The 144,179-nt window shown below is 45.6% G+C and overlaps 1 protein-coding gene across 1 annotated transcript; it reads right to left on the reverse strand.

Annotated features, from left to right (window-relative positions):
- Positions 1–19,136: 19,136 nt before the first annotated feature.
- LOC147107309 (transcription regulator protein BACH1-like) lies at positions 19,137–112,714 on the reverse strand. Its single transcript, XM_086006204.1, has 5 exons — positions 112,606–112,714; positions 56,388–56,642; positions 34,546–36,030; positions 26,007–26,213; positions 19,137–24,950 (listed from the first exon to the last, which is right to left on the reverse strand). Exons 2-5 carry the CDS (start codon positions 56,628–56,630, stop codon positions 24,516–24,518), a joined length of 2,370 nt encoding a protein of 789 aa, XP_085862330.1. The 5' UTR covers positions 56,631–56,642; positions 112,606–112,714; the 3' UTR covers positions 19,137–24,515.
- Positions 112,715–144,179: the final 31,465 nt, after the last annotated feature.

The following is a 144,179-nucleotide window of genomic DNA, read 5'->3' on the forward strand; positions in this document are numbered from 1 at the left end:
CAACCTCATTATCATTTTACTCCCGGGTTTGCTGTCCAATCCCCCCAGCAGCAGCGGGCGAGATGAGGACCCACATGACATGATTTCAACTCCAGTATTTAAAGGGTTAATCCAAAGATGGAGGAGTTGGAGTTGAGAAGAGAGGAGCAACTTCAACAATGGATTCAAGACGTTCAATGACATCCCAGTTCAACGACGCCTCGTTTGATGTGCTGCTGGGGGCAGTGAGCATTTGGAGAGATACTCTTCCCCAGCAACGGGAAGAAGAAACCTGCTGCTGACACCAAGACGTGGCTGGAGGTGGCCCAGGAGGTCAGCAGCAGAAGAGTGGTGCCACGCTCCTGGATTCAGGGCAGGAAGCGCTTTAATGGCCTAACCAGGTCAGGAAAGGTGAGTACAGTGGCACATTCACCTACATCCTGCTGTGCACATCACCCCAACCCCTCACTCTGCCTTCTCCATCACATCACTCCTCACACCCAATTACCTTGCATGCGTACCCATCCTTCTGTTTCTATGCACTTCCTCACATGCCATCTATCTATCCACCACTCCCACTCACCCTCAGACTCATGCCTCTCCCTCATAGTCACCCTCACCAAATACACATCTATCGGGCGAACATGTGCCATTATATTCACTCATAGGTCTGTTCTTTACCTCGTTGCAGATGAGAGCGCAAACCAAGAGAGGGGGGAGAGGAGAGAGGGGGAGAGAGAGAGGGGGAGAGAGAGAGAGGGGGAGAGAGGGAGAGGGAGAGGGGGAGGGGGAGAGGGGGAGGGGGAGGGGGAGGGGGAGGGGGAGAGGAGGAGGGAGAGGGGGAGGGAGAGGGAGAGGGAGAGGGGGAGGGAGAGGGGGAGGGAGAGGGGGAGGGAGAGGGGGAGGGAGAGGGGGAGGGAGAGGGGGAGGGAGAGGGGGAGGGAGAGGGGGAGGGAGAGGGGGAGGGAGAGGGGGAGGGAGAGGGGAGGGAGAGGGGAGGGGGAGGGGGAGGGGGAGGGGGAGGGAGAGGGGGAGGGAGAGGGGGAGGGAGAGGGGGAGGGAGAGAGAGGAGGAGAGGGAGGAGGAGAGGGGGAGAGAGAGGGGGAGAGAGAGGGGGGGGCGAGGGGGGCGAGGGGAGGAGGTGACACTGGAGATCAGTGGAGTTTCGTTGTCCCTGGCCATCGCAAATGGAAGACAGGGAGCTCCCAGCTACCTGCTGACACAATTAAATGTCAGAGACCCACATGTCTTACGGCACTCAGTCATGTTGACTTGATTTCAACAATGAGTGAAATATGATCATCTTCATAATGATAAATTGCAACATTCTTACCGTGCCAGGACTAATTCATGTCTTTTTATCTCCACCAGGGCCTTCTCGCATGCAGTAGGAGTCCATGGACCTCGCGGACGATGAGTCCTCAGAGGATTCCAGTCCTTCGGAGGGTGCACCGTCACATCTATCTGGTGCATGCAGACCATGTATCAGCTCAGATACTCACACTTCAGTGGGACCAGATAGTTGGGCTTTCACCTGGTGAATCACACTTCACAAGTGAGCAAGAGCAGATGGTGGTGACAGGGACAGCAGTGGAGAGTCCACGTCGGAGGGCGCAGCCCTCTCCAAGCTGTGCTCAGCTGGACACAGGTGCTGTACCCCGGGGGCCGTCGATGAAAAGGAGAATCATTGAGCAGCAGATAATGTGCAATGCACTGACAGACCTTCGAAGCACACAGTCCACAGTTGCAGAGATTGGAAAAGTCCACCACAAACATGAGTGGATTGATGTAGCATGGCCTTTCAATGATGTGTTCTTGCATGGATAGAGTGGCTAGCTCCGTCGATCATCAAACCCGTCCATCAACTGAGTCGATGCAAGCTTGATCATGGCTGTGCAGACTCTAGATGCCAACATGACAGATACCTTAGCCTTGGCCTTACAGTGCCACAATGATCTGCACCAAAGTGCTCACCACCACAGTGGTAGCAGTGAAATGCGGCTGGGCCATGAGAGGAATGATGGCGAAAGGGATCATGGAAGTGGGGACTCCACTCAAACGTGCTCCCCCTTCACTCAGTAGCCCACGTGCTGCCACGCCTCCCGATGGCCGAGTCAGCCCCTGCAGACGTGCAGGTGCAGCAGTCTTTGGCGGGGGCCCTCACGAGCTCCATGAGCCCAGAGGAAGTTGGCAAAGAGTATCTCAGCAGTCAGGGCGGGGATCTGAGCAGCCTGTCCACCTCTGCTCAAACCACAATGGTTGCACCACATAGGAGTAGTAGGAAAAGGAAGAGTAAAGATTTGTAGATGCACAAGGATATGCACATGGATCTTTGAGAAAATGTTGTGTTGTTAAGTTTCTGTTTTTTGGTTAGGTCACAAATATTACTTTGCACCACTTTCCCATCTTCACCATCCTTCGCTGCTGGGTGGCAAATCACCTTTTAAAGTTGTTTGATGATGAATGGGATGACATGAATTGATGGGAACCAATGGGGGATGTTCAAGGGATGGTTGGTTGTTTGCAGGACTGCTTTGCGTCAATGACATTAGAGGCCGGGGTGGGGGGGTGGAAAGAGATGGTGGGAAGAGTGGCCATTGCATGCGGTTCTGACATCGGCCCACTGGTGCAACCTTCGTGAACCTTGCATTAATAAGGGAATCCGTGGCAGAATACCCAGCCTCTGACCTGCTCTTGTTGCCACAGTGTTTGTGTGGCTGGTCCAGTTAAGTTTCTGGTCACTGGTGACCCCCCAGGATATTGATGGTGGGGGATTCGGCGATGGTAATGCCGTTGAATGTCAAGAGGTGGTGGTTAGTCTCTCTCTTGTTGGAGATAGTCATTGCCTGGCACTTGTGTGGCGCGAATGTTACCTGTCATTTATTAGCCCAAGCCTGAACGTCGTGCAGGTCTTGCTGCATGTGGGCACGGATTGCTTCATTATCTGAGGAGTTGTGAATGACACTGAACACTGTGCAGTCATCAACTAACATCCTCACTTCTGACCTTATGTTGGAGGAAAGGTCATTGATGAAGCAGCTGAAGATGGTTGGGCCGAGGACACGGCCCTGAGGATTTTTCTCTTTAGAGCAGAGAAGGCAAAGTGCAGATTTGATAGAGGTAGTTATCATCAAGGGTTTAGACAGAGTAAATAAAGAGAAACTGTTTTCAATGGCTGAAGGGTCGATAAACAGAGGACACAGATTTAAGGTAATTGGCAAAAGAACTAGAGGTGACATGAAGAAAAGCTTTTTTTAACGCAACGAGTGGTTAGGATTTGGAATGCGCTGCCTGGTAGGGTGGTGGATACATTCAATAGTAGCCTTCAAAAGGGAATTGGATAAATACTTGGAGGAGGAAAAATGCAGGGATCTGGGGAAAGAGCGGGGAATGGGACTAACTGGATTGCTCTCGGAAAGAGCCGGCGCAGACTCGATGGGCCGAATGGCCTCCTTCTATGTTGTACTATTCTACGATTCTAATTGAGTGATTAACTTATGTTAATAGGCATAGAAACATAGAAAAATAGGAGCAGGATTCGGCCCTTCGAGCCTGCTCCGCCATTCAATATGATCATGGCTGATCCTCAATCTCAATACCATATCCCCGCTCTCTCCCCATACCCCTTGATGCTTTTTGTGTCTAGAAATCTATCGATCTCCTTCTTAAATATATTCAGTACTGCTCTCCCGAGGAGGCAGCCTCGCGCATTCAGGTTAAACCCGGAAGTCAGTAGTTTGGAGCCGGTTTCCTGATGCGCCGACATTTTTTGCCGGTTTTAACCCCCCACCCCCACCTAAACCCACGCGCTCCCCCAAATTAAAATTCCCCTCATTATTGCAATCCTCCCAGCCACCAACATTGGAAATTGATGGTTAGCAACACCAGAGCTGCCGGCATCATTATCATTGTAATTTAGGTTTTCCCTTGCCTATTTTATTCTACAATCATTTAACAACAGCAGACTTAAGTCTGTCAAATTTGGATTCTTTTTTTTTAAGAAAGCTTACATTAAAAAAAATTTTTTTTTTAAATGCCATTAATTCTCCAGATTTTCCTCCCAAACGTTTAATTTTACTCGATTATATTTTACAGCCTTCGTAATGAATCAAACTCAATTCATGCAGAATTTTAGATGCTGAATCTTACAGTTCTAAAATCAAGTGCCTTTCTGATCTGCTGACACTACCACAGAAAATTAACTTCCCAATTGGTTAAAATGCTTTTCCATAACTATCTGCATCATCCATCTTCTGCTGCATTCTGCTGAGATTATCCAAACACTCACTCCTCAGTAATATTCATAAGATTAGCTTACTAGGTGGAAACATATTTATTGAAGGAAAGAGGCCATTTCTTTTTTGCTTTGGAGAGACTGAAGTATTCAAACAGAAATTAAAATATCACTCTGGTGTCAGTAAATTGGATTTGTTTAAGACTTATTCTGCTTGAAGTAGCAGATTTTTGATTCATCTGCATATTGTAATACAGGAGAAAATATTGATTGTTAGTCGAGGTGAAGCCGCTATAAAAGCCATAGACGCGGATCAATACTGGAGCTTTGCCCCTCTGGTGTGCAGATTCACCCCCTCAGTGATAGCTAGGCTAGAGGTGGCGATCCTAACTGTGCAGGTGTTCCACAGAATTAGACATTTTGCTGGTTTTCTAGTTTAAGCCCAGACAATCTTAAAAACTATTTTTTTTCATATAACAGGGTGCCACAAGATGGCAATCAGAACGTGGATACCCGTAACACTCATTACAGCCGTCTTAACCCTAAAGGAAGCATTTTCTTTTTTTACCAAAGAGGAATGTTTGAACGCTTTGGCTGTCCCTTGGAGGTCATTTCCAAAACTTTTTGGTTTTACTAGCCTTATAAATGACAATATCTTCTCAATCTAGTTCTCAAGGAGGATTTTCTCCTGTAATAGAACAAAAACAATTTACAGGAAGCTTTTTTTTTTATCCGGCACGGACGGGACCGACGTGGTGCCGGTTCATCAAAAATTCCGGATAACCGAACGTTATAGTGAAAGATACGGAGAGCAACAAATCCTGTTGCTTAGCAACAGCTTCAGAACAATGGGCACAAGTTGCAAGCGTCTCTGTAGCTTAGCAACAGCTGCAGCCACACCCTTGCACAGCAACAAATGAAGTAAAAAAAGTAATAAAAGCTACCTGAACCTACTCCTGAATTTTGCCGGTTAACCGACATTTCCGGTTATTTAGGTGCCGGTTAATCGAAAGTTTCTTGTAGCTTGGAAGTCCTCAGGAAAACCTGTCGCACACAACTAAACACACTGGAGGAAATGTAGCTCGTAGGCAACAGAGCACACTCCTACTTAGAGGCTATGAATAACCAGCAATTTGCAAGTATATGGAACCTTTAATGTAGTTAAACATCCCAAGGCGCTTCACAGAAGCGTAATTAGACAAAACTTGACACTGAGCCAAGGAAGGAGCTACTGTATTAGGAGGGGTGGCCAAAGGTTTAACCAAGAGACAGGTTTTCAGGAGGTTCTTAAAGGAGGAGCGGTTTGGGGAGCTTCGGACATATACAGCTGAAGGCACGGCTGCCAAAGGTGGGGGGGGGGGGGTGTGGAAGGAGTAGGGGATTCACAAGAGAGCAGGAGTCGGAGGAATTCAGAGTTCTGAGAGAGTTGCAGGGCTGGAAGAGGTTGCAGAGCTAGGGAGAGGGGGCAGGCCACAAAGGGACTAAAACATGAAAATAAGAATTTTTAATTGGTGCACTGGGAGACCGGGAGCCAATGTAGATCAACGAGCACAGAGGTGATGGATAAGCAGGTCTTGGTCTGAGTTAGGATATAGACAGCAGAGTTTTGGATGAGCTGAAACATAGAAACATTGAAGATAGGAGCAGGAGTAGGCCATTCGGCCCCTCGAGCCTGTTCCGCCATTCAATGAGATCATGGCTGATCATCCAAATTCAGTACCCTGTCCCTGCCTTCTCCCCATATCCCTTGATCCCTTTAGCCTCAATAAATATATCTAACTCCTTCTTGAATATATTTAATGAATTGGCCTCCACTGCCTTCTGTGGTAGAGAATTCCACAGGTTCACCACTCTCTGGGTGAAGAAATTCCTCCTTATCTCAGTCCTAAATGGCCTACCCCCTTATCCTTAGACTGTGACCCCTGGTTCTGGACTCCCCCGCCATCGGGAACAGCCTTCCTGCATCTAGTCTGTCTAGTCCTGTTAGAATTTTATAGGTTTCAATGAGATCCCCTCTCATTCTTCTAAACGCTAGTGAATATAAGCCTAATCGCTTAGTTGTTGAAGGTGGAAGATGGGAAGTCATCCAGGAGCACGTTGGGCTAGTCAAGTCTGGCGGTAACAAAGGCATGGATGAGGGTTTCAGCGGGCAGATAGGTTGAGGCAGGGGTGGAGACAGGCGACTTTGCGGGAGGTAGAAGTAGGCGGTCTCGGTGAGGGCAGAAGCTCAGCTCAGAGTGAAATAGGAAGCAGAGGTTGAGAACAGTCGGCTTCAGCCTGTGACCGTGGCCCGGGGGGGGGGGGGGGGGGGGGAAAGAAACCTAAAGCAGGTGACCAATTCATTAAATATATTCAAGAAGGAGTTAGATATATTTCTTAAGGCTAAAGAAATCAAGGGATATGGGGAGAAGGCAGGGACAGGGTACTGAGTTTGGATGATCAGCCATGATCTCATTAAATGGTGGAACAGGCTCGAGGGGCCGAATGGCCTACTCCTGCTCCTATCTTCTATGTTTCTATCTCTTTCAGAGACATAAACCAATTTTTAAGCAAGGATAAATTATAAAATATTTGAACATGTTCCCAAAACAAGATTGTCAATTATTTATGCAGTTATATTTGGAGACAGCCCTTGCATGCAAAGAGCATGCTCATACTAGGCAGGTTCTCGCTACAGCAACAGGAGATGTTCGCCATTTGAAGCAAACATGGCATTCTGTTACCAAGGCAGTCACTTTCAAACCTGTGAAGATTACATCATTGAATAGTGCTGCTTGTGCAGGAACTGCAAGCAGAGAATCGATAGGTCAGCCAATTTCAGGCCCGAATCTGTGATCTCATCTGGAATCAGACTTTCGGTTCTCCATCTGTACATGTGTGACTACGGTTAAAGGTTGCCACAAAGATTGCTCAATGTAAATTAACAGCAAGTGGAATATTAATGTATTTTATAGCAGCATTTCTGACATACTATTTGCAATAAAACAACATACAAGATAATTCTTGTATAAGTTACACTGTGTTGTTAGAATGCCAAGTGCACTAACAGTTGTCTCGTCACACATAATCCTCTGTACATTTAATCTTTAAACATTCACTTGGAATCTGGGGAGAAAGGACAGAATACAAAGAATGCATTCAGTTAACAGGAAATGCTTCCGAGAAGTATAAATTTAGAACTCATGCAATTTACAAATGCTATTTAAATCCCAAATTGAGTCTTTCTTCATTAAAATTATTCAGTTAAAGTCTCTTTTTAAAAAAAAAAAATCATCTGTGGGATGTGGGCGTCTCTGGCAAGGCTGCCGTTTATTTGCCCTGAGAAAGTGGCAATTGAGTGGCTTTCTAGGCAGTTAAGAGTTAACCATGTTGGCGTGGATCTGGAGTTACGTATAGGCCAGACGAGGTAAGGTTTCCTTCCCTAAAGGACATTAATAAACTAGTTGGGTTTTTATGATACTCCAACAACAACAACTTCATGGTCACTTTTTTTTTACTGAAGCCAACTTTTTATTGCCAATTTAAAAAAAACTGAATTAAAATTCTCAAACTACCATGGTGGGATTTGAACTCGCATCCTCTGGATTACTCGTCCAGTAAAATAACTACAACACTATTGTACCCTGTTGGCTGTAAGGGTCCTGTGTGAAATGACTTTGTGCCCAGTCATCTAAGTTCCCAGTGGGAATGGGCCCACAGCACAAAACTGGCCCTAATTTGCAATCTGAGAGAGGGCACATGACAACTGATGTGAGAAATGGAAAGAGTGCGCTCTTGTGAATTTGCTACTAGAGCACTTTGTTGGGGTAGAGTTGAGAAAGCTTTACTCTGCAGCTAATTCATGCTATACCCAACTTGAGGGGAGTAATTAATGCTATCAATTAGGTGCCTTAGAGAGAAATATTCACATTCCTAATGATCAGCATAAATTCATCAAAAATATTGGCAGGTAATCCCATTAATGGAAATAACCATATCATCAAATTCTCTATCATACTTACACAGAAACATAGAAGATAGGAGCAGGAGTAGGCCATTCGGCCCCTCGAGCCTGTTCCGCCATTCAATGAGATCATGGCTGATCATCCAAATTCAGTACCCTGTCCCTGCCTTCTCCCCATATCCCTTGATCCCTTTAGCCTTAAGAAATATATCCAACTCTTTCTTGAATATATTTAATGAACTGGCTTCCACCGCCCTCTGTGGCAGAGAATTCCACAGGTTCACCACTCTCTGGGTGAAGAAATTCCTCATTTCAGTCCTAAATGGCTTACCCCTTATCCTTAGACTATGACCCCTGGTTCTGGACTCCCCCGCCATCATAAACATCCTTCCTGCATCTAGTCTGTCCAGGCCTGTCAGAATTTTAATGATTTCGATGAGATCCCCTCTCAACCTTCTAAACTCCAGTGAGTATAAGTCCAATCGACACAATCTCTCCTCATACGTCATTCCTGCCATCCCAGGTATCAGCCTGGTGAATCTTCGCTGCACTCCTTCCATGGCAAGAACATCCTTCCTCAGGTAAGGTGACCAAAACTGCACACAATACTCAAGGTGCGGTCTCACCAAGGCCCTGTACAACTGTAGCAAGACATCCTTGTTCCTGTACTCGAACCCTCTTGCTACGAAGGCCAACATACCATTTGCCTTCTTAACCGCCTGCTGCACCTGCATGCTTACCTTCAGCGACTGGTGCACAAGAACACCCAGGTCTCTTTGCACTTCCCCTTCTCCCAATCTATTGCCATTCAGATAATAATCTGCCTTCCTGTTTTTGTCACCAAAGTGGATAACCTCACATTTATCCACATTATAGTGCATTTGCCATGTTTCTGCCCAATCACCCAACCTGTCCAAATCGTACTGGTCTTACACTCTAGTATCCCGTAACATTGCATAAAGCGTAATGAGAACTTTGAGAAGTACAGGAAAATGTTAAGAGCTGCAGAGATTTTAACATAGCAAAGGATGTTGAGCACACTTTCTTTCCCCAATATCACAACAGTAAAAGTAGTTAGGGAGGAAGCTAGAATTCAGTAGTGGAATAATTAATGGGAGAAAAATAGTAGAATTATTATCTGTAAATATTAACCAGAGAGGAAAACACTAACATGCTGTCTAATTATTGTGATGCAATGACTATCCCAGACCTAGAGGATTTTGGAATCAGCGAGAAGCTGAAGATACTGGAACGGTTAGAAGGGAATAAGGACCAATAAGAGCACTGGGCCATGTGGCATACATGCAGTGTTAGAGGATGGATTTTATTTATGAAATATTGAGGTCAAGTGTCATAGATTTATCATGCATACACTGTATGTAATAGTACTTAAACATACACTTCAAGTTTAGTACTTCCAACCACACCTGATGGTTGGGGACTCAAACATTCGGAGCTCAGTATTTCAGGACAATCCAAATCCAAATTACAGTCTGCCACTTTTTACACATTTCTTTTATGCTGATTACGTGACAATTCGCACATATCTGCATTACACGATAGTACAAAAATTAAAATACCACTCAATACAAGGAGAATCTAATTGGACTCAGTTTTACAATAACTTCAGTTAATAAGCTGGTTTCCTTTTCTTAACGAGCTCTTTTTCTGTTGGGCAAACGAGATCAGTATAACACCCTTACTTTGTTAACTTATCAATAATTCTTCTCTTGGTACACAATAAATAATATTTATCCAGATGCTTATTTTGTGCAAGACTAACTTTTGTCCTAGCACCCATTGTCAGTGATTACAGCACCCAGAGATGGAGGGAGCAGTATGCATTGGAACATCTTTAATTAAGTTCCCTCATTAAGCAGATTACGGTGACCCGGTTTTGCAGTCAGTGGTGAACGAGTGGTGCTTGGGAGTCCGATCGCCCACTACAGGAGATCTGGGACCTGCATGAACAGGTCAAGCAACAGCGTGTCTCCCCAACCAATCAGATTAACATAGAAACATAGGAGTAGGCCATTCGGCCCCTCGAGCCTGCTCCACCATTCAATGCGATCATGGCTGATCATCCAAATTCAGTACCCGGTCCCTGCTTTCTCCCCATACCCCTTGATCCCTTTAGCCTTAAAGAAATATATCCAACTCCTTCTTGAATATATTTAATGTATTGGCCTCTACTGCCTTCTGTGGTAGAGAATTCCACAGGTTCACCACTCTCTGGGTGAAGAAATTCCTCCTCATTTCTGTCCTAAATGGCCTACCCCTTATCCTTAGACTGTGACCCCTGGTTCTGGACTCCCCGACCACCGGGAACATCCTTCCTGCATCTAGTCTGTCCAGTCCTGTCAGAAATTTATAAGTTTCAATGAGATCCCCTCATTCTTCTAAACTCCAGCAAGTACAAGCCCAATCGTCCCAATCTCTCCTCATACGTCATTCCTGCCATCCCAGGTATCAGCCTGGTGAATCTTCGCTGAACTCCTTCCATGGCAAGAACATCCTTCCTCAGATAAGGCGACCAAAACTGCACACAATACTCAAGGTGCGGTCTCACCAAGGCCCTGTACAACTGTAGCAAGACATCCTTGTTCCTGTACTCGAACCCTCTCGCTACAAAGGCCAACATACCATTTGCCTTCTTAACCGCCTGCTGCACCTGCATGCTTACCTTCAGCGACTGGTGCACAAGGACACCCAGGTCTCGTTGCACTTCCTCGTTTCCCAATCTATTGCCATTCAGATAATAATCTGCCTTCCTGTTTTTGCCACCAAAGTGGAGAACCTCACATTTATCCACGTTATATTGCATCTGCCATGCTTCTGCCCAATCACCCAACCTGTCCAAATCATCCTGGAGTTTCTCTGCATCCTCCTCACAGCACACACGCCCACCCAGCTTTGAGTCGTCTGCAAATTTGGAGATATTACATCTAGTTTCCTTGTCTAGATCATTAATATATATTGTGAATAGCTGGGGTCCTAGGACCAATCCCTGCGGTACCCCACTAGTCACTGCCTGCCATTCGGAAAAAGACCCGTTTATTCCAACTCTTTGCTTTCTGTCTGCCAACCAGTTCGCTATCCAAGTCAATACCTTGCCCCCAATCCCATGTGCCTTAACTTTACACGCTAATCTCTTATGCGGGACCTTACCAAAAGCCTTCTGAAAGTCCAAATACACCACATCCACTGGTTCTCCCTTATCTGTTTTACTAGTTACCTCCTCAAAAAATTCCAGTCGATTAGTCAAGCACGATTTACCTTTTGTAAATCCATGTTGACTTTGTCCGATCCTGTCACTGTTTTCCAAGTGCTCTGCTATTACATCCTTACCGAGACACGCAGAGTGTAAACTAGGAAGTGAAAGTTAGAATATTTAATTGAATGTAAAATCATGCACATAAAGCAAAATAGAGAGGGAAAAAAGATGGAACTAAGGGAAAGGGGTGAGAGACAAAGAAAAAGTTTAAAAAAAAGTTTATTTAATTTTATTTAAATCTCCAACAATAATTAAAATCTGAAGGAATGAGAGGCCACTTGTAGAAGTAAATTTTCAGTGCCAGAGAGGTTGTTTGGCAGTAATTAAGGCTTATCACACTGTTAAAAATTCACACACTTGAATGGACAAGCCCTAACTTTTTCTGGCGTGTTTAGTGGGTATCTAGTGGAGAAGTACCGCAGCTTCACTGCCGTTCCGTGTATTTGAATGCCGAATCCCACGGCAAGATACCGGTGTTACGAAGCTTGTGGAGGAGCAGGGCAAATCAGCCTTTAAAATTTTTTTTTTAAACAACTTCCTGATTTCCGTGTTCAACTGCAGTGCAGACGCTGGAAGTTGCTGTCCGATTAGTGCTGATAGCCTCACCGTTACTCCTACCATAAAATCTGGGCCATTATGTTCAAACATACCAGTGCTGTAAAATCAGTCTACGTTTAAAACTTCAGTGGTCACTACTTTAAAATTGAATCACACTTCCCTAAACAATGGCTAAAATTCCTACATTATGAAGATCAATAGCAGTATAACATTACCGGACCTCAGATCAGTCTGATTAACCCTTTCCTTAAACAAGAATGCTAAAAGAGACAAAGGAGTAAAATTTATGGGGTAATGACTATAGAGATGAAAGAAACGAGAGGTTCTGGAGGGTTTGAAAGAAGCATTCTTTTCTCCACTACCAGCAGTCTCCTTAAACCCCTCTCCCCTGACCGCCAACAAGTGCAAGGAGCTCACGAACTTAGTCACCAAGATTGAGGTTAAAAAAAAGTCGGCTTCCCCATCACAGAATGGTTACAGCACAGGAGGCCATTCAGCTCGTCAAGCCTATGCCGGCTCTCTGCAAGAGCACTTCAGCTAGTCCCACTCCCCCACCATTTCCCCGTAGATCTGTTATCTACTGTCTAGACGCATCATGATATTGAACACCTCTATCAAGTCTCCTCTCAACCTTCTCTGCTCCAAGGAGAACAACCCCAGCTTCTCTAGTCTATCCACGTAACTGATGTCACTCATCCCTAGAACCATTCTCTTAAACCTTTTCAGCACCCTCTCGAAGACCTTCGCATCCTTCCTAAAGTGCGGTGCCCAGAATTGGACACAATACTCCAGTTGAGGCCGAACCAGTGTTTTATAAAAGGTTCATCATAACTTCCTTGCTTTTGTACTCTATGCCTCCATTTATGAAGCCCAGAATCCCATATGCTTTTTTTAACCACTTTCTCAACCTGCCCTGCCACCTTCAATGATTTGTGCACATATACCCCCAGACCTCTCTGTTCATGCACCCCCTTTAGAATTGTACCCTAGTTTATATTGCCTCTCCTCATTCTTCCTACCAAAATGTATCACTTTGCACTTTTCTGCATTAAATTTCATCTACTTTTTATCATTTCACCAGCCTGTCTATGTCCTCTTGAAGTCCATCACTATCCTCCTCACTGTTCACTATACTTCCAAGTTTTGTGTCATCGGCAAATTTTGAAATTGTGCCCTGTACACACAAGTCCAAGTGATCAATATACATCTAGAAAAGCAGTGGTCCTAGTACCAACCCCTGGGGATCACTATCGTATATCTTCCATCTGGTCCAGGTGACTTATTTACTTTATAAGTACAGCCAGTCTTTCTAGTAGCACCTCTATCAATTTTTATCCCCGCCAGTATCTCCACTACCTCCTCTTTCACTATGGCTTTGCATCTCTCATCACCAAGGAAAAAGAGGCTGCCAAAGTATTAATTTAGTACCTCAGCTATGCCCTCTGCCTCCATGCGTAGGTCTCCCTTATCGGCCCCACCCCTCCTCTTACTACTTTTTATTATTTTATGCCTATTGAAGACTTTTGAATTCCCTTTTGTGTTTGTTGCCAAACTATTCACTCTTTGCCCCTTTACTTTCTTTTTCACTTCAACCGCACCCCCCCCCCGCCGGCTGACCTTTCTATATTCAGCCTGATTCTCATTTGTATTCTCAACCTGACATCTGTCATACGTACTCTTTTTCTGCTTCATCTTACTCTCTCTCTGTTTCGTCGTCCAGGGAGCTCTGATTTTGGTTGCCCCAACTTGCCCCCTTATGAGAATGTACTTCGACTGTACCTGAACCATCTCATCTTTAAAGGCAGCCCATTGTTCAATTAGTTTTGCCCGCCAATCTTTGATTCCAATTTACCCGGGCCAGATCCGTTCTCAACCCACTGAAATAGGCCTTTCTCCAATTAAGTATTTTTACTCTAGATTGCTCCCTGTCTTTTTCCATAGCTAATCTAAACCTTATGATACTATGATCACTGTTCCCTAAATGTTCTCCTACTGACACTTGCTCTACTTGACCCATCTCATTACCCAGAACTAGATCCAGCAATGCCTTCTTCCTTGCTGGGCCACAAACATACTGATCAAGTTATCCTGAACACACTTGAGAAATTCTTCCCCCCTCTCTGCCCTTTACACTATATTATGATCCCAGTCTATATTAGGATAGTTGAAGTCCCCCATTATCACTACTCTATAGTTCTTGCACCTCTCTGTAATTTCCCTGTAAATTTGCTCCTCTATATCCGTCCCACTAATTGGTGGCCTATAGAATACACCTAGTCGTGTAATGGCACCTCTATTGTTTTTTTTTTTTTTATAACTCTGACCAAATAGATTCTGTCCTTGACCCCTCCAGGACATCCTCTCCAGCACTGTAACATTCTCCTTATGTTACACTGCCACCCCACCTCCTTTCTTTCCCGAATGCCTTATACCCAGGAATATTTAGTATCCAATCCTGCCCTTTTTTGAGCCAGGTCTCAGTTATCGCCACATCATATTCCCATGTGGCTATTTGTGCCTGCAGCTCACCAACCTTATTTACCACGCTTTGAGAGTTTACACACACACACTGTAAACCTATCTTAGACCACCTTGTATTCTCTTAGTCTGACCCCCAACTAATACCATACTATTTCTTACTCTAGTGCTATCGGTCTCTCCCAATACTTTGTTTCTCCCTTCTAGTGCTACAGCCTGGTGCCCATCCCCCTGCCAAATTAGTTTAAACCCTCCCCAACAGCACGAGCAAACACCCCCGCGAGGATACTGGTCCCAGCTCTGTTGAGGTCCCACCTCCCCCAGAACTGGTCCCAATGTCCCAGGAATCTGAAGCCCTCCCTCCTGCACCATCTCTCCAGCCACACATTCATCTGCTCTATCCTCGTATTTCTATACTCACTAGCTCGTGGCACCACGAATAAACCGGAGATTACTACCTTTGGAGGTCCTGCTTTTTAATCTCTTTCCTAGCTCCCTAAAATCTGCCTGCAGGTCCTCATCTATGTCATTGATACCAATATGGCCCACGACCTCTGGCTGTGCCCCCTCCCCAAACCTCCTCCAAGTTTCCCCCACCTTAATCCTGAACCCACATCTTTCTCTACTTTATGTCTTCTTTCATATAGTAGTAACTTATGTCCCATTTCCCCTCGTGCCTTCTCCGAGCTGATGTCCACAAGACCCACCTCCTGCTCCCTTGTCCCCATTCCCACTAAACTGATCAACAAACTTATCTTCTTGGCTCCCATACTAGATGACATTGTAGATGGATCCATTCTCAGTTAATGGCCACCTACCATTCAGGATTGCAGTCATCACTCCCTTCTTTAAAAAATCCACCCTTAATCCATCCTTGCAATCTAACACCCCATCTCCAAACTCCCTTTCCTCTCCAAAGTCCTTGAATAAAGTTGTTGAACATAGTGTTGCCTCCCAAATCCATGCACATCTTTCCCACAACTCCGTTTTAATCGCTCCAATTAGGTTTCTGTCTCTCACAGCACAGAAACAGCTTTAACCAGTCACAAATGAAAACCTGTGGTCAGCATCCACAGTATTTTCATTTTGTTTGAGTGTTTAATTCAGTGCCGCTTCTCTTCCAGGTATGCCCACCTTGAAGAAGTTCGGCTCTTCTCTCCGATGAAATTTCCATTTGTCTCTTTTACCTTGTTCACCTTCATTACTTTCGGTTTCCTTAATTGTGTTTGATCAGGTCTCCTAAAACTCGCTCCCACAGCCACACCTCTTACCTCAGCGATGGTCCGGCTCCGACCGGTCTACCCTATCACAGACCTTACCCATTCTTCTTTCTTTCCCTCCCCCTCCTTTTTTGTTTCTCTGGCGCTACACTTGCTTAAAAATTGTTAATAACAACAGAAAATGCTGGAAAAACTCAGCAGGCCAGGCAACATCCGTGGAGAGAAATTAGAGTCGACGTTTCGGGTCAAAACCCTTTTTCAAAACTGGAAAGGAAGTGAAATAGATCGAAGGCAGGGCTGCGATAGAACAAAAGAAGTAAAGAGACATTAAGAGGTATTCAAAACCAGACGAGATGGTAATAGGACTAGTGGAGACAAAAGATGGCTCAGATTAGGTGTGAAGTGTACTGGCAGAATGAGAGACAGCTGCCATTGCTAAATGTTAAATTGCAAAATTGTTAAATGTCTTAGCTTCTTCCAGTTCTGAAAACCTGAAACATTAACTGTTTCTCTCCCCAGATCAGTGTTTCCAGCATTTTCTGTTTTTATTACAATGAAACCCTCTCTAAGACTGTGGAGACATTAATTTTTCATGTATGGAACTTTCATCTTTGTTACCTGACCTGCTGAGTGTTTCTAACATTTTCTGTTATTCCAGCATCTGCAGTATTTGGCTTTTTGTTCATATTGTTGTTGATCCTGCCAGTGGGCGCACACTGGCTCCTCACAGCATACAACACAACCTTTAACTTCTCAATATGTTTATAGTCCCAGAGTGTATGAAGTCAACACTTCATTATTCTCTAGCTGCTAGCGAGGTGGTGTAAATGTCAACCTTAAATTCTCTTAGCTGTTTTATACTGCCCTAGCACTGTAAATGTTTTTGTACTTAAGTATATTTTTACGTACTTTCAATTGTGTCCTCCAGGTAAATGTGCAACAAGTTGGGAAAAATTACATCTTAAATTGACACACAATTTATGAAAGATGTTGTTGACATGTTGCAGAGAGCATGAGCTGTAAAAACAAAAATCAGTGCAGCCGGGCTCCCTGAGCACCAGAAAAGTCCCAGTCTGCTCTCAGTGCCACTGCCAGCAGTCCCGGCCGTGATTGCAGTCTTATAGAAAAGATCACTTGCCAGAATGAGGGCTGCTACCTACAATATACAGAGCTCAGCCATTAGAACACGAGGAGCAGTGCAGAAAGTAAGCTTTTATCTGGTGCATTAGCCACTGGACTGGACTGGAGAAGCACACATGGGGTCAGTCTGGAGTCATTGGGGGGTAGACGGCTAGTTAGAGGTCTCCATGGTAGCAGATAACCCTGTAAGAAGTAATGGACCCATGGCTCACTGGTTAGGGTCGATTTTGACATTGAGAATAGTAAACTTTATTACTGTAGATATACCGTTTGTACAGACTACTGTTCATTTATGTTTTAATCTTCAATAAATCTGTCTGGTGCTTTACAGCCTCAGTTGCAGTCGAATAGAATGTATATTCTTCCACCTACTGAAGGCAAGAGCTTCATATAGTGACACTTGATATAGTTTAGTAAGCTGGTACAGCGACAAGGATTTACTGTTCAATCCCTGGAACGCACTACATTTACTAGATATTGGACAGGTAAAGGTGCACTCTGGTTTGTGGGGGACCTATTAACGATGAACCTGAGGAAAACATCTAAAGAAATGAAAAAAACTTGCATTTATTTAAGCACCTTGCGTCCTCAGGATATCCCAAAGCACTTTACAACCACTGAATCACTTTTGGAGCACAGTCGCTGTTATTCAGGCAAGCGCAGCAGCCAATTTGCATAAAGTAATGTCCCACAAACAGCAAATGAATAAATTACCAGATAATTTTGTTCGGGTGGTGATGGTAAAGGGAGGAAGTGTGGCTGGAACACCAGGAAAGCTCCCTGCTTCCCTTCAAATAGGGGAACTTTTACATCCACCTAGGCAGGCAGCTGGGCCTTGGGTGAATGTTTCACTGAAAGGCAGCACCTGCAACAATGCAGCACTCCCTCAGTTCTGCACTGAACTGTCAGTGTAGGTTGAATGCTCAAACCTCACGACCTTCTGACTCGGGTGAAAATGCTACCAGTGAAGCCAAGTTGACAATCTACAGGAAACTTTCGATTAACCGGCACCTAAATAACCGGAAATGTCGGTTAACCGGCAAAATTCAGGAGTAGGTTCAGGTAACTTGTTACTCCATCTGTTGCTGTGCAAGGGTGTGGCTGCAGCTGTTGCTAAGCTACAGAGAAGCTTGCAACTTGTGCCCATTGTTCTGAACCTGTTGCTAAGCAACAGGGTTTGTTGCTTTATACGGAGCTCTCAGCTCCGTATCTTTTACTATAGCGTTCGGTTATCCGGAATTTTTGATGAACCGGCACCACGTCGGTCCCGTCCGTGCCGCATAAAAAAAAGTTTCCTGTAGTATTAAAAAAAACCAAAATATATTATGGGAGGCTCCAAGGCCCCAATTCCTACTACCTGGTCATGAAAGCTTAGGCAAAACAGATCTCAATAGATGCACATCTGTGTACATGAATTAGCAACCTAGGAGCCACCGAGGATCCAGCCAAAGCGAGCCTGCAACTCAACAGAGCTTGGAAGGAAATAACAACAGGAAATGTTGGAAATACGCAGGTGGCCAGGCAGCATCAGAACCAATGAAAGGTCATTGACTGGAAATGTTAACTCCGTTTCTCTCTCCACAGATGCTGCCTGACCGGCTGAGTATTTCCAGCATTTTCTGTTTTTATTTCAGATGCCCAGCATCCGCAGTATTTTGCTTTTGTATTAGAGCTTGGAGGGAGGTCATCTTACTAGAAGTGCAAAATCTTTAAAAAAAAGGACAGTGTCCAATTTCCCACGCCTCATCTCCTCTGCGATATTAAAGGAGCTACAGTACTTGCATGTCGAGGTTGAAAGGACGCTGTGCACTGGCTCAGTTAAACTCTTGTGTAGCTGCTGGCTGAGGCTCACATGCAACTGTTCTCTGCCATGGCCCAAGAGCCTACCAACACTCACAATTCAGCTGTACACATATATAATGGCCCTCGAGCGAGATACCAGAGCCTGTTGCTTGTCACAGATTCAACCCCAACAGGAGTTGCTGTCTTTAGGAGAGGGGAGGGCACAACTCCATCCAGCGACAAAAATCAGGTACTGCAGCAACAAAGAAAGCAGAGCAGAATTTCAAGGAGACTTTTCTGACACCACAGATTAAACAGCACACCCTGGACTTCAGATCAATGCAATTTATTCCCCCCCTTTCCCATCTCAATCGTAGTTAAATCTTACTAAATGCATTTGTGCTGTAGTTCAGAATATAAACAGTGAAACAGTACTTCCCCCATCAAAGTTAATCAACATTCGGTACAAATTAATATGCGACTCAAATATACAGTTTGAAAAGATTCACAAATATTGGAAACTTCTGAGATGAGCAACTGTCCCACACATTTTAATATTTACATTTTATGCAAAATGTGTTCAGGTTTCAAACTAGTATCTTCAGAAAAGCTAGAACATGCCAAACAATTACTGTTGCTTCCTTAAAGTTTGTACAATACAAAAACCAAACAGAAAATGGCAGTGAATACATAGTTACGCGACAATACAACTGTACAATGCTGGAAACGTTAACGAAAGCAGATAGTAAAATATCAGGTAGTTGAGCTTAATTCAAAAACTTAATCTTAATAGATTAATAGGGAGGTTGGATATGAAAAAAAGTGTAGTAAATAGAACAGATGCAGACCATACAGCCATTAAACAAATCACTGTGCTAACTTTCTATTACTGCTTCAGAAAGGAGCATTAATCACAGTAACATGTTTGCACCATTTTTTTTTTAGCCTAGTTTTTACATGTTAGCATTCCATATATCTGTCCACAGTAATTGTTCTTTATAAAACTGAACATTAGAAATGTATAAACTGTTTGTACATTTTGATATAATAGAAAAGGCGAATTGTGAAAACTGCAGGGAAATTCAGCACTCAAAAAAGGTCAGTGCCTCATGCAAAAATCAAATGAAGGTGAAACGAAGCTTAGGAAGCATTTCACATATCTTACAGAAACAATTAGATTCTGCAGAAACCATCTGCCAATGAAACCTTCAGGGCAGTAAATTTGACTCATCTGCAGATTTAGCGGGGTTAGAAGTTGAACACTGATTTCAATCATGCAGCCCACATCCCTGCCGTGAATTACATTTTCCCAGACTATTTCAAGGTGCTTGTTTCTTAAGAGTACATAAATTGAGATATTGCATTTGAAGGCACAGCCTACCAAAGATAAGCATGCCTATTGCTTGTTTTAGTTTTTTGAGGCAGCTCTGGATGAAACCCATTAAATAAGCATCAGATGTGAACTAGGATAAAACTGCAACACTGAAGTGAACGTAAAACACCAGTTAAAATATGCACAAGATGCAGCTGGTCTCAAACAGTCCTGTTAATGTCCAGCTTGCCCAGCTGGTGGCTGTTACTATGTTAATAAACCTTCAGAATTTATAGCAGGACGCTTCCCTATTTTTGTAAAACAGGTAACAGAAAGCATTACCATTAGATTTTGCAAAAGGCTAAAAAGCATTTTAAAATTTCACAAGGAAGAGAGAATTGTTTTACCTGAGGCGATACAACATCAGTATTAATTTAGGAGTTCTTGAATTCCAATGCAATTAGCATTAGTCACTCATACAGTGTACTTGTTTTTGCAAGAAGGGGAGGAGGTTCCAAGATAAATTAAAGGACTTACAGACAGGGGAGGAAGCTAGACTCTTTTGGCCAAAGTTTAATATTTACTTATTTATTTTTCCATTAATTCACACCCAGTTTTAAAGGGTACAGTATGTAACTTCTCGTCATAATCAGTCTCAGATGCCCTCTACTGGACTACTGAGAAATAAAAACAAAGAGCTTAAAACACATCAAACTGTTTCTTTCCAATTCCATTTTGATATAATATTGGCCCAGAAATTCGGGTCTCCACGGGTGAGCACGCACGGGGTACTCACCCGTAGGCCCAATGGAAGTGCCGGTTTCGTGCATGTACTGCGCATGCGCGGGAAACCGGCACTGCCCCTGAAAGAAGGGGTTCAGAGGTGGAACGCGTGCGCCGGAGAGGCGGCGCGTGCGCGCGCATCGAACTTACGTTTTTTTTCCAGGTTTCTCCGGGAGGGTAAGTCTCCAGCAGTTACACTTTTAAAAAGCAGGCGCAAGGCCTGCTTTTAACAAGGTAAGTGGTGAATTAATTAAAATTAAAACTTTTTTCCCCCACAGGTTTATTATTTTTAAATACTTTAAAGAAAGGTAAGTTTATTTTTAGCCCAGTTAGAAAATGTAATTAATATTTTCAAAAATTTAAATTGTTTAAAATAGTTATTTCATGTAATTTAGTTATTTTAAAAACATGATTTTTAAAAATTTATTTGAAGTTTTAGTGATGTTTTAGGGCTTATAGTAGTTATAGGTTTGACAGGTCTTCCTGTCAAACTTATGAATGAAGCATTCCCTGCTACCATTGGCTCTCCATGGCCCACGTGATCCCAGGGGACGCTTCGAACTAACTGCGCCCCTGGGATACGCAAGCACTGCGCGCCGGCAGTTGGAGGAGGCCCAGGATCGGAATCCCACGCGGGCCCACAGCTCAACGGCCGGCGCGCAAGCTAAGTGCAGGTCGGAGGCTTGCACCCGCGGGAAGCCCCCGACCCGAATTTCTGGGCCAATATCCTTAACAGGTGAACTCCGCCACCCACCCACCCCCCCCCCACCCCCGCAAAACTAGAATTTTAGATGTAACTTCCTGTTTTTAACCTAACCAAATCCCTCTTTTAGTGTAGCTTTAGAGGAATACGCCAGAGAATAATCTCAGCTTATATTCGAGAGCTTTGAGTATCTGCCAATTCTTTATGAAAGAAATTAAATCTCAAATAAAAACCTTGCATTAGACATTTAACTTTGTAATCAAACACTGTTCATAATAGGATGACATTAACCTGGCTCTATGGTACTCCAAAGTGATGAAAGACAACAAGAACTCTGATAATACGTAGGACAGTCCAACAGCGCTGCCCTGACAACAGCGCTGAGCTGGGTGGCCCACCGTTAACGAGCGTAATACCACTCTCCCACTAAGCGGCCCTCTCATTTTTTTCCCAATACACAGGGCGGTGATTTGTGATCATCAAATACAGGAAACTTTGTGATATCCGGCACCGACGGGACCGAGCTGTTGCCGTCCCATCAAAACTGCCGGACAAACCAGCGCTAATGTTAAAACATACGGAAGCTTTTGAGCTCCGTATCTAGCAACAAACCCTGTTGCTTCTAAACAGTCGGCCGTAGCTTGCGAGCATCTCTGTAGCTAAGCAACAGCTTTAGCTAGACCTTGCAGAGCCTGACTGGTGAAAAAAAAAGCAACGAAAAGAAAAAAAAACTTACTGAACCGACTCCTGAATTTTGCCGGTGGCTCGAGCATTCCGGACAGTTAACCTCCGGTTAAACCAAAGTTTCCTGTATGTATCATAAGCAGGTAGGCAAGTTTAATCTTCCTTGTCTCCAGAAAAAGTTGTAGCAGACACTTGGGTAAATTAAATAAACTATTGCCTCCCCTGATGTGTTCCTTTAGCATTGAGGTAGTCAAGTTTGTTGGCTGGGATAAGTGGCTTCTACTTCCTTCGATCGCGATCAATGTACAGGGAAAACTTCCCAAATGCTTGCTTTCTACAGAATACCAATTTTAATGTTATGCTCAACACTTAACTGTAATATACAGTAAGACATGGATACAATAGAAAGTCATTATTTTCACCATAAGATGTTAGAGCAGCAAAATTAAACCCAGCTTTTACATTTAATAATTCATTTTCAAGTAACGTTTAATAAAGCTGTACTACTTCAATGAGAAACTTAAGCTGTTTAATAACTTTTCATATACTGTACTACTGCTGTGAATATTATCGTGGTTGAACATCTTTTATAAACAGATGTTAATAGGGTTCTATATTATGAGGGAGTATTACAGCTGTGCTATATTTACAATACCCACAAAACTCTCCTCAAATGAAATGTCTTGTCAAAATGTTGTTAAATCTTTCAAAAAAGTCAAGTAAGAAGTAGTGCATACAAAGAGAAATGCAAGTATCCTAAGGATTCCATTCCCCCACAAAAAACACAGGGTGGGGAGGAAACCAATGCTGGTGTGAAAAGGAAGACTCTATTCTATAATAAGCATTCATTGGCACAAGTCAAGTTTAACATGGGGGGGGAAAAGAGAAGGGCATTTAGCACACTAAAGCTCACCGCTCTTTTCAACTTCCAGGACAGCTGTCTATTGGAACAGCAGCAGCTTGGTGAGGTTTCACAACCCATGACTGTAGACCTCTTAATGGGGTGGGGTAGGGGTGGTGGTAAAGAGATGAATGGGGGGGGAGAAGCAGCCCAGGAAGAAGGAAGCTCCCCCTCAACCATATCCTGAACCCTCCCCCAAGGCCGTTGATGCAGCAGGAATCCACCCACAAACACAAACACATTCGGAGCTGCCAGGTACTTCTTTCTCTCTTTCTGCCCTCTGTGCCAAAACTGGAAGAAGAAAAATCACCGACTCGGCAGGCATGATCCTCAAAGACCAAAGACCAGGAGGAAAAAGAAAACATCCTGCAACAAACTAAGGTGCCCAACTACCGCAATTAAACAGGAAGGAGGGTCAAACACAACATTGTATTTAGGCATTAAGTTAATAGTCATGTACACAAAGTTCCCACCTTGCTAAAGTTTGAAACAAATCCAGGTGTTTGATAATAGGAAGTCACATACCAATTGCATTAGAAAGTGATCAGTCATCATAACTAGGCTGACAATAGATGGCACAAGGCCTCACCTTCATGCTCTGATTAATTAAGTGAACTTAGAAGTACAGGTCCACATAAATGAATGCTTTAAAAAAAGTAGAATCAAGAGCACAGAAGGAGGCCGTTCGGCCTATCATGCCTATCCACATACAGTACAATTACCAGCTCACTATTATCAAATGGAATAAATGGTCTGGTAAAAGACTGTCCTTGATGAAAATCTGATTAAAATGTTCTCATTATGCTTAAGAGACAAATTAGTGTTTGGTTATAAATCTTCACCGATGCATAACTCCACTGTTCATGGTTTCTACAGCACCTCAACAATAGAGGAAAGTGTGTGTTTTTTTTTTTTAAATGAAAATCCAAAATATAGGTTTTAAAGTTTTCAGTTTGAAGTTGCATCGCTTCACATACATGTGTAAGCAGGAGATGTAGGCGAGCCAGTGTCTGATGAAGAAGGGATGCTTAAAATTTAGTGAAATGTTTAAAAAGTTATTGAGATGATAAGCTGGAGTTTATGAACTGCTCCAATGCATATCTTTGCCTCCTTCCCCTCTTTCCCCACCCTCACAGTTTCAATCAAGCTGAGGATTTAAAAAATATATATATTCATGCCATACCCACCACTTCTTACATTACACGGATTTAAGCTGCCAACAAGTATTTTTGAACCTTGCATAAATTTCACATGTAGTAAAATCTATAAATTCAAAAAGGAACATTTTGTTTGCAAAGCACACCTTAGTTTCAAGACAATATAAATTGCATGCATAAAAAGACTGTAGATAATCTGCATTGCTCTTCTCGATTCACTGCGCTTCTCAGTTAATTCCTGCAACTCAACTTCAAGCTCCAAATTCAGTTGACGGACAAAAATGATGAATGCAGGGTCGGGGGGGGGGGGGGGGGGGGGGGAGTAAGAGAGTACTGGTTCCTATTAAAACTGTGAAATAGAGCAGGATTACTCATCTGTGGTACACTTGTCCAGCATCTCTTGGCAAAAATCAGTCATTACAGCCTGGCAGCATTGTTCCGTCCTGGACTGATCTGCTGGAATACCTCCGTGCGGATTGTTGGCTGCATCCATTGTTTTCTCTTGAAGCTGTAGACTGGAGCCTTGCTCACTACTACATTCCATACTCTGTGCCTCAGTGGAGTATCCTGGATATGAAGAAATCCGCTTTGTGCAGATGATGGAGCCAATGCTTCTTTGGGTGTTCAGTATTGAGAGGGGGCACTCTGGGGAGGAGTACTTTGCTAGTGTCTGAATTTGTTCAGCAGTCAGGGCGGCTTCTTTACACACCTGCTTACAAAGGCCAGATAAATTATCCCAAGTTTCACCCATGCACACTTTCAACTGGCCCTTCTCTTGGAGCAACTTCTCCTTCTCACACAACTAGATTTGGGGGGAGGGAAAAAACAGTTTAAAAAATATATTTTTAATATAAATATTATATATATCACTCTCGCGCACACAAACTCGCGCGCTCGCACCCTCTCTCGCGCACACACTCTCGCGCACGCGCGCACTCTCTCTCGCGCACGCGCACACTCTCGCGCACACGCACTCTCGCACACGCGCACTCTCTCGCACACGCGCACTCTCTCGCACACGCGCACTCTCTCTCGCACACGCACACTCTCGCGCACACGCACACTCTCGCGCACACACTCTCTCGCGCACACGCGCACACTCTCGCGCACACACTCTCGCGCACACACACTCTCGCGCACACGCGCACACACTCTCGCGCACACGCACACTCTCGCGCACGCGCACACTCTCACTCTCGCGCACGCGCACTCTCGCACACGCGCACTCTCTCTCGCGCACGCGCACTCTCGCACACGCGCACTCTCTCTCGCACACGCACACACTCTCGCGCACACGCACACTCGCGCACACGCACACTACGCACACTCTCGCGCACACACTCTCTCGCGCACACGCGCACACTCTCGCGCACACACTCTCGCGCACACGCGCACTCTCGCGCGCACACGCACACTCTCGCGCGCACACGCACTCTCGCGCACACACTCTCTCGCGCACACGCACACTCTCGCGCACACGCACACACTCTCTCGCGCACACGCACACTCTCGCGCACACACTCTCTCGCGCACACGCACACTCTCTCGCGCACACGCACACTCTCTCGCGCACACGCACACACTCTCTCGCGCACACGCACACACTCTCGCGCTCACACTCTCGCGCACACGCACACTCTCGCGCACACGCACACACTCTCTCTCGCGCACACTCTCTCGCGCACACTCTCTCGCGCGCAGCGCACACTCTCGCGCACGCGCACACTCTCGCGCACACGCGCACACTCTCTCGCGCACACGCACACACACACCAAGATGTTAGCAAAAGCAGGGGATAACGTTATCTATCCATTTACAAAGAACGACACCTACAGACCGCCATTTGTTTCCAACCTACCAACTTATGTATTTCACATTCCAGGTTCTGAATGCAGTCAAGTTTTCGCTTTCGACAGCGTTGAGCTGCGATTCTGTTTTTGCTGCGACGCCGAATATCGTGGATATAATCCAACTGTTCTGGGTTCAGTTTATGCAGTTTCAGCATCGTTTGAAAGTCATTTCTAGACAACAGTGTAATTTTTTCAACAGGAAATGGTAGTTTTACCTAGAAGGGACCCAAGTGCACAAATTAGATTCACAAGTGTCAGAAAAATTACACGATAAATTCTAGGTGCATTAAAGGAAAAATCCATGATCCTTTTATTCATTTAATAAGCTGAAGGTATTTTCCAGTATTTCTGTTCAACTGAACTAACTTGCTGAGATCAGACATTCAGGATTTTCATGAGCGGACAAAGATTTACTAAAAACCAAATTTGTGCAAACCAGTCAGCAATTCCTACAGTTACATAAGTAACATTTGAAATCTATAAGGGATAGATCCTTTTCGGATTATACAACACCAATGAATTAAAAAATCCACATAACTCAAGTCTGCATATAGAATTTGGGACATTTGATCCGGCATTATATGTAGGTGTACCCCTGAAAGTGATGGGAATAATTTATCACAATCCTCAAAGTTATGCCCCAATTTAAATATGCTAAAGGCGTTATAATAGACCTTTCACAATTTCTTATATTTTTCCAATGCAAACTAACTTCAACTAAAAAGACAAAATACTGCGATTGTTAGAAATCTGAAATATAAACAGAAAATGCTAGAAACACTCAACAGGTCAGACAGCATCTGTGGAGAGAGAAACAGAGTTAACGCTTCAGGTCGGTGAGCTTTCATCAGAACTGCAAAATATTACAGATGTAACAGGTTTGAAGCAAGTAGTGAGGCAGGGAAAGGGGGGGGGGGCGCGGAGGAGGGAGGAGGAAGATATCGAAGTGGAGTTTCCACTAGGGACCCAATTGGCAAAATGGGCCCAGAATACGCTGGACACTGCACCGGTTTTGCGGAGGTGAAGTTATGCTTAAGTTTCCGCGCAAACAATGAGTTTTTATCTCTTTAAGCATAATATTGCTGAATTCCTCGTCTCCATAAACTTAGCACAACATTCAGTTACTTCAGTAATTTTAAACAATGGTTTTTAGTCAGGTTGTCATAATCCCATCCTGCTTTGCTCTTAACCATTCACTATTTTATACAGGCTTTTAACATACAATTTCACATACAGGAAACTCTCGTTTAAACGGCACCTAAATATCCGGAATTCTCTATTAACTGGCAAAATTCATACTCCGAAAATAACACCTCAATAACTGGCAATGTTGCCGAGTCTGAGTCTCCCGCGGTGGCAGTTCTCCAAACTGCCACTACTCGGCTTCTTGGCGTTGTCGGAAGTCTGAACACCTCAATAACAGGAGTCCGACTCTCCCGCGCTGTATACAGTCGCTTACTGTATAAGTTTTGTTTTACTGTTAAGTAATTAAAGAGTTATGGATTACCCTCAACTGGCAGTACTGTACTTAATCAAGCATCTTCCACCATCCATTTAACACAGCATTCTGTAGGTGAGTACCCAATTACTGTATACTGCACATTTCTTGATTATTTTATTTTTGTTTGTTAAAAATAGCCTCGGTAGATAACCCTCTCCGTCATCCAGAATTTTTAATCAACCGGCAACACGCCGGTCCCCTCGGTGCCGGATACCAAAGAGTTTCCTGTATTATAGTTATCTAAAAATGGTTATAGAATCTTGATAATGTTTACTAAATCCTACAGGTACACCCTAGCCTACACATTAGCATAAGCCCAAAGGTAAAATCTCCAATTTACCGGCGTCATCGATTCGTGAATAGTGCAGGGCATTCTCCAGCATCACAGAGAGGAGTGGGATTGCCAGGAAATGAGCCATTCTATAACTGACTGATTTAATGCTCTTCACAGAATCACAGAAACCTCACAGTACAGATAGAGGCCATTTCGGCCCATCGAGCCTGCACCGACACATATCCCACCCGATCCCCGTAACCCCACGTATTTAATCCCCCTAACACTAAGGGTCAATTTTTATCATAGCCAATCAACCTAACCCTTGGTTAACTCTTGGTCTTGCATTTTAATTGGCTTCAACTGACTGCTGGTCACAGGTCTTGTGTACCAAGGGCAGATCAACTGACTCAATTTGAAATAATTTAAAGTAATTGCCGCAGCGGCAGGAGAAACAGACCTGGGTCCATGGCTTCAATTACAGAAGAACGTAAGAAATAGGAGTCGTCGGCCATTTGGCCCCTCGAGCCTGCTCCGCCATTCAATAAGATCATGGCTGATCTTCGACCTCATCTCCACTTTCCTGCACTATCTCCATATCCCCTGTCAAGCTGGAAATCCACTTGTTCAACTACTTGTTGAAAGCACACAGTGGGCTTCTACTGTACTTGCTAACATAAAATATATTGCCAAGTACAGTATAAGCACATTATGCACTTTAAACAACAAAAAAACACTTGAATCCAGGCTCTATTGGTGGCAATCAGCTCCATCTCTGAAAAAGGTCCTATTTCTGCATCCCCAGCTGTGACCTGGGAACTGACCAAGTTCTTTAAAGCACTTATTCCTCTTGTTGAACATACTTACATTAAATGTCAATTAAAGTTTCACTAATTTCAGTCCCCTTCAAGGATCATGGAACAAAGATTTTGTTTATAATTCTCAGTAAAAGTGCCTTAAAGAACCTAAAAGCTGGTTCCCCGGTTACGGTCAGGATTGATGCCTCTGTACATGTTGGGTGATTAGAGGGGCTGACTGGCAAAGTGGGATTGGCGGACAGGGAAAGCAGTACTGGTGTTTGGGATGCCAGGAATGAGTGGCAAGGGAGGGAATGGCGACAGGCATTGAAGCTGGGGTGGGGCAGGAGGCAGTGGTGAGTAAGGAGGGTGAAAGAAGTACTGATTGGTGGAGAGAGCAGGGAGTGTTAGGTGATAGGCCTGATTTTCACAGGTCTCAGATGTTGGTGCTTTGGAGAAGAGCACCATTTACTTCGGAAATGCAAGTCAGGAGTTCAGGGAATTGAAAGTTAAGTATAATATAGGCTTTTAAGTGTGATAGTCAGGTGTGACAGGAAATAAGTGTTATACTTCATGAAGTATGTACTATAGGAAAAACATTTTATTTTTTATATCATATACACAAGGAAGAGACAGAATATTGGATGGAAAGTATATGAAAGCTGAAGGTAAACAGAAAAGGACTACATATGACTAAGTTTCGACATATGAAACACTGAATTAGCAGGTGAAACTTTAAAAACGAGGTTTTAAAAGTCAGATATTTTTGTTATGCTGCTACCTTTAATAGTCTAAAAGGCCTTGGCTTTTAACCATCCCAAGGGAGACTCACATCAGCACATCAAACAAAGGATGGATTGATTGTTATCACAAGAATCGGAACTGTATCAGAGTGGCCCAACATTTGATTAAAATGGTTGTATGCCTATTAAACTTTTCTGGGTTACGAAAGCGAATGACCTTGTTCAACAGTATTTGGCAAACTGGCGCACCGTCTCAAGAAACTTGGACACCATTGTTTTTCCTCCTAAGATTAATATTCTGGTCATTTTACAGGCCTCCCTAATCTGAAAAACTATTTCCCTGACTGCTCTCCCTCCGCCCTGTCCAGAATATCCAGCTCAATTCAGTTCATAGCATTTTCATTTGAGACATGCTCACGGATTGACACCCATTCTAGAATCTGAGGCTAACACTTCAACACAGTACTGAGGGGAGCATTGCATCGCGCTATCTTTGAGATGACACATTAAACCAAGGCTTCACCTGCCTCTGTAGGTAGGTGTTAAAAATTCCATGGCGCTACTGGAGCAAGTGCAGCGAGTTCTCCCTATATCCCCTAGTCAACATCTATCCTTCAACCCATGCCACCAAAAATAAATTAACTGGTTAGTCATCTCATTTGCTGCCTGTGGGGCCTTGCTGTGTACAAAATTGACTGCCCCTATGTTTGCCTACATAATAACAGTGCCTATACTTCAAAAAGCAATTACAGGAAACTCTTTTATCCGGCACCGACGGGACCGGCGTGGTGCCGGTTGATCAAAAAGTCCGGATTACAGAGAGGTATACTTACCAAGGTATGAGAGCCCCCGTACACAGCCACAGGAGCTCCGATTACACGGCACTTGTGCAGGAGTCCCGGTTACACGGCCACAGATCCAGGAACCCCGGTTACACGGCCACAGATCCAGGAACCCCTGTTGCACGGCCACAGGTGCAGGAACCCCGGTTACACGGCCACAGGTGCAGGAACCCCAGTTACATGGCCACTAATATGAAGTAAAACTTACCTGAACCTACTCCTGAATTTTGCCGGTTAAGAGAGATTTCCGGATATTGAGGTGCCGGTTAAGAGAGTTTCCTGTAATTGGATATGAATCACAGATGCCCTGAGGCATAATAATGATGCATAATATAAATGCAAGCTGTTTCTTTTGGAAGATTACCTTCTTTCCTTGAACTCAATCCATACCGTCTCTGCTGCATCAGCCAAATTACATATTATTCCCTTCTATGGACTCAATGTCATCTGTGAACCACAATGCCATTCTGCCATCTTTGTCATGTCCCTTTCTGGAGGCTATATACCTTGGTAACATCCTGGTTTAACCAAACCATTGTTCATATTACCTAGTACTTGTCCTTCAATACAATTGTTTCTAATCTTGCAAAACCGTTTGACATAATCCCAGCATTAGTACATGTCCCCATTTACTTACAAGAACTTTCCTTTGGGTTCCAGGCAATTCCCCCCTTCATATTATTGCTCTTTCCATGTGTCAAGTATAAAACAACTGGACAAATTTTCTATAATGGTGGCCAGTCTACCTGCTGTTGTTTTACTGAGATGAAGCCATGGCTCCTGGCTCACTCCAAAAACAGTCACCGTTATACAAAGCCTACCAATATGCACTAAATAGCCAGCCACTCATTTTCTCCCAAAATTCAACTGAGGAACTATTATCTTTATTAAAGATTGGTAATCCTTTATCAAAGATTGGTAATATAACTGAATGAACAAAGCTTTAGATCACTTTACCTTCAGTCTTCAAGCAAGACACCTAGATCCAAGTTTAAGCATTTGGCGTTCTCTTATGTCATTAGCTCCCAAATATACAACCTCAAGTTTACTTCCCATTTCTTGCAGTAACTTATCCACTCTCTGCTAACCTTTGCCCCCGACAGATAATCGCCACTGTTATCCTTCCCTATACAGCTGAAAAACTGTTTACTACACCACTGAATCTGCTGCTACTCTTCCTTCCCTTCTCACACTATAGCTTTCTCCCTCATTCCCTTTAGGTGCACTGTCTTCTTACTCATTTTGCCCATATCCGCCTTGGTTACACTTTCATGTTATCAAGTACCTGAAACTGGTCAAACACTAGCCATTTATCATCAGTAAGCTGTTCATACTTACTGATCTCCCTGAGGACACCAATCCTATCAACTCTCCAACACTGCTGTCTCCTCCATCGGAACCTTAATTAGGAGATGGTGCTTGAAACAAAAATCTTGTTCAATATAGACTGGAAAAAAAAAACACCACACCAGACAGACAAGAGACTCATGTCACATTCCTAGGTCACTGTGTCTAATAATCCAATGACAACTAGGGCTTTACTGCCTCTTATAGAATTATGGAATGATACAGCACAGAAGGAGGCCATTCGGCCCATCGTACCTGTGAAACGAGCTATTCAATTAATCCCACTCCCCTGTCCTTTCCCTAAAGCCCTGCAAATTTTTGCCCTCTAAGTATTTATCCACTTCCCTTTTGAAAGTTGCCAGTGAATCCACTTCTATCATCCTTTCAGACAGTGCATTACAGATTACAGGAAACTTTGAGTTATCCGGAGGCGAACCATCCAGCAAGCTGGAGCCACCGGCAAAAATCAGGAGCCGTTTTTTATTCTTTTCGGTTCTTTGCTTTTTTTTTCCCCAGTCAGGCACTGCAAGGTCTGTAGCTATAGCAACAGCTTCAGCTACAGACGCTTGCAGCTGCAGCCGACTGTTTACAAGCTGTTGCTAAGCAACAGTGTTTGTTGTCAGATACGGAGATGAGAATCTCCGTATCTTTCAACATTAACTCTGGAGTGTCCGGCAGTTTTGAGGGAACGGCAGCAGCTCGGTCCCGTCGGTGCCGGATAGCACAACGTTTCCTGTATAACAGCTCGCCGGGTCATTTTTTTCTTCATGCTACCTCTGGTTCTTTTGCCAATTACATTGAATTTGTGTTCTCTGGTTATCGACTCGTGTGTCACAGGAAACAGTTTGCCCTTATTTAGCTAATAAAACCCTTCATGATTTTTAATATCTCTATCAAATCTCCCCTTAATCTTCTCTGCTCCAAGGAGAACACCACTAGTTTCTCTAGCAGCTCCACATAACTAAAGTCTCACATCCCCGGTACCATTCTAGTAGATCTCCTCTGCACCCTCTCCAAGGCCTTGACATCCTTCCTAAAGTGCGGTGCCCAGTACTGGCCACAATACTGCAGCTGGGAAGAGAGGTTATAAAAGAGAGAGAAGGGGAGGCGAGCGAGAGAGAGAAGGGGAGGCGAGCGAGAGAGAGAAGGGGAGGCGAGCGAGAGAGAGAAGGGGAGGCGAGCGAGAGAGAGAAGGGGAGGCGAGCGAGAGAGAGAAGGGGAGGCGAGCGAGAGAGAGAAGGGGAGGCGAGCGAGAGAGAGAAGGGGAGGCGAGCGAGAGAGAGAAGGGGAGGCGAGCGAGAGAGAGAAGGGGAGGCGAGCGAGAGAGAGAAGGGGAGGCGAGCGAGAGAGAGAAGGGGAGGCGAGCGAGAGAGAGAAGGGGAGGCGAGCGAGAGAGAGAAGGGGAGGCGAGCGAGAGAGAGAAGGGGAGGCGAGCGAGAGAGAGAAGGGGAGGCGAGCGAGAGAGAGAAGGGGAGGCGAGCGAGAGAGAGAAGGGGAGGCGAGCGAGAGAGAGAAGGGGAGGCGAGCGAGAGAGAGAAGGGGAGGCGAGCGAGAGAGAGAAGGGGAGGCGAGCGAGAGAGAGAAGGGGAGGCGAGCGAGAGAGAGAAGGGGAGGCGAGCGAGAGAGAGAAGGGGAGGCGAGCGAGAGAGAGAAGGGGAGGCGAGCGAGAGAGAGAAGGGGAGGCGAGCGAGAGAGAGAAGGGGAGGCGAGCGAGAGAGAGAAGGGGAGGCGAGCGAGAGAGAGAAGGGGAGGCGAGCGAGAGAGAGAAGGGGAGGCGAGCGAGAGAGAGAAGGGGAGGCGAGCGAGAGAGAGAAGGGGAGGCGAGCGAGAGAGAGAAGGGGAGGCGAGCGAGAGAGAGAAGGGGAGGCGAGCGAGAGAGAGAAGGGGAGGCGAGCGAGAGAGAGAAGGGGAGGCGAGCGAGAGAGAGAAGGGGAGGCGAGCGAGAGAGAGAAGGGGAGGCGAGCGAGAGAGAGAAGGGGAGGCGAGCGAGAGAGAGAAGGGGAGGCGAGCGAGAGAGAGAAGGGGAGGCGAGCGAGAGAGAGAAGGGGAGGCGAGCGAGAGAGAGAAGGGGAGGCGAGCGAGAGAGAGAAGGGGAGGCGAGCGAGAGAGAGAAGGGGAGGCGAGCGAGAGAGAGAAGGGGAGGCGAGCGAGAGAGAGAAGGGGAGGCGAGCGAGAGAGAGAAGGGGAGGCGAGCGAGAGAGAGAAGGGGAGGCGAGCGAGAGAGAGAAGGGGAGGCGAGCGAGAGAGAGAAGGGGAGGCGAGCAAGAGAGAGAAGGGGAGGCGAGCGAGAGAGAGAAGGGGAGGCGAGCGAGAGAGAGAAGGGGAGGCGAGCGAGAGAGAGAAGGGGAGGCGAGCGAGAGAGAGAAGGGGAGGCGAGCGAGAGAGAGAAGGGGAGGCGAGCGAGAGAGAGAAGGGGAGGCGAGCGAGAGAGAGAAGGGGAGGCGAGCGAGAGAAGGGGAGGCGAGCGAGAAAGGGGGAGGAGAGCGAGAGAAGGGGAGGCGAGCGAGAAAGGGGGAGGAGAGCGAGCGGGAAAGAGGGCGAGATAGAGAGGGGTTGGATAGTAAAGGGTAACAGGATTGTTGAGCATTTAACAAAGAACAGGCCACTCAACCAGAGTGACTTCTACAAAATTATGAAAACTTTCTACTGAGAGGCCATTAGGCAGAAAATAAAACCGTGACGATCTGAGATTTGTTTCTCCATTGATTTGATTATCTTAACCATGTTTTTTGTGCTGTGAGCCGAAGTCCTTCAACCACGCACCCTTGCAATCCAGAGAGAGGAGAGACTTCCATCCCACCATTCTGGGCTGAACTTTAACCAAAGCTTCAGAGCTAAAAGGACAATGCGTTAATCTAGTGAGATGTGTTTTTAAAAGCATCTTACATTCCATAGTACCTCTACTGTAGTAAGGTTCTCATGTTTTATTATTTCAACGTGACAGCCCCAAATTTAAGAACCTTTCTTCTATCTTTTCCAGTGAAATAACACATCATCTTGGGTTTACTGTCAAGTGTGAATAACTGCATTCAAATTTTCTTACCTCACATTCTTGTTCTCTGGCAGAACATGACTCACTGTCGTCCTCTGATTCTGACCCAAATTCATCTCCCGAGTTTGTAGTACAGGTGTCATCATATTTGTCTTGCTGCTGTCCCGGGTCACTTTCAAGCTCCTCTAAACCTGAGCTGCTGGAACACACTGAAGTTCCAGTATTATATGCAAATGGGCACTTCGAAGAGCTATACGTAGACCCAGATAGGTGCGCTGATGAAGAGGTATAGTGCAGTAGGATAGTACTTTGAGAGTTTCCTTCAAGAGTTTGGCAAGGCTCTGTCGAAAACTGTGGGCATTGAGAAATTCTATCTATATTGAGTGGTCCTGGGCAAATTTTCTCTTTAACAAAAGAGTCAGCCCCACAGCTAGACTGTGCACCACAAAGTTCACTCCAGAATCCTTTCGCTAAATGTTCTGCCACCTCCCTTTCCACGGTGCTTCGTCCAGTGGCGACTGCAATGGGATTCTCTTGTCTTTTAGTGTAACCTGAGCTAAAAATAACAGACTTTCTCTCAGAGTCTCCCCCTCCTCTTTCGGAAGCACTTGGCTGATCACATCCCCGACCAATTTCGATCTTTGTTTCTTCAATATTTGCAGGTGCGCTGCTCTTTTGGAGGTTTTCATACTGCAACATTATAGGGACAAATGGCTCCGCCTGAGTACAAGGCAAGTCATAATGCTCTCCAATACAGCTTAGTTGGATACCTGAGATATTTTGTGTTGATGGCCCTTGTGTTTCTTCAGCTGGAGAATCTTGCGCTAATGGACAGCTTGTATCCATTTGCTTCTTCACTTCAATATTCTCTTCATCATAGACTCCACCCTCCCCCTCCATAGATGTGCTATCACTATCTTTTTCAATCAGTCTCACATGTCCATCCTCTGGCTCGAGCGAGTGTGTCAGGCTTTGACAAGATTCAATTTGCTGTTTCGAAAGTATTTGCTCTAATGAAGAATTTGGTAATGACAAATTATTACCCCATGATGTCGGTCGTTCCTTCCCATAGGCTAATTGAAACTTTCGGTACTTAGGACAAAGGGAAGATGAACTAGCCCATCCGCTCTGCTTCAAACAGGAATACTTGACATCAGTGGCCTCATTTTGAACTTTCGGACAAACTTTCCCAACTTCAATGCATTTACGGAGCTTGGGACAAGGACTCTTGGGATTTTCAGATTCAAGAAATTCTTCCACATCATCATCAGCCTCTGAATTTTCATTGTCACCAACAGGAATTTTTAGATTTGTTTTCTGACAGCTAGATGTACAACAGGCCTTTCTTGGAAATTCTGTATGATCTCTCGCCTTTCCAAAAAGTTTGGATTGTAGAAAGCTGAAGCAAGTTTTTTCGATATTATGAATTCCAAGAAATTCTACACTGCTACAGACATCCAACACATTTTCTTTGTTCAAAAGAAGTTTGGCAGTGTATGCAAACTGAAGAAGCGGTGCAAAACCTTTCACTGTAACCTGATAAAACAAAATGACAACCAGTTAAGAAATCTTGACGTAGCACACAGAAAATCCAGTTTAAAATAAAGCAGAAGACAAGACAACTTCATCAATGGCTTATATTTCTATTGGGATAAATTGCACAAGACATACTACATCTCTGGCACAATTCTTTTCCATTAGGAACGGTAGCGTAGCGGTTATATTACTGGACTAGTAATAGACTAGCAATAGGCCTGGACTAATGATCCGGAGACGTGAGTTCAAGTCCCACCACGGCAGCTGGGGAATTTAAATTCAGTTAATTAAATAAATCTTCAATAAAAAGCTAGCATCAGTAATGGTGACCATGAAGCTATCCGATTGCCGTAAAAACCCATCTGGTTCACGAATAGAAGGAAATCTGCCATCCTTACCTGGCCTGTATGTGATTCCAGACACACAGCAATGTGGTTGACTCTTAACTGCCCTCCGAAATGGCCTGGCAAGACACTCAGTTGTAACAAACTGCTACGATAAACAATAAAACCGAATGGACCACGCGGCATCGACCTCGGCACTGGCTATAGACACGGCAACGGTACACCCAGCCCAGTCGACCCTGCCAAGAGCTCCTCACCAACAGAGTCATACTCACAGAGTCATACCTTTCAGCCAATGTCCCAAACTCCTCCATCACCATCCCTGGGTATGTCCTGTCAGACATACATCCTGTCGGGTGGTGGTACAGTCGTGAGGGAGTGGCCCTGGGAGTCCTCAACATTGACTCCGGACCCCATGAAGTCTCGTGGCTTCAGGTCAAGCATGGGCAAGGAAACCTCCTGCTGATTACCACCTACCGCCCTCCCTCAGCTGATGAATCAGTACTCCTCCATGTTGAACACCACTTGGAAGAAGCACTGAGAGTAGCAAGAGCACAGAATGTACTCTGGGCGGGAGACTTCAATGTCCATCACCAAGGGTGGCTCGGTAGCACATCGAGCTGGCCGAGTCCTGAAGGACATAGCTGCCAGTCTGGGTCTGCGACAGATGGTGAGAGAACCAACACGAGGGAAAAATCTACTTGACCTCATCCTCACCAATCTACCTGAATGCATGACAGCATTGGTAGCCACACAGTCATTGTGAAGACTACGTCCCGTCTTCACATTGAGGATACCCTCCATTATGTTGTGTGGCACTACCACCATGCTAAATAGAATAGATTGAGAACAGATCAAGCAGCTCAAAACTGGACATCCATCAGGCGCTGTGGGCCATCAGCAACAGCAGAATTGTATTCCACCACAATCTGTAACCTCATGGCCCGGCACCCTGCCATTACCATCGAGCCAAAGGACCAACCCTGGTTCAATAAGGAGTGCAGAAGAGCATGCCAGGAGCAACACAAGACATACCTAAAAATGAGGTGCCAACCTGGGGAAGCTGCAACACAGGACTACATGCAGGCTAAAAAGCAGAAGCAGCATCCTATAGACAGGGCTAAGCGATCCCACAATCAACAGATCAGATCAAACTTTGCAGTCCTGCCACATCCAGTCGTGAATGGTGGTGGACCATTAAACAACTAACGGGAGGAGGAGGCTCCATGAATATCCCCATCCTCAATGATGGTGGAGCCCAGCACGTGAGTGCAAAAGACAAGGCTGAAGCGTTTGCAACCATCTGCAGCCAGAAGTGCCAAGTGGATGATCCATATCGGCCTACTCCCGAGGTCCCCGCCATCACAGAAGCCAGTCTTCAGCCAATTCGATTCACTCCACGTGATATCAAGAAACGGCTGAGAATACTGGATACAGCAAAGGCTGTGGGCCCCGACAACATCCCGGCTGTCGTGCTGAAGACTTAGCTCCAGAAGTAGCCGCGCCTCTAGCCAAGCTGTTCCAGTACAGCTTTAACACTGGCCTCTATCCGACAATGTGGAAAATTGCCCAGGTATGTCCTGTCCACAAAAAGCAGGACAAATCCAATCCGGCCAATTACCGCCTCATCAGTCTACTCTCAATCATCAGCAAAGTGATGGAAGGTGTCGCTGTCAGTGCTATCAAGCGGCACTTACTCACCAATAACCTGATCACTGATGCCGAGTTTGGGTTCCGCCAGGGCCACTCAGCTCCCGACCTCATTACAGCCTTGGTCCAAACATGGACAAAAGAGCTGATTTCCAGAGGTGAGGTGAGAGTGGCTGCCCTTGACATCAAGGCAGCATTTGACCGAGTGTGGCATCAAGGAGCCCTAGTTAAACTGAAGTCAATGGGAATCGGGGGAAAACTCTCCACTGGCTGGAGTCAGTGATTAAAATCACTAAGGAAGTGGTACTTGGTAAAATAATGGGACTCAAGGCGGATAAATCTCCTGGACCTGATGGCTTGCATCCTAGGGTCTTGAGGGAAGTGGCGGTAGGGATTGTGGATGCATTGGTAATAATTTTCCAAAACTCCCTGGACTCAGCAAAGGTCCCGGCAGATTGGAAAACTGCGAATGTAACACCCTTATTTAAAAAGGGTAGTAGGCAGAAGGCTGGAAACTATAGACCTGTTAGCCTAACATCTGTGGTTGGTAAAATGTTAGAGTCCATTATTAAGGAGACAGTAACAGGACATTTGGATAAACATAATTTAATAGGACAAACTCAGCATGGTTTCATGAAGGGGAAGTCAGGTTTGACAAATTTGCTTGAGTTCTTTGAGGAAGTGACATACAGGGTGGATAAAGGGGAACCAGTGGACGTAGTGTATTTAGACTTCCAAAAGGCATTTGACAAGGTGCCACACAAAAGATTATTGCTCAAGATAAAAAATCACGGGATTGGGGGTAATATTCTGGCATGGGTGGAGGATTGGCTATCTAACAGAAAGCAGAGAGTTGGGATAAATGGTTCATTCTCAGACTGGCAACCAGTAACTAGTGGTGTTCCGCAGGGGTCAGTGCTGGGTCCCCAACTCTTTACAATCTATATTAACGATTTGGAGGAGGGGACCGAGTGTAACATATCAAAGTTTGCAGATGATACAAAGATGGGACGGAAAGTAGTGAGTGAGGAGGACATAAAAAACCTGCAAAGGGACATAGACAGGCTAAGTAAGTGGCCAGAGATTTGGCAGATGGAATACAATACTGGAAAGTGTGAGGTTATGCACTTTGGCAGGAAAAATCATAGAGCAAGTTATTATCTTAATGGCAAGAAACTGGAAAGTACTGTAGTACAAAGGGATCTGGGGGTCCTGGTGCACGAAACTCAAAAAGTTAGTATGCGGGTGCAGCAAGTGATCAAGAAGGCCAAAGGAATGCTGGCTTTTATTGCTAGGGGGATAGAATATAATAACTGGGAGGTATTGCTGCAGTTGTACAAGGTATTGGTGAGACCGCACCTGGAATACTGCATACAGTTTTGGTGTCCATACTTAAGAAAAGACATACTTGCTCTCGAGTCAGTACAAAGGTGGTTCACTCGGTTAATCCCGGGGATGAGGGGGTGGTCATATGAGGAGAGGTTGAGTAGATTGGGACTCCACTCATTGGAGTTCAGAAGAATGAGAGGCGATCTTATTGAAACATAAGATTGTGAAGGGGCTTGATCGGGTGGATGCGGTGAGGATGTTCCCAATGATGGGTGAAACTAGAACTAGGGGGCATAATCTTAGAATAAGGAGCTGCTCTTTCAAAACTGAGATGAGGAGAAACTTCTTCACTCAGAGGGTGGTAGGTTTGTGGAATTTGCTGCCCCAGAAAGCTGTGGAAGCTACATCATTAAATAAATTTAAAACAGAAATAGATAGTTTCCTAGAAGTAAAGGGAATTAAGGGTTACGGGGAGCGGGCAGGAAATTGGACATGAGTCTAGGTTCGGAATGGTCATGGCCCTGTGGGTAGTGCAGTGGGCCCAGGGGCCGTGTAGTCTGGTTCTGCTCCTACTGTGTTCTAATTCTGTGTTAGATTTCAGGAGATGGTTTTATTCCTGTTCCTGGCTGGGGTGGAGATCGCCTTTACAGAAGGTAAGTACTGTAGAAAATATAGGGACAGAGTGATCTCCTGGACGAGTTTCGATCGCCTAGATGGGTCGGAGAGGAATTTCCCAGATTTTTTTCTCCCAAATTGGCCATTGGGTCTTTTATCTGGTTTTTCGCCTCTCCCGGGAGATCACATGGGTTCGGGTGGATGGAGAGTGATAGAAGATTTGAGGTTAGGATCAGATCAGCCATGATCTTATTGAATGGTGGAGCAGGCTCGAGGGGCCGATTGGCCTACTCCTGCTCCTATTTCTTATGTTCTTATGCCTCGCACAAAGGAAGATGGTTGTGGTGGTTGGAGATCAATCATCACAGCCCCAGGACATCGCTGCAGGAGTTCCTCAGGGCAGTGCCCTAGGCCCAACCATCTTCAGCTGCTTCATCCATGACCTTCCCTCCATCATAAGATCAGAAGTGGGGATGTTCGCTGATGACTGCACAGTGTTCAGTGCCATTCACAACTCCTCAGGTAATGAAGCAGTCCATGCCCGCATGCAGCAAGACCTGGACGACATTCAGACTTGGGCTGATAAGTGGCAGGTAACATTCGCGCCACACAAGTGCCAGGCAATGACTATCTCCAACAAGTGAGCGTCTAACCACCGCCCCTTGACATTCAACAGCATTCTCATCGCTGAATCTCACACCATCAATATCCTGGGGGTCACCATTGACCAGAAACTTAACTGGACCAGCCACATAAATACTGTGGCAACAAGAGCAGGTCAGAGGCTGGGTATTCTGCGGCGAGTGTCTCACCTCCTGACTCCCCAAAGCCTTTCCCCACCATCTACAAGGCACAAGTAAGGAGTGTGATGGAATAAAAACTCTCCACTTGCCTGGATGAGTGCAACTCCAACAACACTCAAGAAGCTCGACACCATCCAAGACAAAGCAGCCCGCTTGATTGGCACCCCATCCACCACCTTGAACATTCACTCCCTCCACCACCGGCGCACCGTGGCTGCAGTGTGTACCATCTACAAGATGCAATGCAGCAACTCGCCAAGGCTTCTTCGGCAGCACCTCCCAAACCCGCGACCTCTTCCACCTAGAAGGACAAGGGCAGCAGGCGCATGGGAACACCACCACCTCCAAGTCACACACCATCCTGACTTAGAAGTATATCGCCGATCCTTCATCGTTGCTGGGTCAAAATCCTGGAACTCCCTCCCTAACAGCACTGTGGGAGCACCTTCACCACACGGACTGCAGCGGTTCAAGAAGGCGGCTCACCGCCACCTTCTCAAGGGCAATTAGGGACGGGCAATAAACGCTGACGACACCCACATTCCATGAACAAATTTTTTTTTTTTAAATTACACATCGATTTTGCCCACAAGTCAAGTGCACTCAAGAAGTTAGTTTTAATTATGCAAAACAAAAGTCTAGCTGTGACCAATTACACATTTGACCAAAGAGTTGAGGGGAAAAAAACTGAAATGGAACACTAAAAATAAAAAGCAAATCACTTCCCAACAATAGACATGCTTTTGAAAATATTTCAAAAAGGCGACTTAATCTCATGAGAAGCATTGACAGGTCTTCAATGGACATAAATCAAAACGGCACTCCCTCTTCCCCTTTTGGTTTCAAACAAAAAGATATAGGATTTTTTCATCAGCAAGGTAAGCCTAGCTACAAGTTGGGCTCAGCCCACATACATTTTCCTCATGCTCATAGTAACAAGTCTGCTCTTGCAGACAAGCCCTCGCTCCCTCGGAGCCGAAAGAAAACTCGATGCACAAAAGTAATGTGGGAAAGTGCGCCTGGATGAACAATGAACCTTTTTATGGTTACCAAACAGCACATGGGAATTCCAGGACATCTCAGGTCACTTCAGAAGATGGACCACACCAGCCATTTTTATAGCAAGCTAAACTATAGAACAGGTTCCTTCACTAATAAAGTTGTTTAAAGCAGCAAACAGGATACTGACATCAGTCCAAAAGCAGCAATTTGGAACCTGTTCTTGAATCTCACCTGACTGGTTTGTTCTTCAAAAACTGTTAGCTATAAAATAATTCTCAAAAGGAACCCACAGTCTTATTCCACAGCATATAGTCTATGCAGGAATTACAAGTGCAAGACCATAATTACTTTCTATCCCCCATGCATCACGGGGCAAAGCGAGAGTATGAGAATAGATTGGCAGCTAACATAAAAGGGAATTCAAAAGTCTTATATCAATAGTAAATGGGTAGTAAAAGGAAGGATGGGGCAGATTAGGGACCAAAATGGAGACCTACGCATGAAGGCAGAGGGTATGGCTGAGGTACTAAATGAGTACTTTGCATCTGTCTTCACCAAGGAAGAAGATGTTGCCAAAGTCATAGTGAAAGGGGAGGTAGTGGAGATACGGGATGATATAAAAATTGATAAAGAGGAGATACTAGGAAGGCTATCTGTACTTAAGGTTGATAAGTCACCAGGGCCAGATGGGATGCATCCTAGGATGCCCAGAGAGGTTAAGGAGGAAATCGCGGAGGTACTGGCCATAATCTTCCCATCTTCCTTAGATACAGGGGTAGTGCCAGAGGACTGGAGAATTGCAAATGGTACACCCTTGTTCAAAAAGGCATTTAATAAAGTGCCACATAATAGGCTTGCCAGCAAAGTTGAAGCCCATGGAATAAAAGGGACAGTGGCAGCATGGATACGAAATTGGCTAAGTGACAGGAAACAGAGAGTAGTGGTGAACGGTTGTTTTTCAGACTGGAGGAAGGTATACAGTGGTGTTCCCCAGGGGTCGGTACTAGGGCCACTGCTTTTCTTGATATATATTAATGACTTGGACTTGGGTGTACAGGGCACAATTTCAAAATTTGCAGATGATAAAACTTGGAAGTATAGTGAACAGTGAGGAGGATAGTGATAGACTTCAAGAGGACATAGACAGGCTGGTGGAATGGGCAGACACATAGCAGATGAAATTTAATGCAGAAAAGTGCGAAGGGATACATTTTGGTAGGAAGAATGAGGAGAGGCAATATAAACTAAAGGGTACAATTCTAAAGTGGGTGCATGAAGAGAGAGACCTGGGGGTATATGTGCACAAATCGTTGAAAGTGACAGGGCAGGTTGAGAAAGCAGTTAAAGCATCCGAGATCCTGAGCTTCGTAAATAGAGGCAGAGAGTACAAAAGGAAGGATGTTATGATGAACCTTTATAAAACACGGGTTCGGCCTCAACTGGAGTTTTGTGTCCAATTCTGGGCACCACACTTTATGAAGGATGTGAAGGCCTTAGAGAGGGTGCAGAAAAGATTGACGAGAATGATTGCAGGGATGAGTGACTTCAGTTACGTGGATAGACTAGAGAAGCTGGGGTTGTTCTCCTTAGAGTAGAGAAGGTGGAGAGGGGATTTGATAGAGGTATTCAAAATCATAAGGGGTTTAGACAGAGTAGATAGAAACTGTTGGCGGAAGGGACGAGAACCAGAGGACACAGATTTAAGGTGATTGGCAAAAGAACCAAAGGTGACATGAGGAAAAACTTTTTTTTACGCAGCGAGTGGTTAAGATCGGGAGTGCACTGCTTGAAAGGGGGGTGGAGGCAGACTCAATCGTGGCTTTCAAAAGGGAGTTGGATAAGTACCTGAAGGAAATAATTTGCAGGGCTACGGGGAAAGGGTGGGGGAGTGGGACTAGCTGAAGTGCTCTTGCAGAGAGCCGGCACGGGCTCGACGGGCCGAATGGCCTCCTTCTGTGCTGTAACCATTCTATGATTCTATGGTAGGCATTTCAATAACATTTATGCCCAGGATTTTAGTTTAATATCACAGCAGTTTCCTTTTAGTTAATTCTCAGTAGGCCAACCTGATGCTTTAGATATTTTCTCGGGTACAGTGGTGCTAGTTGCTTCCATAAGACATCTTGGGGTAGAATTTCAATTGAGACGTATTCAGGAAGTTACATGCAAAATTCTGCCCATTCACGTGCCCATTTGTCAATGTCAATTTATACCTAAACTTCCTGTCAATCTGATTAGCATACACCGGTACATTAAAAAAAAATCGGCAGAAACAAGCATACAAAATCAGGGCCCAAGGAATGTGTGGAAAGCACACTATATATTCCTTCTTTAAGTTCAAAAACTGAGGTTTCAAGCCATCATTCATGCACATTAGGCACAGCATGTTTAACAACATACAATCGTGGAGGCTTTTTGATTTTTGTGACTCGTATCGATGCCACAAAAGTGCATTCAAAGAAACGGAAAATACAAATGAAGGTCAGTAAGGATAGAAAAAAAATGCTTAAAAAATTGCAATAGAACACCAGAAAAATAGCTGGTTCCTGCGCCGCTTGAAATTCTGGGATTAATTTTACACCCATTTTGAATCAGTGTACTTACAGGAAAATCGTGGGTATGGCTCTTTAGCCCGGGGGCAGAGCCATTATAAAGGAGTCAAGATGTGTTTGGGCATAGAAATTGATAAACAGGGATTAACACAGAAATTGACAGACAGGCATAACAAAGTGGAACAAATTCGGGCGCAGCGTAATTATGTGCATAACACACTTACGCCCGAGTTTTGAAAGTCTTAAACGCCGGGTATTTGCTTTACACCCCGATTGCACTGGTCTCTGGGAGCAAATATACAGGAAATTCCACCCATTTATGTTTAGGGGTGCCCGTATTGCCCAATATTGAACTATGTGATGGCATAGACCAAGGGTATAACAATAGCATCCCCTTATGATCTGAACTCTATTTGCAGGCCTCTTGCAGGTGTCTCATCAATTTCTTCAAGGCGACAGAGTAAACACTTGGAGACGAGGCTAAATACCAAATCGTTAAACTACTTTATTTTATAGTAAGTGAACATACAGAGCAACAGTTATGATCAGATTCAGAGTTCAAAGTGCAATTTGTCTTTGCTTAATGCAAAATAATGAACAAACTAGGCTTCCCAAGTCAGTGGTCGTCTTGTTTGACTTAAAGTAATCTCCAAGGACTTTCCAAACAGCCTTTTCTGGGTCTGACTGCCCTCGGCTTTCGGTTTAAAAAAAACCCGACTGAGTCAGTCATTATGGGATAGAAGGGGGCCATTCGGTCCATCGAGTCCGTGCCAGCTCTCTGTAGAGCAATCCAGTCAGTCCCATTCTCCCGCTCTATCCCCGGAGCCCTGCAAGTTTATTTCCCTCAAGTGCCTATCCAGTCTCCCCTTGAAATCATTGATCGTCGCCACTCCTTGTCAGCAGCGAGTTCCAGGTCCTCACCACCTGCTGCGTAAAAAATTTCCTCCTCACATCCCGCTGTATCTCTTGCCCAAAACCTTAAACCTGTGTCCTCTAGTCCTTGTTCCATCAGCTAGTGGGAACAGCCTTTCTGTCTAGCCTATCCAAACCCGTCATAGTCTTGTACACCTCTAACAAATCTCCCCTCAACCTCTTTTGCTCCAAGGAGAACAACCCCAGCTTCTCCAACCTAACCTTGTAGCTAAAATCCCTCAGCCCCGGAACCATTCTGCTAAATCTCCTCTGCACCCTCTCGAGGACTTTCACATCCTTCCTAAAGTGTGGTGACCAGAACTGGATGCAATACTCCAGTTGTGGCCTAACCAGCGCTTTATAAAGGTTCAACATAACTTCCCTGCTTTTGTACTCAATGCCTCTATTTATGAAGCCCAAGATCCCATATGCTTTGCTAACTACTCTCTCAATATGTCCTGCCACCTTCAAAGATCTATGCACATGAACCCCTAGGTCCTTCTGTCCCTGCACACTCTTTAGAACTGTGCCATTAAGTCTATATTGACTCATCCCATCCCTTCTGCCAAAATGCATCACCTCACACTTCTCTATTAAATTTCATCTGCCACTTGTCTGCCCATTCTGCTAGTCTATCTATGTCCTGTTGCAGTCGATTGGTATCCACCTCATGGTTTGCCACACCTCGGCAAATTTTGAAATTTTACTCTGTATTCCAATATCCAAGTCATATCAAAAAAAGCAGTGGTCCTAGCACTGACCCTTGAGGAACACCACTGTCTACCATCCTCCAGTTGGAAAATTTTGTTAACCAGCCTTTTATGTGGTACTTTGTCAAACGTTTTCTTAAAATCCATATAGACAACATCCACTGCATTCCCTTCATCAACCTTCTCAGTTGCTTCATCAAAAAATTCAATTAGTCAAACACGATCTGCCTTTTTACAAATCCGTGCTGGCTCTCCTTAATTAACTTAAACCTCTCCAAGTGCCTATTCATTTTTTCTGTGATTATAGTTTCTAAAACCTTACCCACCACGGATGTTAAACTGACCGGCCTGTAGTTACTAGGATTGTCCTTACATCCTTTCTTGAACAAGGGTGTCACATTTGCCACTTTCCAATCCTCTAGCACCACCCCCCATATCTAGGGAAGATTGGAAAATTATGGCAAGCCCTTCCGCTATCTCCACCCCCACTTCCCTTAGCAACCTGGGATGCAAGCCATCCGGACCAGGTGACTTATCCACAAAGCATATCCAGCCTTTCCAGTACATGCTGCCCATCAATTTTCACCCCATCCATTACCTCTACCATCTCCGCTTCTACCGATATTTTGTCAGCATCCTCTTCCTTAGTAAACATCGATCCAGAGTACTCAAGTATTCTAGCCTTGCCCTGCGCCTCTATATAAATCACCTTTTGTCCCGAATAGGCCCCACCCCGCTTACTATTTACATGCCGGTAAAAGATTTTTGGGTTCCATTTTATGTTAACTGCCATTCTATTCCCATCTTCTCTCTTTGCCAGTCTTATTTTCCTCTTCACTTCCCCTCTCAACTTGTATTTGGTCTGGTTCTCCCTTGAAGAATTCACCTGACATGCATCATACACCCTCCTTTTTTGTTTCATCATCTTCTCCATCTCCCTCACCATCCAAGGAGCCCTTGCTTTGGTTCTCCTACCCTTCCCTCTTGTTGGAATGTACCTAGCCTGTACCTGAAACATCTCCTCCTTAAAGATCACCCATTGTATCCGGTCAGTCTTTAGTTCCATTTCACCCTGGCTAGATCCTTTCACATCCCATTGAAGTTAGCCTTCTTCTAATTTAGAAGTTCCGCTCTAGATTGTTCCTTGCTCTTCTCCATTACTAATCTAAATCTTATGATACGATGATCACTCGTACCCAAGTGTTCTCCCACAGACATTTGGTCGACCTGGCCCACCTCATTCCCCAGCACCAGATCCAGCAATGCCTCCTTCCTAGTTGTGCCAAGAACATATTGGTCAAGGAAGTTCTCCTAAACACATTTCAGAAATTCCTCCCCCTCCTTTCCCTTTACCCTAGCATTATCCCAATCGATATTTGGGTAATTAATGTCCTCCAATATCATCACTCTATAGCTCTTGCACATCTCTGATTTCCCTGCAGATTTGCTCCTCTATCTCTCTCTCACTACTTGGAAGCCTATAGAATACCAATAGCGTGATCATACCCTTTTTGCTTCTCAACTCTAACTGGCAAAGAGAGAATATGAGAATAGAATGGCAGTTAACATAAAATGGAACACAAATTTCTACTGGCATGTAAATAGTAAGCGGGTAGTAAAAGACAGGATGGGGCCTATTGGGGACAACGGTGGTGATATATAGAGGTGCAGGGCAAGGCTAGAATACTGTTCTTGCCCCCTCAAGACATCCTCTTTCCAACACTACAATGTCTTCCCTAATCAGCACTGCCACCCCACCTCCCTTTTTTCTTCCCTATCTTTTCTGAACACCTTGTATCCATGAATATTAAGCACCCAGTTCTCACCATTTTTAAGCCATGTTTCCGTTATTGCCACTACATCATATTCCTACACGGCTAATTGTGCTTGTAACTCAACAACCTTATTCACCACACTTTGCACGTTTATATATATGCATTCCGAACCCGAGTTTGTATTCCTCGTAGTCCTTCTTAGTCTGCTCCTATCTAATATGGTACTTCTTCCTTCTCTAGTACCATCCAACACTCTCCCCTCCTTTATGCGCCTTATTCCTCTTTTCTACTTCTATATGCTGGTGCCCAACCCCCTGCCAATTTAGCTCAAAGTCCAATACACATTCAAAACTCAAACACACCATGTCAGAAAGATCCACAAGAACCATGCATGATGTTTTTGTAACTTTTCTTTTCCACTTATTAGAAATTTTAAAAGGAACAGTGCCCCACGGTTTGAATGTAGAGTCCTTTTTAATTGGAGGATGAACAAACATTTACGAATAGATAGAATAGCAAAATACTGCGGCTGCTGGAAATCTGAAATAACAACAGAAAATGCTGGAAATACTCAGCAGGCCAGGCAGCATCCGTGGAGAGAGAAACAGAGTTAACGTTTCAGGTCAGAACTGGAAAAAGCTGGAGATGTAATAGATATTAAGCAGGTGCAGAGACAGGGGTTAGCAAGCTTCATCAACTCGTGGACACCAACGCCCCCCCCAGAACCTTCTTCCCCGTTACTTTCCTCTGATCCCATCCCTTCTTCCAATCTCACCCCCTGCCGTGTTTTCACTATCCCCTCTGACCTTCCCTTCTCTGACCCCGAACAATCAGTCCTCAGCAAAGGCCTGAGCTTCATCCCCTTACGCCCCCATCTCAATGAATTTCGAGCTCGGCACGATGCTGAGCTCTTCTTCCGTCGCCTTCGTCTCCGTGCCCACTTCTCTGGCCAGGAGTCTTCCCCCCCGCACGGCTGATCATTCTACTTGGACCCCTCCCTCTGGCCTCTTAACCTCTCTAGATCTTTTCATTGCTAACTGCCAACGTGACATCAGCCATCTCCATTTCTCTGCTCCCCTCTCTCACTCCAACCTACCTCCCTCTGAACTTGCAGCACTCCGTTCTCTCCAATCCAACCCTAACATTATTAAACCTGCTGATAAGGGTGGTGCTGTTGTTGTTTGGCGAACCGACCTCTACCGTGCAGAAGTTGAACGCCAACTCTCCAACACCACCTCCTACCTCCGCCTAGACCATGACCCCACGAGCAAACATCAAGCCGTTGTTTCCAAGTGTGTCACTGACCTCATCTCCTCTGGAGATCTTCCCTCCATGGCCGCCAACCTCCTCGTCCCCCAACCCCGCACAGCCTGCTTCTACCTCCTTCCCAAGATCCACAAATTGGACTGCCCTGGTAGACCCATCGTTTCAGCCTGTTCTTGCCCCACGGAACTTATCTCTTCCTATCTCGACTCTATGTTTTCTCCCCTTGTCCAGTCTCTTCCCACCTACATTCACGACCCTTCCGACGCCCTCCGTCACTTTAACAGTTTCCAGTTCCCTGGCCCCAACCGTCTCCTTTTCACTATGGACGTCCAATCCCTCTACACCTCCATCCCCCACCAGGACAGCCTTTGGGCGCTCCGTTTCTTCCTTGAACAGAGGCCCAACCAGTCCCCATCCACCACCACCCTCCTCTGCCTGGCTGAACTTGTTCTCACATTGAACAACTTCTCCTTTGACTCCACTCACTTCCTCCAAATTAAAGGTGTTGCTATGGGAACCCGCATGGGACCTAGCTATGCCTGCCTGTTCATGGGATATGTGGAACATTCTTTGTTCCAGTCCTACTCAGGTCCCCTCCCTCACCTCTTGTTCCGGTACATCGATGACTGTATTGGTGCTGTTTCCTGTTCTCGCCCTGAACTAGATAAGTTCATTCACTTTACTTCCAATTTCCACCCTTCCCTCACCTTCACATGGTCCATCTCCGACTCTTCCCTTCCCTTCCTTGACTTCTCCGTCTCCATTTCTGGCGATCGGCTTTCAACAAACATCCACTACAAGCCCACCGACTCCCACAGTTACCTGGACTACACTTCCTCCCACCCCGCTTCCTGTAAGGACTCTATTCCATTCTCCCAGTTTCTCAGTCTCCGCCGCGTCTGTTCCGACGATGCCACCTTCCATACTAGTGCTTCCGACATGTCTTCCTTTTCCCTCAACCGAGGATTCCCCTCTACCGTGGTTGACATGGCCCTTGACCGTGTCCGTTCTATTTCCTGCACTTCTGCTCTCACCCCTTCCCCTCCCTCCCAGAACCACGATAGGGTGGTTTCTTGTAGCCTCCAACAGATCCTCAACCTGCTGAAGAGAGATCCTTTCCACTGGACAACACCCTAGCAACATGGTCAGCACATAGACTGAAAATGTACAGCACAACACTAGGCTTGGGCCTGGATTTTGAATGTGTGTATTGGGGGGATCGGGAGCCACGCTCAGATCTGAAGCTTCCCCCTCGGTAAACGGTTATTAAAGCACTCACCATTATTGAAAAGTAAATCGGACAGCAGCTTCCAGCGCACTCGCATGCGCAGTTAAATGCGAAAATCAGGACGTTTCTGTCCGAGTTGCTCCGCTCCTCCACAAGCTTCGCAACACCGGTGCAAAGACATAGAAACATAGAAGATGGGAGCAGGAGTCGGCCTTTCGGCCCCTCGAGCCTGCTCCGCCATTTAATGAGATCATGGCTGATCATCCAAACTCAATACCCTGTCCCTGCTTTCTCCCCATATCCCTTGATCCCTTTTGCCTCAAGAAATATGTCCAACTCCTTCTTGAATATATTTAATGAATTGTCCTCAACTGCCTTCTGTGGTAGAGAATTCCACAGGTTCACCACTCTCTGGGTGAAGAAATTCCTCCTCATCTCAGTCCTAAATGGCTTACCCCTTATCCTTAGACTGTGACCCCTGGTTCTGGACTCCCCCGACCATCGGGAACATCCTTCCTGCATCTAGTCTGTCTAGTCCGGTTAGAATTGTATAAGTTTCAATGAGATCCCCTCTCATTCTTCTAAACTCCAGCAAATACAAGCCTAATCGACCCAATCTCTCTCCATATGTCATTCCTGCCATCCAGGTATCAGTCTGGTGAATCTTCGCTGCACTCCCTCCATGGCAAGAACATCCTTCCTCAGACATTCAAAAATATGAAGTTGCGGTATTTACCCACTAACCACGCCAGAAAAAGTTAGGGCTTGTCCAATCAGGTGTAAGTGAATTAACAGTGTGATCAGCTGAATTACGGCCAAACAACACTGAAAATGTACGTTTATAAGCGTGGCATCTCTTTCCATCAGAATTTAATTATTGTTGGAGATTTTTTTTTAAATTTAAATTTAAATTTTTTTGAAAACTTTTTCTTTGTCTCTTTTATCTCTCTCTTAATCTCATCTTTTGTTCCCTCTCTTTATTTTGCTTTCTGTATATGATTTTACATTGAATTAAATATTCTAACTTACATTTCCTAGTTTAGACTCTGCTTGACTCAGGAAGGATTCTTCAAACGTATTGATTGAAGAAACAGGCTGTAAGCTTGTCCTGTTCACGCAGGTCCCCGATCCCCTGTAGAGGGCACCACGCTGAAATGGTTCTTTAATTACCGTAAGTTGCTGAGCAAAAGCCCACAAAGTCGGAGGGCAGCTGTAAGTGTAATGAACAGCAAGTGCTGTTCGTTCACCGCTGAACACAAAATCCAGGCCATTATAATTAATGCAGGCACATTATTGGCAAAGTCTTCTTTCCCTCAAAACCATGCAAATAATCTCCAATTAAACAGACTTCACAAAACATGTTGATAAATATCAGGTGGTAAATTACTTCAGAAGACCGGTGATTTTTCAATGAGAATCAGAACATACTTAGACCACACCACAGAGCTTGCTACTGGTTTGACCAATCATAGAAACAGAAACATAGATAGGAGCAGGAGTAGGCCATTCGGCCCCTCGAGCCTGCTCCACCATTCAATGCGATCATGGCTGATCATCCAAATTCAGTACCCTGTCCCTGCCATATCCCTTGATCCCCTTAGCCTTAAGAAATATATCTAACTCCTTCTTGAATATATTTAATAAATTGGCCTCAACTGCCCTGTGTGGCAGAGAATTCCACAGGTTCACCACTCTCTGGGTGAAGAAATTCCTCCTCATCTCAGTCCTAAATGGCTTACCCCTTATCCTTAAGACTGTGACCCCTGGTTCTGGACTCCCCGACCATCGGGAACAGCCTTCCTGCATCTAGTCTGTCCAGTCCTGTCAGAATTTTATAAGTTTCAATGAGATCCCCTCTCATTCTTCTAAACTCCAGCAAATGTAAGCCTAATCGACCCAATCTCTCCTCATACGTCATTCCTGCCATCCCAGGTATCAGTCTGGTGAATCTTCGCTGCACTCCCTCCATGGCAAGAACATCCTTCCTCAGATAAGGCGACCAAAACTGCACACAATACTCAAGGTGTGGTCTCACCAAGGCCCTGTACAACTGCAGCAAGACATCCTTGTTCCTGTACTCAAACACTCTCGCTATGAAGGCCAACATACCATTTGCCTTCTTAACCGCCTGCTGCACCTACATGCTTACCTTCAGCGACTGGTGCACAAGGACACCCAGGTCTCGTTGCACATCCCCTTTTCCCAATCTATTGCCGTTCAGGTAATAATCTGCCTTCCTGTTTTTGCCACCAAAGTGGATAACCTCGCATTAATCCACATTATACTGCATCTGCCCAATCTGTCCAAATCGTACTGGAGTTTCTCGGCATCCTCCTCACAGCATACACGCCCACACAGCTTTGTGTCATCTGCAAACTTGGAGATATTACATCTAGTTCCCTCATCGAGATCATTAATATATATTGTGAATAACTGGGGTCCTAGCACCGATCCCTGCGGTACCCCACTAGTCACTGCCTTCCACTCGGAAAAAGACCCGTTTATTCCAACTCTTTGCTCCCTGTCTGCCAACCAGTTTTCTATCCAAGTCAGTACCTTGCCCCCAATCCCATGTGCCTTAACTTTACACGCTAATCTCTTATGCAGGACCTTATCGAAAGCCTTCTGAAAGTCCAAATCACTAAGGTACAAGGCTGGTTCGTCTCCAAATTCCCACATCTTTCCAAGAGAAACTAGCACACATTAATGAGAAACGTTCTAAAAAAAAAAAATAAAGCCTTCAGTACCTCACTGCACAAGGCTAAATTTGAAAGAATTCAAAAAATATTTTTTTCTACAGCTCTACTTGGTACAGTCAGATTCAAATATTCTTATTTAAGCAAGCATTCAGTTGGAACCTTCAAGTTATCTCCTTTAGCAAAGGCTGAAATTAGTACAACTGTGAATATTTTTTTTTATAAACTGAATTCTTCACACTTAACAGATTTGACGATTACAGATTTAATTTTATGGGCTAAGCTTGGCATTGGTAGCATGGTTATTTCCAATAAAGGGATTGTCTGCCAATATTTTGATGAATTTATGCTGATCATTAGGAAAGTGAATATTTATCTTTTTAAGGCACCCAATGATAGCATTAATTACTCCCCCAAATTAGGTATAGTGCAGGTTAGCTGCAGAGTAAAGCTTTCTCAACTCTACCCTAACAAAGTGCTTTAGTAGCAAATTCACAAGAGCGCACTCTTTCCCCCTTTTCCCATTTCTCACATCAGTTGTCATGCGCCCTCTGAGATTGCAAATTAGGGCCAGTTTTGTGCTGTGGGCCCATTCCCACTGGGAACTTAGATGAGTGGGCATAAAGCACAGGACCCTTACAGCCAACAGGGTACAGTGGTGTTGTACTGTAGTTATGTAATCCAGAGCAGGGGTTCTCAACCTTTTTGTTTCCGAGGCCCCCCTCCCGTGTTATAAACATTCCACGGCCCCTCTGTAAAACAAAACAAGTAGTTATGTAGCGCCTTTAACGTAGTAAATCATCCCAAAGTGCTTCACAGGAGCGTTCTCAAACAACATTGGAAACCGAGCCACAAGGAGATACTAGGGCAGATGAAAGAGATAGGTTTTAAGAAGTGTCGAGGAACGAGAGGTAGAGAGGTTTAGGGAGGGAATTCCAGAGCTTAGGGCCTTGGCAACTAAAGGCGCAGCCATCAATAGTGGAGCGATTAAAACCAGGGGATGCTCAAGAGGCCAGAATTGGAGGAGCGCAGATATCGCAGAGGGTTGTGGGGCTGGAGGAAATTTCAGAGATAGGGAGGGGCGAGATCATGGAGGGGTTTAAAACAATTACGATTTTATACAATTAAACATATAGGGGGAGAAATTCACCCCGAGGGCTGTTTGGGGCGCTAAGTGAAAAATGTTTGGAAAGTTAGCGCCAAGCACTAACTTTTTCAAACATTTGTTAAATTCCCTCTTTTTGCTCCATGAGGGAAGTGGAGCTAAATCAAGCACTCCGCCTGCCTCGGAGCACAAGAGGCGGGGAATGTCCCGATCTGGGGCGATGTGCTCAGCAGCTCCACGTGGGGCCACGCATGGCGCTGTCGCGTTGCAGGGGCTCTTCCCTGCATTAAAGGGAAGGGCCCCACGCTGTGAGCTCTGCCGGTTTCATTGTAGATTTCTGGGCCACCTGGGAGCAGGATTGCCGTGCGGTCAAGCAGAGGCACTCGGGCTGAGCGATCGCGGCATGGACGCTGCGACCGGTGGCCGAAAATAAATAATAATAAAAACAACATTTTTTTTTGGCCGGCCACCCACCGTGCCTTTATGTTTGGCACTTACACTGCGCTTTCCAGTCAGGGCGAACCCAGGAACCAGTCCCCCCAGGGTTTATTAAGCCGCTCCCTCCAGATCTCTCACCTGCTTTGCGGAACACCTCCGTTCAGTCCGCAAGGGTGACCCCGAGCTTCCGGTCGCTTGTCACTTTAATTTTCCGCTCCATTCCCACTCTGACCTCTCCATCCTCGGCCTCTTACACTGTTCCAATGAAGCTCAACACAAGCTCGAGGAACAGCACCTCATCTTTCTATTAGGCACGTCACAGCCTTCTGGGCTCAACATTGAGTTGAACAATTTCAGACTATAACCCCTGCCCCTATCTTTTCAGGTGGCAGCAGAGATGATTCTGCCATCCCCATTCACAACATTTAATCTCTCCTGCCTTCCACCCAATCACAGACCGTCCCTTTTGTTCTCTCCTCCTCTCCCCCGCTTTCCCCGCCTCTGCACCTGCTTAAGATCTGTTACATCTCTAACTTTTTCCAGTTCTGACAAAGGGTCCCAGACCTGAAACGTTAACTCTCTCTCTCTCCACAGATGCTGCCTGACCTGCTGCGTGTTTCCAGCATTTCCTGTTGTTATTTCAGATTTCCAGCATCCGCAGTATTTTGCTAATGTCTGAGCACCATATTCCGTTTGGTACAACGATGCAGTTATGCCCCCAAAACAGGGAAAATTCACAATTTCCAAAAGAACATCTTCAAAATAGAAAATGACTGATGCGCTATCGATGAGTAGAGTTCAGAACAACAGGCTTTTATTAACTACTGAATGCAACTACAAACAGATCAGGACTATGCCTCTAGTGGACGACCGAATGGCAGAGAGCTGCCGTGCAGCCGTCCTTATACCAGGTAGCCAAGGGCGGAGTCAGCTGAGGCATAGTCAGGTATAACAGTGAAACAAGAGTGAACGACAACAACAACAACAGTGAACACCGTGAACGACAGTGGTTTACCACAATGACGCAAGGAAACAACTGTTGCTGTGCCAAGGATATTACTCACCATACACTATGGAAAATTGACGATGGACAAAAATCGCAAAGGACATAATAAATGAAAGCTGTGTTTAAACTGTTCAAGCTTAAATGAAAATCACAGTAAAATAATTACACTAAATTTACAACCGAAGTAAAGCAGTTTCCTTCTCACCCTCCCAAACATTGCAATGAGTTGTAGAAAGCAACCAGTTAATCTCTAGTTTCCATATTTCTTGAAGTCAGACTCAAGAACATAACACTAATGGAACCCATGAATTTCTGCAACTAACTACCACTGACAAAAGTGATCTTAAATGATAAAGTCCTTAACTCTCTGGCAATTAATAAAATACAGAAACACATATGGTTTTACAATTCTGAATTTAAAAATGATTCCTTGATGTATTTAAGAGTGGTAACTAGGTGCAGGTGGGGGGTAGACGCACAGAATTGAAATAGTAGCCAGCCCTCCAGTCATCGGGGGTTCAGGGTCAGGCACATTACCAGCTTTTTCTATGCTTGGGCAACTAACAAATACAGCATCCCGAAAAAGCAGGAGGCCAGGAATACAAGCTCCCACCTCATTAGCATGGTCCTGTCTGGCCTGTAGCTGCTGCAGGTGCAGGCCATACTCTTGCCTCCACAGGATAGCCATGGGGATCCCAGGGCAGTGTCAAAGGGGCGCAAGCCAAGTAATTCAGGTCTCCATCCCTTTTTCATGGCCCGCAGAATGCTCAGTTCCCGAGGCAAAGGCCAACAAAATCAACTCCGGTATTTCTGAACAAATGAAGTTAGCACTGATGGAAAGGTGCACAGAAAATGTTCATGCAGGGAACCATCTAACAAAATTATTAGAACAGTATCACATGAATCCCATTCACTCCTCACTTTACCTCCTCAGGAAGTGTAACAAGCATGTCAAGATCTTTTTTCCATGCCACTGTTGACAGAAAATAATCACTGCAGGCTGCAAGCACAGAACGATGAGCACGAAAGGACTTGTTTTCGACAACCACAGTCACGTCACAAAGGAGGTCTTGCTTCCTTTGATCATTGAGGCTCAGTAGAACACTGGTACTGTGCACGGAGGACTCGTAGGAATAAACCAAAGTGTTGCTCTTTTCTCTTACCGACATTCTGTCTCATACCTGGGAAAACAGAAATACAAACACGTTACATGACTTGTGCCACAGATAAGTTTCAGTTTTATAAATCAGATTAATCCAACATTCAGGAAGGAACTTAAAAATCTTCTAACTTTATATTTGTTGGTCACTTGCAGTATAATTTTCAGTTTCCTTTGTGGCTCAAAAAGGTAGGAGACTCAAAATCTCTCCAAACATCAAGGACAACACCACAAAAACTAAAATGCAAGCTCAACTATAAAAAAATAAGTTTGCTTTTAATAGGTTTTATGTCTCTGGTTATATTTTTAACCTACTGCAATCTGATTTACAATCAATTTCCTTAAGTTGTCTATTCAAAGGGTTTGTATGCTGCATAGGTGGAGGTGAAATCTTAACCTACTATTAACGTGCATGTATCATAGGATCATGTAAATATGTAAATTCTTCACACACAAACTGTAAAGGCAACCTGGTAACTCATTAAATAACCAGGATATGTCACTGCAATGTGCATCTTTGCAAAACCACAGAACAAAACAATTCCTTAGTCGCTTCAATCACAGCAGCCTAGAACTATAAGTAGTTGTGAAATCCATACACTTATTTGCAGTCTATCAGGAGGCATTTACACTACAGGGTAGAGCTTCCATTTTGGGCGCAAATTGCGGCCGTTTTGAAGAGCGTTTTATTCGTTCTCGAGCTGCTGCTCAAACTTCATTTGAATATCGCTGAATGTAAAATCTGCATGGACCAGTGCAATCGGGCAGCGTTTTAAACCTGAATTTTAAAAAAATGTTGCTTAAAAAAATATTCCATGATATATTTAAGAGTGGTAACTAGGTACAGTTTGATCAACAGCCGAAACTGGGATTCCAAAAAAAAGCATTTTTAATCGGTGTCAATCCACCACCTGTGAGTAACCCGATTTTAAATGACTGAAAATGCAGAACCATTTCCTAATTATATTGGGGTACAGTAGTCAGTTTCTTAGTAAATTTAAAAAAAAATACATTCAAAAGCTTTTAAAACGTTCCTATTAGTATCCCTGCGCCCAAAAGATCCAGTTTAATTTTTAGAGCCTCCTCGAAGGTCTGCAAACGAGCGCAATTAGCGGAAACTCGCCATGGTGAATAATTCACCTGGGGGGTGGCCCGTTTTGTGGGCGGACCCTGCTGCCAGTGAGAGGTTTCTGAACTACAGGAAACTTTGGTTTATCCGGAGGTTATATGTCCGGAATACTCGATCTAACGGCAAAAATCAGGAGCCGTTTTCTATATGTTTTTTTAGTTCTCGTTGCTTTTTTTTCCCCCCAGTCAAGCACTGCAAGGTCTGTAGCTATAGCAACAGCTTCAGCGAGAGACGCTTGCAGCTGCAGCCGATTGTTTTGAAGCTGTTGCTAAGCAACAGGGTTGGTTGATTCACACGGAGCTTCTCAGTTCTGTATGTTTAAACATTAACTCTGGTATGTCCGGCACCAACCAAGCAGAAACTTCAACAACGTGTATATAGCGCCTTTATCGTAGTAAAACGTCCCAAGGTGCTTCACAGGGGTGGCACAAGACAAAGACTTGACATCGAGCCACGTAAGAAATTAGGGCAGATGACCAATAGCTTGGTCAAAGAGGTAGTTTTAAGGAGTGTCATAGAAACATAGAAGATAGGAGCAGGAGTAGGCCATTAGGCCCCTCGAGCCTGCTCCGCCATTCAATGCGATCATGGCTGATCATCCAAATTCAGTACCCTGTCCCTGCTTTCTCCCCATACCCCTTGATCCCTTTAGCCTTAAGAAATATATCCAACTCCTTCTTGAATATATTTAATGAACTGGCCTCCACCGCCTTCTGTGCTGTGAGAGTTCCACAGGTTGACCACTCTCTGGGTGAAGAAATTCCTCCTCATTTCTGTCCTAAATGGCCTACCCTTTATCTTTAGACTGTGTCCCCTAGTTCTGGACTCCCCGACCATCGGGAACATCCTTCCTGCATCTAGTCTGTCCAGTCCTGTCAGAATTTTATAACTTTCAATGAGATCACCTCTCATTCTTCTAAACTCTAGCGAGTACAAGCCCAATCGACCTAATCTCTCCTCATACGTCATTCCTGCCATCCCAGGTATCAGCCTGGTGAATCTTCGCTGAACTCCTTTCATGGCAAGAACATCCTTCCTCAGATAAGGTGACCAAAACTGCACACAATACTCAAGGCGTGGTCTCACCAAGGCCCTGTACAACAGCAGCAAGACATCCTTGTTTCTGTACTCAAACCCTCTCGCTACGAAGGCCAACATACCATTTGCCTTCTTAACCGCCTGCTGCACCTGCATGCTTACCTTCAGCGACTGGTGCACAAGGGCACCCAGGTCTTGTTGCACTTCCCCTTCTCCCAATATATTGCCATTTAGATAATAATCTGCCTTCCTGTTTTTACCACCAAAGTGGACAACCTCACATTTATCCACGTTATACTGCATCTGCCATGTTTCTGCCCAATCACCCAACATGTCCAAATCATCCTGGAGTTTCTCGACATCCTCCTCACAGCACACACGCCCACCCAGCTTTGTGTCGTCTGCAAACTTGGAGATATTACATCTAGTTCTCTTGTCTAGATCATTAATATATATTGTGAACAGCTGGGGCCCAAGGACCGATCCCTGCGGTACCCCACTAGTCACTGCCTGCCACTCGGAAAAGGACCCGTTTATTCCAACTCTTTGCTTTCTGTCTGCCAACCAGTTCGCTATCCAAGTCAATACCTTGCCCCCAATCCCATGTGCCTTAATTTTACACGCTAATCTCTTATGCGGGACCTTATCGAAGGCCTTCTGAAAGTCCAGATACACCACATCCACTGGTTCTCCCTTATCTATTTTACCAGTTACATCCTCAAAAAATTCCAGTAGATTAGTCAAGTACAATTTACCTTTTGTGAATCCATGTTGACTTTGTCCGATCCTGTCACTGTTTTCCAAGTGCTCTGCTATTACATCTTTTATAATGGACTCTAGCATTTTCCCCACTACCGATGTCAGGCTTACCGGTCTGTAATTCCCCGTTTTCACTCTACCACCTTTTTTGAATAGTGGGGTAACATTAGCTACCCTCCAATCCATGGGTACTGTTCCAGGTTCCATCGAATGTTGGAAGATGATCAGCAATGCATCTACTATTTCTAGGGCCACTTCCTTAAGTACCCTAGGATGTAGATTATCAGGCCCTGGGGATTTATCCACCTTCAATCCCATCAATTTCCCTAACACCATTTCCCTACAAATACTGATTTCTTTCAGTTCCTCCCTTTCATCAGACCCTATGTTCCCCGGCATCTCTGGGAGGTTATTTGTGTCCTCCTTTGTGAAGACAGAACCAAAATATGTATTTAGTTGGTCTGCCATTTCTTTGTTCCCCACTATAAATTCCCCTGATTCTGACTGCAACGGACCTATGCTTGACTTCACCAATCTTTTTCTCTTCACATATCTATAAAAGCTTTTACAGTCAGTTTTTATGTTCCCTGCAAGCTTACTCTCATATTCTATTTTCCCCTTCTTAATTAATCCCTTTGTCCTCCTTTGTTGAATCCTAAATTGCTCCCAATCCTCAGGATTATTGCTTTTTCTGGCCAATTTATATGTCCTCTCCTGGGATCTTATGCTATCCCTAATTTCCCTTGTTAGCCACGGTTGAGTCACCTTTTTTGTTTTATTTTTGTGCCAAACTGGGATGAACATTTTCTGTAGTTCATCCATGCGGTCTTTGAATATTTGCCATTGCCTATCCACCGTCAACCCTTTTTGAGTGACATTCCCCAATCAATCCTACCCAACTCGCGCCTCAGACCATCGTAGTTTCCTTTATTTAAATTTAGGACCCTAGTCTCTGAGTCAACTACTTCATTCTCCATCTTAATGAAGAATTCTATCATATGATCGCTCCGACCCAAGGGGCCTCGTACAAGATTGCTAATTAATCCTTTCTCGTTACATAATACCCAGTCTAAGATGGCCTGATCTCTGGTTGGTTCCTTGACATATTGGTCCAGGAAACCATCCTGTAAACACTCCAGGAATTCCTCCTCCACAGTTTTGTTACGAATTTGGTTAGCCCAATCTATATGTAGATTAAAGTCACCCATGATGACTGCTGTGCCCTTATTGCACACTTCTTTAATTTCCCTTTTAATGCCATCCCCAACCTCCGCCTTACTGTTTTGGAGGTCTATATACCACTCCCACTAACGTTTTCTGCCCCTTGGTATTTCTCAATTCTACACATACAAATTCCACATCATCAGAGCTAATCCACATCATCAGAGCTAATATCCAATCAATCAATTTTATTTGCCATATGTAACCAGTACTAGTACAAGTACAATGGAATGCTTACTCCCCGTACTCCTTCCTTACAATTGTGTTAATCCCTTCTTTAACCAGTAATGCTACCCCACCTCCCTTTCCTTTTTGCCTATCTTTCCTGAATATCGAATACCCCTGGATGTTGAGTTCCCAGCCTTGGCCATCCTTGAGCCACGTTTCCATAATCCCAACCCAATCATATTTGTTTACCTCTATTTGCGCAGCCAATTCATCCACCTTATTACGAATGCTCCTCGCATTAAGACACAAAGCCTTCAGGCTTATTTTTTTTAACGCTCTTAGACCTATTAGAATTATTATTTACTGTGGCCATGTTTGATTTAAACCGTTGATTTCTCTGACTGCCACTTTTGTTTTTCTCCTTCCTTTCTTTTGCTTTTATCCTGGTTTCCCTTTCCTCTGTCCCCCTGCTCAGAAGGAAAGAGAGGTAGCGAGGCGGAGAGGTTTAGGGAGGGAGTTCCAGAGCTTGGGGCCTAGGCAACAGAAGGCACGGCCGCCAATGGTTGAGCGATTATAATCAGGGATGCTCAAGAGGACAGAATTAGAGGAGCGCAGATATCCCAGGGGGTTGTGGGGCTGGAGGAGATTACAGAGATAGGGAGGGGCGAGGCCACGGGGGGGGGGGGGGGATTTGAAAACAAGGATAAGAATTTTCAAATCGAGGCGTTGTTTAACCGGGAGCCAATGTAGGTCAGCGAGCACAGGGGTGATGGGTGAACGGGACTTGGTGCGAGTTAGGACACGGACAGCCAAGTTTTGGATGACCTCAAGTTTACGTAGGGTGGAATGTGGGAGGCCAGCCAGATGTGCATTGGAATAGTCAAGTCTAGAGGTAACAAAGGCATGGACGAGGGTTTCAAGCAGCAGATGAACCGAGGTAGGGGCAGAGACGGGCAATATTACGGGGGGTGGTGGAAGTAGGCGGTCTTAGTTATGCCGCGGATATATGTGGTCAGAAGCTCATTTCAAGGTCAAATATGACACCAAGGTTACGAACAATGTGGTTCAGCCTCAGGCAGATGCTAGGGAGAGGGATGGAGTCGGTGGCTAGGGAATGGAGTTTGTGGCGAGGACCAAAGACAATGGCTTCGGTCTTCCCAATATTTAATTGGAAGAAATGACCGCGGAGGGGTCAAGAGAAGAGGTGGTGAGTTAGAGCTGGTTGCCGTGAGCGTACACGTGGAAACTGACGCTGTGTTTTCAGATGATGTCGCCAAGGGAGGGGAGAGGACCAAGGATAGATCCTTGGGGGACACTAAAGGTAACAATGCGGGAGCAGGAAGAGAAGCCATTGCAGGTGATTCTCTGGCTACGATGAGATAGATAAGAATGGAACCAGGCGAGTGCAGTCCCACCCAGCTAGATGACGATGGAGAGGCGTTGGAGGAGGATGGAGTGGTCAACCGTGTCAAAGGCTGCAGACAGGTCGAGAAGGACGAGGAGGGATAGTTTACCTTTGCCACAGTCACAAAGGATGTCATTTATGACTTTGATGAGAGCCATTTCGGTACGGTGGCAGGGGTGGAAACCTGATTGGAGGGATTCAAACATGGCGTTCCGGGAAAGATGGGAACGGATTTGGGAGGTGACAACACGTTCAAGGACTTGAGAGGAAAGGGAGGTTGGAGATGGGGCGGTAGTTTGCAAGGACGGAAGGGTCAAGGGTTGGTTTTTTGAGAGGGGTGATGCCGGCAGAGGGGGAGGGGGACAGTACCCAAGGAGAGAGAACGATTAACAATGTCAGTTAACATGGGAGCCAGAAAAGGAAGTTGGGCGGTCAGCAGTTTAGTGGGAATAGGGTCGAGGGAGCAGGAGGTGGGTCTCATGGACAAGATAAGCGCAGAGAGGTCATGAGGGGAGATCGGAGAGAAACTGGAGAAAGATGTGAGTTCAGGGCTAGGGCAGGGGGGAACCTTAGAGGAAGTTTGGCCCAGTGGGCTAGGGGAAGGAAGGGAAGTGGCAGAGGCAGCTGAACAGATGGTCTCAGTCTTAGAGACAAAGAAGTCCATGAACTCCTCGCACTCGTCACTGGAGGCGAGTGTGTTGGAGACAGGGGAAAGGGATTTAAGAAGACGGTTAGCAGCAGAGAATAGAAGCCAGGGTTTATCTTTGCATTCCAGAATGATTCTGGAATAGTGAGCAATTTTGGCAGATGAGAGCAGGACCCGATAATGCTTTATGTGATCCAGCCAGATCTGGCGGTGAATGGCTAAACCAGTTGTCCACCATATCCGTTCGAGTCTGCATTCCTTGGACTTAAGGGAGTGGAGAGGAGGGCCGTACCAGGGGGAATGGCCAGGGTGAGAGAGAGTAATTGTTTTAGTAGGAACTAGGGCATCAAAGGTGGTGGTGAGGGTGTGGTTGAGCAGATCGGTAGCTGCAGAAATGTCATGGTGAATGGAGGGCCAGAGGCTGGACAATTGGGATTTCCCAAGTAAGAGGGGGTTGGGAGAGTTTTTTCTGGGATGGACACAGAGGAAGTAGGGTTGTGGGGGGGTGGGGCCGCGGCGAGAGATGTGGGTGGAGAGCGATACGGGGAAGTGGTCAGAGATGGCCTTATCTGTGATTGACATGATGGGAGTAGCGAGGCCACGAGAGATGGCAAGGTCGAGGGGGTGGCTGTGAATATGGGTTGGGGAGTTTACATGGAGGGAGAGATTAAGGGAGGATAGGAGGGTAGTGAACTCAGAGGAGAGAGAGTATGATGAATTGAGATGGAGGTTGAAATCACCGAGGGTGAGAAGTCACTTGGTGTAGAGGTTGAGGGAGGAGAACAGTGAAGATATCTTGGTGATAACATTTTTATCGTACTTGGGTGGGCGGTAGAGAACGAGAATTTTAAATGAGAGGTGAGGGGGGTGGAACAAGATGAGATGCTCAAAAGGAGGAGGAAGTGCCAGAGGAGTAGGGGGGACAGACCACGGTGTGATTTGGTGGAGAGCCACTGGTAAAGGTATGGGCAGGCTTCACTTAAGGGTAAGGTGTCATCACCCCTCAGCCTACTACTTTAGCATCACAACCAAGCAGTTTCTTGCAACCACAAGGTTGCAGTATAACCCGTTTTTTTAAATTGCTGTGATTGGGGGGGGGGGGGTGGTGAAAGAGCCGTGTCTTATACGCAGAGCAATCTCTAAACATTTAACTTCAAAATAGTTGGGACAGGAGCTCTGTGTAACCAGAGTGCTCTCCTGGGCAGGAGAATTGCAATTCAAACAAGGCAATAAAAACAAGAAAACTGGCTGACATGAAGCAATACGGAGACTGGTAGCTGCAATATAAATGCAATATTAATTTTGGCATTAAATAGCACTGAGTCCAGCTGTCTCCACGACTAGCATGTACAACACATGATTCTAGAATTCCTGGAGGGGGAAGGAACAAGCCTCGTTGGCAGCAGTATTGGATGCTGATTTTGAGTTGCAACAAAAAGAAACAAATTAAAATGTAAAGAAATGAATTGGTTACTTGATTTTACATAATTTAAAAAGTGCACTATATGGTGCAATCATTTTATAAAGCAACAAAGGATGCTCAGCATTATAATTTTGTAAGGAACATTATTATAATGAACATATTTAATACTTATCTTGTGACATTCCTGTAGCACAGATGGAGCTCAGAAGAAAAGGAACTAAGCTTTAGTGACAAATATTTAGCACAAAGATAAACAGGATTTGAAAAAGTGTAGATTTGTTATTTCCTGTACATCAAAATCATCAGCCAAAATAAAGATATTCGATCCATCAAAGTCTGATCTTCCACAGTCAAAAGAACTCACATTTATATAGTGCCTTTTATATCCCAACGTGTTTTACAGCCAATGGAATACTTTGTGAAGTGTAGCCACTGTTGTAATGTAGGAAGTAGCTGATCCTAATAAAGAAGTTTAAAGTACAGGATGATAACTTGTGTTGACTGTAATTTTGGCAATGATTTTACTGTGGAATTCAAATGTTCTATGTCCTTTGTTTATACTATAACGGTATGAGCGTATCCTCAATTGTCACAAGTTTGAGGTAATATTTGCTGTGACCTTAAGACAAACAACTGTTACAATGCTGGTCCTATGCGTTTTTGTTACCAGTCTAGAGGCAAGACTACTTTTTGTACTTATGAAAACACACAACCATATATGCAAGTGGAGAAGTGGCACAGCACCTTGGAAATCCAGCACAAGCTGCCATAAATTCAAAGGATACAGGTTTGAATCCCCAGACCTCATGAAATTTGATATTTCACACTCCTTATCCATTATCCCAAAAAATGCTGTTCCACTACCCCAACCATCGCACCACATATTCTTGGTCCCCCCAGGCATAGCAACATTTCCCAATACAGATGGGGAAGTGATAAAAGAGGAACAAAACATTCATTGGGAAGTGGCATTTTATACAGGGCGATATGAATCACTAAGATATGCTGATTAATTATTTAAAACAGACTTTTAAATAGAAAATGGCTGACTGGAAATACAACAAAAGACTTGCATTTATACAGCACCTTTCCCCACCTCCGGGCATCCCAAAGTGCTTTACAGCCAATTCTAAAAGTATAACATTTTGCATCTAGGTTTTTGCAGTGACCACGTATTTACCTAGATATGCGCTGGAGTTTAGAAGAATGAGGAGGGGATCTCATTGAAACTTATAAAATTCTAACAGGACTAGACAGACTAGATGCAGGAAGGATGTTCCCGATGGCGGGGGAGTCCAGAACCAGGGGTCACAGTCTAAGGATAAGGGGTAAGCCATTTAGGACAGAGATGAGGAGGAATTGCTTCACCCAGAGAGTGGTGAACCTGTGGAATTCTCTACCACAGAAGGCAGTTGAGGCCAATTCATTAAATATATTCAAGAAGGAGTTAGATATATTTCTTAAGGCTAAAGGGATCAAGGGATATGGGGAGAAAGCAGGGACAGGGTACTGAATTTGGATGATCAGCCATGATCTCATTAAATGGCGGAGCAGGCTCGAGGGGCCGAATGGCCTACTCCTGCTCCTATCTTCTATGTTTCTATGTAAAAAAAAAAAAAAAATCCCAAGTGGATGCACATAACACACTAAAGTGTTCATCCAAACATCTGTTAATTGCCCTCCAATTTTCCCTTCCTGATCATGTTGGAAAACGCCAGAGTCTTCACTCAGTGCCTTTTACTAGTGCTGCACTGCATCAGGAACTCAGTGTGCAGAGTAACTGCAGCCACAAGTAACAGCTTAAAACACTGCACCACGGCACATTAGAGCTTCATTTGGAACTGATGATTTTACATTAACTGCATGTGAACTGGTTGGCCCAAGTCATGTAAATTCCGTAAGACCCACTGCTGTTGCTCAGTTTTTATTTTGCATTACACAATACTACAATACACACCTCTCATTTTAGTTTTTATATGAAGTGTCAGAAAGGAAAGACCAATCTGGAGGATGGAAACAAATTTATTACAAATTGGGCGAGGGACATACAGCTGCTCTAAATTTACGCAGTTAACAGAATCCAACTCTTAAAATAAAAAGGATCACAAAGTAGATCAGTTTTTAAAAATTGCCAGCCAAACGCTCAAATGTCAAATTTTTGCTCAACGTTTGTTGTGAAAATCCTGGCACTTAAACGAGGTACTAATGCAGGGACTAGAATATTTGAAGCAATCAAGTATTTCCAGGTTAGATAAAGCACAACTGAATGCGAGGTAATGGTCCCTCCACTCTGCCCCAACATTGTTGCTCAGTCCCAGAAGAGCATCACTTACTTAGTGTAATATTTTTCCATTTCCTACACCAGGCTCCAAGTAAGATTGCCAATTTGATACAATTAGTGCTAAATTATGGGGAGTTTTGTGTAATGGGCCATTCCCACTAGGGGTGGATTGAGACTGCCAGAACCCATTTCATGTAGAATGCTTAGAACAGGCACTTCTGTCTCATCATTATGACTGGATTTAAACCTAGTTCCCAAAAGTCTAAATTTCTCCGTCCAGCCCCTCTCACCACCCAACTCTGATCCAGTTTAAAATATTGACATTATTTACTGAATGCAAATATGAACTTCTATAATGCATTAACATTACCAAGAAGATGGCAAAATAATTACAACAGACTCCCAATAAGCATTACTAAAGTTTGAATAGAGTGAATCTGATGCAAAGTTCACCATTTTGTAAATTATTACAGAAGGAGTCTGATGACTATGCCAAAATGTCATGCAGTAGTTTCATAATTATTCAGTAAATTGGAATTTTTTTGATGGTGTTTGTGGCGGGGGGGGGGGGGGCGGGGGGAGAAGAGAAAGAAAGGGATTTAACCACGGAGCAGTGACCATCTTTCGATTAGGCACTCTACAGCCCTCTGGACTCAACAGAGTTCAACAATTTCAGATCATAACCTCGGCCCCCATCACACATTTATTTTATTTTATTTTTTTATCCACAATTTCTTTTTTCTTCTCCCCCACACGGCAGCTGTCTTTCATTCTGCCAGCGCAATTCACACCCCATCTAGAGCCATCCTTTGTTTCTTAACCTGTCCCATTACCACCTCCTCTCGCCTTGAATCTCTCTCAATCTCTCCTGCTTTCTATCCTATCACTGACTGTCCCTTTTGTTCTTTCATCCCCTCCCCCTTCTCCCAGCCCCGAAACCTGCTTTCCATTTCCTGTTTTTTTCCAGTTCTGACGAAGGGTCTCAGACCTGAAACGTTGACTCGGTTTCTCTCTCCACGGATGCTGCCTGACCTGCTGAGTTTTTCCCAGCGTTTTCTGCTGTTATTATAGCAGTGAACATTTGCTTGTTAAATCTCTCCTGTCCTTGAAGTCTACAACCTGGGTGAACAGCCAAGGAAGAGCAAGAGGTAGCGTGCAATCCTCATAGGGGACTCTATCATCAGGCATACTGACAGCACCCTATGTAGAGGTAAGGCTCTATTAAGAGCAGTCTTCTGTTTTCCAGGGGCCAACATAGTTGATCTCCAGGATTGTGTGGATGATCTGATGAAAGGGGAGTGTCAAGGTAGTGTAGGTGGTTTACATATTGGTGCTAATGATATAATGGATAGAAACCCATTTGTTTTACAGGATTCCTACAAAAGCCTTATAACTAACCTTCAGCAAAGGGTAGTAGTCTCCAGGCTATTACCAGTCATGTCTAGATCGATAGAGGAATGGCCGAATCATAGGATTCAACATCTGGCTTTTGGACCTTTGCAAAAAGAAAAAGCTGCACTTCATCGATAATTGGAAGTGTTTGCTGGACAAGGCAAGTTGTTTAGGAGGGACAGCCTCCATCTTAACTTCCTGGGAGCACAAAGGCTGGCAGACGGTGTTGAGCATGCTTTCAGAAAGCATTTAAACTAATTCAGCAAGGGGATAGTGCAAATAAGTTCAAAGATAGCCTTACTGAACTTGATAATTACATAGATGCTAAGCATGCAGATAAACCAGGTAGGAAGCATCCAAGATTAAATAACTCCTAAGAAATCAGATGAGAGTCCTGTAAATTGTTTTTATGTAAATACGAGGAGTGTTAGAAACAAATTGTTAGGCCTGCAATCCTATGCTGTGTTGGAGAAATGAGACGTGTATTTCTGAGACATGGCTAGATGAAAGTGGTGGGACACAAATTCACCTAAAGGGCTACAAGGGATTCAGAAAGGATATAGAGGTCAATGGGGAGGTGGGGTTGCTATTTTTAATCTGGACTTGATACTGCCTCATTAAGTACAGCTAAGGCTATCTGGGGTCAAATGGACCAAGCTCTCAGGCAGGGGCTAAATCATGCTATCAGGGACTATTGATCATTTGTTTTAGGCCCCCGGGTCAGACACCTGAACATGATGCGTTACTATGGAAACAGATTGCAAATGCTTTTAATATAAAATGCCACTTCTGTCTGATGGGTGATTTTAATTTTCCCGGCATTCAGTGGTATGATGGTTTACCCTCTGTTGCGGTGGGAATGTGTCAAAAATATACAAGACTGTTTCCTGACTCAACACGTTCATGAAGTAACTCGAGATAATCATATATTGGATCTAGTGTTCAGTAGTGAGCCTGACCTCGTATCGGGCCTCCATGTGGGGAACATCTGGCCAACAGTGGCCACAGTATATGGTTCCAAATGGCTGGTAGAACTAAAGGTACTGAGAACCTGCAACTCGTACCAGATTTCAGAAGAGCAAACTTCACCAACATGGCAGATGATTTGGAATGGGTAAATTGGCTAACCCTACTGGGTGGTGATGAGACCGACCAATGTAGAATATAAATGGAAAGATTTTAAGAATAAGTTAAAAAAAATGTGGAATCAGATAGTTACCCAAGTCAAAAGAAGGAAATGTGTTAAGAAAAAGCCACGGTGGCTGACTGACAAATAAGATGTAAACTGAAATATTTCTATAAATTAAAGACATTTAATATTCAACTAAACAGAGTTGAGTACAAGGAATAACTAAAGAAAACAAAGGCTGCTATTAGATCAGCAAAAAGGCTAATGGAAAAAGGATTGTAGACAACTGTAGAAGCAATGGGAAAAGCTTTTTCAGTTATGTGAAGGGTCAGAACTGTCAAAGACTGTATTGGGCCATTGAAGGATATTCAAGGACAGGTTACAAAGGTCTCACTGGGTATGGTGGAAATATTAAATGAGTACTTTGCATCGGTCTTCACCCTTGAAGATGATGCTCAACTATTAGAATTTAATGTTACTAACCAGTATTAACATAGATGAACATATCGTTTTAGAAAGTAGCAAGAACCTGAAAATAGATAGAGTGGCTGGGCCAGAGGATACCCACCAGAGGGTCCTCAGGGAGATGGGCCATGTGCTGTACGAGCCCCATGCCTGTATTTCTAATAGCTCACTGCACTCTGGAATGGTTCCTATAGACTGGAAGGAGGCTAACATAGTCCCCATCTTTAAAAAAAGGTGACACGACAGAACCGTGTAACTATAGGCCCATTAGTTTATCAGTAATAGGCAAGATGCTTGAAGGAATCATTAGGGATGCAATATATGAATACTTGGATAGAGAGGGACATATTCGGGACACCCAACATGGCTTCATAGAAAGGTCATGTCTTACAAATCTAATTGTATTTTTTGAAGAAGTTACAAAGTTGGCCGATGAGGGAAGTCCAGTAGACATTGTCTACTTAGACTTCTAAAAAGCTTTTGATAAGGTACCGCACAAGAGGCTTCTCCAGAAGATTGAAGCCTCTGGTATTAGTGGTAATATATTGAGCTGGATTCAGAACTCGCTGGCAGGACGTAGGCAAAAAGTAGTTCTAGATGGATTTGGATCTATTTGGAGACCAGTGGTGTCCTGCAGGGATCAGTATTGGGACCGTTGCTCTTTACTATTTTTATTACTGATCTGAATGTAGGTGTTAGGGGCACAATCTGCAATTTTGCAGATGATACCAAGATCTGTGCGAGTGTTAGAACTGTAGATGATGCTCGTCTGCTTCAGGCAGATCTTAAATGTGTTGGGTGATTGGGTTCAAGACTGGAAAATGATGTGTAACTTAGATAAGTGCAGTGTTATGCATGTGGGCAGGGCAAATGCTCAACATTCATACACCCTTCAGGGAAAGGCATTAAAGATGGTGGAGATAGAGAAAGATTTGGGCATTCTAGTGTATACATCCTTAAAAAGGTACATGAGCAATGCCGTGTAGCAATAGCTAGAGCAAATAGGGTGTTGGGGTGTATCCATAGGACAATTGAGTACAAGACGAGGTAAACTGTTTTGTCCTTGTACAAGACCGTAGTCAGGCCGCACTTGGAACACTGGGTCCAGTTTTGGTGTCCTCACATGGTGGGTGATATTGAGGCTTTAGAAAGGGTGCAGAGGAGGACCACTAGCCTAATCACTAGCCTAAAGCATCTTAGTTATCAAGATAGGCTAAAAAAAAGAGTAGGGACTCTATGGCCTAGAAATTCGGTGGCGCCCAAGCTCGCCTGGGCGCCGGAAGTTCCGCCCCGGAAGGAGCCGATTGCGCCAGCGCGATATTCAGTTTCAGCGCCCCAAACGGAAGCGGGGCGCTGCTTGAGGCGCCCCGCGTCCCTCTTGGGGCGCTGAAACTGAATATCGCTGCGCAACGTGCCGCAGCGTACTGCAGGCCTTCCTCCCCTTCTTAAAGGGGAGGGGCCTGCACCAGCGCGATCAGAGATCGCGAGTGCCGGCAAAAGAGCCCGGCACCGAGGAGGTGTGCCGGGCTCTTGGGACACAGCCAGCACTGCCTGGGGGGGGGGGGGGGGGGGGGGGACGGCAGCGCGAGGTGGTGCTGGCAGGCGGCCAGCAAAAAAAATGGTCGCCCCGCATCTCCCCTTTAATTAGCGCCACTACCGCCGCAGATTGGCCCCCCTGAACCAGTCGCAGATTGCAACCGGCGTTACAGCGGGGGGCGCGACCAAATATCGCGATCGTGGCGCTGCGCACACCGATGACGTCATCGGTGGCGGCGCAGCGCTACAGGCTAACGCCACCATTAGCGCCTCGCTAAATTTCGCGGGGGGCGTGGCCAGTGGCGCTAAAGCCACTAAGTGCCCTCTTTGGGCACTAACTGGTGGCGCAGCCCACCGAATTTCTAGGCCATAGAGAAGCGTAGACTTGGGGGGATCTGATTGAGGTTTATAAGATAATGAAGGGAATAGATTGTGTCCCAGCTGACAGTTTATTTCAATTAAATAGGTTAGGCAGGACCAGGGGGTCACAAATTTAAGTTGTATAAGACTAGGTCTAAGTTAGATATCAGGGGGTGGTTCTTTTCCCAGAGAATAGTGGGCCTCTGGAACATGCTGCCAGCTCGTGTGGTGGACACGGATTCGCTGAATTCCTTCTCGCGAGAGCTGGACCGGATTCCGGCTGGGGCAGAGATCACCTCTTACAGAAGGTCGGTACTGCAGGAAATTCAGGGCCAGTGTGATCGCCTGGACTAGTTTCGATCGCCTCAATGGGTCAGAGAGATCACATGGTTTCGGGTGGGGTGGAGTGTATATATTGTGATACACAAGGTATCGCAATTGTGTGGGACAGGCTCAATGGACCAGATGGTCTTTACCCGTCTGTTATTGTTCGTAACCTGTTACCACACGGTGTTCAGCACTCCAAGAAACATTCACTGCTGTATGAATCATTTATTACATTACAAGTCTGATGACTATGCTAAAAATTTGATGAAGCAACTTCATAATTATTCAGCAGAGTAGAAGTTTTTTTTTGGAAGGGTGGGGTAGGGGATAAATCAGCCAACTAACACTTGCTTGTTGAAAGTGCCCTGTCCGTACAATCAACCGGTTATTAAGCTGCAAAGTTAACGAGGATAGAAAATATTCTTCTCCTCCTCCCCCCCAAAACACAGTGCATTCATACTTTATACATTACACATAACAATTTAATACAGTAAATTCATTTATTGCATTTTTGACCTTTAAGTTCATAAGCTTATTTATAGTAATAATTAAGTACTGTTAGTTTAGACACCAACTGTGATTATTCGACCAATTCCCATCAGCGCTTTTAACATGCATCCTCAGTACTGAGAACATCTTTTCAAATTATTTCTGCCGCAATACATTCTAATAGAGCATTCTAAATCTATTTATCTGCATTAATGCCTCTTAGTTACTTTTTAATGCAAGTCAAACAAATTAGTACAGCCAGAGATGTCTAATTCAGAAAACCAAAAATCAAATCCAGCAGATATACTCCAATGATGTCAATGAAGAAGATCCTTGTGCAGTGCATTCATATTCATAACTGTGGTGTGTGCAGTTAATGGGGGCAAAATTCAGTTGTTTGCGCCTCCTGTTATCGCCTTGAGGGCGCTAATGGGGTGCAAAGCAACTAGCGCCCGGGCGCGGCGATGTTTGCGCCGCTCGCGAAATTAACTAGACATTTTTCGGCGGCGCTAAACACTACCACCACGATCTCCTGCGCCGGCAGATCGTGATGTCAGTCAAGTGCGCAACGCCCCGGACAGGATATTGAGTGGCGCCCCCTGCCTTACCGCCTGCCGCTAGCAACGACAGGTTAAGGGGAGCGTTATGCTGTCAGAAAGGGACTGGGGGGGAGCGCTATTTAAAGGCGACCGCTTCCTACCTTTTTATGTCGGTGACATTTTTGCACCACGCATTCTGAGAAAGAGAGAGAGAGAGAGAGAGAGAGAGCGAGAGAGACTGACTTCTGGAGAGATTCAACGCTGTGAAGAAGTTTTGAGTACTGAGCAGCACTTGGCAGGTTCATTTTTATTTGCCCTTCCTTGCTTTGCTAGCGCTCTGAGGTAGCGCCTCGCTCCTCGGCCTTTGCGCCTTAAGATAGGTGTGAAGCGCCTGATTTAGCGCTCCAATCACCTCCAGGGTCGATAAAAGCCAAGTTTGCCGTCGGAGGCGATAATTAGCGCCAGGCGCTAAACTTTGCGCACGGCCGATAACGGCGCCCCAAACGGGGCGATACTGAACTTTTCCCCCAATGTGTTTTCAGAGGAACAAAGCTATTCTTTTAAACAGTGCACATATGATGACTAAGTTCCAAAAATTAAAGTGGCTTCCAACCAGTCTCAAAACAAATCAGAGAGCAGAAAAAAAAAATCTCACTACTGAACCACAACTTCCCCTGGTTTAACTAAAGGCGCCCAGAGAGCTCCGAGAAGATCTGTTCTGCTCCCCAATGAAAACTGTGTTTCTCTGAACTGTCTTGAATATCTAGGATACTCTACTTAGCCGTGCAATAGTAAATTTATACAATTCTAGCAGACCTTTTGTAGCATGGCTGATGGTCAATTTGAAATTATGCTGTTGCAAGGGGGAGGATTTAGAAACAAGTTTATAAGAGATTTTCTGAGATATGTTGAAGTAATTTTTTTTGATTGGTTCCTGTAAAACAACATGTTTTCCTTGCCCAATGCAGGTAGATAAATAAGTTGGTCAATTTGTTCCCTCACATATTATAGTTACATAAATATATCTATGCATGCCTCAGAGGGAAAGCAGATCTTTCCTAGGATATCAAATAGGTAGGATGCCCCACTTGTTTATGTTGCGGGTTTTTACAGACTCAAATACAAAATTTAAGGGAACAATACCTAAAGTCAAAGAATCCTAGAATGATACAGCACAGGAGGTGGTAATTCAACCCATGGTGCCCGAGCCAGATCTTTGAAAGAGCTCTCCAATTAGTTCCACTCCCCTGCCCTTTCCTCAGCCCTGCAAATGTTTCATTCAAGTATTTTCAATTCCCTTTTTAAAATTATTATTGGATCTGCTTCTACCACACTTTTAGGTCGTGCATTCCAGATTTTAACAATTCGATGTGTAAAAACATTTCTCGTCTCTCCTTTGGTTCTTTTGCCAATTATTTTAAATCCGTGTCCTCTGGTTACCGGCCTTTCTGCCGCTGGAAACAGTTTCTCCTTATTTACTCTATTAAAATGCTGCATAGACACATAGAAGATAGGAGGAGTAGGCCATTCGGCCCTTCGAGCCTGCTCCGCCATTCAATGAGATCATGGCTGATCATCCAAATTCAGTACCCTGTCCCTGCCTTCTCCCCATATCCCTTGATCCCTTTAACCTTAAGAAATATATCCAACTCTTTTTTGAATATATTTAATGAACTGGCCTCCACCGCCCTCTGTGGCAGAGAATTCCACAGGTTCACCACTCTCTGGGTGAAGAAATTCCTCCTCATTTCAGTCCTAAATGGCTTACCCCTTATCCTTAGACTGTGACCCCTGGTTCTGGACTCCCCGGCCATCGGGAACATCCTTCCTGCATCTAGTCTGTCCAGGCCTGACAGAATTTTATAGGTTTCGATGAGGTCCCCTCTCAATCTTCTAAACTCCAGTGAGTATAAGCCCAATCGAGACAATCTCTCCTCATACATCATTCCTGCCATCCCAGGTATCAGCCTGGTGAATCTTTGCTGCACTCCTTCCATGGCAAGAACGTCCTTCCTCAGGTAAGGCGACCAAAACTGCACACAATACTCAAGGTGCGGTCTCACCAAGGCCCTGTACAACTGTAGCAAGACATCCTTGTTCCTGTATTGTTAATGATTTTGAACACCCATCAAATCTCCCCTTAACCTTCCCTGCTCCAAGGAGAACAACCCCAGTTTCTCCAGTCTCTCCATGTTACCTTGACAAATCTGTTGGAGTTTTTTTTGAGGTTGTAACTAGCAGGGTAGATAAGGGGCAACCTGTGGATGTAATGTATTTGGATTTTCAAAAAGCATTCGATAAGGTGCCAAGCAAGAGGTTATTACACAAAATTAGCACTCACGGGATTGGGGGTAATATATTAGCATGGATTGAGAATTGGTTAACAGACAGAAGAGAGAGTTGGAATTAACGGGTCATTTTCAGATTGGCAAGGCTGTAACTAGCGGGGTACCGCAAGAATCAGTGCTAGAGTCTCAGCTATTTACAATCTATATCAATGGCTTAGATGAGGGGAGAGAGTGTAACGTTTCCAAGTTTGCTGACTATACAAAGCTAGGGGGGACAGCAAGTTGTAAGGAAGACGCAAAGAGGCTGCAAAGGGATACAGACAGATTACTTGAGTGGGTAAGAACATTGCAGATGGCATATAATGTGGAGAAATGTGAAGTTATTCACTTTGGTAGGAAAAATAGAAAAACAGAATATTTTTTAAATGGGGAGATATTGGGAAATGTTGGTATTTCAGGAGGGACCTGGGTATCCTTGTACACGAATCAGAAAGTTAACATGCAGGTACAGCAAGCAATTAGGAAAGCAAATGGTATGTTAGCATTTATTATAAAAGGATTGGAGTACAAGAGTGAAGAAGTCTTACTAAATTATATAGGGCCTTGCGGAGGCCACAACTGGAGTACTGTGTATAGTTTTGGTCTCCTTACCCAAGGAAGGATATACTTGCCTTAGGAGGGAGTGCAACAAAGGTTCACCAGACGGATTCCTGGGATGGGGGATTGTCCTGCGAGGAGAGATTGAGTTGGCTAGGCCTATTTTCCCTAGAGTTTAGAAGAATGAATGAGAGGTGATCTCTTTGAAACGTGTAAAATTCTTTAGGGGTTTGACAAGATAGATGCTGGGAGGATGTTTCCCCCTTGGCTGGGGGTCAGTCTCAGAATAAGGGGTCGGCCATTTAGGACAGAGAGAGGAGGAGAAATTTCTTCACTCAGAGGATTATGAATCTTTGGAATTCTCTACCCCAGGGGGCTGTGGAGGCTCAGTCGTTGAGTATATTCAAGACAGAGATTGATAGATTTTTGGATACTAAGGGAGCCAAGGGATATGTTAATAGTGGGGGAAGGTGGAGTTGAGGTAGAAGATCAGCCATGATCTTATTGAATGGTGGAGCAGGCTCGAAGGGCCGAATGGTCTACTCCTGCTCCTATCTATGTTCTTAAGTTCCACATCCCTGGTACCATTCTACTGAATCTCATCTGCACCCTCTCAAAAGCCTTGGCATCCACCGTAAAAAGTGTGGTGCCCAGAACTGGACACAATATCCAGTTGCGGCCTAACCAGTAATCTATAAAAGTTTAGCATAACTTCTTTGATTTTGTATCCATGCTGCCACTGTCCTTTTATTCCCCAGCGACACCTGGGAATCCCTGGCCCAAGACCGCACAAAGTGGAGGAGAAGCATCCGGGAAGGCGCCGAATGCCTCGAGTCTCTTCGCCGGGAGCAAGCGGAAGCCAAGCGCAGGCAGCGCAAGGAGCGCACGTCAACCCAAGCACCCCACCCACCCACCCCTTCAACCACCGTCTGCCCCACCTGCGACAGAGACTGTAGGTCCCGCATTGGACTCATCAGTCACCTGAGAACTCATTTTTAATGTGGAAGCAAGTCATCCTCAGTTCCCGAGGGACTGCCTAAGAAGATGATTCCCATGGACTTCAATTTTGCTAACAAGTCTATTAATTCGTACTTTGTCAAACACCTTTTGAAAGTCCATATATGCGTCATCCACCCTCTCCGTTACTTTATCAAAGAACTCAATCAAGTTAGTCAAACACAATTTGTCTTCAACAAACCTGTGCTGTGTGTCATTTATAGCCCATATTTTCCAAGTGACAATTAATTATGTTCCAGATTATTGTCTCAAACTGTCCCCACCACCGCCGTTAGACTAACTGGCCTATAGTTGCTGGGTTTATCCCTCTCCCATTTTTTTTGGAATGGGGGGTAACATTTGCAATCCTCCAGCTCATTCCATGTCCAAGGAGGATTGGGAGATTGTGGCCAGAGCCTCCACTATCTCCACCCTTACTGCCCTCGGTAACCTCGGATGGATTCCATTCGGTCTGGGTGACTTTTCTACTTTGAGCGCGATCAACCTTAAGTACCTCCCCTTTATTTTTACCCTATCCAATTTCTCTACGACCTCCTCCTTTACTGTGACATTGGCAACATCCTCTTCTTTAGTGAAGACAGATGCAAAGTAATCATTTAGTACCTCAGCAAAAAGTGGAAATTCCAGAAGAACTGCACCATGATTCAAGTTTGGAGGAATATTCTGAATAAATATTCTGAATTTAAATGTTTGATTAAGCAGAACCTTTTCATAATTATCCTAATATAGACTGGGCAAATAACACTGAAACACGCTCCACTTACCTCACTTCATTCCCCAGAACCAGATCCAACAGTGCTTCCTTCCTCACTGGGTTGCAAACATACTGATTAAGAAAGTTCTCGTACACATTTCAGGAATTCTTTGCACTATTATTATCCCAATCTACATTAGGATAATTATGAAAAGGTTCTTCTTAAACAAAAGCTGGAATTCCGAGTATTCCTCCAAACTTGAATAATGGTAGAGTTTCCAGAATTTCCACTTTTTTTTTTTTTGCTGATTATCTCGAGTTCTCTCTCAGACACACAAAAAATAAAGTACTGTATATGCAGCTGGTGTAACTATTGAAAACATTACAAAATAAACGATGAAAATTTTCAAGTGTAGAGTTTCATTTGACACGCATGGTTTATTTGTTAAACGAACAATCCTTGAACATTGTAACTTGCACTTTTTGTAGCAAAGTCAACAAGTTTATACTTTACCTTGCTTTGATATTATACACAAAAAAAAACGAAATTCTAGTGACTTCCATTGCTCTTGAAAATGGTTACCATGGGAATTGTGGTCCTCAGTAGTTTTCCCTTGATGCACAGGGAGCAGGGCTTACAAACACAAGTACTAGTCTTGCTGTCAATCATAAAAAGTATTCTGGGAGTTGTAAGCAGATTATTGAGAGTTATTGCTTGCTACTTGTTGAGTCTCTTCAGCAGACAGTGCTAGGCTGAGAAACCCCATGTCGTTAAGTCTCAGGCTTGTCTGGGAGACACAGGCCTCTGACTGAAAATACAGCAAATGCTACAATCATTGTCTTATAAATGTTGAATTTTCTAATGTGTTTATGATGTTACAAACCTTATTGTCTGGAGGTAGTCTTCAGCTTAATGGGAAAAGGAATTTGAAGAGTATTTAAAGCAATTTAATTTGTTCCCTTTCTGTTCCTTATATTAGTCGCTGTTTGCTGACTGCTCATTTTATATTAGAATTTTTTTTTAAATTATCAATTGGTAATTTTCAATCCTGCTTGTTATGTGGATTGTAAGTTTTGTAACTGTTGAATTGTGATTTGTTGCTGTTTTAGGAACATAAAATGTCAGCCAATCAAGTGCAAGTAAAACACTCCTAGATACAAGACTATATGCATGTTATTTTTAAATGTGTCAAGAGTCTCGCGTATAGCACATATTTCTTGTAATCGTCACTTTTGCTTCCTGTAACACTTTCTTGTCATGTTATTTCCATCACACTTTAATTTACCATGTTGCTGTGGCAGTACCACCGGTTGTCCCTTACATTGAGATACATAATTCCCTTTAACTCACCTTACTGTATGTATAACTTACCTGTTTGGGCCGTTGCCCCTTTAACCTACCTGTTTGGGCTGTTGCCCCTTTAAGACGCGCCCTAGCGCCACGTACCACGTGACGTACGTGCGGCGGCCACCGGCCCGACTCGGCCGCCGGTACAGCCTGGCCTCGCGACTTCGGCCGCATCGGCCAGCCAACGGGAGTGACGCGATCTTCCGTTCCCGCGGCAAACACCGGCTCAGCCTGGCCTCCAGCTCCCGCGCTTGCGACTTCGGCCTCAACGGCCAGCGACGCAATGACGTGCATCACGTGACGCCCTAAGCGCGGGAAACGCGAACGCGAGGACGTCACAACACAAATGCGATGACGTCATCACGCTCTCCACAGGACTGCGAACTCAGTCCTCGTGGCGTCCCCGCTGGGGAAAGACCTACACCACGGTGCTCCTACAGTCAGCCATCTTACCTGCTACCTTACTTGTTGTATTTAACCTGTTCCTGTAAATAAACAACTTATTTATAGTTCGTCGAACTCGATTATTTAGTGGCGATGCACACGAATCGCTACATTGGTGACCCACCGACGTGAGTACGGGAGCTCATCAATTCCAACACTACAATTGGTGAACCCGTATCCGTGAACGATTTTCACGATAGCAATGCGCGCCTGAACCTCGTCTTCCCACAAGACGACCGACGAACAACCACGGAACAGCAACCGCCTAACACCGATTCCTCCAAAGGCGACCCCGTCTTTGCGAACGTATTCGCAAGGTAAGCGCAGTCTGGAGCAGATCCCGTTTGACACGGACAAAACTCAACCGGACCCCGTTTTTTTGTGAGCAATTTTCACAAAAGAAGCACGCCATGGAAGCACCAGCCGTTTTGCTGTCGCTACTGCAATCCAGGGAGCCACAGTCTCCCTCGTGCTTTATAAAAGGTAGAAGCCCCGTTCGACGAGAACATCAATGCGGCGCCGACCACGCACTTGCTTACGGTCCCCGTACTCGTCTTTCCTACCGCCACACGGATCGTCCGCCTCTACGTCCAAAGCAACAGCAAGTATACATCTCTCCAAGCGCGGAGTACAGCATGTTCGGGCCCACAAAATCGGAGCGCGCCCTGCAGGGATACCACGAGGACTCACCCCCATGAAACACGAGGACACACTCCTCCCGCACGAGGACCCATCCCTCACGAACCACGAGGACCTCTCCCTCGTGAAAAACGATGACTCCTTCTCCGCCGACGACGCACCAGCCCTTCAGCCTGCTGGTTGTGTTACCTACTACATGATTCGGCCTGAACAAAAAGCGTGCCGCCCTCCTGGCTGTGTCCTCCTAAATCTACAACAGTTACAAGTGTTGCCGCCCTCCAGGCAGAGTTGATCCCTCCTGAAAGCAACAACCCGGACCGTTGCCGCCCTTTCTCCAGTTTTCCCTTTAACAAACGCAAACCTCTACTGACGCTGCACACAGAGGACAGGTCCAACGGGCATCCTGCAGCCGCGATCAGCCACGTGAAAGTTGCTGGCCTCACCGATCACTGATCAACGCAGCAACTCTTCACCCTCTGTTGTGTTAACGTCGTAGCACTATGGCACGCACCTTTCCGCGTGTTCCAGCCTCCTGAAGGTTTCGCTCACCTGTCGGCGAGTTCACTCACCTCGCCAGTCCAGTCCTTCTGATCGCCCGTCGGCGTTCCTGCAGATTTCGTCAGAACAAGGACTTGTTCCAACATCAACAGAGTCATCGCCCGCGTCCGCCCGACCTGCCCGTCACTCTGACAAGGCCTGCTGTTTCGCACGTCTCCACGGTCCTTTGCCTGACGGATACACTTTATTCGCCACGACGCGCGTAAGGATCCGCTCACGAGCAGCATCTTCAGACCTCGCCTACCAAGTCGAGACAGCACGACCGCCGTGACCACCAGCTCGTCAGACCATCTCATCCTTGGACTTTGGTTAAAGCGAATTCTGGGGGGGCCTATGTGGCAGTACCACCGGTTGTCCCTTACATTGAGATACATAATTCCCTTTAACTTACCTTACTGTATGTATAACTTACCTGTTTGGGGCGTTGCCCCTTTAAGACGCGCCCTAGCGCGCTGACGTCATGTCACGTACCACGTGACGTACGTGCGGCGGCCGCCGGCGGCCCGACTTGGCCTTCCAGGACGGCCGCCGGCACAGCCCAGCCTCGCGACTTCGGCCGCATCGGCCAGCCAACGGGAGCGACACGATCTTCCACTCCCGCGGCAAGCACCGGCTCAGCCTGGCCTCCAGCTCCTGCACTCGCGACTTCGGCCTCAACGGCCAGCGACGCAACGACGCGCATCACATGACGCCTTAAGCGCGGGAAACGCGAACGTGATGACGTCACAACACAAACGCGATGACATCATCACGCTCTCCACAGGACTGCGAACTCAGTCCTCGTGGTGTCCCCGCTGGGGAAAGACCTACATCACGGTGCTCCTACAGTCAACCATCTTACCTGCTACCTTACCTGTTGTATTTAACCTGTTCCTGTAAATAAACAACTTATTTATAGTTCGTCGAAGTCGAACTCGATTATTTAGTGGTGATGCACACGAATCGCTACATTGCTATAATTACTTTCTAATGACTTCCCAGTTCCATCTCCAAAGCAGGTGACACTCTATCCACAGTGCCACTCATTTCACATCTGTAAAAATGAGGTCTGTCACACAAATCTTCCCCTGCTACCTCTCTCGGCTCACTCCTGTCCACTCCCCTGCTACCTCTCTCGGCTCACTCCTGTCCACTCCCCTGCTACCTCTCTCGGCTCACTCCTGTCCACTCCCCTGCTACCTCTCTCGGCTCACTCCTGTCCACTCCCCTGCTACCTCTCTCGGCTCACTCCTGTCCACTCCCCTGCTACCTCTCTCGGCTCACTCCTGTCCACTCCCCTGCTACCGTGAGATTTCCTCATCAAGATACTAAAAGTCCGAAATGCCACTCAAAGCTGGTTCTCGGTCACAGCCAGGAACAAAGCTTTTGGGATTTTGTTACTGGGAGATGGGATTATCAAATGGGGCTACCTACCCACCATTGAGCAACCATGCCTGCACCCTTCCCCTGCCTCCAATGCTCTACTTGCCCCAGCCACCCCTTGCTCGCAAATACAGACCTTCCCCCAACAAAACCACCAGCACTACGCTCTCACCTATGACCTAGGAATCAGCATTAAAAGTGTAGTAAGCTCTTTAAAGAACTTATAGCTGGGTCCTTTGTACTGGCCATGAGCCATCCTGAAAACACTGTTCCTGGTTTCCATGATCTACCTCCCAGTATTCCCACACCCCGCTACCACCACACACCGTCCTCCCAATCTCTCGCAATCCAATACCCCCCCCCCCCCACCCCCAGCACTGCCATGCCCCAACATTCTCCGAGTTCCAATGTACCAGCTCCACTATTGGCAGACCCCACAATTTCCCTCCCACTACCCAAAACCCAAGTACCCCCTCTCCAAAACTTCCATGCCCCCAAACCCCCTCTGCTTCTCATATCCATTGAACACGATCCCAACACTACCAAAGCACAACACCATCCACTGCTCAGTGCTTATACATGCCTCCTGCCAACTATAACCTGTAATATCTTCCCTACCCCCATCTTCCTGTGGAACCTGGACTAAAAAAAGGCAAGATATAAAGTCGGTACATAGCTAAATAAACAAAATAAAAATTCAAGGGCATCAACTTGCACTGAATGTAGTTACTTAGCTCTTTGCAATATGACAGCGTTGCATCATATTACTCACATACTTCATATATGTAGGATTCCTGCATATTTAATCCAATTTACTATTCCCAACATTTTAGATGAAAAATTTGGGCAGGTTTTAAGTAAAAGGAAACAACAGAAAATGCTGGAAAAACTCAGCAGGCCAGGCAACATCCGTGGAGAGAAAATAGAGTCAACGTTTAAGTAAAAGGATCCCTGGTAAATCAGTATTTCACATCTTATTTAAGGTTATTCAACCTTAATATACAGTTTGACGGCGAGTGTACAACTATCTATCGAAGCATGCTTCTTCCAAGGATAGGCAAAAATACAGTGGCAGAAAATGTATTAATCTATATATTCAGCGCTGGTGTTGCATACTGAATGCTGCAAATTATGCAACAAAACTGAGGCAGGCTGTCAGTTAAGATTTGCAGTGAAACAGCAAAGTGCTGATCTTATGCAGTTATGCTGATAAACGATGAACAAGCACTTTCCGGTTTCTTCACATCATTGCTTCCCTAAATAACCCTGCCACAGGCGACCCCACAGACCTCGTTTTACTTTAGCATAAGTAACAGAACTTTAAAAAGGCACAGCTGTATTTTTTTTTTTTAATAAATAAACTTAAGCAAATTTACACCTTCATTAAACTGTATCTCGGAATCCTACAGGCTGTAATTATTAGAAAACCTAAACAAACCACGGTTTACGGTGTCTATTGTGGTCTTTAGTGTACCATTTATTCCAGTAAGCATATCGTATTACATAAATGTATGACTTTCACAGAAATATACACTGAACCCTCAACTCTACAGTGTAGTACACTAGTTGCAGGCTTGTTGTGACCTGTAGTTGAGCTGCAGTAGATGGCCAAATTAACAGGCCAATAGATAGATAGTGAAAACATGTTTTCTTCAGAGTTTAAACCCAACAAGTTGTACGGTCTGTGATTTTTAAGGATAAAAAAAAACTTTAAGCACTTTGGAGTTTGTAGTTAGGAAAAAAAGATTGAGAGTTGGGAGGAGAGATTATTGCAAACAAGTTTTACTGCTTGGTCAGATTTAGGAGTGTACATATGGTACAGGACTTGTGTTATGGTAGAGAATTGGAAGGAGAGAGGGGAAGAGGGCAATCAAAATCATGAAGAAATTCACTTTCACTGAAATCACTATGTATTGGAGATCTGATTAAGTGGTGGAAAGGGACAGATACAATAAAAGCATTTTAAAAATAATTGTGTGAAATAAACCAACCTTCTGGAAATTAGCTGGTTGGTGATGTGACACACAGTTCCATAGGTGCCAGAAGTCCTCTAGTATTTAACCCAAGTAACCAATCTTTGTGCTTCAGCACTGACAGTAACAGCCGGCTATTCAGCTATAGGGGGCGTCACAGCCAAAGACCCAACGTAACAGTCCTGCAGAATCACACGCCCTTCCCAATACGGATCACTGAATAACTATCAGGAATGTGAATTTTTGCCAAATTTGTTTTTCCTTTCCCCAAGGCTAACAGAAGCGCTCTCACTACAATCCCAGTTGAAATCAGTTCACTCGCTGCACCATGCTGTGCACTTACTCACAAAACCACCATGGGATTTAATGCATCTCTATTTTTAAAAAGAGCCAGAACATGTCAAATCTTCTCGCCCACATATCCAACACCATGATAAAATGCATTTAAGTGCACATTGCCCATGGAGTAAAATAAACAGGAAATTCTGCTATTAATTAATGGTCTGATGATTAGGTGTCCGTTATACTACTTACTGATGATTGAATTGTGATTTCACATTTAAACTGAAGTACAGTACCATCTGTTCTTCCTTGGTCAAAATACATACCGCAGTGCTCATTCATTTAGAAATGGTACAAAGTTCAACACAAGGTGGAGTTTGGGGGCAGGTTTTTAAAAAATAAAAGAAGATTTGTACAGGTGGAGAGGAGCAGACACTGAAACAAGCTCATCTCAGGAAACAAAACCACTGACAGAAGAATGACAAAGTAGACATATTAGAAGAAGCTGCTGAAGGAAAAGCAACAGACCACAACAAAATTTAAAAGCATCCTAGAGGGAGATTCAGCCTCACAGCTCTGTTAAAGCCCCTTGTAAGGATTTGGATTAAGCAATTATTGACAAGTAAGCCTGACACTCCGCACCAGACTTGGATGTCCAGGACGTCAAGATGGCTGGCACGTTGTTTAATTCCTTCCATACAGTAAGAGCGGATGTCCATCATGTAACTGATGAGGAAACTCAAACTTAGGATGGCAGGTGTTGGAACACATGTTTATGTCCAAGGTTTGGTGCCTACCACAGTAATGATTCGGGAAGGCAAGAAGCTGGTTCTGGTGAAATCACTTTGATGAAATACGGTGTGTAATTCATTCATGCTGTAATCAGGATGATAATGACAATGCACACATTCATTTTATAAGCTTCTTTTCTCTGCTGCAAACCATCTTCTTAAACCCCTCTCCCCTGTCTCCTCCACCCTTACCGCCAACAAGTGCGAGGACCTCATGGACTTCTTTGTCACTAAGATGGAGACCATCCGTTCAGCTGCTTCTGCCACTTCCCTTGCTTCCCCTAGCCCACCGGGCCAAACTTCCTCTAGAGCTCCCCCTGCCCTAGCCTTGAACGCGCATCTTTCTCCAGTTTCTCTCCTATCTTCCCTCATCGAGCTCATCTTGTCCACGAGACCCACCTCCTGCTCCCATGACCCTATTCCCACTAAACTGCTGACCACCCAACTTTGCTTCCTGACTCCCATATTAGCTGATATTGTTAACGGTTCTCTTGTCTCAGGTACTGTCCCCTCTCCTCAAAAGACCAACCCCTGACCCCTCCGTCCTTGCCATTGTCTTCGGTGCCCGCCACAAACTCCGTTCCCTCGCCACCGACTCCTTCCCTCGCCCTGGCAACTGTCCGAGGCTGAACCAGTCTGTTCGCACCCTTGGTGTCATAACTGACCCTGAGATGAGCTTCCGACCACATATCTGCACCATCACGAAGGCTGCCTATTCCCGTCTCTGCAACACTGCCTGCCTCAGCTCATCTGCTGCTGAAACCCTCACCCATGCCTTTGTTACCTCTAGACTTGACTATTCCAATGCACTCCTGGCCGGCCTCCAATTGTCTATACTCTGTAAAGTTGAGGTCATCCAAAACTCAGCTGCCCGTGTCCTAACTCGCACCAAGTCCTGTTCACCCATCACCCTTGTGCTCGCTCACCTACATTGGCTCCCGGTTAAGCAACACCTCGATTTTAAAATTCTCATCCTTAATTTCAAAACCCTCCATGGCCTCGGCCCTCCCTATCTCTGCAATCTCCTCCAACCCTACAACACCCCCACCCCCCCTGAGATATCGGCGTTCCTACAATTCAGGTCTCTTGAGCATCCCCGATTATAAATCGATCCACCATTGGTGGCCGTGTTTTCAGCACACAAGGCTACGGACCAAGTGCTGGAAAATGGGATTAGAATAGACAGGGCTTGATGGCCGGCGCGGACACGATGGGCCGAAGGGCCTCTCTGTGCTGTGTAACTCTATCTATGAAGGCCCCAAGCTCTGGAATTCCCTCCCTAAGCCTCTCCCCTCCTTCAAGACGCTCCTTAAAACCTGCCTCTTTCATCTGCCCCAATATCTCATGTGGCTCAGTGTCAAATGTTGTTGGATAACGTTCCTGTGAAGCACCTTGGAGCGTTTTACTATGTTAAATGCCCTATATAAATAGAAGCGGTTGTAAGTTGTCCTATTCACTATTCTGCTCCTGGTATCGGTTATCCACTTAGTAAGGGCTCAAATACATGCTGCTTGGGCACCTTATGGCAATTAGTGGCTATCCTCCTTATGGGGATAGGGTGGAGATGATGATTACTAGGGAGTCTTTAGGGTCAGGTTGGCTCCAAGATTACACACCTGGTAATGGAAGTTTGGAATAAAAACAGAAAATGCTGGAAATACTCAGCAGGTCAGAGTTAACGTTTCAGGTCGGTGACCCTTCTTCAGAACTGGAAAAAGTGGGAGATGGAACAGGTTTAGGGGCAGGGAAAGGGGGGGGGGGGGGGAGGAACAAAAGGGAGGGTCTGTGATAGGATGGAAGGCAGGAGAGATTAAGAGATAAAAGGGATGATGGTGCAAAGCAAAAGGAGATGGTAATGGGACAAGTTAATACACAAAAGATGACTCTAGATGAAGTGTAAATGGCAATGGCAGAATGATCGACAGCTGCCATGTGAGAGAAAAAAGTGAACAAAAAGATAGGGGCAGGGGTTATAGTTTGAAATTGTTGAACTCGATGTTGAGTCCAGGAGGCTGTAAAGTGCCTAATCGAAAGATGAGGTGCTGTTCCTCGAGATTACGTTGAGCTGCACTGGAACAATGCAAGAGGCTGAGGACGGAGAGGTCAGAGTGGAGAATTAAAGTGACAAGCGACCGGAAGCTCGGGGTCACCCTTACGGACTGAATGGAGGTGTTCCGCAAAGCGGTCACCCAATCTGTGCGTAGAGGAGACCACTTCGTGAGCGGTGAATACAGTATACTAAATTGCGAGAAGTACAAGTAAATCGCTGTTTCACCTGGAAGGGGAGTTTGGGGCCCTGGACAGTGGGAAGGGAGGAGGTAAAAGGGCAGGTGCTGCATCTCCTGCGCTTGCATGGGAAGGTGCCGGGCAAAGGGGAGTTAGGGGTGATAGAGGAGTGCACCAGGGGATCATGGAGGGAGCGGTCCCTTCGGAATGCTGAAAGGGGAGGCGAGGGGAAGTTTGGGGCTAAGTCAATCCTCCATTGCAGACTTGATAATCAGATAGTTGAACTGGGCAGATCCACTGTGCCCCTGACACTGTTTATGAGCTAGGCTAGGTAGTTAACCATCTTTCCAGCCAAAAGAGCTAGGCCAGTGACTGAAGACTGAAATCCTGGTAGTCTTGAGAGTTCATGGCTCAACAAGTATAGTAATGGGAAGCTTGCTAGTGCTGTGTGTGGATACGCCACGTGCTTTCAGCTGGTCAAACTTCAGTGGTACTCCTCTGCCCATCCTTGGAATTCCCCAAACTTTAGCTCGTACCAACCTACACTGAAATGATCTGAATTTGCATAGTGGGGTCTAAAACTGAGAGAATATGCACTCTATATATCAGAGGAAATCAAAACCATTATAAATTAGCCATTTATAATATTTTTTGGTTTAAGATTAGCACGTTTTGCCTAAAGGAACAAAAAAGGTAGAAAAATGCTTACTTACAGTTGCAAGTCACCCTGCCACACATTATTGACATTTTATGTTCCATTCCCTCTTGGACATACTTCAAAGATCACACTGCCACAGCCACAGATATACTCCAAAGAGAATCCCTTAGATATTCTATATGGTTGAATGAACCAGGCTATGGGAATTTCACAGCTTCAGTTGTAAAATATTTAATTGTACTCATTTTATTTAAGAGTCTTCAAAGGAAAACAAAAAATAATTTCAGTGAATGTGCTTCAATAAAACAGCTATAACTATCAAGTACCATTAGATTTACATTAATACAAAATAGAGGAGTGATAGTTGAGGCATATCCTAACATTACATCACTGTTCCAACTGCATATAAAATGTGAAACTTCTAGAATTGCCAACATCTTAAAACATGGTAGTTTTAACATTTGTTCAGGGTGTGGGCAACACTGGCAAGGGCACATTTATTGCATTTCCCTAGTTGCCAGGAGGTGGTGGTGATGGACCGCCTTGAACTGCTGTAGTCCTTTATGGTGATGGTGCTCCCAAAATGGTGTTAGGTAAGTAATTCTAGGATACTGATCCAGTGACAATGAAAGAACAGCGTTATACCTCCAAGTCAGAATGGTGTGCGAGGGTCTTGGAGGGGAACTGGGAAATGTTACTGCTCCTGCCCTTCTCAGTGGCAGAGGTTGCAGGGAAGGGAGACACTCACAAACTAATGGGGAGTTGCTGCAGTGCATAGACATAGACATAAAAGATAGGAGCAGGAGTCGGCCATTCGGCCCCTCGAGCCTGCTCCGCCATTCAATGCGATCATGGCTGATCATCCAAATTCAGTACCCTGTCCCTGCCTTCTCCCCATATCCCTTGATCCCTTGAGTCTTAAGAAATATATCCAACTCTTTCTTGAATATATTTAATGAACTGGCCTCCACCGCCCTCTGTGGCAGAGAATTCCACAGGTTCACCACTCTCTGGGTGAAGAAATAAATTCCTCCTCATTTCAGTCCTAAATGGCTTACCCCTTATCCTTAGACTATGACCCCTGGTTCTGGACTCCCCAGCCATCAGAAACATCCTTCCTGCATCTAGTCTGTCCAGGCCTGACAGAATTTTATAGGTATCGATGAGATCCCCTCTCAAATCTTCTAAACTCCAGTGAGTATAAGCCCAATCGACACAATCTCTCCTCATACGTCATTCCTGCCATCCCAGGTATCAGCCTGGTGAATCTTCGCTGCATTCCTTCCATGGCAAGAACGTCCTTCCTCAGGTAAGGCGACCAAAACTGCACACAGTACTCAAGGTGCTGTCTCACCAAGGCCCTGTACAACTGTAGCAAGACATCCTTGTTCCTGTACTCGAACCCTCTTGCTACAAAGGCCAACATACCATTTGCCTTCTTAACCGCCTGCTGCACCTGCATGCTTACCTTCAGTGACTGGTGCACAAGAACATCCAGGTCTCTTTGCACTTCCCCTTCTCCCAATCTATTGCCATTCAAATAATAATCTGCCTTCCTGTTTTTGCCACCAAAGTGGATAACCTCACATTTATCCACATTATAGTGCATTTGCCATGTTTCTGCCCAATCACCCAACTTGTCCAAATCGTACTGGAGTTTCACGACATCCTCCTCACAGCTTACCCTCCCACCCAGCTTTGTGTCGTCTGCAAATTTGGAGATATTACATCCAATTCCCTCGTCCAGATCATTAATATATATTGTGAACAGCTGGGGTCCTAGGACCGATCCTTGCGGTACCCCACTAGTCACTCCCTGCCACTCGGAAAACGACCCGTTTATTCCAACTCTTTGCTTTCTGTCCGCCAACCAGTTCTCTATCCAAGTCAATACCTTGCCCCCAATCCCATGTGCCTTAATTTTGCACGCTAATCTCTTATGTGGGACCTTATCGAAAGCCTTCTGAAAGTCCTGCAGATCATATATACTGCAGCCTTTGTGCATATTTGGTTGAGGGGGTGGATATTGAATCCAATGACATGGGGACCGATAACCCAAACTGTCCCATCCTGGATGGTGTTGAGTGTCTTCAGTGTTGTCGTGACTGCATCCAACCAGACCAGTGAGAACACCATCACACTTCGGACTTGAGCCTTGGAGATGGTAGGAGTTTTGAGGGGTTAAGTGACGAGCCACGAATCGCAGAGTACGCAGCCTCCATTTTTCTCTTGTAGCCAGTGTTGATACGGCTGGTCCATTTAAGCTTCTGGTCAATGGTGATCACAGAAATGTTGGGGGACTGGGCAATAGTGGTGACATTGAAGGTCAGAGAAGTGGCTGGGCTTTTTCTTGTTGAAAATTATCATTGCCTGGCACTTGTGGCACGAAAGTTACCTGCCACGCATTTTGTCCTATCGGCTGCTCTATTATCAGACGAATTGCGATTGGAGCTGAAAACTGGAATCAGCAAACAGAGCTTGTAATTCTGATAGGTGGAAGGTCACTGATGAAGCAGCTGAAGATCATTGGGAAGATGAACAAAATAGATTTTTTTTTTTTTTAAATGTAGTTTACCTGGCAGTAGCAACAGGAGTAATACTATATTCTGATTTGCCTATCCAAACATTGCAAGCAACTATTCAGGGACAGTATAACAAAAACTAGAAACACTGGACTGTAGAACAAAACGTGGTTTCTCCATTTGTCAACTAATGCAAACATTCCAATGGAGCTATCTTAGATGCACAGCAATTTTCTTCAACTGAAAACTGTGACAATCACACTGTATACAGGATCCCCATGATCATCAAAGCTGAAGCAAACTACCCCAAAACATATTGAAAGACAAACGTAATGGTACATACTGATAAGAAAAAAAACACGTTTCAGACACACGCACCTTGGGTCATGCAATTTTCACTACACTGGAAATGTTTCAGGACCATAAGTGAGAATTCACTGCTCGCCAAGATATGGAGTGAGAACGGCAGGCAGATGTGGATCGAGGCCATTATCGCTCCTTTGCAGGCAGGGAACATTTGAGTCTAAACTCTTCCAAGAACTGCAGTCACATTGCTGTATCATTGCAGTGATGCAAGCAAAGCTCCATCTTGCGTCATACCATAAAAGCTGTAGATTCTTTTATTTAAATTTTATTTTGGCCAATATATTCGGAAATGATTAAAATCAGCTGCTAGCTGCTTTGTGAAACGGAATTTGTTTGGCTGTGTGGGCTGGGGGGGAAACAATAGGTTAACCTATCTATTGATTTTGAGCGATGCAAGCTTGCAGTCTCATATCAGATAGCAAAAACAACTGAAGACATCCAACGTCTACTCTTTACACCCTTCAAATTGAATGGTAAAATTAACTAACATAATTACCTGCCTAGTGGAGAGAAGGTATTGATCTTATGTGCTCGGCCTTGGAGACACAAAGGGATGGCATAATAGGTGGAGGCTTTCTCTGTTCATCAATTCAAGGCTCCCTTGCTTCAACCATTTATTCTCACATTGCAGGGGTGGGGAAAAAACACTAAAGAGCACAGGTACGCCAGATTACAGAGAATCAGTTAAAAGATTCTGAAAAGACTAAGATTTCAACATGGTTCTTATAAATAAGACTGTTTAAAGTAGTGCATAAGTGAAATATTTGTATTTATTTTGCTGTATAATTATGAATCTTGTATATAACTACTAGTTTTGGTCTGAATGATACAGATGGACTTGGAGAGGAATGCATCTCGTGCACCTCTGGTGCAAAATATTATAGTAAAGGGCAACTGTTAATCCTGTCTTCTTCTTAGGCAGTCCCTTGGAACCGAGGATGACTTGCTTCCCCGTTAAAAATGAGTTCGCAGGTGACTGATGAGTCCAATGCGGGACCTACTGTCACAGATGGGGCAGACTGTGGTTGAAGGGGCGGGTGGGTGGGGTGCTTGGGTTGGCGTGCGCTCCTTCCGCTTGCTCCCGGCGAAGACTCGAGGTGTTCGGCGCCTTCCCAGATGCTTCTCCACTTCGTGTGGTCTGGGACCAGGGATTCCCAGGTGTCGGTGGGGATGTTGCACTTTTTCAAGGAGGCTTTGAAGCGTTTCTTCTGCCCACCTGGGACGCTCTTGCCATGTCAGAGCTCCGAGTAGAGCGCTCGTTTTGGGAGTCTCGTAATTACAGAGGAGTTTCACTGCTGTCTGCCACAGGGAAAGTCATCGCAAGAATCCTCCTCAATCGCCTTCTCCGTGTGGCTGAAGAGCTCCTCCCAGAGTCGCAATGCGGATTCTGCAACACTAAGGGGCACAATGGACATGATCTTCACCACACGTCAATTACAAGAGAAATGCAGGGTACAGCACCAACCGCCGTACATGGCCTTCTTTGATCTCACAAAGGCCTTTGACACGGTCAACCGTGAGGGATTATGGAGTGTCCTCAAATTTGGCTGCCCTCAAAAGTTTGTCACCATCCTCCGCCTGCTTCACGACGACATGCAAGCTGTGATCCTGACCAACGGTTTCACCACAGACCCAATTCATGTATGGACCGGGGTCAAACAAGGCTGTGTCATCGCACCAACGCTCTTCTCAACCTTCCTTGCTGCAATGCTCCAGCTCATCCTCAGTAAGCTCCCCACTGGAGTGGAGCTAATTTACAGAACAAACGGGAAACTGTTCAACCTCTGTTAATCCTGTAGTGCTACTCCTGTTCACAGCCTGTATGGGGGTTTAAAGTTTCTGATCAGAGACATGGGTCAAACTTTGAAAACTGCACTTTGTTGTGAACACAAGCGAGTTGAAAAATAATTCAGATTGTGAAAATGACCTTAAATGCAAGACCAAAGCATCGGTGAAGCATTTTATCATATTCTTAGAACAGCCAAGAGTGTGCTGAATGTAGTGGCAAGTATGTGAGCACCATGGCAGCTATTTTGTGCACAGCAAGGTCCCATAACAGCAGTGGGATGATCTTTCGATCTGTTTTTGATTGAGGATTACTAGCCCTGACACCAGGGGGGAAAAAAGAAATCGCTGCTGCTCTTCAAATAGTACTAAATGACTTTTTAATGTTCACCTGACGCACTACAATCGGTAGAGAACCAATTTAACAATGCAACTGAAAGACAGCTCCTCTGGCAATGCAGCACTCTCTTTACTGCATTTGAGTGCAAGCCTAAATTGCGTGCTCAAGAAACAAGGTTGAAATTCTGAGGCTTCTAGTGTCAATGCAGTACCATAAGCAAGCTCCAAAGCCACAATCACGCCACTCCAAAGCCCCTTTCCTAAAGATCTCCTCAAAGAGGCTGGTGACATCCTCTTTGTTCTGTGCAGAAATAAGAGTACGAGCAGATGGTTGTAAAGATATATCCTCATTTGGTACCAGGCAGAAAGAGGACATACTTGCAAGCAAAGTTTGATCCTGGAGTGGTTAGAGAAAGGTGGATAGTCAGGAACCGCACCCCAGCAAGGAGCGAATGCCTTCAGGAGAGGAAGGGAGCGCAGCATAGGAAATTGGCAAAGTTAGCCTTGAAATTCAACGCTATTGGAATGAGACAACATCGCTACCGAGGACTGCTAAAGGAAAGAAAAAGCTCATCAGTATACCATCTCTATCAGGACTGTAACTTACACGATCTAGCAGCCTAAAGCATTTAACTTGCAAAGCAACATTCCAGGGCAACAAACTAATAATGATTCCAGTATCTAGAATGGGGAAGGGTATACCAGCAAACACATCACTGACATCCACCATAAAATCCAGCACTTCCCAACCTTTCACAAGTCTGACTACACAAACCTGAAGATGTGTTTCACATGGGTGCGAGTGATGCTTTACAGCACATCCACCAGTGTAAAGTTTGCAACTTTTAATTGATTAAAACCCTCAGCACTTTAGTCAGCTTGCCGATCCCACTCAGAAACCTTGAAACATCATAACAGTAGCTGTAGGAGTACTATTTAATAGCCCAATAAAAGCATTATAAACTATAAATTTCAGTTAAACTGGACATATCCAGACAGCTTAATTCAAACAATTTATCATAATTTTGTACTCATCTATCTCAGATTGATGAAAATTGGAAGGAATATTATTTTTCTGCCCTGTGCTATGTGAAATACATCTTCTAACATCACCATTATACAAACAGGTCTGAACACAGGAGGCCACCAGCCTCCCAAGCATATCCTCATGATATCCGGCTGGTGGATGTTTAAAAAAAAATAAACCATTAGAATTTTTAAGTTGTCTTTTCTAAACGTTGTTAAAAATCATAATTACAGCAGACACCGAGACATTTCTCAGACTTTAAGAAGTGTGAATTGGTATTATATTTAACATTGTGCAAACCAAAACTATGACCACTGTGTTTACTGTAAAGTCACCCTTAGTGGATACTGGCAGCAGTGTTTCCAGGCTGATATCACAAAAGTTAATCCCTGCACTTCTGTACTCAAAACAGCCCCAGATCTGTTACTACAAGATAAGAAACTCCACAATTCTATTTACACTTTACTGGGAGGGACACAGCTTACTATTGCTGTCGAATTGCTTCTAAATGTTTATAATTATTTGGTGCCTTGGGTCACATTTGCAAACATTCGCTCCTTTAATCTACAGCTGAACTCCATATTATCGCAATGGTATGGAGTTTCACTTTTTTGCCAAATATATTTTTCAGCTGAGTAAGTGAAAATATTTCTCATTATTACTATGATCTCAACAGCACTTAAAAAACTCATCCATCACTGCCACCAGATTATACTGCTGTTTTAGAGAAATGGCAGATGTTTCCTTGGTTGAATATTTCAGCTTACTGTACAGTATACACATACAGAACTAAAGAGTTGTGTGCAATCTTTAAAAACACCAGGACTGAAGCTAATCACATGTAGCATGGGTAGGTCAATGCCAACTGCTGTATATTGTCTATTAATTTGGTATAGGTTACCATCAAAGTCATAGAAACCAACATGAAACTATAATTTATCAGCAATATATTTCACAGATTGCATAGGGCACAGCGCATTAATCTACCAATCAGCTGCAACAAGGAACTGTAGGATATTGGTTTAACCAGTAATTCCTCATATTGGGAATTCTCAGTGACTGTTATGTAGCAGGTTCAATACTCTGTCCTGTTCCATGTTATAAAAGTGCTGTTATATTTTGTGTGTGAACTTTTAGCTAAACTAGCACATTGTAAAGGTTAAATGTAACCATGAGCAGCTCAGTGAAAGGCCCCTTTTCATCTTATACCTGAAAGTAAGGCAAATAGGCAATAGTGGCTAAAGGCAGTTGGTGGTAATGGAGGTGACAACCCAGTCAATCTCCCAGAGGGGAGTCATTTAACATATTAATTGTAACATCTGCCCATTTACTCGCTCTAACATAACTGTCCAAGGCCCAATACATTCCTTCCACGAAAGACAGCAACTTTTTTTTTTTTTTTTATATTCGCTTATGGGATGTGGGCATCGCTGGCAATGCCAGCATTTATTGCCCATCCCTAATTGCCCTCAAGAAGGTGGTGGTGATCCGCCTTCTTGAACCGCTGCAGTCCGTGAGGTGAAGGTACTCCCACAGCACTGTTAGGTAGCGAGTTCCAGGATTTTGACCCAGCGACGATGAAGGAGCGGCAATATACTTCCAAGTCAGGATGGTGTGTGACTTGGAGGGAAACTTGGAGGTGGTGGTGTTCCCATGTGCCTGCTGCCCTTGTCCTTCTAGGTGGAAGAGATCACGGGTTTGCGAGTTGCTGCAGTGCATCTTGTAGATGGTACACACTGCAGCCACGGTACGCCGGTAGTGGAGGGAGTGAATGTTAAGGTGCTGGTTGGGGTGTCAATCAAGCGGGCTGCTTTGTCCTAGATGGTGTCGAGCTTCTTGAGTGTTGTTGGAGCTGCACTCATCCAGGCAAGTGGAGAGTATTCCATCACAGTCCTGACTTGTGCCTTGTAGATGGTGGAAAGGCTTTGGGGAGTCAGGAGGTGAGACACACGCCGCAGAATACCTAGCCTCTGACCTGCTCTTGTTGCCACAGTATTTATGTGGCTGGTCCAGTTAAGTTTCTGGTCAATGGTGACCCCCAGGATGTTGATGGTGGGGGATTTGGCGATGGTAATGCCGTCGAACGTCAAGGGGAGGTGGTTAGACTCTTGCTTGTTGGAGATAGTCATTGCCTGGCACTTCTGTGGCGTGAATGTTACCTGCCACTTATCAACCCAAGCCTGAACGTCGTCCAGGTCGTGTTGCATGCGGGCATGGACTGCTTCATTATCTGAGGAGTTGCGAATGGCACTGAACACTGTGCAGTCATCAGCAAACATCCCCATTTCTGACCTTATGATGGAGGGAAGGTCATTGATGAAGCAGCTGAAGATGGTTGGGCCTTGGACACTCCTCTGAGGAACTCCTGCAGCGATGTCCTGGGGCTGTGATGATTGGCCTCCAACCACCACAGCCATCTTCCTTTGTGCTAGGAATGACTATCCAGTGGAGCGTTTTCCCTGATTCCCATTTTCAGTTTTACTCGGGCTCCTTGTACTTCCTCTGATCTACTAAATTCACTCCTTACGGTGCAGTTCCCTCTACACTGGGGAGACCAAACGCAGATTAGATGCTCTCTTACTGAAGACATCTGTTCTGGTTGCAAGCATGACACTGAGCTCCTGGCTGGTTGCCAGTTTAAGTTCCAATCCCACTCTGACCTTTGGCCTTCTACATTGCTGCATACGAAGCCCAACCCCAACGTAAACTCCCGGAACTCCTTCCCTTTCTACTGGACACCGTGCAACGGTCTGGCTTGAATATCAACTTCAGCAACTTCAAGCCTTAACTATAGCCTCATTTCTCATATGATTATTCATGTCGTCTAGCGTAAGTATAATCTTAGCCACCCTAACCATCTCCTGTTTTTCTTTTAAGCAAATCACAGGTCAGTTTACCGATGCATCCTCTCGTGTTTTTTTTTTCTTCTCCTTCTCCTTTGTTCGGGTCCTGTTTAAATGCTTGTTCACTTTTCATTTTTCCCAGTTTTAATGAAAAGTTACAACCAAAATGTTATCTTATCTGTTCTCTCCACAGGTGCTGGCTAACCTGCTGTGTATTTCCAACATTTTCAGTTTTGGTTTAACTGATTATTAACTGCATCAGGTAAAGATTGTTTGGCCAAATACCTGAAATGCTGTGAAGGTGTAGGTGGATTGACTGAGGAAGCAGGCAACCCGAACGGCTAACCCTGCAGGGGAGATCCTGAAAGAGAGGCAGTTGTTGTCTCAAAATTAAACTAAATCTTTGTTTCTTAAAGCAAAATAATGCAGATGCCGGAAAACTGAAAAATAAACCACAACAACTTGTATTTCTATAGCGCCTTTAATGTAGTAAAATGTCCCAAGGCGCTGCACAGGAGTGTTATAAAACAAAAATTTGACGCTGAGCCACATAAGGAGCTATTAGGGCCGATGGTCAAAGAGGGAGGTTTTAAGGAGTGTCTTAAATGAGAGAGAGATAGCGAGGCAGAGGGGTTTATTGGGGGAATTCCAGAGCTTAGAGCCTCGGCAACAGAAGGCACGGCCACCAATGGCTGAGCGGCTATAATCACAAGAGGGCAGAATTAGAGGAGCGCAGATATCAGGGGGGAGGGGGTGGTGAGGCTGGAGGAGATTACAGAGATAGGGAGGGGCGAGGCCATGGAGGGATTTGAAAACAAGGATGAGAATTTGGAAATCGAGGCATTGCTTAACCAGGAGCCAATGTAGGTCAGCGAGCACAGGGGAGATGGGCGAACGGGACTTGGTGCGAGTTAGGACACAGGCAGCCGAGTTTTGGATGACCTCAAGTTTACGTAGGGTGGAATGTGGGAGGCCAGTCAGGAGTGCGTTGGAATAATCAAGTCTAGAGGTAACAAAGGCGTAGATGAGGGTTTCAGCAGCAGATGAGCTGAGGCAGGGGCAGAGACGGGCGATGTTACGGAGGTGGAAATAGGTGGTCTTAGTTATGTCGCAGATATGTGGTCGGAAGCTCATTTCAGGGTCAAATATGACACCAAGGTTGCGAACAGTGTGATTTTGCCTCAGAGAGATGTTAGGGAGAGGGATGGAGTCAGTGGCTAGGGAACGGAGTTTGTGGCAGGGACCGAAAACAATGGCTTTGGTCTTCCCAATATTTAATGGGAAAACATTTACGCTCATCCAGAACTGGATGTCGGACAAGCAGTCTGACAATTTAGAGACCGTGGAGGGGTTGAGAGAAGTGGTGGCGAGGTAGAGCTGGGTGTCATCAGCGTATATGTGGAAACTGACGCTGTGTTTTCGGGTGATGTCGCCAAGGGGCAACATGTAGATGAGAATTAGGAGGGGGCCAAGGATAGATCCTTGGAGGACACCAGAGGTAACGATGCGGGAGCGGGAAGAGAAGCCGTTGCAGGTGATTCTCTGGCTACGATTAGATAGTTAAGAATGGAACCAGGCGAGTGCAGTCCCACCCAGCTGGACGACGGTGGAGAGATGTTGGAGGAGGATGGAGTGGTCAACCCTGTCAAAGGCTGCAGACAAGTCAAGAAGGACGAGGAGGGATAGTTTACCTTTATCACAGTCACAAAGGATTCATTTGTGACTTTGATGAGAGCCGTTTCAGTACTGTGGCAGAGGCGGAAACCTGATTGGAGGGATTCAAACATGGAGTTGCGGGAAACATGGGTTTGGGAGGCGACAACACGTTCAAGGACTTGAGAGGAAAGGGAGGTTGGAGATGGGGCGGTCGTTTGCAAGGACAGAGGGGTCAAGGATTGGTTTTTTGAGGAGAGGGGTGATGACAGCAGATTTGAGGGAGAGGGGGACAGTACCTGAGGAGAGAGAACCGCTAACAATGTCAGCTAACATGGGAGCCAGCAAAGGAAGTTGGGCGGTCAGCAGTTTGGTGGGAATAGGGTCGAGGGAGCAGGAGGTGGGTCTCATGGACAAGATGAGCACGGAGGGGTAATGAGGGGAGATCGGAGAAATAAAAACAGAAAAAGCTGCAATGCTCACAATTCAGGCAGTATCTGTGAAGAAACAGAAGTCAGTCAGTTGCCGTTTCGGGTCGAAGACCCCGTATTATATTTCTGTTTCTCCACCGATGCTGCCTGACCTGCTGAGGATTTCAGGCTTTGTTTCAAGCCTCCTCTAGGAAACATTTCTCCAAACAGCACTGAGGCTACAATCCACACCCTCACATACTGGAGTGATGGAGACAATTAGAATTGAAAAAGAACCAACGCTTCTTCAAAGAGGAGTAAATCTGTATAATAGCCCTTGGATACACGCCATTCAACTGCATTCCTGTGTCGTGGTAGTGAGACAGAACTCAATAACCATGAATACAATAGCAAAATACTGCAGATGCTGGAAATCTGAAATATCAGAAAATGCTGGAAAACCTCAGCGGGCCAGGCAGCATCCGTGGAGAGAGAAACAGAGTTAACGGTTCAGGTCTGGGACCCTTCATCCGACGATGGGTTTCGACCTGAACCAGTTTATTTAGCCTAACTTGTTTGCCGATGACGTGACACTTTTCTATCTATTGAGGAAGATGACAGAAGTACATGGCTTGCAACCCGCATGGAATTTTGGTGCAAAGTAACTCGGTAAAAGGCAATTATTAATTCTTCCGATACACTAACACATTCACTACGTGCAAAAAGTTAGACGGTTCAGGTCGTAGGGGTCAATCTTCTCTTCTCTTAGGCAGTCCCTCGGATGACTGATGGAGTCCAGTGTGGGACCTACAGTCTCTGTCACAGGTGGGGCAGAAGGTGGTTGAAGGGGCGGGTGGGAGGGGTGCTTGGGTTGACGTGAGCTCCTTGCGCTCTTATCGAAGCTATCTTTAGCAATGAGGACGAGTGAGTAGGGCTGGTAGAGATTCCGAATCACAAATGAGCTGCATCAAGGATTATTTAAGTCTGAAAGCAAATCTCCTCATGCATGTTTTATGCACCTCCCAGAACGGATTCAAAATAACCTTGGCAAAGACTTGGGAACAGTTCACCTGCACAGACTCTCCACCTGGGAATGGGTGCTGTGAGTGGGTAGCCACAGGCTACTTGCATTTTCTGCCCCAGTCGGCTCTGGTACGGGAGTCCTCAAATTTTGGTCTTAGACATACGGCACTGCAATTCACGAGGCATAGGAATGAAGTCAAGTGCAATACAAACGAGGAAATTGACGTTAGCAGGCTGGTCCGTGAGGCGCCAGCTTTTGCATGGTTTGGTCCCACAAAAATGACCGTGAATAATCGGGAAGGCGTTTAATTGGTGGGTACACAACAGAAAGTTCCACTGGATATTTAAATATATTGTAAGAAGAAAAAAAATACAACATGAATGCAACATTTCATTGACATCTACTTAAAATACATTGCCAAAGCAGCTAATGTGATGGTGCAAACAATTCACAATGAAGTATTTGCAGTTTGGAAATTGTGTGTTTTCTGGGCTTTTTTTTTATTAAAAAAAAGCTTTGTGCAGCTTTTATAACCATTGTCAAATTATAAACACAATCTCGTCCTGCATATGAAACTGACAAATATTTGACTTCTATTGACAATGGAAATTTGAAATTGGACTTGTGTCTTCAATTTATTCCTGCCGCCCACACCCAGCTCAGGAGCAGCCTCACATACAATGTTGGCATTTTCTCAAACACCACAGATTTTCTATTACTTTAAAAATACTAAATGCCATTCACTTGTGATGCCAACAAAAGTGAGACACTGCAATAAGACCAGTGAAGGACTTGAGAGGTCACCATTGTTGGGCTTGAGTCAGTGATCAAAATTGTTCAAAATGAGGATTGCCAAGTTTCGGGGTGGACAGAAAGAGGCGGAATCAATTATAAACCAAATTCACTTCTGGAAAACAGGAGAGTTTGTTTCCCAAGGCACATACATTTTTTAAAAGGTTGTAAGCTAGCCTATTTCTGATTAGTCTGAACAAGCTTTTTGTACTGTATTGCGCCTTTCCACATGTTTCAGTCCATGAAGCAGGTTCCTTTCCTGTTTGTTCATTTCCCAGATTAAATGGGAACAAAACCAGCAACCAAAGTGATAAAGGACTTCAATTCAGGAAAGCATTTCAATCACAGGCAGCCAATTCTCACACATTGTCTGAATGCAACTCGTCCAAAGTAGGAAGTCTCCAATAATGCAAATCATCTCACTTCAAAAAAAGAACAATTTGCACAAAAAGTTGATCCAAATCAACCAGCTGTCTGGGCGCCAGGGTGGGTGGAAGGAGAAAAGGGGAGAAACCAAAGCTTTCATTCAACCAATTAAATCATCAGAGAAGATTTCAAACGCTCAACTTTCTTCTTTGGTTGAGAGAGTGCGATTTCCACAATTCCCAGCAACACTTATGAAAGTCCCAAAAACTTGCATCATAATATTTCAGCTCATCTTCCTGCAATCAAATAACCAACTGAAAGATGGGATCCTGACTCTTCAGTCAAACATGACACTACGATAAATCACACACACATGCTTTGGACTGAGTGATCAGCGACTATCAGTTACTTTGAATATTGCTGAAACAAATTAGAACATAAGAAATAGGAGGAGTCGGCCATTCGGCCCTTCGAGCCTGCTCCGCTATTCAATGAGATCATGGCTGATCTTCTGCCTCAATTCCATTCACCGGCCCTGTCGCCGTATCCCTTGATGCCCTTACTAGTCAGAAATCTATCGACTTCTGTTTTGAATATACCCAATGACTGAGCCTCCACAGCCCTCTGGGGTAGAGAATTCCAAAGATTCACCACCCTCCGTGTGAAGAAATGTCTTCTCATCTCAGTCCTGAATGGCCTACCCTTTATCCTGAGGCTGTGGCCCCTGGTTCTAGACTCCCTGGCCAAGGGAAACATTCTCCCAGCATCCACCCTATCAAGCCCTGTAATAATTTTGAATGCTTCAATGAGATCTCCTCTCATTCTTCTGAATTCAAGAGAATACAGGCCTAGTTTACTCAATCTCTTCTCATACGACAGTCCCGCCATCCCAGGACTCAATCTCGTGAACCTTCGTTGCACTCCCTCTATGGCAAGTATATCCTTCCTTGGGTAAGGAGACCAAAATTGTACACAGTACTCCAGGTGTGGTCTCACCAGGGCCCTATATAATTGGAGTAAGACTTCCTTACTCCTGTACTCAAATTAGATCTACTTTAACATGTAATGTATATGCCTACAAAAAATATTCATTTTCCATACTGCAATTACACCAATTCAGTGCAATTCATCACCATCACCAAAAGCTTTGCTCGCGATCCTGTGAATTAATGAACAACTGAAGATACAACAGTTCAAGGCAATGAGCGGCAATGTCAATACTGGAGAGCAGTAAGGCACCCGCTGTATTGCAGCAATCAACTTAATATTAAGAATCAATAATGCAGTTACGTTTCTGAGGAGTAAAGTGATGACAGGAAATACACAATGACTGTGTTCTTGGGACATATCAGATGAGAGATGCACGGCTCCACTACATACGTCACTGCAGAGACAGCGGGTGTCAATTGAAACAGAAACAGGATTTCCTGTAACAAATGGGGAAAAAAAGGGAAATCTCATTTCTCCTCTCCACCCACATAATGGTTTGGGATTTTACAATTAAAAGTAAAATTATCAAACATATATGCCTGCAGAATGGACGTACAAAATACACAAACTCAAAGTGGGCAGCATTTAAAACACAGAAAAGCAAATTTGAATTGTGCAAAATAACACATTGGCCCAGTTTTTATGGGGCCGATGACCCTTTGCAGACGTCCTCTTAAGCCTTGCAAAAGGCCCTGCAAATTCCCCACATGCATGAAAACCTGGAACTTACGATCGGTCAAGGTTCACCTTGACAAAGCACACGAACCGACCCAAAGACCACTTTTCGCTGGCACAGCGTTGGGCTATTTGCCCGACTACTGCCCAGCAAGTGCCCACGAAACCCTCACGCCTGGTAAAAGCAGAAGGGTTCATCTAAAATTAATTTAAAAATCATCCACAAACATTTTAAATTAGTTTATGTAAATTTTGGTCCGGATTAAAATGTTTAAAATTAGTTTTCAAAAAATTGAATTTTTATTGTAAATGCTTCATTGAAGGGACTTTAATTTAAATTTGAAAATGGGAACAATTATTTTTATTCAAGTTGCATAAATTATTTAATTTTGTGGGGATTCCTCATATGCTTACGGGGATTCCGTTCATAAATGGGATCTCATTAGCATATTAGGAATCCTCCTTTCTGATAGGAGGACCTGGCCCGCGTGATCCCAGGGACGCTTCCGAACCGCCTGCGTACCTGGGATCCGCGGGCCTTTACACAGGCGTACGGCAGCAGGCTCAGGACCTGAAGCCCAGGAGCCAGGTTCGGATTTTTTTCCCCCCGGGTCGGAGGCGAGCGCAAATTCCGACCCATTGAGATGTCACTGTTAACAATCTAGACAATCGAGTGCGTGGCACTCTGTTCAATCCTAATATAACTGAGCTAAAGTAGATAATGATTACTTTGACGGCCAGTCTTCTCACACGGACTATTCTCTCAAACAGCTGAATCATCTTCCAAAGTATTCAATATTTTTGTATTACGGTAATCTACTGCACAGCACTGCACTGATTCTAGTATTTAGTGCAATTTGTCAGTCTGACACTACAGTTCAGATGCACGCTCAGACATGCACTTATAGTCATTTAGTATAATACCAGATACAAATTGCTGCATTTAAACAATCAGCACCAACTACTTTGAACATTAACTACTGCATCCAAACAAACACCAATGTAAATCACAAGATAAATACAGAGGAGGGATCCATTCTGCCCATCTTAACCTCCACCAAAGCAAACGTTACAGTCCCTCCCCCATTGTGTCCCCTAACTATGTCGAAGGAACATAAGGTTTTTACCTCTGCTACTCGATCCAGAATACAACTAAGGTTTTGTCACTTTCGCACGAAGAAGTTAGTCCCAATATTTGTCCTAAATTGTCCTTACACCATTTTTAGCTTATACCCCTTTATTGTCATATACTTTGGCTTAACTTGAATTAATTTTCCTGATTTACCTCAGCTATACCGTTTAATATCCTCTGCACTACAATAAGGTCCCCTCAAAGCTAAACGACCCCACTTTATTCACTCTTCGCACCAATTCAATTCTTGGCATCGGGGATCAGCCTTATGGCCTTTCTCCGCACCATCTCCATGACTTGAATGTTTCCTTGCTGACATGCTAAAACCACAACTGAACATAGCATTCAATGTGCAATATTCTGACCAGGGCACTACATCAATTTTAAGCATGACAGCCTCGGATTTATAATCTACTGACCCAACAATATAATTCAGCATTTCACTTTGTTGCTGCTGCTCCACAGTGATGACGTCAAGTGTTAAATCTGTATCACTCCCAGTAGATGCAGCACTTAACATGTCACATCACTGTGGAACAGCAATGAACAAAGTGAACGGCATGCTGAATTATATTGCTAGACCAGTGGAGTACACATCACACACACAATGCCATCCAAATATTACTGAAACAATCAACAGTCTCAATACTATATTACAACATATGGCACAGTTTCAGGCTGAAGTAGCAGGACAAAGTGCAGTGAGCTTTTTGCTTACACAAATCACACAGGACTGACCCTGCCGGATGTTCCCAAAGTAAGCCTACCTTTCACATTCAAGGCAAGCTCCCAACATGGATCAATTCAATTCAATTCAATTTTATTTGTCATATATGCAGCAAATGTGTGTACTGCACGATGAAATGTTGATTTTTACGAGTCCTCCCAACATTGGAATAAATATGGCATAACAATGATAAAAATAATAGAAATACAGTAATAAATAAAAGTCATAAATAATAATAAATTATTCGTTCATGAGTTATGGCCTGGGGGTAGAAGCTGTTTCAAAACCTGCTGGTACGTAACCTGATGGTGTTAGGACCTTGTCGAGGAACAGCGTGGGAGAAATTGGCACAGGCTGCACACAATAGAGGGATGGGGCAACATAAAAGGTAAAAGGCCATATGTAGGGGCAAATTCTTATTCAGTCTTTCCTGGTTTTTCCTGCTGGTTTCTGCGGCTTAATCTAAAGCAATACCACTTGCAGGCGGCAGCACCAGAACTAGGGGCCAGAAATATAAGATAGTCACTAATAAATCCAATAGGGAATTCAGGATAAACTTCTTCACCCAAAGAGTGGTGAGAATGTGGAACTAGTTACCACAAGCAGTAGTTGAGGTGAATAGTATAGATGTATTTAAGGGGAACCTAGATAAACACATGAGGGAGAAAGGAGTAGAAGGATATAATAATAATTCAACTTAATTGTCATTGCACAAGTACATGAACAACGAAATGTGATCTTGCAAGCTCCCATGACTGGGAGAAGCAAAGCCGCTGCTTCGGTGCGCGCCGCCATTCCATTTCCACCATTCCTCCTGTCCGACAATCTTCAGCCCAACGCCCGGGCCTGCTCACCAGCCGCTCCTCCAGGGCTCCTTCCGTGACCTTCTCACCAACCGCCCCTCCTCGGGGCTCCTTCCGTGACCTTCTGCACCTGGTCTTCCCTGATGGTCACCCCTCCAGGTACTTAACCAGGCCTGGCCCTGCTTAGCTTCCAAGCCTTGCCAGTGACCCTGTCCCTAGTCCCAGGAACAAGGGTGAGATGAAGAAGGGTGGGTTGAGGCTCGTGTGGAGCTTAAATACCGGCATTGTTCTGTTGGGCCGAATGGCCTGTCCCTGTGCTGTAAATACTTAGTAAAATTCAGGACTTCACATAGCAAAAAGAAAACAACTCCCTGGTCCAGCCTAAGCTCACGCCCACAGGAATCACCCTTTAATTCTCCTCTTGGGCTCTCTGGGTGCATGAGTAGGCGCTGGCAGGGGTCCAACATTCTAGGTCCCTCCTCTCCCACCAGGCATTTCACTGGGGGTCAACACCCCTGGGCCCCCCCCTCTCTCGCCCCAGCACCCCACTCCTCCGGCACCTCCCTTATTCAGCCGCTCACCTTCCTTTACCCCAGGGTACTCACCCTCCCCATACCCCACGGTCGATCACTCCCCGCCCCCCCCACCCCCTTACCCCTGTCTCGGACCATTCTCTCATTCCATGGTCCTTCCCACTCCCTTACCCTGATCCCAGTCTCTCCCTACCCAGTGGGCTCTGAAAAGCTTTCTATAAAGCTAAAAGAGCATTGCAACAGGCTTCATGTGGCAAGAATGGTGTCTGACAAATGCCAGTAGATGGCAAAACAAATGTGATGGCAGCAAATCAATCTGAAAGCAAGGTGATAAAACAGCACAGAACCCAAACCCTCGATCTGACAGCTGGTAAAGTGAAGGTGCTGCTGCAAGGGTTGGGTACAAGGAAAGTTGCCTTGTTTGGCTCTCCGGGGCATCCTCCCCGGAGGAAGTAGGTGGCAGCCAAGGCTGTGTACACTACTCCAGAACCTGGGAACAATTACAGAAAATGGCAGAGCTCAAGGCAAAAACGACACAATAGTACCAGATAACCACGTGCTGTACATTTACTGCTGGCCTCTGCAAAGCCCCCACACAACCTTACAGCTCTTCAGTTGTTTTCTATGCATGCTCATACGGTAGCTTGGCATCTCATTGAAACTTACAAAATTCTAACAGGACTAGACAGACTAGATGCAGGAAGGATGTTCCCGATGGTCGGGGAGTCCAGAACCAGGGGTCACAGTCCAAGGATAAGGGGTAAGCCATTTAGGACAGAAATGAGGAGGAATTTCTTCACCCAGAGAGTGGTGAACCTGGGGAATTCTCTACCACACAAGGCAGTAGAGGCCAATTCATTAAATATATTCAAGAAGGAGTTGGATATATTTCTTAAGGTTAAATGGATCAAGGGATATGGGGAGAAGGCAGGGACCGGGTACTGAATTTGGATGATCAGCCATGATCACATTGAATGGCGGAGCAGGCTCGAGGGGCCGAATGGCCTACTCTGCTCCTATCTTCTATGTTTCTATGCATTCAAGCTGCAGCCGAAAGCTTTAATACACTGATATCGTCAAAGGGCTTCAAACACAAAATCATTGCAACGCAACATGAGCCAGCTGCATGCTCACACACAGGATAAACACGCATCGGTCACTGTATGTACTCCTTCAACGTACATGCTAAGACTACTTCTCTGCCATCTTCTTCTGTAGTATAAAAGAACAGACATGAACTGGAGAACAAGCCTCTGACTTCTTTAGAGGAGGACACCCTGGACATTCGTGCATACTAGAACATGGAGGGAGCAGAGAAAGATGAAGCCAAGGCCAATTCCCAAACTTAGAGCTAGTATTATCTTAATCTTACATCTTGCCCCCTTCCTCATTAGGTTCACACAGGCATCAACACCATCATCTCACACATTGCAATGCAAGCTGTTTCAAGAAGTCTTGAAGCAAGCATTCGAACACGTGTTGCTCTCTGCCATTGTGGGAGTGGGACAGTAGACTGTAACCACCGCCAAGGAAGCACCTCCCGTCTCTCTCACCTAAAAGGCCAGCTAGAAGAAAATGAGTGGAGATCTGGCAATATTGGTCTATCCAAACCCCCCCCAAAACCCCCCAATTCTTTCCACGCCGATATCACCAGTCATGTAGAACAGAAACTTAGCACTTCTCTGATAGTACTGTATTGTAAAACCTTTGATACACTCGGACAAAATACTGCGCATAAGCGGTTTAATTGTGTCCACCTGCCTGAGCCAGTCACTGCAGATGTAACTATTTTATTCAGTATAAAAGGTAATAGCATTACATTTGATGAGAAACTAGACAGTAATAATGAACTTGAAATGATTAATTTACTATGTTTTGTCATGTCAATCACTGTCAGGAGAAAAATATGGGCTAAAGTAATCACTGGCATATTGAAATAAAAATGCAGAGGGATGCTTTCTCATTCTTTATTGCCCAGTTAATTATAAAAAAGTACAAGAGCAACAGAGTGCAGTTGGATGCATGAGCATCCCCACAATCATTTACGTGCTTAGTTTCAGATCTCTGTAAAAAGTCTCCGAGAGCAATCCCAACTAGCAGGCTGGAGAGAAAACAAGAGAACACCCCAGGCCACGCTCCGCACCTTCCAATGGGTGTTTTCCGCATCTCCACACCGTGTTTTCAGAGCAGTGCTGGTGGAGAATTAATGGAAGACACCTGCCTGTCTTCGCAAATGATGCACATTTTGGGGAAACACAATGGGGAGGCAATGCCTTAAAAAAGGGGGAGTTTTCATCCACATTTTCTGGGCATTCAACTCGACTAGCCAAAAGATGATCGCGTCTTCCTTTAATGAGTCGTGAACACCTTGCTCAAGATGGACTCGGGATACAGTCTTTTGGGTCTGCCAGCAAAAGTGCATGACATTTGTTCTCTGGATGGATTTTACCAGTACTGTGATCAGATGGATCTTTCAGTTCATGTGACCAGGCTCTGAATAATGGCCCAGTGAGAGGGAAGAATGAATTCTTTCCAGCTGGACCAGAGAAAATTCCTTAATGCATGGAACCTCCTTTCCGAAGCACTCCCAGAAAAGATCCTGAAATAAGCGGTTACATGGCGAACCCATACATAAACCTGAGCAGATACTGCAAAGCTCCCAGGGTTCTGCTAACTTTGTTTTCATGCTTGACACCAGTAAATTCCTTTATTATATGGACCGCGCATCATCTTCAATGAAACCCAAAGAAAAAAATCAATTTTTTTTAAAAGCGTACAGTACAACACTTAATTTCAAATGATGCGGTTCAACCACAAGAGTGCCATCTGTCACTGTCTGCCTTGACACAGCAGCAAAAAACGCCCCAATGAACTCCACCCATGTTGTAGGTCATTGCAAAGATGTCATGCATTTCAAGGTTCAGGCAGCATTGAGAAGTTACCCCATCGCCGTTTATGTCATCTGAACCTCTTGACATGTTAGTGCTTTGCATAAACATCCCACAAATTATTAAGATGTACACTATTTATTTTCGGTAAAACGCCTAGCATCATGCTACCAAAACATTCATTCTTCTGGTCATATTGGTGAGATTTAGATGTGCGGACAGTGTTGGTAGCCATAAAGCAGCAAATATGGGAACAATAAAAGTTAATACTCCAACTTTGAAATTAAAATTGGGAACCTCCAAAGAATATGAAACAGATTACATATTAGGTACTTTTAATAAAAGCTTGGGTGCGCATCAACATTCTGTGGGTTCGAATGATGATGGAAACTGCACATCACCAGAATTCCTCCAGCATATAGCTTTCGTATAGTATATAGAAGCTATGGTATGCCCTAGATGACTCAGTAAACCCCCAACAATATCACAATGTGAATTCATCACAGGAGTCTTCCACATATTATCCACCATGACATAATATAACCACAGCAAACTACTATGCTTGAATATACCGCACTGAAAGTTATCCTCCAGTTAAGTTTGAAAGCAGTGCAATATGAGGGGGGGGGGGGGGGGGGGGGGAGAATAATATAGAAGAATTTGGTATTGCTCATCACCAGCTTTAGCAACGATTCACTTGTAATTATTGACGGTTCCTTGCCAAAACCATGACCCACATGCATGTGTGTGGTTTCATTTGCTTATAATAATCAGCAGGGTTCTGTTGTAATTATCAGATTGGAGGCACGTATTAACCTCTAATCGCAATCTGTTGTTTCAACATAGGGAAAAAATGTCCTAAATTGCAAAATCCTCATTCTGAAACAATAGACTACAGTACCTCTAATCTGTTTATGGCAAAGAAACTGACTTCAGTCCACAAAACATGGAATTTACAAAGACAAGACTGGAATCTAATGCTCAGAATGACTCCCTTATCAGACCTGAAGGCTTATGGAGGGAAAAGAAAATGCTGTAAGAGCACGATCTTTGAGTTCTTATGCTCTGTTTCTTCCCCTCTTCCCCATGCTGTCTCTCACCAAACTCTTGTGGTTGTAGAAACAAGATATAGAGATTTTTTTTTTTTTTTTTTTTAATATAAAAGAGCTCGAAGGAGAAAGAGAAAAGGGGAAAGTGAAAACGAGCAAGAGTTCAGAAAGTTGGAAGTTTATCCTGCTTCTACATTATGACATTTGACTGAATTGCCCACTGCAGTTTGAAGGCATGGCTGATGATTGCAGTGGGTTGGCTACAGTTATATGCCAGTACTGAAATATTGTTAATAGGATCAGAGGAATTTTAAGCCTCAGAGACTTAATGTGCTGTTTAAAATCCATGGGCCTTGGATGTAACGATTTCGTGGTATGATAAACAAATGTTAACCTGCCCAAACTGATTATAACCAAAGTTTACTGTTCCAAGGAAGTACGCCTGGGCACCACGGTGAAAGGCTTACAACTAGGAGGAAAGAATAGGACAAAAGAGAGAAGAAAGTAAAGAGCAAGAAGCTAAGTATTTTTACACCAACGTTGGAAAGATCCAAAACTCCAAAGAATTAAAAACATATGTTTAAGGAAAATGTGATTTAATAGGAATGAGAGACCTGGTTAAACCAAACATATATTATGTTTAAAACTATCAAATTCAAACATACATTGAAAATTAGTTGTACAAGAATGACTAATGAGAGGTACCAGAATTAGTACGAGAGAGAAGTGAGGAGGTAGACTAAGAAGAGAAAGATGACATGCTGTAGGAGCATTATTTGGGAGGCACAAGGCAATTCATTAGGGTTGCTACAGTATGCGAAAGATTATGGTAATGGATCAAAAAACAGGCAAAGAAGAATATGGTTGAATTATATGATATAATGATGAGGTGAAACTTCAGGGGTAGATTCAATCTACCTGCAGAGTTTGAAAAATATCGAGTGCACCAATTTTCAAAGACATTACTGATATTGTGGATTGAGAGAATGGAGCGGACAATGCATACATGGGAGTTACAGAAATCTTTTGATAAATTTGATTTCAACAATTAATAGTCAAGGTAAAGAACCACTGGATACAAAACTGAATTATTAAAAAAAGGTAGCCGAAATGGGAACTTCTTAGGCCAGCAATAGTGGGTTCAAGCCTCTTGCTATTTTTAATATTGAGCATAGGTGAGGGGGGTAAAGGAGGCAAAGTCGCCAAGTTTGCAGATGAGACCAGTGCCATCAGATACCAGTAGGAGGTAGGGCAAATAATGAGGAATACCACAGCCAGTTTCAAAAGATTTAGATCTTTCAGATAAGTAGATGTAATTTAAATGTGAACTTCGCGTAAAATTAATGATTATTGGAGTAAGGAACCGAAAAATAGGAGTATCTGTTCAGTGGAGCAGTGGTATTGTGTATTGATTAGGAAAAAGATACAGGGTGTTGAAGTGGATAAATATATAAAACTATCAGCACAGTGCTTAGCTGAAGTAATCTAAAGAGGCTATGTTGTTTGTCTATAAGCATCCCATCTGGAGTAGAGTATTCTGGTCACCTAACCATCGGCACCGATGCAAGCAACAAAGTTGATTCCATGTATCAGGAGTTTAAGCTGCAAGGAACAGTTAAGGAAATTGGATTTGTTTTCTTTTGAACAAGAGACCTCAAAGTGATCTAACCGAAATTTTCAAGGTTAAGCAGGGAACTGACAAAGTTGATTATTTATTATGGTGAATGGCTCAAATGTCTGCGGCCACCTTAGATGAACGAAAGGAAGTCAGGCAGATTTTTTTTTAAGTTAAAGGTTAATAAGAGCAGTGGAATAAGAGGGATATGGTTGATCTCTCCAAAGTGGATTGGCTTGATGGTCCAAATGGCCATTCCTTAGAAAAATTCTTATGATCAAGCAGTTGAAATGGCATTAATGAACTGCCATTTAAGACATCAACTATCTCACTCCTGCATGTATTATGTGCTTCACTAACATACTGCAGACTGTAAGATGTACCTGAACCACTGGTACAGACAATAGGATCTCAATTCAGTGTTACATTCCAAGGGCAGCATCCAACTGTTCCTACAACACTGGAGTGTCAACCTACATTGTGTGGGGAATGGGGCTTGAATCTACAACCTGCTCACTCAAGAGACGAGACTGTTACCAACTGAGGTAAGCTGAAACATTAAGCATTTGTTATGCACAATCTTAAGACAAACTCTTGCGTTCAGACACAAAGGATAAAAAGATAACCTTCCCATTTCAGCTGCAAACGAATATTGTATATTAAAAGCCCCAATTTCTCGAAATGGTTCTTTTGTTGGTTGATTATAACTATGTGCATGCACTGTGCGCGATTATTAGCGACTGATCCGCAGTAGAGCAATATTGACACTGGGAACCCCAGTCTAAATGCACTTTACTACATAGTAACACGGTGGGTTTACTAAAAAGAGGCAGCTTCCATAAACTCAGCACACAATGCATACACGGACTTTTCCAAGAGAACTGAACTTAGAAGCTCCTGACGAGGAAGTTAAAATAAAATTCAGGAAGTTCAACATGACAAGAGATTGGAACATGTACATTTTACAACACAATCACACTTGTGGAAGTGACGGTGAGGAAGAAGTCTTGCTCCGGGATCTCTGCCTTTCTAATAATCTAGCTGCTCCTTCCAGTGAACACAATTACAAAGTAGCTGGAGCAGCCGCCGCGCTGATGGTGAAAGGCTCGGGCTGACAATCCGGCCCGGTCCGGCCGACGGCGGCGCTCGGACAGTCCGAGGGATCCCCCCCCGTCCTGCGGCGACTGGGATCGGCCCAGTCCCCACTCCCAGCAAAGCGGCTCCGGGGAGCCAGCAGGCCGCAGCTGCCCCCTCGCACTCACCTCATACACATGCCGACGGAAGGCCACTGGGACACGGCGCTCGCTGGCTGCCTCTCGCTCTCTCCCGCCCGTCCTGTTTACACACGGACTCTCCTCCCGCTCCACCGCAGCCTCACACCCACCCCGCCCCCCTCACGTGACAACTCAAAACACGGCCCGGGGGGGCGGGGCCGCCGCCTCGCCCAATCCGCAGGCTCGCCCACAGCGGCGCCGTCTGATTGGTCGGCGGCACTGCCAGTCACACAGTGACCCCCGCGCCCGCGCGTGAGGGAGGGTGACTCCCAATGATGTCATCGCACAGCTGACTCACAACCAAAGCTTGGAGAGGGGGGACAGGAGGAGAGAGAGAGGGACAGGAGAGGGAGAGAGAGAGGGACAGGAGAGGGAGAGAGAGACAGAGAGACAGGAGAGGGGGAGAGAGACAGAGGAGAGAGGAGAGAGAGGGACAGGGGAGACTCCATAATAACAGAAAAAGAACTATTTGAAAAACTCAAGGACCTGCGACCAGGAAAAGCTTGCAGTGCAGACGGCATACTAAGCGAGATGATTAAACACACAGACGATAAAATGAAACTGGCTATCCTAAAACTCTTCAACTTGGTTCTGAGTGTCAGTTACTTCCCTGATATCTGGAACAAAGGACTCATAACGCCCATATACAAAAGTGGGGACAAAGTCGACCCAAATAACTATTGAGGCATCTGTGTAAACAGTAACCTGGGGAAGGTATTCTGCAGTATCATAAACAAAAGACTTATAAACTTCCTTGAGGAGCACAATGTCTTGAGTAAAAGCCAAATTGGATTCCTGCCAAACTATAGAACATCAAATCATATCTTCACCCTACAGACCCTAATTGACAAACACGTTCATCAAAACAAAAGCAAAATCTACGCATGCTTTATAGATTTCCAGAAGGCTTGCGATTCCATCTGGCACGACGGTTTATTCCTGAAACTTATCGAAGCGGGGTAGGGGGAAAAACATATGATGTAATTAAATCAATGTATACAAACAACAAATGTGCAGTTAAAATTGGAGACAAACAAACAAAATACTTCCCACAGGGGCATGGCGTGGCGCAGGGCTCGCCCATCTCACCGACACTCTTTAATATTTACATAAATGAATTGGCAAAACTACTTGAACAATCTACAGCACCTGGCCTCACCCTGTATGACTCCAAGGTTAAATTCCTCCTCTATGCAGATGACCTGGTTCTGCTCTCACCAACTGAGGAGGGTCTACAGCAGAACCTGGATCTGCTAGAGTCGTTCTGTCAGACCTGGGCCATGACAATAAACCCCCAAAAAACCAAAGTTCTTGTGTTCCAGCAAAGATCCAGACATCAGGGACCCAGAATAAATTTCACACTAGGAACAACTAAAATTGAACAAACTACAAACTACACATACTTAGGCTTAAAAATCAGTTCTACGGGAAATTTTCAACTGGCTGTGAATGAACTGAAAGAGAAAGCAAAAAGGGCTTTCTATGCCATTAAAAAGTCAATCCAAATAGAAATCCCAATTGGCATTTGGCTCAAAATTTTTAAATCAGTAATTGAACCAATTGCACTCTATGGCAGTAAGGTGTGGGGTCCGCTAACACAACAAGAATTTGCAAAATGGGACAAACACCCAATTGAGATCCTACATGCAGAATTCTGTAAAAGTATCCTCCGGACTCAGAGGAAAACCGCAAACAATGCATGCAGGGCAGAACTACGCCAATATCCACTACTAATTAATATCCAAAAAAGAGCCACCAAATTTTGGAAACACCTAAAAATGAGCAACCCCCACTGCTATCATTATGAAGCCCTGAAATGCCAAGAGAGGATCATAAAGAAGAGTCCCCTCAGTCAACTAGTCCTGGGACTCAGTGAAGTAACTACTAACACTACTAATAATAACCAGCTCCAGGACAGTGACATAGTAGCACAGAGAATTCGATCCAACACAATTGTCACTAAACAAAAGGAAAAATATCTGACCTATTGGACAGAAACAACAAAAACCCAAAACAAACTCGATTGCTACTTGGCCCTAAACAGACAATACACCATGGCTGAATACCTGACCACAGTAAAAGATAGCAAATTGAGAAAAACCTTGACTATGTACAGACTTAGTGAGCATAGCCTGGCCATCGAAAAAGGCAGACACAGGCAGTCAGGGAGACAGAGATGCACTTCCTCACAGCTTGTGGAAACTATAAGGGGGAATTTCTACCCCAAATTCATAAAAATATGCCCTGAATTCAAAAATTTGAATGACGACCAAAAACTCCCATACCTATTAGGGGAACAGAGAAATTGCGTAACTTTAGTGGCAAACTATGTTAGAGCTTGCCATAAGCAGAGGGACAACCATCAAACCTAAGAAAAGATTATATGCATATTATATGAGTGTATATTTATACACACAGGGATATATCTGTTTATACACTGTATGGATAGATCTGCATTTATGTGTTCAACCATAAATGTTTTTTCGGTGCTTTGGCAACATAAGATGTACCTTGTCATGCCAATAAAGCAATTTGAATTGAATTTAAATTGATAGAGACAGTGGAGAGAGGAGAGAGGGACAGAGGAGAGAGAGGGGAGAGAGACAGAGAGAGGGGAGAGAGACAGAGAGAGGGGAGACAGACAGAGAGAGGGGAGAGAGACAGAGAGAGGGGAGAGACAGACAGAGACAGGGGAGAGAGAAAGAGACAGGGGAGAGAGGAGAGGGAGAGGAACAGAGACAGATAGGGGAGAGAGGGAGAGGAGGAGAGAGGTAGAGGGACAGGGGAAAGAGAGGGAGAGGGACAGAGAGAGAGAGGAGAGGGGAGAGAGAGAGAGAGAGAGGGGAGAGTGACAGGAGACAGAGACAGACAGAGAGAGAGAGAGAGGGACAGGGGGGAGAGAGAGGGAGAGAGGAGAGGGGAGACAGGAAGCGAGAGGGAGAGAGACAGGGGAGAGAGACAGGGGCGAGAGGGAGAGAGACAAGGGCAAGAGACAGGGAGAGAGGAGAGGGAGAGAGACAGGGGAGAGAGGAGAGGGAGAGAGACGGGGGCGAGAGGAGAGGGGCAGAGAGAAACGGGGGCGAGGGGAGAGGGGCAGAGAGAGACGGGGGTGAGAGGAGAGGGGCAGAGAGAGACGGGGCGAGAGGAGAGGGGCAGAGAGAGACGGGGGCAAGAGGAGAGGGGCAGAGAGAGACGGGGCGAGAGGAGAGGGGCAGAGAGAGACGGGGCGAGAGGAGAGAGGCAGAGAGAGACGGGGGCGAGAGGAGAGGGGGCGAGAGGAGAGGGGCAGAGAGAGACGGGGTGAGAGGAGAGGAGCAGAGAGAGATGGGGACGAGAGGATAGGGGCAGAGAGACGGGCGAGAGGAGAGGGGCAGAGAGAGACGGGCGAGAGGAGAGGGCAGAGAGAGATGGGCGAGAGGAGAGGGGCAGAGAGAGACGGGGGTGAGGAGAGGGGCAGAGAGAGACGGGGGCGAGAGGAGAGAGGCAGAGAGAGACGGGGGCGAGAGGAGAGCGGCAGAGAGAGACGGGGGGTGAGAGGAGAGGGGCAGAGAGAGACGGGCGAGAGGAGAGGGGCAGAGAGAGACGGGGGCAAGAGGAGAGGGGCAGAGAGAGACGGGGGTGAGAGGAGAGGGGCAGAGAGAGACGGGGGCGAGGAGAGGGGCAGAGAGAGACAGGCGAGAGGAGAGGGGCAGAGAGAGACGGGGGCGAGAGGAGAGTGGCAGAGAGAGATGGGGCGAGAGGAGAGGGGCAGAGTGAGACGGGGGCGAGAGGAGAGGGGCAGAGAGAGACGGGGGCGAGAGGAGAGGGGCAGAGAGAGACGGGGGCGAGAGGAGAGGGGCAGAGAGAGATGGGTGCGAGAGGAGAGGGGCAGAGAGAGACGGGGGCGAGGGGAGAGGTGCAGAGAGAGACGGGGGCGAGGGGAGAGGGGCAGAGAGAGACAGGCGAGAGGAGAGGGGCAGAGAGAGACGGGGGTGAGAGGAGAGTGGCAGAGAGAGATGGGGCGAGAGGAGAGGGGCAGAGTGAGACGGGGGCGAGAGGAGAGCGGCAGAGAGAGACGGGGGTGAGAGGAGAGGGGCAGAGAGAGACGGGCGAGAGGAGAGGGGCAGAGAGAGACGGGGCAAGAGGAGAGGGGCAGAGAGAGACGGGGGGGTGAGAGGAGAGGGGCAGAGAGAGACGGGGGCGAGGGGAGAGGGGCAGAGAGAGACAGGCGAGAGGAGAGGGGCAGAGAGAGACGGGGGCGAGAGGAGAGTGGCAGAGAGAGATGGGGCGAGAGGAGAGGGGCAGAGTGAGACGGGGGCGAGAGGAGAGGGGCAGAGAGAGATGGGGGCGAGAGGAGAGGGGCAGAGAGAGACGGGGGCGAGAGTAGAGGGGCAGAGAGAGATGGGTGCGAGAGGAGAGGGGCAGAGAGAGACGGGGGCGAGGGGAGAGGGGCAGAGAGAGACGGGGGCGAGGGGAGAGGGGGCAGAGAGAGACAGGCGAGAGGAGAGGGGCAGAGAGAGACGGGGGCGAGAGGAGAGTGGCAGAGAGAGATGGGGCGAGAGGAGAGGGGCAGAGTGAGACGGGGGCGAGAGGAGAGGGGCAGAGAGAGACGGGGGCGAGAGGAGAGGGGCAGAGAGAGACGGGGGCGAGAGGAGAGGGGCAGAGAGAGATGGGTGCGAGAGGAGAGGGGCAGAGAGAGACGGGGGTGAGAGGAGAGGGGCAGAGAGAGACGGGGGCGAGGGGATAGGGGCAGAGAGAGACGGGGGTGAGAGGAGAGGGGCAGAGAGAGACGGGGGCGAGAGGAGAGGGGCAGAGTGAGACGGGGGCGAGAGGAGAGGGGCAGAGAGAGACGGGGGTGAGAGAGGAGGAGGGGCAGAGAGAGACGGGGGCGAGAGGAGAGGGGCAGAGAGAGACGGGGGCGAGAGGAGAGGGGCAGAGAGAGACGGGGGCGAGAGGAGAGGGGCAGAGAGAGATGGGTGCGAGAGGAGAGGGGCAGAGAGAGACGGGGGCGAGAGGAGAGGGGTAGAGAGAGACAGGGGCGAGAGGAGAGGGGCGAGAGGAGAGGGGCAGAGAGAGACGGGCGAGAGGAGGGGGCAGAGAGAGACGGGCGAGAGGAGAGGGGCAGAGAGAGACGGGTGAGAGGAGAGGGGCAGAGAGAGAACAGGGGCGAGAGGAGATTGGCAGAGAGAGACTGGGGCGAGAGGAGAGGGGCAGAGAGAGACAGGGGCAAGAGGAGAGGGGCAGAGAGAGACAAGGGCGAGAGGAGAGGGGCAGGGGAGAGGAGAGATGAGGGACAGGGACGGGAGAAAGGAGAGGAGGAGAGGGAGAGGGACAGGGAGAGGGGAGAGGGACAGAGAGCGACGGGAGAGAGGGAGAGACTGGAGAGAGGGAGAGAGACAGGAGAGAGGGAGAGGGAGAGCGACAAGGGAGAGGGAGAGGGACGGGGAGAGAGGAGAGGGACAGGGGAGAGAGGAGAGTGACAGGGGAGAGAGGAGAGGGACAGGGGAGAGAGGAGAGGGACAGGGGAGAGAGGAGAGGGGCGGGGAGAGAGGAGAGGGACAGGGGAGAGAGGAGAGGGACAGGGGAGAGAGGAGAGGGACAGGGGAGAGGGACAGAGAGAGGCAGGGGAGAGAGGGAGAGGGAGAGAGACAGGGGAGAGAGGGAGAGGGACAGGGGTGAGAGGTAGAGGGAGAGAGACAGGGGAGAGAGGGAGAGGGACAGAGGGGTGAGAGGAGAGGAGGAGAAGGACAAGGGAGAAGGGAGAGGGACAGGGGAGAGAGGAGAGGAGGAAGGGAGAGGGGAGGGAGGGGGGAGAGAGGAGGAGAGAGAGAGGAGGAAGGGAGAGGGGAGGGAGGGAGAGAGGGAGGAGGAAGGAAGAGGGGAGGGAGGGGGAGAGGGAGAGGGAGGAGGGAGGGGGGTGAGGAAGGGGAGGGAAGAAGGGGGAGAGGGAGGGAGTGGGAGGAGGGGGGAGGTGGGTGGGGGAGGACAGAGAGATGGGGAGAGAGGAGAGGAGAGGGGAGAGGCGAGGAGGGAGAGAGGAGAGGGAAGAGGCGAGGGGGGAGAGAGGAGAGGGGAGAGGTGATGGGGGAGAGGGGAGGGGCGAGAGGGGAGGGAGGGAGAGGGGAGAGGCGATGGGGGAGAGAGGGAAGAGGAGAGGGAAGAGGAGAGGGAAGAGGCGAGGGGGAGAGAGGAGAGGGAAGAGGAGAGGGAAGAGGAGAGGGAAGAGGAGAGGGAAGAGGCGAGGGGGAGAGGAGAGGGAGAGGGGAGAGGGAGGAAGGGAGGGGAGGGGAGAGTGGAGGGGAGAGGGGAGAGGGGAGGGAGAGAGGAGAGGAGGGAGGGGGAGAGAGGAGGAGGGAGGGGGAGGGAGAGGGGAGGGAGAGAGGTGGAGGGGAGGGGGAGAGGAGAGGAGGAGGGATGAGGGGGATGGAGAGGAGGAGGAGTGAGGGGGAGGAGGAGGAGAGGGGAGGAGGGGAGGGAGGAGGGAGGTGGGGAGAGGGGAGGAGGGTGGAGGGAGGAGGGGGAGGGAGGAGGGGAGGAGGGGGAGGGGAGAGAGGAGGAGGGGGAGGGGAGAGAGGAGGTGGAGGGGGTGAGGGTGAGGTGGTGGAGGAGGGTTGTTGGAGAGGGAGAGTGGGAGGTGGAGGGGTGGTTGGTTTGGGGGGGGAGGAGTTGGTGGAGGGGGGAGTGTTGGTGTGTGTGGAGGGAGGAGGGGGAGGGGGGGAGGGGGGGAGGAGGGGAGAGGGGGGAGGGGAGAGGGAGGAGGGAGTGGGAGGGAGAGGGAGGGAGCGGGGAGGGGGAGAGGAGGAGGAGGGAGAGGGAGAGGAGGGCCACCAGCAGTAGCAGCAGCAGAATTTTATTCCACCACAATCTGTAACCTCATGGCCCGGCATATCCCTCACTCTACCTGTAATGAATCTGTTTGTCTTGCCTGTATCCGTTTTGCACTCATGTATATTACGCTCCCCCCACACGGTGTATAGTTTCACTTCCTCTTTCCTGACTAACCTGGAAGGTTCCAGGTCTTGGCTCTTGGCTCCGCCCCTGACTTCTCTTACTTAAAGATTTCAGGATCTGTATGACTCATTCCTGTGAGCCAGTCGGTGTGTTGAGATGTTAGCTCTGATCTTAGTGATTAAAAGTCAACTTGTTAAAGTCTATCACTTCTAGTTTTGTGGTTATTGAAGGCACATCAATTTTAATCACTAAAGAATGCTAGGATGGATCGACTCCTAAAACCAGAGCATCTGGACTTGGATCCACATTCTACTGAAGCATCAAATCAATTTGGACACTGGCTCAAATGTTTCGAACTCTTCGCGAGGGCCTCATCCGCTAGCGAGGTAGATAAACTGAGTCTACTGACTACTCGCGTTAGTCATCGGATTTATTCGTTCATCCGGGACTCCACCTCTTACACGGAGGCCATCACTATCCTGAAGGCCCAATACCAGAGGTCAGTAAACGAAGTGTACGCCAGACATCTGCTGGCTACACGCAGGCAGCGACCTGAGGAATCAATGGAGGATTTCTTACAGGGCCTAAAGGACTTGGTCCGGGACTGTAACTGCAAGGCCGTGACGGCCAACGTGTACTCTGACGAATTGGTCCGCGATTCCTTCATCACGGGCCTCAAATCGAATTATATCCGGCAGAGACTGCTGGAGAAGGAGGTCCTGGACTTAAAAAAGGCAGTGGCCACTGCGCGATCGCTGGACGTGGCCCAGAAAAACTCTGACTCTTATTCTTCCGGCCATGCGGCCCTCACCGCCTCGTGCGCGCCGAGCGGGCCGCCATCTTGGAATCAGCCATCTTCCCCCATCCAGGTCTCAGACCAGCTCTACACCGCCGGAGTCCCCACACAGAAGTTCACCCAGGAGTCCTACTACAGCGGCAATGTCTCGAGGCCCGAAATGCTACTTCTGCGGCCAGGCCAAGCACCCCAGACAACGATGCCCAGCGAAGGACGCTACATGCTTCAAATGTAAGAAAAAGGGGCATTTTAGCAAAGTCTGCAGGGGGAATCCGATTTCCAACTCTGTCACCGCCTCGTGTGTGCTGTGCGGGCCGCCATCTTGGGATCCGCCATCAACGGCCGCCCAGGGCCCAACAGTGGCTTCGATCACGGTGGATCAATCCAGGCCACACCCGTTGACAAAATCCATGATGGACATACAGGTAAACGGGAATTTAACGAAATGTTTAATTGACTGTGGGAGTACCGAGAGTTTTATCCACCCTAGCCTGGTACGGCGGCACTCATTAACGGTAACCCCTACACGGAGCAGAATTGCTATGGCTGCTAAGCCCCACACTTCGGACATTTTGGGCTACTGTGTGGTAACACTGACTGTAAAAGGCACGGACTACAAGGATTTTAAACTCCTCGTGATGCCAGAACTCTGTGTTAATGTAATCTTGGGCCTGGACTTCCAGTGCCACCACGAAAGTGTCACGCTAGCATATGGCGGGTCCCAGCCGCCACTCACAGACTGTGGCCTATCAACCTTAAAAATCAGCCCGCCCTCTTTATTCGCTAATCTCGCTCCGAACTGTAGGCCCCATAGCGACCAAAAGTAGACGGTACAGTCTGGAAGACAGACACTTTATCAAGGCGGAAGTGGACAGACTCCTGCGGGAAGGCATTATTGAATGCAGTACCAGTCCGTGGCGTGCCCAAGTAGTCATAGTTAAAAATAGCGAAAAGAAACGGATGGTAATTGACTACAGCCAGACTGTTAATATTTATACCCAGCTGGACGCCTACCCTTTACCCCACATATCAGAAATGGTCAACCAGATTGCGCAATACCGAGTCTTCTCGACTATCGACCTCAAATCCGCGTATCACCAGCTCTCCATTAGAACGGAGGACCGCCCATACACCGCCTTTGAGGCGAACAGACGCCTCTACCATTTTCTCAGAGTGCCCTTCGGGGTAACAAATGGGGTCTCGGTCTTCCAACGTGAGATGGACCGCATGGTTGACGAGAATAAACTACAAGCTACCTACCCCTATCTGGACAATGTCACTATCTGCGGGCACAACCAGCAAGACCACGATCTAAATCTTGCGAGATTTTTAAAAACTGCCCTAAGCTGAATCTAACCTACAACGAAGACAAATGTGTCTTCAACACAACCCGTCTCTGTATCCTCGGCTGTGTGGTGGAAGATGGGGTAATTGGACCGGACCCTGACCGATTACGCCCCCTAAAGGAACTGCCCCTGCCACACAATCCCAAAGCTTTAAAAAGGTGCCTGGGATTTTTTTCGTATTATGCCCAATGGGTGCCCAATTACTCTGATAAGGCCCGACCCCTCATTAAATCGACGTCCTTCCCACTATCAGCTGAAGCTCGGGAGGTTTTCACCAGTATCAAACAGGACATTGAAAGGGCTGCACTGTGTGCAGTGGACGAAAGCATTCCCTTTCAAGTCGAAAGCGATGCGTCAGACTTTGCCTTCGCTGCGACCCTCAATCAGGCTGGGAGACCTGTGGCCTTCTTCTCCCGAACCCTTCAGGGACCTGAAATCAGGCACTCTTCTGTCGAGAAGGAGGCACAGGCTATAGTGGAGGCAGTGCGGCACTGGAGACATTACCTAGCCGGCAAACATTTCACCCTGCTCACCGACCAGCGGTCGGTGGCTTTCATGTTTAATAACAAACAAAGGGGGAAAATCAAGAATGACAAAATACTCAGGTGGAGGATCGAACTATCCACGTTCGACTATGATATTATGTACAGGCCGGGAGCCCTTAATGAACCCCCAGACGCCCTATCGCGGGGAATGTGTGCCAGCACTCATACGGACAAATTACAGGGTCTCCACAACGACCTCTGTCACCCAGGGGTCACCCGACTATACCATTTTATAAAGTCCCGCAATCTGCCCCACTCCATCGAGGAGGTCAGGGCAATGACCAGAGCCTGCCGCATCTGTGCGGAATGCAAGCCTCGTTTCTACAGGCCTGACCGTGCACACCTTATCAAAGCCACACAGCCATTCGAGCGCCTAAGTCTGGACTTCAAGGGACCCCTTCCCTCTGCTGACCGTAACGTATACTTCCTCAATATCATCGATGAATATTCCCGCTTCCCCTTCGCCATTCCCTGCCCAGACATGACCAGTGCCACGGTCATCAAGTGTCTCGGTAATCTATTCTGCATGTTTGGCATGCCGAACTACATACACAGCGATAGGGGGACGTCATTCATGAGTGACGAGCTGCGCCAGTTCTTGCTCTCGAAGGGGATAGCCACTCGCAGAACCACTAGCTACAACCCCCGAGGTAATGGGCAAGTGGAAAGGGAGAATGCTACTGTTTGGAAGGCTGTCACGTTAGCCTTAAAGTCAAAAGGCCTTCCGACCTCCCGCTGGCAGGAAGTCCTCCCAGACATGCTCCACTCCATAAGGTCTCTGTTATGTACAGCCACTAACGCTACCCCTCACGAAAAGATGTTCGTTTTCCCCCGGAAATCCACCTTGGGCATATCTCTACCCGCGTGGCTGACGTCTCCGGGGACAGTACTATTGCGGAAGCACGTGAGAGGCCATAAAATGGACCCCCTTGTGGAAAAGGTACAGCTCCTCCATGCAAACCCTCAGTACGCCTATATCGAATACTCTGACGGGCAAGAGGACACTGTTTCCATAAAAGACCTCGCTCCCTCAGGGAGCGGAGAGAACGATGAGAGACTACCCGAGGAAGACCTACACCAAAAAGAGACAGGGCGCCCAGAGGTATCAATACCCAACTTTAACCTGGAGGACACTGCAGATAACCTGGAAGACACTGCGGAGGCCCGGACAGCGGAGGAACCAGAATCCACTCCCCTAGAGGCACCCCAACCGGCTTTGCACCGATCACTGAGAACCGCAAAACCTCCTGACAGACGCACTTATACCAACTTTTAAGAAACATCACCCCGATGGACTAAATCTAAAGAAGGGGTGAATGTAATGAAATCTGTTTGTCTTGCCTGTATCCGTTTTGCACTCATGTATATTACCCTCCCCCACACGGTGTATAGTTTCACTTCCTCTTTCCTGACTAACCTGGAAGGTTCCAGGTCTTGGCTCTTGGCTCCACCCCGACTTCTCTTACTTAAAGATCTCAGGATCTGTCTGACTCATTCCTGTGAGCCAGTCGGTGTGTTGAGATGTTAGCTCTGATCTTAGTGATTAAAAGCCAACTTGTTAAAGTCTATAACTTCTAGTTTTGTGGTTATTGAAGGCACATCACTACCATTACCATCAAGCCAGGGGACCAACCCTGGTTCAATAAAGAGTGTAGAAGAGCATGCCAGGAGCAGCACCAGGCGTACCTAAAAATGAGGTGCCAACCTGGGGAACCTGCAACACAGGACTACATGTATGTTAAAAAGCGGAAGCAGCATGCTATAGACAGAGCTAAGCGATCCCACAATCAACGGATCAGATCAAAGCTCTGCAGTCCTGCCCCATCCAGTCGTGAATGGTGGTGGACCATTAAACAACTAACGGGAGGAGGAGGCTCCATGAATATCCCCATCCTCAATGATGGTGGAGCCCAGCATGTGAGTGCAAAAGACAAAGCTGAAGCGTTTGCAACCATCTTCAGACAGAAGGGCCGAGTGGATAATCCATATCGGCCTACTCCGGAGGTCCCCACCACCACAGAAGCCAGTCTTCAGCCAATTCAATTCACTCCACGTGATATCAAGAAACAGCTGAGTGCACTGGATACAGCAAAAGCTGTGGGCCCTGACAACATCCCGACTATCGTGCTGAAGACTTGTGCTCCAGAACTAGCTGCACCTCTAGCCAAGCTGTTCCAGTACAGCTTTAACACTGGCCTCTATCTGACAATGTGGAAAACTGCCCAGGTATGTCCTGTCCACAAAAAACAGGACAAATCCAATCCGGCCAATTACCGCCCCATCAGTCTACTCTCAATCATCAGCGAAGTGATGGAAGGTGTCGTCGACAGTGCTATCAAGCTGCACTTACTCAGCAATAACCTGCTCACTGATGCCCAGTTTGGGTTCCGCCAGGACCACTCGGCTCCAGACCCCATTACAGCCTTGGTCCAAACATGGACAAAAGAGCTGAATTCCAGAGGTGAGGTGAGAGTGACTGCCCTTGACATCAAGGCAGCATTTGACCGAGTGTGGTATCAAGGAGCTCTAGTAAAACTGAATTCAATGGGAATCGGGGGAAACTCGCCACTGGCTGGAGTCATACCTCGCACAAAGGAAGATGAGTGTGGTGGTTGAAGGTCAATCATCACAGCCCCAGCACATCGCTGCAGGAGTTCCTCAGGGCAGTGCCCTAGGCCCAACCATCTTCAGCTGCTTCATCAATGACCTTCCCTTCAACATAAAGTCAGACATGGGGATGTTCGCTGATGACTGCACAGTGTTCAGTGCCATTCACAACTCCTCAGATAATGAAGCTGTCCATGCCCGCATGCAGCAAGACCTGTACGACATACAGGCTTGGGCTGATGTATGGCGCGAATGTTACCTGCCACTTAAGTGCCAGGCAATGACTATCTCCAACAAGTGAGCATCTAACCACTGCTGCTTGACATTCAACGGATTTTGACCCAGCAACTATGAAGGAATGGCGATATATTTCCAAGTCAGGATGGTGTGTGACTTGGAGGGGAACTTGGAGGTGATGATGTTCCCATGCGCCTGCTGCCCTTGTCCTTCTTGGTGGAAGAGGTCGTGGGTTTGGGAGGTGCTGTCGAAAGAGCCTTGGCGAGTTGCTGCAGTGCATCTTGTAGATGGTACACACTGCAGCCATGGTGCGCCGGTGGTAGAGGGAGTGAATGTTTACGGTGGTGGATGTGGTGCCAATAAAGCGGGCTGCTTTGTCCTGGATGGTGTCGAGCTTCTTGAGTGTTGTTCGAGCTGCACTCATCCAGGCAAGTGGAGAGTATTCCATCACACTCCTGACTTGTGTCTTGTAGATGCTGGTAAGACTTTGGGGAGTCAGGAGGTGAGACACTCTCTGCAGAATACCCAGCCTCTGACCTGCTCTTGTAGCCACAGTATTTATGTAGCTGGTCCAGTTAAGTTTCTGATCAATGTGTTCCCTTCACAACACCTAAATGTATGTTGACGTCCTATCATTGGGACTAGCGATCATTTAACATCTCGGTTCTGAACCGATTGACTCAATGTCTAACATGAAAGAGTACACTGTGGATCAACAGCGACTGGCAGTTGTACTGATCCCAACCAACAATACATCAACTCATCTACAAAATGAAAATACATTTTTTTTTATGAGCCACCCATAAAATCCCTTGTTACTTGCCTACTTTTACGGCTGAACTTCAGCTCCAGTGTTTACTGTCGCTCGTAACAGAGACCTCCTTTAAATGGTGGGTAGATTAATTCATTGTCTACGTTTCTGACTGGAATGTAAACAATCCAAAATGTAATCCTGAACAGAAATATACCGAGTATAAATTTGAACTACTTTTTTTAACAAACGGCCAGTAAATACAGTGAACATTATTTCATACAAATACCATAAACATAAATGTGCACCAAGAACATACAAAATTTAACTTTTGAAGTAGTCCATGACTACTTTATTAATTGTAATATGTGACATCTCAAGGCTATCCCAACATAAAAATGCGGATACAGTGAACATATTTTGGCGCACCATTCACCAATTACAATATATGAATTATGCCTCTTGTCATATCATAGAAAAAAAAATCAACCTCCAAGCATAAAATAAGTTCACTAGTTCCTTTGTGTGTGAGTTTGTTTAAAGTATTAGACAACACAACAACAGTGGTAGCAGCAACAAGGCACATGTTTCATACTTGACCCCGTGGTTGCTGGCAGCACAAAAAGAGCTGGAAACCATGAACCAAACCATCGCCAGGTGCCAGCACCAAAAAAGAAAATGTCGTTTTCAGAATAAAGTGCAATGTGGCTTCCCCGCAGACGTATTATGGAAAAAGCAAAGATCTCCCGGCTGGTATATCATAGTTTTTCAAGCTGATGGCAAGCTGGCAATTTGGGCCTTGCCCCACATGAGGAAGTAGGAGAGTCAGTCAATGGTTCTATAGGAAATGTCATAGGTTGGCAAAGAGATTGGCCCCTGCATGTTGATTGGGAGGTAACGGAGCTGATAAATGTTAGGTCACTAGTACAACTCGATTCAGCAAAGAGCCACAGAGTTTAACTTTAACTTTTTCACTTAATAGGAACACGTTAAAAGTTACTGTTGGCCATTTCCTGGAAGTACCACCTGTAATGATCAATAACATGTCATTCTAGAGTGGTACACTAGATGGAGCCGTAGAGCTGTATAGAGCTGTATATAGTTGTATGTGTTTAAGACTACACTACCCATGATGCACTAGGCTACCCACAAGGCAGTAGTCAAGATGGCTGCCTGCACACAGAAGTACACATGCTGAATCTCTACAGATGCTGTACCTAGAGAACGTGTACTTAATAAATGACTAGCTAGAAGCTAGCTGTTCATAATAAGAATGTCTAGTTATTAATGAACATAACATTTGGTGTTTCTGACATGTCTCACATTTGCCTATCATGTTCTCAATGTCCTTATTTATGCCAGGCCAATAAACAGTGTCTCTTGCTCTCCTTTTGCATTTTTCAATTCCGTACATGACACCATTCGTACAAAAAATGTCTCACTTAAATCAGTGTCCTCAATCACATTAACTTGGACTTGTTGCCCTTTCTTTGTTTTTACTTTTGAAAAGCATTGTTTGGCAAAGTGATTCTTTCCATGACATTTTGTGCACATTTTTTCAAATGCTGGGCATTGTTTTAACTGGTGTTTGTAACCACAGCGTTTACAATTAAAAATGTCATCCTCCGATTGCTTTTCATTTCTGTTCTGCCCACGTTTCTTTCCTTTGTAGGACACAGCACCGACAGCAGCACTGACTACAATCGCATCATTATTGATTTCACTGAAAGTCTTCGCATGCTTTTGAGCTAGCTTGCTGGCTTGGCATATTTTCACAGCATTTTCCAATGTTAGTTCGGTTTCTCTCAACAGACGTTCCCTGACCTTTTTATCATGAATACCAAACACAATTTGGTCACGAATCATGGATGCTTTCAGCTCAGAGAAATTACATGTCTGTGGTTTCAGTTTCAGATCAGTCACAAAGCTATCAAAAGTCTCATTTTGCCGCTGTGTCCTTGAATGGAACATGTATCTTTCATAGGTCTCATTCTTTTTGGGAGAACAATGTGTATCAAATTTCTTTAGCACATCGTCTAAATTTTCTCTGTTCTCCTCTGGATTAAATACAAATGTATTAAATACCTCTATCGCCTGTGGGCCTGCAACCGTAAGCAGCAATGCTACTTTCCTTGCATCTGGCTTTGTACCGAACCCGATGGCAGCAATGTAGAGTTCGAATTGTTGTTTGAAAGTCCGCCAATTGTAGTCGACATTTCCCGTGAGATTCAAAAACTCCGGTGGCTTCAAATTCTCCATGTCGCGTTTCACAGTTTTGAGCAGATCTTCACCAATCCTGGTACCATGTTATGTTCATTAATAACTAGACATTCTTATTATGAACAGTTAGACCAAGCGAGAAGAAATCACCAGTGAAATGTCAGGTGCCAGATACTTTACAAAGCTCGATGCCTCACAAGGATTTTGGCAACTAAAACTGGATGAAGAGAGCACCAAATACTGTATCTTCAACACACCATTTGGCAGGTATTGTTTCCTCAGAATCGCTGTTCCCTCCTGAAGACACAAGAGACTATCCAAGAGCAGATTGATGACAATGCCGAAACTGAACCTTGTCACTCACCACCAGAACAATCTCATGAAAACACATCAGACTTACCCATGCTGAGAAGATCCACACATGAAGTAAAAAAGCCTGATAGACTTAATCTTTGAGTATAAAGTAAAGCTTTGAAAATGTGTTGACTGTTGTGAAAACGTTTATGTTTATAGAGCACTAACAAAAGTGTTACTGATATCTTCTTTATCATGTTTCTTGTAAGTTGATTGATATTGATTTTGTTTAACCTCAAAGAAAGGGGAATGTAATGATCAATAACATGTCATTCTAGAGTGGTACAGTAGATGGAGCTGTAGGGGTTTTGCTCTGCCCAATTACAGGGGTCTTTAGTGCCTGTTAATGTATTGGGCTTCTGTCTCCTTTATACCCTTGCAGCTTATGTTAGCCTGCAGGTCGGGTGTCACTAAACACCCTCTAAGGAGATAGAGAACAACAGCTTATAGAGGAGGACTAGAATAGTGTGATGACCCACGCAGTTTATACCTAATCTGCGGGGTACTCCTGAGCCCAAGGGCTCCTATAGTCCTCTCTCTTTTTCCCTAGCCTGCTGTTCCCTTGTTTGGCGGGTTCGAAGCGCCCTAATGCCCCTATCTGGTTCTAACTCCAGAATTTGGATGGAGAACGATGCACTTTAAATAGACACTCGGAGACAAGTAGTCCTTGGAAAAAACAGGTGACAACCAATTTTATTTGGTTCTACCACAAACGTAATATACACACACACTCTATAACTATAAATAAAATATGGGAGAGAACGGACATAACGAAAATGTTTTACACTGTTTTAACTTTACCAAGTCCAATCCCACCAACCCACTTTCCTACCTAGACTAGACTGACAGTTGCAGGCCCTTGGATTATACTCACAGCCTACTTTGAGTGCGGTTGTTGGGTTGTTGCTGTTGTTGGTTGGTTTGTGCTTGATGGAAAAGGCTCCCGAAATAGCGGGAGTGAATGCCGTCTTCCACAGCCACTTCGGTCGTTGGTGTCTTCTTGTTGATGTCCCCGGGACGGGAGTCGGTATACGGTGCAGTTTCTTGCGGTGATGTTGTGCCGTCTGGTAGCGGAGTAATCTTTCAGTATGCCGATTGAGTCTGGCGCCTGATGGTGGATCTTCTCATCAGCGTGGTTGGAGTTCTTTAGATGGTAGTTCGCCCCAGCTCGTCTCTCCCTCAGCTTCTTAACTCGCTCTCCTGCTCTTTCTTCTGGCCACCAATAATCTCTTGGTTCTGTATTTTATACCTAATTCCATTTTGGCCTCTTTGCGCCCAATTAAATTGGTGTTTACAAGTGTGAGGGCAGGGGTATTGTTTTGAGTGCACAGCGGCTCCTCCAAGTCTGCTGTCCCATTGTGTCAGTCCTGGGACTTGATTATTTTGGGCCACCTCTTAACTGTAGTGATCCCAAAACTATTGTCCCTAGTCCAAGTTGATTAAAGTGATGATGGCCTGTACTCATAGCTCGATTAGGGGTGAGTCACATATTCAAACCTGGGCCGGGTTGTCCCCATTGGCCGGGGATTTCCTTGCTTCAGGCCCGACTCAGTCCCCTGATTGGCCTTTGAGAATGCACTTTGTTTCGATTGGCCGACATCTATGGCTCGCTTCTGAGCCACAGTCCCCTGTATTCAGATATCCCAGCCTGCTTTTCGGGACCACTGCATTGGCCGAAAATATTGGTTTTAAACTGTATAGGGCAATCCAATTTTGGTCACCTTGCCCTTAGAGGGCTCCAATAAAACGTGGTTGTGGATTTTCAAACCCTAGTAGAGCTGTATAGAGCTGTATATAGTTGTATGTGTTTAAGACTACACTACCCACGATGCACTAGGCTACCCACAAGGCAGTAGTCAAGATGGCTGCCTGCACACAGAAGTACACATGCTGAATCTCTACAGATGCTGTACCTAGAGAACGTGTACTGAATAAATGACTAGCTAGAAGCTAGCTGTTCATAATAAGAATGCCTAGTTATTAACGAACATAACACCACCCATCTGCCTGCAGCTTCAGGGAGCCAGAAATGGATGGCACTACTGTCATTAATTGATGAACATGGTAAATTTATCACAGTAGCATTACTTGCATGTATGGCCTGATGTGATTACTGCTTCAGTTCCACACATGTTTTACTTCTATATGTTGCCAATAGTGAAACTAGCAATTGGTTTTTAACTTAATAAATTCAATTTTACAGCTCCAAGGAACTTTGGTTAGCCCTTAGTTGTAGGAACTGATGAGCAACTGGTATGTAAGTAGTTTCAGTACAGTACCTACAGCTGAATACTGTCGTTCGTATGATGGAAAATACCTTTTCTCCAAGATTATAACGGCCCAGAAATTTGGGTCGGGGGCTTCCCGCGGGTGTAAGCCCCCGACCTGCACTTACCTTGCGCGCCGGCCGTTGAGCTGTGGGCCCCCGTGAAATTCCGATCCTGGGCATGCTCCAACTGCCGGCGCGCAGTGCTTGCGTATCCCAGGGGCGCAGTTAGTTCGATGCGTCCCCTGGGATCACGTGGGCCATGGGGAGCCAATCAGAGCAGGGAATGCTTCATTCATAAGTTTGACAGGAAGTGCTGTCAAAACTTATAAATAATACGAGCCCCAAAACATCACTAAATCTTCAAATAAATTTTTTTTAAATCACATTTTTTAAATAAACTATAAATTACATGAAATAACAATAATTTAAATTTTTGAAAAAAATAATTTTATTTTCTAACGAGGCTAAAAATAAACTTACCTTTAAAGTATTTAAAAATAATAAACCTGTGGAAAAAATGTTTTAATTTTAATTAATTCACCACTTACCTTGTAAAAAGCAGGCCTTGCGACTGCTTTTTACATGTCTAACTTCTGGAGACTTGCCTTCCCGGGAAAACCTGCAAAAAAAACGTAAGTTCGATGCGCACGCGCTGCCTCTCCTGCGCACGCGTTCGACTTCTGAACCCCTGCTTTCAGGGGAACGGAAGTGCCGGTTTCCCACGCATGCGCAGTGCATGCATGAAACCGGCACTTCCATTGGGCTTACGGGTGAGTACCCCATGCGCACTCACCCGTGGAGACCCGAAGTTCTGGGCCGTAACATGTTTACATTTTTTTTAACTTTAATTGCTATAATGAACGCTGTCGATAATGCATTTTCGATAGTGGATCTTTACCATCGCTGGTATTGAGAACAACAACAACTTGCACGTATATAGCGCCTTTAACGTAGTAAAACGTCCCAAGGTGCTTCACAGGAGCGATTATCAAACAAAAATTGACCCTGAGCCACATAAGGGGATATTAGGGCAGATGACCAAAAGCTTGATCAAAGAGGTAGGTTTTAAGGAGCATGTTAAAGGAGGAAAGAGAGGTGGAGAGGTTTAGGGAGGGAATTCCAGAGCTTAGGGCCACAGTAGCCGAAGGCACGGCCGCCAATGGTGGAACAATTAAAATCAGGGATGCTCAAGAGGCCGGACTCAGAGGAGCGCAGATATCTCGGAGGGTTATAGGGCTAGAGGAGGCTACAGAGATAAGGAGGGCATGGAGGGACTTGAAAACAATGATGAGAATTTTGAAATCGAGGCGTTGCTTAAACAGGAGCCAATGTAGGTCAGTAAGCACAAGGGTGATGGGTGAATGGGATTGGTGCGAGTTAAGATACGGGCAGCAGAGTTTTGGATGAGCTTAAGTTTATGGAGGGTTGAAGATGGCAGACCGGCAGATGAGCTGAGGCAGGGGCGGAGTCGGGCGATGTTACGCAGGTGGAATTAGGCGGTCTTAGTGATGGCACGGATATGTGGTAGGAAGGTCATCTCAGGGTCAAATACGACACCAAGGGTGCGAACAGTCTGGTTCAGCCTCAGACAGTTGCCAGGGAGAGGGATGGAGTCGATGGTTAGGGAACGAGTTTGTGACTGGCACCGAAGAAAATGGCTTTGGTCTTCCCAATATTTAGTTGGAGGAGATTTCAGCTCATCCAGTACTGGATGTCGGACAAGCAGTCTGACAATTTAGAGACAGTGGAGGGGTCGAGAGAAGTGGTGGTGAGGTAGAGCTGGGTGTTGTCAGCGTACATGTGGAACCTGACATTGGCCCAGAAATTCGGGTCGGGGGCTTCCCGCAGGTGCAAGCCCCCGACCTACACTTACCTAGCACGCTGGCAGTTGACCTCTGGGCCTGCGTGGAATTCCTCTCCGGGGCCTGGCCCAGAGGCCGGCGCGCTGTGCTTGCGTGTCCCAGGGGCGTAGTTAGTGCGATGCGTCCCCTGGGATCACGTGAGCCATGGGCAGCCAATCAGAGGAGGGAAAAGGCCATTCATAAGATTGACAGAAAGACCTGTCAAAACGTATGAATGCTGAGGGCCCAAAACAGTCGTTAACCTTCAAATAAATTTACAAAAAAATCATACTTTTTAAATAAACTATAAATTACATTAAATAACTATTTTAAACAATAATTTAAATTTTTGAAAAAAATAATTTTATAAAAAAACGGGGCTAAAAATAAACTTACCTCGCTTTAAAGTATTTAAAATTAATAAACCTGTGGAAAAAATGTTTTAATTTTAATTAATTGACCACTTACCTTTTAAAATGCAGTCCTTACGCCTGGTTTTTACATTTCTAAAATCTAAAGACTTACCCTCACGGAAAAACCTGTAAAAAAAAACGTAAGTTCAAAGCGCACGCGCAGACTCCCGCGCGCACGCGTTCGACCTCTGAACCCCTTCATTCAGAGGATCGGAAGTGCCGGTTTCCCGCGCATGCGCAGTGCATGCAAGAAACCGGCACTTCCATCGGGTCCACGCGTGAGTACCCCGTGCGTACTCACCCGTGGAGACCCGAATTTCTGGGCCATCGTGTTTTTGGATGATGTCGCCGAGGGGCAGCATGTAGATGAGAAATAGGAGGTGGCCAAGGATAGATCCTTGGGGGACACCAGAGGTTATGGTGCGGGAGCGGGAAGAGAAGCCATTGCAGGTGATTCTCTGGCTGCACACTGACATCACACTGCAATGTGATAATCACTAGCAGAAATCATTATGAGGGATGTTTAGTTATACAACTAAGATTAACTAAAGTCTTGGATATTAATTCCCCAGTTTAAGAATCAAATGTACATTGACCCTCTCTTCTCACCCAATGAATGCATATCTCTAATTGTTCAACTCATAGAGAAATCTTTGTGACCTGTGACCTTCTCGTGCACTTTCCCAGCAGGAGAAGGGGAATCCAGGGGAGATAGTTTCACCGCTGAAATACCGAATGAGGGAATGATGAGAAAAGAAAAGTTTGGTTGTGGTAAAAATATTAATTACCTAAAACTACCCTGAATGAGGATACCAGATTGAAGATTTTGATCTCGCAGCAGCTATTTTCAAAAATGCACCATAAATTCATAAAAGTTTGCATGCCTTAGGCCTTTCAGCTGTTCGCTGTCTTTTAATGCCAGACTGCTGGCGGTACCACATGATATCCTTGCTACTGACTTCATACCATCTGTGCCAACAGCCCATGCTTTCTCCACTATGATCATTTTAACATATGACCTCCTCATTGTGTCAGCTTTGTCCCTGGATCCCATCAATCAGCTTTGTCCTGAGCATTCATAGGAGGCAGATGATTATCCTCAAGTAATTATGGTTTTCCTGCAGTTTGATACACAACACTGTACACACATGCTTAAAGTTGTTTTGATAACATTGGGCCTCACCCAATACCACCACTATCTTGTACAAAATCATACCTTTACTTATGTTCCTTAGTACGCAACTGGATGATCATGGAGTCCGCTGGTTTGCTGGAAGCTTTGCGTGACTGGTGGGCACATCAGTGGGTTGAATGTATTATTAATCTGAATTTGGCAACTGCTATATGCAAAATTATTGGACATTAAGTATGTGACATGAATCAGTCATTCATGAAAGAAAGACTTATGAAATAATACTGAGCGGCCTGCAGGTGGCGCTGTCCAGGAAGAGTATAAATACTCGGGCACGGGCCCAGCTTGCGCAGGACATTCTTAACAGGAACTAGTGAAGGACACAACTAGACCTCCATGTTGTAAAACAGTTGATTAAAGCTTTGTTTAATGCTTAGACCAAGTGCCTAGTAGTTTTCTTATGTCAGTATGTATGGACAGTCTGTTTATTTTATTAGTGATACCCTCCTTTAGGGGATACTTTTAGTTATTCTAGGTGTGATTAGGCTTTGCACATTGCTCAAGACAGGGCACATACTGAAGTAAAGGAACATCTGCGAATGCTGCTACACAACAACTTGCATTTCTAATGCACCTTTAACATAGAAAAATATCCCAAGGTGCTTTGCAGAGACAAAACATTTTTTTTAATGGATGTTGAGCCAAAGAATGAGATATTATGAGGACTGACCAAAAGCTTGGTTAAAGAGGTGGGTTTTGTAGTGTATGTACCTTTAAGGGGAGAACTACTTTTTACAGCTCCTGTATACTGTAGTACCGGCAGTGACCACACCTGTATATAAACCCTGAGTAGGGATCTGTACTTTAGTTATAGAGTAACCCTCATCCAGTAAACACCTGTTGATTGTTCCTCTGCAGTCTCTGTCGATTTATTGAAGGACACCATACATCAAAATTCACGGATTTAACAGGTTTTAACAAGGTTTAAAAGGAGAGGTAGAGAGGTTAAGGAGCAGAGGTAGAGAGGTTAAGGAGGAGAGATAGAGAGGTTAAGGAGGATGTGGTGTATGTAACCTGTTCCACCTTAAGAGAACTACCTTAAGAGATGTACTATTTTCTCTTGGCTGCTGTATACTGTAATACCGGTGGTGACCACACCGGTATATAAGTGTTGTGTAGGGATTTGCTGGGCAGTTCAGCTCTGACCTCCGAATAGTAAAGACCTGTTAAAGTTATTCTTGTGGTCTGTGTCCAGTGATTTATAATAAGCATAACTGGGACACACAGACTCAACAGTGGCGATGAGTCCGATCTTACCCTGCGGCAGTTTTACATCCAAGGCAGCTTCATCCTCAGAACGGGCGTCGAGAAGAGGCATCCGCCCTCATCATCCTGCTGAGCACCATCGCACGGGAGGCATCGAGAACCCGGGTTAAAAAGAAAAATTCTGACCACGAAGCCCTCCATCAGCGACAGGCAGTGATCATCCCTTCTACCACGGCGGTGGGTAAGCCGATCAGCGACACGGGCAAAAAGTCGGCCGCGTTGACTGTGGAGTGGGGGAGGGAAAACAGAGGAAAAAGGGCGGAGAACTCGACCACGGCCGGTGAAAAGGGCCGGGCTGCAATCGAGGCCGAGAAGCGCAGCGACTGGGGCAGCTTAAGGCACGAGAGCCGCGGAGAACTCAAACGCAGCCGGTGTAAAGGACCGGGCTGCATGCGGGGCTGAGAGGCGCAACAGCAGGGGAAGCGTGAATGCCCACGGGAACCGCGGGGGAGTAAAAGCAGCGTCGGGGAATTGAGAACCGCTGGGGAGGTGAGAACGGCAGCAGCACGGCAATCGCCATTGCAGCCAGCGGGGGAAGAAGGCAAACGCGGGAATCCGCCATTGTAGTCGGCGGGGGAAGAAGATGAGCGCGGGAAAGACCGCCAAGCGCGGGAAGCCGCCATTTTAGTAGGCGGGGGAAGAAGACAAGCGCGGGAAGCCGCCATTTTGAGAAAAAGAAAAATTTAAAAACTTGCAAGGATGCCTAAACATGGGAACATTAATACCTTTGATAGCGATATCGAAGATTGGACCACGTATGTAGAACGCATGGAAGTTTATTGTAAAGCAAATAAGGTACCAGATGATGAGAAAGCACTAACCTTATTAAGCTCAATGGGTGCGAAGACATACGGGCTATTGAAGCACCTTCTGTCACCAGATAAACCGGCGGATCAGACTTTCGCGAATATTGTTACTGTCCTGAAAAATCATTTAAGCCCCACGCCGCTGATGATAGCGGAACGATTTAAATTTTACAGAAAAACGCAGCTGAAAGATGAAAGCAACGCTGAATTTTTAATTGAACTGCGTAAGCTATCAAAGTACTGTCAGTTTGGAACAGGACTAGCAGATGCGCTGAGAGATAAATTTGTGTGGATTGTTAAAAGAAGGAACACAAAAGCGACTGCTTGAGGAGAATGATCTTACGCTTGATAAAGCTGTCACTATTGCAGCATCGCACGAAGCCGCAGCGAGAGGCACTGCGGAAATGCAGCTACGGTCACCGGAACTCAGCACCAATCAAATGGTCTTGGGTACAGTAAAATGTTATCGTTGTGGAAAGACAACGCACGATCAGAACCAGTGCTGGTTCAAAAATCAGGAATGCAGAAAATGTGGCAGGCTTGGTCACATAGCTAAAGTATGCCGGTCAGGAAAGAAGACCAGCAACAAAAAGTCACTGCAGGAAAAGTACAGAAAGGTACACAAGGTGACAGAGAACAGTTCGAACGAACAGAAGTCAAATTCAGACTCCAGCAGTAATGAACTGGGTAGTCTAAGAGTACACAATGTTGGTAATGAAGCAGACCTCCAAACAATCTGGGTCACACTTCAGATAGCAGGAGTCCAAGTGAAGATGGAATTGGACACTGGATCGGCATTGACGGTCATGAATAAGCAAGATTACAAAAGGTTATTCCCACATATTCCCCTACGGGATACGGAGATTGTATTGAAAACATACACGGGGCAAAGAGTATACCCCATCGGGAAGATAGAGGTAAAGGTGGTCCACAAGGGCAAAGAAAGCCAAGGAATGGACTTATATGTGCTACCTGAGGGAGGTCCACCACTACTGGGACGGGAGTGGATTAGGAAAATAAATATGGACTGGCATTCCTTAAAAGCATTAACGGTAGATTCCGGTAAAAAAGATGTCAAACCTAAACGATTGTCCAGAATATTGGACGATACTAAAGAGGTGTTCCAACAGGGACTGGGAACACTGAGAGGAATTATGGCAAACATCAAGGTTGAAGAACATGCAAACCCGAAATTTTTCAAAGCCAGATGCGATACGACCTGCTGTGGAAGCTGAGCTGGAAGGGCTAGAACATTCAGGAGTACTGTCTAAGGTAGACTGGAGTGAGTGGGCCACGCCCATTGTCCCCGTCATGAAGCGTTCATCGAGCAACAAGACGGGGGAACCGGGGAAGGTTCGCATCTGTGGAGATTTCAAGATCACTGTTAATCCGGTGCTTCACACGGTGCAGTATCCGCTTCCGCGGATTGAGGATATCTTCGCTTCGTTGTCTGGCGGGAAACACTTCACCAAGATAGACCTGGCGCAGGCGTACTTACAGATGGAAGTTGAGGAAGAGTCACGCCAGTATCTCACGATCAACACGCATAGAGGCTTGTACCGGTATAATAGACTGGTTTTTGGAGTGGCATCGGCTCCAGCAATTTGGCAGAGGGCCATGGAGCAGGTATTACAGGGAATTCCAGGCACACAATGTTACCTGGACGATATTCTGATTACAGGAGATGATGACGAGGAACACCTTGCAAATTTGGAACTGGTGCTCACCAGATTGAAAGAATATGGACTTCGAGTTAATCGCCAGAAATGTGAGTTCTTTCAGAAGCGGATCTCGTACTGTGGTCATGTCATTGACCAGGAGGGGCTTCATAAGTCTCCTGACAAGATCGAAGCTGTTGTGAAGGCTCCCGCTCCGGATAATGTATCCCAGTTGAGGTCGTTCCTAGTGTTGATTAACTATTACCATAAGTTTCTGCCAAATTTATTCATGGTGCTGCACCCGCTGAACGCTCTTTTGCAGAAGGGAGTACCATGGAAGTGGAGCAAGGACTGTAAGAGGGCCTTTCGCGAAAGCAAGGCATTGATCACCTCAGAGGAAGTGTTGGCTCACTTCAACCCAACGCTGCCTATTCGTTTGGCTTGTGATGCTTCTCCATATGGTATTGGGGCAGTACTCTCACACAAGTTGCCAAATGGCCTGGAGAGGCCAGTTGCGTTCGCATCCAGATCATTGACCTCCGCTGAGCGCAACTATGCTCAGATAGATAGGGAGGCTCTCAGCCTTGTGTGGGGAGTAAAGAAGTTTAATCATTACCTGCAGGGCCAAAAGTTTACGCTTCTGACAGACCACCAGCCGTTGGTATCCATTTTTAACCCTAAGAAGGGTGTTTCGGTGATGACAGCACAGAGACTCCAGAGATGGTCCCTTTTCCTAGGGGCACATCAATATCAGATCGAATTCAAAGGTACAAAGCAGCATGGTAATGCTGATGGGCTGTCGCGCCTTCCACTACCTACAGAGGAGGAGGCACTGACGGTTGACCCTGTTGAGTTATTTCACTCGACCATCATCGAATGTTTACCAGTCACCAATGCAAGTATTGAAAGAGAAACCAGGAACGACCCGACACTGTCCCGGGTCTACGAAGTGACAGTGAAGGGATGGCCAGCACATGGTGATCCACTGTTACCGGCATTCTCAGCAAGACGAGAACAGCTGTCCGTCTGTCAAGGAACATTGATGTATGGAACAAGGGTGATTATTCCTCCTAAGTTAAGAGAGAGAGTTCTAAAGGAACTGCATGAAGGTCATCTGGGGGGAGTCAAGATGAAAAGCCTTGCTAGGGCTTATGTGTGGTGGCCGGGTATCAACCAACAGATAGAGGAGCTGACGAAAAGCTGCTCAGGGTGCCAAAAAGTGCAAAATGCACCTCCGATTGCACCGCTGCATCCATGGGAATGGCCTTCAACCCCATGGCAACGTGTACATATTGACTTTGCTGGTCCATTCATGGGCTCCATGTTTTTAATTGCGGTGGACGCACATTCTAAATGCCCAGAAGTGATTAAGATGACTACCACTACCTCGGAAAAGACGATCGCGGTGCTAAGAACGATATTTGCAAGAAATGGATTGCCAGAACAAATATGTTCAGACAACGGACCGCAGTTCATGTCAGAAGAATTCCAGAAATTCATGAAGAAGAATGGGGTGAAACATTATACCTCTGCCCCATATCATCCGGCTACAAACGGGTTGGCCGAGAGATTTGTACAAACGTTCAAAAAAGCAATAAAGGCCATGAGTGAAGATCAGATTCCACTACAACACAAGGTGGACAAATTCCTACTGGCATATCGAAACGCCACTCATGCAGTGACAAACCAAAGTCCTGCCATGATGTTCTATAACAGGAGGTTGCGGTCCAGGTTGGACTTGTTAAAACCAAATGTGCGGAGGGAAGTTGAAAACAAACAGTTCCAGCATATAAATAACAAGACCACTTGGAGTTTCGAAATAGGACAACCAGTGTTAGCCCGGGACTATAAAAACGAGAAATGGCAATCTGGAACAATTCGGGCCAGACAAGGACCCCTGATGTACACGGTAGATATTGGTGAAAATGTAATACGGCGTCATGCTGACCAACTGGTAGAATCGAGAACAAGGGTCGAACCCAGGGTTACGGCAGAGACAACCGTGGAAGAAGTTAGTGAACCTGAAGCATCTACCTCAGAAGTGAATGTACCTGATGATGATGTCCAATCCATAAGAGACCAACTAGATGAGTCACCCCAGCAACGAGAATCAGAGACCCCTGAAAGGCGTTATCCAACTCGAATCAGGAGACCTCCTCAGAGACTGAATCTTTGAACTGTTTTGCATGAAATTGTATATATATATGTTATCATGTTATGTTAAATGGGGATATAACTGTTGAGCTAAAAAGGGAGGATTGTGGTGTATGTAACCTGTTCCACCTTAAGAGAACTACCTTAAGAGATGTACTACTTTCTCTTGGCTGCTGTATACTGTAATACCGGTGGTGACCACACCGGTGTATAAGTGTTGTGTAGGGATTTGCTGGGCAGTTCAGCCCTGACCTCCGAATAGTAAAGACCTGTTAAAGTTATTCTTGTGGTCTGTGTCCAGTGATTTATAATAAGCATAACTGGGACACACAGACTTAACAGAGGAGAGGTAGAGAGGTTAAGGAGGAGAGGTAGAGAGGTTAAGGAGGCGAGGTAGAGAGGTTAAGGAGGAGAGGTAGAGAGGTTAAGGAGGCAAGGTAGAGAGGTTAAGGAGGAGAGGTAGAGAGGTTAAGGAGGGAATTACAAAAACATGGGGGCTAGGTGGCTGAAGACATGGCTGCCAATGGTTGGGAGAAAGGAGAGGGGATGCACAAGGGGCTAGAGTCGGAGGAACAGAGAGGTCTGAGGGAGCTGGTGGGAGATTAAGGGGGGGGGCAAAGCCATGTAGGGGATCTAAACATGAGGATGAGAATTTTCATATTGAGACTTTGGGGTCCAGGAACCAATGTAGATTAGCAAGGACAGGGGTGATGGGCAAATGGGACTTGGTAGGAGATCGGATACGGGCAGCAGAGTTTTGGATGAGCTGAAGTTTATGGAGGATGGGAAGCCAACAGGAGAGCATTGGAATAGTCGAGTCTGGAGGTGACAAAGACATGGATGAGGCTTTCAGCAGAAGATGGGCTGAGGAAGGGTAGAGGTGGGCGATGTTATGGAAGTGGAGATAAGCAGTCTCTGTGGAGAAGATACCATGTCATTTCAAATACTTTTCTAACTTTAGTTTGAAATATTTGATTAAAGAATAGCATATAAATCCCTTAATGGCTCAATTGGTAAATTTACTGCCCAGTGTGCAACAAAGCCATACATATCAGGAAGATTCCAGGTTTAATCCCAGATATGAGCTGAGTTAGCTCACCTCAGCCATGTTGGCAGTGAAGGGTGTTACAATTGGGCTCAGTGTTTCTTGCAAGAGAAGGAAAAATCATCAGCTGCTGTGCCTACTCCTGATCATTTTCAGGAACTCCTGTTAGAAAGTGCACGTGCACACACCAGATGAGAATGGGAATCAGGCTTGCGTGTCCCTCATGATTGAATAGCCTGCCAAGATTCACCTTTCAGGCTCACGCATAAAGAACAGCCACTTGGACAAGCTACCAGAGCTGAATTCCAGAGGTGAGGTGAGAGTGACTGCCCTTGACATCAAGGCAGCATTTGACCAAATGTGGCATAAGAAGCCCTAGTAAAACTGAAATCACTGGGGATCAGGGCGAAGTCTCTCCAGTGGTTGGAGCCATACCTAGCATAAAGGAAGATGGTTGTGGATGTTAAAGTTCAATCATCTCAGCCCCAGAACATCACTGCAGGAGTTCATCAGGTGAGCATAAGAACATAAGAAATAGGAGCAGGAATAGACCACTTGGCCCCTCGAGCCTGCTCCACCATTCAATAAGATCATGGCTGATCTTGGGCTCAAGCCACTTCCCTGCCCACTCCCCATAACCCTTCACTCCATCTTGCAAAAATTTGTCTATCTCCATCTTAAATGTATTTAATGACCCAGCCTCCACAGCTCTCTGGGGCAGAGAATTCCATAAATTTACAACCCTCTGAGAGAAGAAATTCCTCCTCATCTCAGTTCTAAAAGAAAGACACTTTATTGTAAAACTGTGCCCCCGCGCTCTAGATTTCCCCACAAGGGGAAACACCCTCTCTGCATCTACCTTGTCGTGCCCCTCAGTATCTTATATGTTTCAATAAGATCACCTCTCATTCTTCTAAATTCCAATGCAACCCCCTCATCTCTGGAGTTAACCTAGTGAATCATCTCTGAACTGCCTCCAATGCAAGTATATCCTTTCTTAAATAAGGAGACCAAAACTGTACGCAGCACTCAAGGTGTGGTCTCACCAATACCCTGTACAGTTGTAGCAGGACTTCCCTGCTTTTATACTCCAACCCCTTTGAAATAAAGGCAAACATTCCATTTGCCTTTTTGATTAACCTGCATGCTAACTTTTTGTGTTTCATGCACAACGACCCCAAGGTCCCTCTGAACCATAGCATTTTGTAATCTCTCTCCATTTAAATAATAATTTGCTTTTTTATTTTTCCTGCCAAAGTGTATAGCCTTGCACTTTCCCACATTATACTCCATCTGCTAAATGTTTGTCCACTCACTTAGCCTGTCTATATCCCTTTGCATGTTCTTTGAGTCCTCTGCACAACTTGCTTTCCCACCCATCTTTGTATCATCTGCAAACTTGGCTACATTACACTCGGTCCCTTCATCCAAGTCATTAATGTAGATTGTAAATGGTTGAGGCCCCAGCACAGATCCCTGTGGCAGCCCACTAGTTACCGTTTGCCAACCGGAAAATGACCCATTTATCACGACTCTCTGCTTTCTGTTAGTTAGACCGAGCATCCTCTGACCAACTATGTTCAGCTACAACATTAATGACCTTCCCTCCATCAAAAGTGGGGCTGTTTGTTGATTATTGCACAGTGTTCATCTTCATTGGCAGTTCCTCAGATAATGAAGCAGTTCAAGACCTGGACAACAACATCATTTTAAACACTTCTATCAAATCACCCTGTAATCTTCTCTGTAAACAGCCCTGACTTTCCTTCATTCAAAGTATAATTATTACTTTCTTTTAACCAAAATTTACCAACTCACATTTACTGCCATTAATTTTCATCTGCCACATTTTTGCCCATTCTAATATCCCAATGAACCTTCATTTGGCCCTTAGAATTATTATATAGTGTGTATGCCTCCTATTTTAGTATCATCTTCAAATTTGGAAATTGCTGCCTATAGCTATATGTCCAAATCATTGATGTACACTATGAATAGAAGCAGTCCCAGAACATAACTCTGTGGAATACCCTTACCACTTCTAACCTCTCTGAGAAACTGTCTTTAACTCCTACTCTCTGTTTCCTCCCTTCTAACCAATTTTGAATTCAATTTGCTATCCTCCCCCTAATTCCATACCCCTTAATCTTCTCCAATAGTCTCTTGCATAGCATCTTGTCAAAGGCTTTCTGAAAGTCCATGTACACAACATCCATTGCATCCATTTACCCCATCCATCAAATCTGTCACCTGCTTAAAGAACTTTCTCAGGTTTGTCAAGCAGATACTACCAGATATCATGTGGATGATCTTTAAGTTTTTATTTGGTGCATAATGTGCTTAGGTGTTCTTTTAAGAAAAATGGTGTGAAGGTACCTTAACGCAAAACCTACTTGAATTGTTTACATAAAGCACATTGTGCAAAACTTGTCAAAAATACTGGAGCAACTTGAATTATTAGGAAAGAGTGGAGAAACCTTGACTCTTCGGTCTTGAAAGGAGACAACTGACAAGTGAAACTCATGGAGATACATAAGCTATGAGATGGAATCGAGAAAGAAAATCATGAGCAATGCTTCAAAGGGTGCCATAAAAGTAGAAGTAGCACAGCTTCAAACGGTGAATGCTACAGATGCATTCGCACCCGTACGACCAGATTTAGGAACAGCTTCTTTCCCAGGGCTGTCATCCTACTGAACTCCACAAATAAACTCTAAAGCCTGCACATCTGCCAATGCACTTTATTATGGTTATGTTTATGTTAATGTATTACAAGCCAAATGTATGTTGAATGTTTAAATGTCTTAATCTAAATGTACACTCTCGGGAGCCGCAAGCCTACATTTCGTTGTACTGCACTTGTGCACTAACAATGACAATAAAGTTGATTATGATTATGATTATGATGTCTGGAAGCTCATCACACAAAATGATTAGGTTTTGAATTGACTTCTGAGTTGAATAGTAGTGGCTAAAATATTGGAGTCATTTAAAAGACAATTAGATGCTGTAATGGAGGGAACCTGTAGATTATTGAGGTAAGGCGAGCCAAGTGGTCTTATCTGTATTTCTCTTGTGTAACTAATGCCAGCTCATAGTGACTATTGTCTCTTCAGATCACCCCACATTAGA

Source organism: Somniosus microcephalus, chromosome 14 (genome assembly GCF_052327205.1).
Source record: "Somniosus microcephalus isolate GS21.2 chromosome 14, FLI_Smic_1.0, whole genome shotgun sequence".
In the NCBI taxonomy this organism is placed as follows: Eukaryota; Metazoa; Chordata; class Chondrichthyes; order Squaliformes; family Somniosidae; genus Somniosus; species Somniosus microcephalus.

Bases quoted from the DNA above. Each gene is read 5' to 3' on its own strand.
- LOC147107309 (XM_086006204.1), bottom strand. From the start codon at position 56,630: ATGTCGGTAAGAGAAAAGAGCAACACTTTGGTTTATTCCTACGAGTCC. The intron at 26,214-34,545 runs GTAAGAAAATTT...GGTCCCTTCTAG, and splicing joins CCAGAGAACAAGAATGTGAG to GTAAAACTACCATTTCCTGT. The intron at 24,951-26,006 runs GTAGGTTGGAAA...CCCCAAATCTAG, and splicing joins AATGTGAAATACATAAGTTG to TTGTGTGAGAAGGAGAAGTT.